Source organism: Onychostruthus taczanowskii, unplaced genomic scaffold (assembly GCF_017590055.1).
Source record: "Onychostruthus taczanowskii isolate IOZ18803 unplaced genomic scaffold, ASM1759005v1 scaffold5, whole genome shotgun sequence".
Lineage (NCBI taxonomy): Eukaryota > Metazoa > Chordata > Aves > Passeriformes > Passeridae > Onychostruthus > Onychostruthus taczanowskii.
The window spans coordinates 3100755-3244933 of record NW_024502568.1 but is presented as its reverse complement, the minus strand read 5'-3'; the positions used below and the strand labels follow the sequence as shown (position 1 = coordinate 3244933).

Below are 144179 nucleotides of genomic sequence, written 5' to 3'. Positions count from 1 at the left end.
TGTGATGAACTTACCATAACTCCCTGACTCCCCAGCTTCACTGCTGGGAAGGAGGGAGGGGTGGGAGAGGGTGTTTTGAAGGTCTTAGTTTATTTCTCATTATCCTGCTGTGATTCTGTTAGTAATAAATTCAATTAATAGCTCTAATTTGCATCTGTTTTGCCCATGACGGCATTTGATGAGTGATCTCTGTCCTTATCCTCAACCCATGAACCTTTTCTTATATTTTCTCTCCCCTGTCCAGCTATGGAGGGGAGTGATAGAGAGGCTTTGGTGGGTGTCTGGCGGCCAGCCAGGTTCAACCCAATACACAGTCTCCCCATTTTCAGCTGATATTGCAGAATTAACTGTTATTGAGTATAAAGGTGCCTGATTTGCTGGAGAGCATTGCATGAGTACAGGCTCTTTCCCAAGACAGTGATACCAAATTATAATGTCATTTGTATTTATCCAAGTAGTTCTATTTATAATAACCTTTCAGGTGACCCAGTTGTACACTAAAGCATGTCTAAAGAAGATTAGTTTCTATCTTTCAGAGTATGAAGTAGTGTACTATATAAATACTGTAGCTTAGCTACTGTCTGTTTTGAATGTCAGTTAGGATCAGGTAGTGTTTATGTGCTCTTGAGATTTAGCAGTTTTTATTCGGGATTTCTCAAATTTGCATCAAGCTGAAACTTGGCATGTAAGCTGTCAGCACAGATGCTAGTTTTATTCCAAAAATAGAGTAAGTTGAAGCTTTTAAAGGTGTCAAGTGGCTTATTTATGCAGTGGTTGCAGATCCTTTAGTTTTCTGTCTCTTTCAACTATGCAGAAGCTTATTCTGTAACCTTCCTCCAGCATTACTGCATTCTCCAGCATTACAGTCCTGAGCAGTGAGGAATAAGAAGGTAAGTGATCACACTAGAGTGATAATCCAAGGATGGCGTGCCCTGGAAACAGGTGTAAATAATGGTAATTTTTGGTGAAACAGAACTAATTTCACGGAGTCACCAGAAGTAACTGAGAAAACATCTGGAATGCTGCCCAAAATGCTGACATACTGCTTGATAGCACAGTGAAAGGACAGGCAAAATCCCCAGCACTGTGTAGGCTTCCTAACACTCCTCTTTAGACAAGGAAGGACCTTCTTTCAGGGATCACTGAAACCTCTTCCTCCAGGAATTATTGCAGGGTACAGCTCTACCTCCACCATGGTATTTATTGAGTATGTGTATCAAAGTCTAAAGCATAATGACTCAGAAAACTTGAAACAGTATGGATCACTTATATTTAGTGATCTACAGCACAGTTTGAGGGTAACAAATTGCCCCTCATAGAATAAATCAACCCCTATATATATAATCACAAGTGGACCCCTTTGCTCTATTTTGTGCAGCCAAAGAAATGCCCTCTGCCATAACCTAAGCTCTGGTAGATTAGGAAACAAAACTAGGAGATTGTAAAAGACACGAGCTCCCCTGCAGAGTGTCCTGCTAACAGCTGCAGGAGAGGGCAGGTCAATGCAAACATGACATACACCCTGTCTCTTCCCTTTCTAAGAACCCTGAAAGACAGGAGGGGGAAGGTAAAGCCAGGGAGGGCCTGCCTAGTCAGAGGTCTGTCTTTCAGCTCAAGTTTCCATCTGTAACAAGTGGAGATAATATCCAATTATTTGCAATAATGTTGATATGTAAATAAATGATATGTGGTTTTTGTTAATTTTGTCAGTTTTAAGAATACTTACAGGTTGCAAGGACTTTGATCAGGTTTCAACTGAGCTTAGTCATTTAACACAACCTTCAAATTCATAGCTGTAATTTTTTTCCAGTGAGAAATTTAGTCTTTGTAAAAGCACTTGTGCCAGTACAAGTCAGTGTGCATGACTTCTTTATTCTACTCTTCTTGGGGAGGCATCCCCCATCTGTTTAAGAAACAAAGAGAAGTTGTCACAATGGTAGCAGAAAAATATTTTTAAGTTTAAACCCTTTCATTTTACTGAACCGAACTAGATCCAAATACGAATAAAGACCAGTAACAAGATTATAAGCTTGAAGTATTTGCTCACGCTTAATTCATATTCAATACTCAATAATTTTATATTCTCTGCGGAATGGTAGAATTTCAGCACTCACTGGCTATACCTCTTTTTGGAGGTCTTCAGCAGTAATTCCTCTTCTAAAATCTACTCCATAAAATGTTCAGCTGTATTAAAATTGTAGACAAGACCATATCAAGCTCTATTTAGTGGCCAAGATTTGCACACCTACAATACCCATGACATGCAAACATTTCAGTATTTCCTGCCAGAACGAAGCAATGTGAAAAACCTGAGGCAACTTATTTGGGTTTTAGACAGCTGTGGATGAGAACTAATTTCTGGTCAGGATTTGAAATCATACCTGCAGGTAAAATCATACCTACTCTTAAACAGATGCTCCAGAATTCTATAAGGAAGGTCACATATCTCAGCATCATTTGATGGGTACCTGGTCAGAAGTCTCTTCCCTTCCTGCTATAGCTGTCCCTATGAAATAGCAAACATGTATTCTGGTCATTGTGTGCTCTGTGAATAATTTCTCTGAAAGGTTATTTACAGAAAGTCAGGGTCCATTTTCTTAACTGTAAAAACATGGAGGTTGAACCAAATCTTCTTTGTTAAAAATCCTGTAACTCTCAGTGTGGTACAATTCTGAATTTGTAAAATAATTTCAAGATGTTAAAATAATTTTACAGATAAAAGAAATAAAAATCCCCAAACCTACAAGGGATTCTTCTTTATCAATCCTTTGGTTTTGAAAAAAAAATATATATATAAAAATTTAGAGATTGTATTTTTCCATAGTGAGCATAAAAATGAGACAGCCCAGAAATATACAGGCAGAAGAATGCATGGAACACACCTTGTCTAGATGCTTTTTGTGTCTCTTAAGCCTCCATGAACATCAGGTCTCATTGCAACATTTCCCCTCAGGAAATATCATGGTTTATTCCAGAGATTTTTTTTCCCAAGAGTTTCATCTGTACCTGTCTTCAAGCAAGACAAGTACAAAGTGGGTATTTTTGGTAGGTTGCTCATGCTCTTGATGGTCAGCAGTGTCTGTAGTTTTATGAATGCTTTCAGTTCTGGTGTGTTCAGTTCTGTTTTTGTAAGAAAGAATCCTCTACCCTCTCCCACCCTACAGCTACATGCTGTCATCCTCCCTTCCGCTGTGTTTGCTGGAACATTTTGTGTGGTCTTGTGGAGCTCTGGTTGTGCTTAAGTCAGGGAAAAACTCATAAAGGTTGGTGCATCATCCTTGAAAAGATGGTGAGGGCTAGGAGCAGGGGCTGGGCTCAGCAGTGACTCAGTGCAGTACCTGAAGGCCAGGCACCAGCTCCAAGGCTGGAACTCACCACACTGATGTACGTGCTGTGCTGGAAAGGGTGACTAAATCAACCCCTGGGAGAGACTCAAACAGAGCACCTCTGGATTCAGAGCCCAAGTTCACTTCTGGTGCCTGTCTGCCTACACATGCACAGAAGGGGAATGTGCACATAGGTCATATTTTGCAAGAACTGCCCAAAAAAGGTACAGTGAATATCTTTTGCTTGTGGTGTGATTTGACACATGACATGCCGCAGCAACCTTCCAGGGCACAGAATGTGATCCCACTATGTATCTGATATAATTAAGGATGTATGACTTAAGTACCAGCTGTAGCCTGAAGTGATACCATTAGACTGAGGTACAACATTGTGGTTTTGCTTTCCATCTAGGGAATTGTAATATGTGCTAAAAATACTGTTTGGCACGAGGAAATGCAGACTGTTATCTCGTGCAGAGTGGGACATGGAATGTCAATCCCAGTAGAAGTCACCACAGAAGAGGGAAAATGGACATTTTAAGGAAGCCTTCTTGTGTTGCCAGCAAGATAAGCTGGGGCTGGGTTGATATTCTTTATCCCTCTCTCCACTCTGTCCCTTGCAGGATGAGGAATGATCTGTTTAGAAGTGAGTCATAGCTAAATAAAACCAGCACAGGTAATCATTTGCACCACATTAGGCATCAATTTTCCATCACACATTGTATCTATGTAGCTACTGAAGACATTGTTTTCTTCCCTGTGTTTTTTCATGGGAAGATGCATTTATTTTTAAGCTGTATTTAAAGTCACTCATCTCTAGGGAAACATGGAGGGGATACTTGACCGGAAAGGACCTCACCGTCTCTCCAAAGCCACTTTGTGCCCAGGCTCTACTATCCCAACTCTGGGTGGCACACCATGACTGTGGTTTAAAGAGCATCCAGGAAAGAAGACTTGTTCTGACAATCTTTTTAGAAAAAGTATCCAAGATCCTGCCTGAAATTATGGTTACAGACAGCAGCATCTGCTGAATTATTTAAGTTGATACCTTCAGGTTCTATAACCATAGAATCAGAAAGGTGAGGAGCAGAGAAATTTATACACTAATTTACTTGTGAAGGACAATAAGATAATAAACAAAATATTCTGGATAAATAACAAATTAACCAAAGTGATTGAATTTCAGCCTTAGAGAGATGTAGAGACAAGTCCTGCCCATTTTACCCATTTGAGCAGTTTCATTAACAACAATTTGCTTCTTAGTAAATTGCCAGTTATAATAAAAACAAATAACTTGTTCTTTTGTTTCTCCACTGCTATGCATTTTAATAATTCCAGACGTACTCATTAAAACTGGTGCTTTTATACTCAAATATTGTAAAACACTGTTGCATTACTGTTAAACCACTCAATCTCCCTTTTCTGTCTGAGCATCCATATAGCCACAGAAGAGGCAGAGGAAAATAAAAACCTCCAGAACAGGTGCAAGAGCAGGATGATGCAACTGTCTGCTCACTTTGCCCACAGGAGCAATGTGGCACCTCGGGGCTGTGAGCATGGGTCCACAAAGTGGCACTGAGTGAATTCCATGCCAAAATGTTGACAACATCTGATATGTGCAAGAGGGCCACTGAGTGCACAGAACTGCATGTCCAGCGGAACATAACACCGTGCAAACACCATTGGGGTTAGATTTGCACACAGCAATCATTTATTCGCTATAAAAACAGATGTGCTCTATAACTGCATCTAAAAGGTGCACTACCAAAATTAACAATCCAAAGCCTGTATGAAGATAAAGGTTTCATCACCTTTATAATTTATTTGAAAAAGTTCTTCATTTTCTTATGCTATAAGTACCAATTTTAATAAAGTACTGAGTGGCATCTATGTTACGGTTTTAAAATATTTTTTACTTTGTCACATTTTAATCTTTATAATGACTGTATACTATGAGGAAAAATGGGTGACAGAGCACCAAGATTGTTTTAAAAGCATTGTTTGTTCTTTTATATTATTCAGGAAGTACTTGAGGCTATTCAGGGGAATCATGATATTTAATATGCACATGTACAATACTTAGTCTGCAAAAATAAGTTGGCAGACTTTTGCATGGAGCTGTTTCTAACATGTCTTTCCTAAGCAATTGAACATTTAGGAATCTGTTGGCAATTTTTTATTCTGCCCATGAGAAGTGACACTGTGAGAGGCTCACTTTGTGTCCATTCTTCTCAGGAGCATTACTGAGAGGGCAACCGGCTCAGTACTGTCACAACTCTGGAGGGAGAGATCTCACTCCACTGCCCTTGTGAATGGGGAAAATGGAGGTAAAATAATAAGAATTTGGATTTTTGGCCACACTTCCAAGAGCTACACTTCAGAAGCTAGAGGAGTTCTGTACAGGCATTATTAATCCTTGTTTCTGAAGCCCCTGTATCTGTCATGCTCAGTGCTGTTCAGAACTGGAACAGAAAGACAGGTCCAAAGACAGCTGGCAATCCATGTGTGATACAGCTGATCAATGAGTGCTAATAGATGAAAATACGGAAATTACTCTGTTATGGGCTGCTCAGCCTTTTGAAGAACTGGTATACAGGGAAGGTGAGAGAGGGTAAAAAACTCACTGTTTTCTAGAAAAAAAAAAATTGTTTCCAAATTGAAGGACTGCCCAGTGTCTTTTTCCAGTCTATTTGAAGATTCATCTTAACACTGGTGGGTAGCTAGTGAGTTTGAAGTATTTCCTCTTAAACTTTTAGTGTTTTTCATGAATGATTGTGGAACCCTGTTGGATGCCTACAAAGTTCTGATCTCCCGGTTAAGGAGGGTCCCCTTAACTTTAGGGATCTGTCCTATGGTCGAAACTGGTCCCACCAGAGTTCAGCATTTCAGTGATGCTCTGCAGACAGAAATCCAGCACCTCTGGCTCTTGTGTAGATTTATCAAGAGAATAAATCTTGACCAGGATGCTGTCAGTGTCTACAGGTCATGGCAAACACATTTCAAGTGGAAAAAAAAATCACTTGACTCTTTATACTGCACCAAGGATAACACAGTCCCAACCCAAACAAGTAAGGATTATTAATGGTAACAGACAGCTGGAAACACAGGTCAAGGACAGAAGATGTCCCTGCCTCAGTAGTTTTCCATTTGCTCATGATGCAAAGTGACCACCTGACTGCTCTCCTGGCTTGTTGTAGTCTCGTGGGCAAAGCACTAACTGCGATGTGCTCGGGGTTCATGTGAGCTCAGCTCACATGGTAAGTCAGACTCCAGACTCCCAGTCTGTGGGTGGAACTCCTCTGATGGCATTTCCTTTAAAGCTGTAGCACTATGCCCTTTATTCTCTGCTGCATAAGCATGGGCCCATTTAATCAAAGGCATCGTGCTTAAAACTGGTTGGCAGTGGAGTTTCTGCCTGAAGATGATTGAAAAAAGAGAGAACCGAGTGATAGCAAGTGAAGCCAAACTATAAGTGGTGTGAACCTTGTTTTCATTTTCAAAGTAGAACTAAATGTATGTGATTTAATTTAAAATGAAATGTATATATATAACATTTCATTTTAGTAAGAAGAAGTGCTGAAAATCTTTTTGCTACCAAACAAATGTGGATGACATTGGCTGGCAACACAGAAGTACAATGGGAATTTTTTCAAACATTGCCACAGTATATGTGGTTTTTTTTTCCTATTGAGAACTCACTACAACAATGCCAGGCAACTGAGAAGAATTTTTCATGTTTTGGATGGTAATAAATCTTCCACAAAGTGTTAACCAACACCTTGGGCAGCTTTTCTGGTTGATACTACTCTAGATCCCACATTACAAATTGCTGAAACAGGAGAAAGGCCTTAGGTACACATTTCAAACATTTCCTTTCTAGTTTTGGTCAGCATCATGTGACTACATGAGTGAAATAGCAAGGGATTAATCAATAATAGTGGCAAACTACAGCTCATGCTTTGAGTTAAAAAAGAAAACAAAATGAAAACCACTTTTCCTTGCCTACTTCCCCTCCTTATTCCCATCTAACAGTTCAACAGACTTTGTGAAAAGTCTCAGAATGATTTCTCTCTTCAATGCTTCTAATTTAAACGACTTACTAGAAATTAATATTTCATTACATTAGTCTCCAACGCTTCATCTCTTTAGTGCTAATTATCTCAACAGGACATATACGAAAGGCAAAGGCCACTTTTCTATATTGTCTGCATTAACACTATAAAACTATCTTCGTTTGACAGTTAAAGTTCTCATTTCTGTATTTCCTCATTTTTACTTTTTAGTGTCTCCCACAGAAAGCAACACAGTTTGAAGTGTCATGGGGTTAACGCTGCAGTCAACCAATTATGTCCTCATTAGCAAAAAAGACGCAAGACTGCTAGCACTTAATCCTTAGTTTTTCTTTCTCTTCAAGCCAAAGCCATCTTCGATTTCCATACTGGAAATTCTCAGCAGTACCCCTAAACAAAGCATTGTTTAATCCTGCAGGTCAGTTTGATATAGTATCCATTGCCTGAGCAAGGAAGCAAGGTCTAATTAGGCACCTACATGCTTGGAGCTAAGGAAGTTTCCACATTGGAGTAAATAGTTTCCACTAGACATCACTCTTCTTGTAGTAAAAAAAACCCCAAAACCCAAAATAAATCAACCTTCCATCTGCATTCCTTTTGCATTCTGATGGGCACAAATGAAACAAAATAACCTCCAAAACCACAAACTTATGTAATTTGATCAAATGGAAGGACATGCAGTACAAAGCTGGAAATCTTTTCCATGTACCTTAGCCAAGGTCAGGACAACTCTGTGTACAACCTGTTGCCTGGGGTGTCAGCATTTCAGATGTACTTTCAGAGGCTCTTACCACAGTCCTTTCATGCAACATCCTCACTGAGGAAAACAGCTTGCAAGTCCAAGCTCTTCATCCTTTGAAGTTCCCTCCTGTTCCTTAACTCATACTCAACCTTCAGCAGCCCATCTTTCATAAGGTGCAATTTGCAACAATAACTTTCCTCTGTTATGGTTTCTGCATGACTCTTGAAGTCTGGCTGAGCATCCAGATGGACCTTCACACTGGAGCTCAAATAACAAAAGCCACTGGGAATGGACTCAAGAGATCAGCACGGGGGCTCACGGTGGCTTCTGCCCGCCCCTTGCTGGTGACATCTCTCAGGTGAGGGCACTGAGAGCTGCTCTGTGATGCCAGAGTAGCATAAAGCAAGACCAGTGCAGCCAAAGAGAGTGAATGCTTTTAAGCGTGTGGCAATAATTTCTCCAGCCTACTCTGTGTCACTGAGCAGCCCAAAGGTGGGGAAACACCTAAAAGGAGGAAAGAACCATAGTCTCAGACTTCCACTTCTCATCCTCCAACTTCTGAACTGAATGACCTAGAAAATTTGACTTTCTAAACTTGGTATTCACAAGTGTGACACTTCACTGCTCTAAATACTTTGGACAGCTTTTCCCTCAATACCTTCATATGGGTTTTGTCACCCACACTAAGTTTTCTGATGGAGGGTGAGGTGGCTTTGCATGCCCTTACCCATTCCCACTGCCAGTCTTCTGAGTACGCAGCATCCTCGTTCACAGTAATCATATGCATGAATCTAACAGAGCAATTCCAGTTTTATGAAGTGCAGATTTCTGTAAAGGAGTTATTAGCATAAAATAACCTGATGTTTATTGTCAGACCCTATAGGTTTTGACAAGTTCATTAGTTTTAGATGTGGATCTTAACTAACTTCCATTCTTCGGGTATTACAAGACTTTGGCCACTTAAACATTTAATAAACGTAATGGAACAGTAAACTAGATGAAATTAAATGTTGTGGAATTAGCTCTGAATTTGAATTGCATTTTTATTGTATATTTTAGCAACCAAAAGGATAAGTTTGTAAAGTAGTTCTTTCAAAACAGATAAACAAGTAAGATGATTTGGAGACACATGGTGTAAGTAGGATGAAGTCTTATCAAGAAAAATCCTTCATGACATTGTAGCTGAATTAAGCCAAGGCATAATAATTTCCATTTGTCCAGACAAGCTACTGGCACGATTTCTGCAACAGAGCTGAAATGGTATCTGCAGATGGTGACTGGGGTGCAAAGTTAATGTTTTTATGCATGAAGCATCCTGGCATGTGCAGGTGATCTTCAAACGCCAAGGATTTCCTCTCTCTTTTGCATCACAAAACATCTGCAAGAGTCCTACAGCATTCAACAACACTGTTTATGATCAAGAGCCAGATTGTGATATTTGTGTTCACAGCTATTTAGCTTTTGCCCTAGATTCCCTTCCCAAATTTTCCTTCATTTTATCCTGCTTCTGTTGGGCTTGTAACCATATAAATTAAGTGAACAATTGTATTTCTGTCAGGCTAGTCGCTGTGTTGGAACTGCCAGAATCTCACTGGGCTGGTAAATCACAGTTTGGTAGCTGCTGCCAGACATAACAAGGACATCCAGGAAGCTATCTGGGAAGCAAGACTGCTCAGAGGGAATATGGGTATCTCACAGTTGATCTGCTTGCTAGGGATATGAAAGTAAGGGGAGCAAAACCAGTCAGAAATATTAAAAAGCCCTTTTGTACGGTTTAATACTTGTTTTGGGACTGCAAAATACAAGAATATAGGGAATGCAAATATTTTAATCCAACAAAAACTAAAACAATGAAAAGGGATCTGCCCATAAAAGCTGAAGCACAATGATGAAAAATTGTATATTCCAGCAAAAACTCCATCACTATTTACTTATTTCTATTAATACAATCATAGCTTAGTCAAAATTTGACCTAAAACTGAACTGGAAATGTGAATAGTGTGTTCTGCAACTGTTAAAAACAATTGAATGTGATGTTGAGCTCACCACAGGTTTTGTCAGCAAGTCCTTGCTCCTTTAAACTCCTGTGTACAGGCTTTCTACTCTTTCGGAATGGGGAATTAAAGAACTCATTAACTTGGCTTAGTTTGCCTGGAAATTATGCAATCTGGGCAATATGGAGAGCAGCATTTGAAAGACATTGTTAGCAAGGCTGTGCTGGGTGACAGCAGCACTTCCATCTGGCAAATGCCTGAAATGTGTGTTCAGAGTGGGAAAGACTGGAATAAAAGAGGAAAATAAGGTGATATTGGCCTAACCTGGCATGTGGCAGAGTTTTTGGGCAGGCTCAGAGTATATTGTACAACAACAGACAACACAGAAATAATTCTCATTTTGTCTGTAGTGCTTAGCAAACAAGTTTCGCTAATTTTTCTTTAATCAGATTTTTAACTAAAATATTCCTTGCTTTAGTGCAACTGGAATAAAGATTATTCTAAAAGCATGACCAACTGATAAGACATGAATAAAATTACTTCCATGTGTATGAGATTATTATAAATGGGACTTCTCTTTTCAACAAAGAACACTGTAAACAAATACACAATCCAGTTTATTAACTGAGATTGGCTGGATTACATTTTGAAAATAAGATACACATGTTGGCAATTGTCACACTTCACTATAGTTATGCCTTTGAAAGACATACATCATGTGTTTTTTCCTCTGGATATTGTAGCTTTTTTAGCTTGCCTTACTAGAACATTTTGAGGAGTATATTTTCAAACTGCATATACCAGCCTGATTTCTATATCCATGTTCAGACATGAGAGGGCAGATCCAGATTCCTCAGTTACATGGGCTGAGGTGGAAGTTAGGAAGATCTTCCAGCCAGCTGGGATACACACAGAGGGGGCTAGGTGTAAATGTTTCAGTGGCTGCTGTGTTTGCCTGTAGCCTGTGTCACTCAGGGAGTGAGACCAAGAGAGGCATTGTTCAACTAGGAGAAGAACTGTGTCAGTGCTCTGTTTTGTTTGGGTTATTTTACATTGCAGGATGTTGTTCTCATGTCCTGGTTTGTATAATGTGGCAAAACAGACCTTCTCTACTTCGTACATATGTTATTAGGGGAACTTAAGCTGCTAGACTCTTAGGTAGTAGCTGCCACAGAAAAAGATAAATTATATTTTTGGGGGCTTTTTAGGGATTTTTTTTTTTTTTTTTTTTTTTTTGGCTTTGAAAGAAAAAGCTTCTCACTTGATAAAAATAAAGACATAAACCTTTCTGAATAACAGCAGCCTGGCATTCAAGGCACTCATGGCATGTCCAGGTCAAATTCTTGTTCCCGATCAGGTGGAGTCCTTGCTTAGCCCTGGCTCTGCTGCCTGGCTGGTGCGTTAAGCCCTAAGCACTGGGCTGCTGGCCATTCTGTACCAAGTCTCTCTCAGAGTGAGAGACTTCTCTGACACACCACAAAACATGATTTAAGCCCTCCATATGTTTTGAGAGAACTCTGTGCTGGGATGCACTGGTTACATTGGAGAGGGCAAGTTAGATCACAAGGAAAGTGATACAGATCTTAACCAAATCTTTCCTTCAAGCCCATTAGAATTTCCAACCTGTCCAAGAAATGACGACAAAGTATTTTGCAGACATTATTGGACTCAGGTGCTGTTAGTCCCATCCTGGTATAGATAACACACAAACTTGAAAAAGACAGCCTAACCTCTGCTTCCTGTCATGCAGCCTAGAAAACCAATGAAGTATTGCAATAGATATGACCAGCAGCACAAAGCAATCTCCTTATCTAATTGACACTCGTGTTGGTAGCTCACAGTAATATGACTTAGAATGATGTGAACTTAAAATGTCAAGTAAGCAGATAAAGGAACGCTGGCCTCAGCTAAGAATCTCAGACAGGAACTCCCCAGCTACAGAAGTGCCACAGTTCAAGCTTTATTTACTTCAACCAAAACTTTGCACCTTTACAGGATGAAGGAGTCCCCCAGTGAAGGAGCTATGTCAGTCCTGTCCCTCCTTCCAGCACATCAGAGACAAAGATGGCCAGGTGATGGGTTCACTTCATGTGCTGCACTTCAGGCTTCATTGAGGGAGTTTCAAGACCTCATTTTTCAAACAAAGCCTGGGATAAAATTGCATCAGAATTCCATACAAATCTTCAGCTGCCTTGAGCAGGCCACTAAGAGGGGAAACCTTTTATCCCTATCTTATGTTACAGAAAACCTCAGATTATTTTTGGGTTTGGTACTGATTCTAATGTCACTTTTAAAAACCATGAAAAAAGGAAGTGTGTTAAAATCAAGATCTTCATAAATCTTATTAGGAAAAATTCTGTTTAAAGTACAAGAAATGAAACTATGTTCTGAAACTCTCCAAAGGGTCTTAAAAATGCAGTAGGGGGAGAAAGATACCATCCAATTAGTCCTCTAGTACTACTCACACCAAAATGACCACACTAAATAGCAAAATAATCAATTAAGGAGGGATCAGAAGGGGTGGAGCAAAGCACTTAGCAAAGCTGGCATCCCCACCTCTCTCTACAAGGCCAAAGATTGTTTTCTTGAAATTACAAAATGAAAGCCAGCCCCACCCTGTTTTGTTAGACAGCATTGATCTTTTTATATGAGCTACCTGTTCAGAGAAGCAGAAAATTTCAGATAAATCCTTTTAACAGGCTCTTTTTTTTTTTACTGTAAGAACAAATAAATGGATGAGGCATTTATTTTTTTGGAAGAATGACAGAAGCATTTCTGCCTCTGTGTTTGTGGCCACTAACTGGTGACAGCAATTAGAAATTATTGCCTTGTAAATTTTCTTCCATTACCTCCCGTGCTGGAGGCAGGCAGAGGTGAGCAGAGCCTGTCGGGGGGTTCCTGCTGTTGGCAGCCAGCAGTAGCACTATTGCTGCTATGCCTTCATTCCTGCCCTGGACGTGTGCTGGAGCAGAGATCCATCGGCCCTGCAGCCCCAAAGGGCTGACCTGGCTGGCTTTGCTTTCATGTTCCCATCTTTGCTGCATGCCAAGCTAAGCCACAAGCCAGCTCAGGGCTTTATCAGCCACCTGCAGAGGATTAGGTGGACAGCCCTGCACTAAGGTTTCACGGCAAGCCCAGGCAGCGGCTCTGGCACGTGGGAGCCGCACCGCGGTGTCCCACGGCCCCAGCAGAGATCAGGCTGAGTTTGTACACCCAGGCTTTGCAGAGCAGCCATCTGTCACCGTGCAGCCACGAGGGGCTTAGAGGGGCTTTGGCAGCTGGATCCAGCCCCCACGTACTGTACAGTCTAGATGGGACCAGACAGTAACCAAAGAGTTACAAGCCAGTGGTGGAGACCTAGGGAGCAGCTCCTGAGACAGACCTTCCATCACAGCAATGCCCGTGCCAAGAGCTGCAGCAATGGAAGGACAGAAGCATTTGTCTCTCAGCCTAGAAGGTATTAAGTCTGTGCTTCATACAGTAAGAAAGTTATTATCACCAGCAAATCTGTCCCTTTCTCTAAGTCATAAAATCTGAATGTGGAAATCACATCACAGATGAACACCACCAAAACTGTTTTTAACTGACATTCTGGAGGTGCTTCCAAATAAAGTGATTGTTTAGGGAAAACAGCAAAGTTTTCAGGTGACAATAAGGCTACCTATAAGAGAATTTAGAGTTTGGATGCTTAGTACAAAAATGAACAGATAGATTTATGAACCTATCTTATGCTAGATGCCTCTCTGTATTATTCAGGGATCCTTAGATTTTAATTTTTATGTTTTCTATGCTTGACTTCCATTCTGGCAGGAATTATACTATTGTAATTTGGTCAGCTAGCAGCCATTACTTTGAATAAACCCAATGGAAACAAGATTAGATGCAAACCCATTTTCAGCAAAGCCCACTAACCCAAACAAACCTCAAAACTTGTAACTTATATAAAGCCCTTTCTCTGATGCAGCTCATGCCCAGCTCTGTGAGAACCACAAGGGAGTATATTAATTCCTCTGTGAGGCCAAAGAAGGCAAGTACCAGATGGAAGACACTTTACAGTGGATCTGCTCTACGTCATTCAAACTTCAGTAGCTGTTTGAGAGACCTTTTGGTTCTCTGACTATACTCTGTTCTTTACAGAGCAAACATGAGAATTCTCAAGTCAAAACATTTTTCTAATCAACATCAAAAAGGATTAAAAAAACCTCTCAAAGCCCTTTCTCCCCTACACAGTTAAGAGAAAGCTCACAACAAGTTACTGAAAACCAATGTGCTGCTTTTATACAGAATTTCCAAGAAAACAGGAGTGGGGAAGCAAGTATAATGAATAGGCAAGGAATGGTCTTTAAGAAGGATGAAATATTAGAGAGTTTTCAAGCTTATCCTAATCAGGTATCATTGTAAAAGCAGCTATAAAAAGCTTTTGTTGGTGTTACAAGTGTAACTAGAAGTAGAATTCTGTGACGGTAATAAAGCTGCTACTGCAAATATTTTACAATGGAGAAATAAGGTTTTTGTGGCTAATAAAAACATATATATTTAAAGAAATAGTCAGCATTATATTTCACCTCTGATTTCCTTTTTTTCGTACCCCCTGCATGCTTCTTCCTCACCAAAAACTATAATCCTTGAAGAAGAGGCAGTCATGCTCTGCACAAGTGTAATAGTCTAAACACGTCACTTTTTTTCTGCAGATTGAGACCTGAGAATTTAATGATTTACAGAACACTTCTGCTTGAGGCCTTCTTTCAGCTTTTATTAATTAAGAGTACATGTCTTTGATACAAAGTAAAATCTCTGAGATGCCAGAGGCATTGCAGTCTCAGGTATATTTAACACAGAGCAATGTGAAGGATGCAGTTCAGGGTTCTACGCTGCTCATGTCTTTGCTGGCATAAATTTAGAAAGTGTTAAAAGGTCTAGTGCCTATAAAAGTTAAGCATGTTACAGCAAGCCAAGAAAAGGGAGATGATGCATTCTCTCAGGAATCTGTCTAAGGAAGTTATGGGTGTAGCTGCTGCGCTCTTTGGCTTTGGTGAAAGTCTAGAGCAGGAAGTGTTGTGGGATGGCCCTGGTAAAACTTACAGAAACAACAGCTCTAAAGTAACTGGGAAATTCAGATAAAAGAACTGATATAAATCCTTAGGACAAATGAATCTCCTATTGGACTGAGAGTCTAGAAGAGTAATATCTTCCTCCTGAAATTCTGAGTTTATTGCAGAAAAATGAATGAAATGCTATAGCACTAACACATTCCCCCACAATGGTTACTGGGACTTCTCACTTGGAGAAGAAATGAGAGGAATTTTCTTTTTTTATTCTGCTATTTTGTTAGTTATGGCTGTAACAGGAATTTAAACAACAGAAAAAGATTCCAAACCATTTGGGGAACTTGCCAATATTTTGTGATTCATACAAAATAAGTGGGACTCATGCAGTGGGACTCCAAATCTTGTTCTCTTCACCACTGACCTCAGAGCTGTTCCTGAAGCTGTCTCCATTTCTCAGAGCTGAAAACAGGCCAATAATGGTGCTGTAGGAGCCTACACTTACTACTGGATAAAGCCATTACTGACAAACGGGGTCTCAGAAAATGTTCGAAGGAGTCATGAGACTGACTTATTTTCCTAAAAGCAGAAGTTACCCTCATTAAGTCTATTCCAGAACAATACTGCCAGTGTTTTCTGAGTATTCAGAAAGTCCTGTTTTGTTTCAAACATAGAGCAGAGAACAAACAAGAGTAAATTGTCAGTTTCAACAAAACCACCTATTTGAAGCTGGAGGCAAATATCAGGATACCTTGTTGCCTGAACATTTTGGGCCAGACTACATCAAATGGTGGAAATCAGAGTCAAGTTCAGCAATGCTGTCTTGCCCATTCCCAGTAACAAACTGACTCCTTGCTGAGCTGTCCCATTGCCAGACTGCAGCACTTTCACCCACAGACCTGCAGAAGTGCCCAACTGCCCTGCAGAAACACATATTATTTTTTTTTAAATTTTGTAGCTTCAGCATCTGCAAATGGACACCAATGCCTTCACTTACATAATGCACAGGCTCTGCTCAGTGTTGCAAAAAAGCATGTTTAGCATGCTGTGATTCTTTAGGGAAATGGGTGAATAGAATTAATCTCTTGAAACTCTTTTTTTTTTTTCTGCTGCAGCAGCTTTTTAAAGTAAAGAATTTATTGGTGTAAAAAGCCAGTCACGTTCTTAATTGCCAAATAATGCCAAATGCCAGTGCCCATGTTTTATATCTGTGTTTACTTCACAGCACCATTCAAGCCCTGCTCCAAGTAATCTTAATGATTGCTTGTTAATACTAAAGTAGTTCCTCAGGAAGTTCCCACATGAAAAAGACACTGCTGACAGATTGAGAAGGGAAGAGGTTCAGGTGGAAATTCTCCTGCACTAGCACTACAGGATTTGCTGTGAACCTAAACATGTGAGGAATATAGCTTTCACCCACAGACGGCGACGAATACAGTCTGTGCCTTCCCAAGATAGAACACAGATTTAGGCTCAAAGAAATGCCAACATACAGCTTAAAGAAAAGGGCTCTAGTTTATGTTAAAACAGGATAACCAGCTTGGCATGAAAAATGTGAGAGTCAGATTGGTATCCACCCATTCATCAGGCTCTGAGCAAGGCAAGGAGGCGCAGGCTCAGAAGAAAACTGCCTCATCCTAATAAGGCAGAGCTGTCTGGCAGGGACATAGTCTGGATGCCTTCTGTATGAACTAGTGCAAGCCATGGAGGAGCCGCTCCTGCGTGGCTCAGGGGCCGTGTCATCTTTCCATCAATAACCAAGGGCGATCACCTCTGCAGGATTACTTGTGCTGGGCTGCACACAAATGCCGGGCTCGCTTGTGTGCTGCAGGAAAATCTCATGTTACAAGAAAAGCCACTTACCAATGTCCCAGGTTACCCTCTGCACCTCCTCCAACATGAAAGCCCCGGGAAAAGAAAACAGTCATCATGACTGACTAGCAAGCTTTTTTTTTCTGACCAGGGGATATAAAATTATAGCAAGTATTTTATTTATTTTTTGACTCTGTAGTAAAATGATAATGCTTCTTTGCTTGACTTGTCAAGAACTTCCTTTGTTTAGATTTAATTTGATATGACTGAATCCTCTAGAAATAATGCATTTAAAAGAGAAGGCAACAGCTCAGAAGATGGGCATCTATGCAAACAGCCATGTTTCTGCCTGCTGCTGAGTGGAGGTGGCAAGGTGTTTGCTGAGGTAGGAGCTGCTACTCACTTATTTTGAAGAAATGTCTTTTTTTCTTTGTATTTATGTCATTCATATTCACTGATGCATTCCAGGGAGAGGCAGATCTCCCTACTGATATCAAGAGAATCAGCTGAAAACAGGCCAATAACAATTTTTGGACTTTAAAGCAAGCTCTGTGGCTGTGCAGGAAGAAGGAGATTTAGCATTATAAGCTACAAATAAGAAACAAGTCATTTGGAAATAAAAGAGTAAGTATATTGTGTTGAAAATTATTAATGTAGTTGCTGTTCTTGTACTTCACAGAGAAAATATGATCCTGCAGCAAGATTTCCATCTGAATTTTAGGGTATTTGCTTGATTAAGTGCTGCAAGGTGTGCCTTTTGGGCCAAAATCTCCTTTTGGTCTATTGGCATTGTGGACCTTTGTCATTCAGTCATAAATATCTAATGCATTAAAATGAAAATCAACACTCAGCTGCCACTATTACATCTTACTCTTTTCAATAATTTTAAATATTGACCCAAAATATGGTGGCATGTTGACATTTCATACTTTTGCAAAGCAGGAAAATTAAAGCAAGTGGTGACCTTTTCTTACCACCTACAATAATCAAGTATGGCTCTACTGGCCTCTTAATCCCCCTCCACGCCTTCCTTCCAGGATTTGTACTACAACAGGGTATTAGTGGCTAAAAACAGAGCGAGAAATTGTGGTGAGGGACAGAGAATGTGCTGAGGTGCTCTTGGGTGAATAAACAGTGCCATTGAAAAGATCTTGTTTAAACACATAAGTTTGAGCAGAACAGAGTATGAACTTATTCAACTCTCAATTTATGAGATAGTTTAGGTTTGTTTAATCATCACTGAGGCTCCCTAAATTTCAACTACAATTAACTTTCAGTTTGGACAAGGTGCTTTCCTTGCTCATCAATTACTCAGGAAATGAAGGTAACCCTAACATTCCCATACAGAGAGGAGCTTCCACCACAAACCTCCCAGTCACTGTAAGCAGCTCCTTTAATTGTCAGCTTCTGCAAAAGCATATGGTACTCAAGAGGTGCATCAGACCAAGCATAGATACACTTCTATAATTTTTTGCTAATAATGCAGAAAAGAAGTTTGAAAGGTACTGCCAAAAGCCCTTCTAACTCCTGTTCACAGTCATCACCAATGAAAATGGGGATGGACTCCTGTGACACACCATCTCCTACAGACACGTCTGTTCCCTGCCATGGCAGACTCCACCTGTGGCAGGAGTGAAACTGGGGCTGGCTGAGATCTACAATCCACTTACAAGGTTCCTATTTCACTTGCAATTCTTTAATAGTTTCTAGACATATGGTTTCAACAGTGTGCAACTTCCCTGCATGAGCTATGGCTTCCACTTCAAATTGCCACATGTGTCTAAGGGGACAGAACAAGAAACTTGAATTCACAGACCTTGGACCAGTCCATTCTGTTGGGGCAACAGAGAAGGGGATTGAAGTACACCCAGCAAAGAGACCAGAAGTGTGAGCAAGTGTGAGGCAGTGCCACAAAGGCATTGTCAGGGTGCCCTGCCCAAGCCATTGTAGGTGTAGTCAGTATAGAAACCCATCTGAAATTCTCCAGAGAACACTTTCCACATGACTGACATCTTCTACAGCTCAAAACCAAAAAAATGTTAATTATCTCACCTCTCTGTCCCAAGCAGGCAGGATAAGAACACATGCTGACACATCAGCATTGCACAGGAGAAATTGCAGTTTATGACCACCTCTGCATTCTTCTCCTTTAGATAAAGGATTTCTTCCCTCTGCACCAGAATCTGTCAGCACACCCCAAACACTAATGATGTGTTTAAGTGTAGTTACTCAGCACTATGCACCCAAGCACCTACAGCTGAGAAAGCTGTTCATCAGTACGCCAAATTTGGAGACTCATTCTGCTTATGCTGAAGAAATGCTCCAACATCATTCCACTGTGTGTGCTCTTGGTCTGCATCCACAGAAAGCCTGGTGGCTCAGAAGTGCCCACACTTGGGCAAAAAAAAAAATAGAAGACACTCTAAAATGTAAGCACAAAAGAAATCTCTCCAAGGGAGGGAGATCACTCATCTCCCTCATCAGTTGTAATGCAGGTTTGCTAGCCTGAACTCCTTCATTCTGATTGAGAAAATAGATCCTTCATTTCACTACTTCCTTTACTCTTTAAGTTTCTCTTTGCTCTCTCCATGTCACTATAATGAAAGAACAGTCAGCCCAGTCCCAAGCAACCATTCTGAGTATGTATTTCAACAGTGCTGTGGTTAATAAGCTTGTCAGATAGCAATCCAGGAGCAGCAGATATATAGGTTCCTCAGGCATGTTGCATATTTTTGTCTTTGCCATATCACTAATTATAACCATGGTTGTGATTAGAACGCTGAGATTCATGATTTTACATGTCACTCTTCCCTTGCCTATCCTAACTTTATCCTCCTCTGCCTGGCTCCAACAGCAGAGACATCAGTGACAGGGAATGCCTGCCAGTACAGCAGGAGTGAGCCAGTGCTGATCCTTCTTCCTGTAACATGTCCTGGCTGAGCATGTCCAGGCTAAAACATCACTGCAGCCAAATTTGCACATACCCAAAAGCAGTATTACTTTGTAACACTAAGTACTAGTATGAACAGGACTCCTCACAAGCTTCTTGAAAAAACAACCTTTAGATTAAATGGAGGAACTGGAAGCAGGTTTTAGACTATCTTTTCCATATACTGGAGGACACTTCTTATGCATAGTTGCACTAGAAGTACCTAAAGCCTTTAAATTCTTATCCTTTCAGAGACCTGTTAGGGTTCTTGAAATGAGGGAATTCAGACCAAGAGACCTGTGATAATTAAAAAAAAAAAAATAAAAAGAGAGGGGGAGACAAAAACAGCATACAAGGCCATCAAAAGAGAATCATGCAGGACTCAAATATCCCATCCCAGACTCTCTTTTTCTGATTGCCTCCTAGCACTAGAGAAAACTCAGTTTGACAGATACCTACTTTTTCTACTTCCCCATGCAGGTGCCCTGAGCTGCACCACTTTACACACCCAGAACTGCTTCAGCTGAGGGTTAGCAGAGATGCGCAGCTTCAACCCACTCCACACCCAGAAGCAGGGCTTTAGCTCAGCCCGGGGGCAGCAAACACAGCCATCAGGCAGAGGGCTCCCAACTCTCAGAGGTGCAGACAGATGTCATGGCACCTCCTGCCTTCCTGTAGAAGAGAGAATGAGGTGGGGTGCTCTCAATTGCTTAATCTGGTGCTTGGCTCCTTCTGCCTGTGGGCAAGAAAGCTGTGATTCTGAGCAGGATGCCTCTGTCACTGGGTGACATCTTCATCCTGCACGAGGCAGCACTCCTCATCTCACCAGCTGAAGCCATGGAACTGCTCAGGGAAGCATCGCCATGCTCAGAGTGCTCCAGGCCCAGCAGAGGGTTCTGGTTACTCTCCCTGCTGCCAGAAGTGCTGGCATACATCGCTGCTCAAACCCCAAACTCATCTTGGGGAGCAGGAACCACGGCTCAGAACCTCCCTCTTCCTCATGAGTGCCCTAAGCGGTAGCCCACAGTCCCGCAGCCTTTTTGTTTCTTTGTATCCATGCTTTCTCTCAATTCAATTAATTTTGATTTGGAAGAACACATTCAAAAGGAGTGAAAGGTGTTCTTACAGGATAAGTGGTTGCCTTGGAAATAGGACATGTGGATTTCAATTCTCTCTAGTAGAGAAGAGAACCAAATGTAAAGCCCCTGCTTTATCTGCAAGGGCAGTAACCACGCACTGCCATGGGAAAGGTGCACATCTGAGACACAGCAAGCTGCAGAGCACCCCAGAAGAAATGGACCATGGAAATGTCCTCAGGACAGAGCCAGGACCAGGCTCCTGCAGAAAGGCTTTTCCCTGAAGCTGTAGTCGGACTCATGCAATCATCCAAGCAACTTCTTGCTGAGCACATAGACTTTGCATGATTCTTTCCTCAGGCTTTCTGACTGCTAATACAATATGTCAGGGAGGAAAGAAAAAACCCAGTGATTTTGCCTAAAAGTTGGGTGACAATAATGAGGCTTTCTGGATCGAGCCAGTAGGAATAAGTACAAGTAAAGTAGGTTTATACCTGATTTAGTTGTGGTTTGGTTTTTTTTTTTGTTTTTCCTGAAAAGTGCTTTCCCCCATAGCTTCTTTTCAAGCGATGTTAACATTAGGTCTACGTTACTTTCAGCTAGTCAAAGTGCAAAGAGGTTGTCTCAGGACATGATCTCTCTGAAAAAAATGCCAAGAGATTCACAAGCTGGACACAGATCACTTGCTGAGTGTTTCAGGCTACTGTGAAGGTGTCAAATGAAGACCACTTCAGGCATCCAGGCATCCATAGCAAAGGCCCAGGGGCCAGAGAGACTGCGACCCTGCCCAACCTTTAAGCCACACTGTCTTGTGTGTCGAGGATCAAAGGCAACAGAAATAACAACGATCATGTTACATCGTGCTTTTCCAATAAACAAATGTGTGTCTTTTCACTTCAGCTTTTCCTGTGCTTTAAGAAAAGAGCAGTTTTAAAAACAAACCCCAAAAGACTATGAAATTAAACTGTATATGTCCAAAAGCCAAGACTGTTATGTTTTGCTACTTTCAGTTAGTTTACACTAAGAGGATTTTTGGGAGTTCAACATACCACTGCTGTCCTGTAATAATATTTCACAGTGTAAGAGATGTTGTCTTATTTTTCTTCTTGGCCCAGAGTGAATAATTCACCACTGCATGTTTCATAGTCTGAGTCATAAATGTTGAAATTGATTACACAGAGGCATTGGAGTCTCTCATTTTGCTTGCTTAAAGAACCACTGAAATTCACTGAGACATTTACAATTCCCATGAAACTCAGGCTTCTAACTTGAGGCTTTTTATTTCTCCCCACTACTGTCAGGATAGCAGCTTCAAGAACACAGTACATGTTCAGAAATCACAAGAACATTTAAACCCCCCAAAATTCTGAGAAGTGACTATATGAGGAACATTGCTTAATCTGGCTTGCTTTGAGCAGTGAACAGGTATTACCAGTACTGAGGTATATCCTAATTCTCAGTACTGTGTAACCTCAGGGGCAGTCCCTGTTCTTCTGCCTATGAAGCATTTTACTATTTAACAAAGTTTCTGTTTACTGAAATTACCTTTCAACTCTCTAACACTCCTTTTGATAGCAGAAGAATGTAGCTGGATCCTCCCAATCCCTTTTGTCTCAGGACAAACAAACCCACCCTCCTTTGCCTCTCCTCCCCTGTCATATGCTCCTCCTCAGACCCCCATTTTAATGGCTTGCCATTGAATTAATATGGTTTTCAATAACAACACTTGATTAAGAAGAAATGTATCTTAATAGTTGTCCTACTGGGAGTAAGCCCAAATACACCACAATACAGATGAAAGACATTAAAGCCTTGTGTTTGTTCAAAAAAATGGGATTTTGCTTCTCACCTATGGCATCAGTTGTAGTCCACTCTACAAGAGTCATTTGTTGGAGACCAGACTGAGCTGAGTAAATCTACTATAGAAAATGCAGCTAGAAAATGTTTATGTTGTACTTCAAACAGGTATAACTGAGCCCATCCTTTACACCAAATCCAACACAAAGCAGATCAGTGTTTGCCATTTTGGTACAGAGATTAGAACTGGCACTGGTTGGGCTTCCTGAAGACACTCCCAGTGGAAGAGCTTCCTAACATATAACTAGAGCCCAGGGGAAAGGGTGCAGCTCAAGGTAGCGTGGCTGGCATGAAAAGGGGCACTAGCACCACTTCTTTCAATTCTGAATGTACTGCCTTGGGGAAAAAAGTCAGTGGAAGACTAGGACCTGTTGCCCCTTTAAACAATTGAGTTACACTACATTCAGTAGTGCAGATCTTCATCTGCCTGTAAATACTATGAAAACTTCTATTGCAATGCTTAATTATTTTCTGTTCTGCAAGCTGATGGAGGCTCTGGGGCAGATGAAAGGAGCTGATGGAACAACCTCAGCAGCCTTTCATTCATTAGACCTCCTGTGTGACCTGGACTGGACAGGATTTTCTGCATAGAATGTTCCTCTTCCCCAACCTCACAGGGCAAATTAGAGTACATCCAATTAAGATATAGAGGACACTTCAGTTAGAGGGAAATAACCTAATTCATATTTCTCTGGGACATGAGAGTGATACATCCATCTTTATTAAAGCAAACAGAGTAAGGATGAAACCACTCCGCAACCCAGGGCAGGAAAACAACCCTCACTGTAAACAGCGGGTTTAAATATTATTCTTGGAAGGATTATCTTTTAAAGAACTGCTGAAATGTTCATTGGCCAGAGCTGGTGCCTTCTGACTTGTAGGAAGTTGTATTTTTTAAAATGTTTTTCTTTGTGATAACCTTAGGAAAGGCCATCACACACCTCATTCTGTCGTTGTTTCACACCTTGTACTCCTCCCTTTGTTGGTTGCATTTACAGCACTGTATTTCAATACTGCTCTGATCAACTGATTCCCCATAAGAACATTTGGAATCAGAATAATGGAATTGTTTTGGTTGGGAAAGACCTTTAAGATCATCAAATCCAGCAGTTACCCTAACACTGCCAAGTCCACCACTAAAATGTCCCCAAGTGCCACATCTACACTTCTCAAATACCTCCAGGGACAGCGACTCAAACGCTTCCCTGGTCAGTCTGTTCCAATGCTTGCCAATGCTTTCCATGGAGAAATGTTTCCCAATATCCAATCTGAGCACCCCCTGGTGTCACTTGAATCCTGTCACTAGTTGCCTGGGAGAAGAGGCTGATCCACACATTGCCATAATCTCCTTTCAAGCTGTTGTAGAGAGCAGTAAGGTTTCCCCTGAGCCTCCTTTTCTCCAGGCTAAACACACCCAGCTCTCTCAGCTGCTCCAGAGCCTTCACCACCTTTGTTGCACTTTGGACATGCTCCAGCACCTCAAAGCCTTTCTTGCAGTGAGGGGCCCAAAACTGAACACAGGATTCAAGGTGCAGACTCACCAGTGCCGAGTACAGGCACTTAGGTCTCTGAAAAATCATACAGCAAAGCCATTCCAGAGAGAAGAATTTTCAGGTGGGCTAGGAAACACACGTTGTCACTGATGAGACTTGGGAATTTCATGGAAAGAGCACAGGCACGAGGCAGTGCCCACGAGGAGGGGAGGGGAGGGGAGGGGAGGGGAGGGAAGGGAAGGGAAGGCGCTGCCATGGGGCTGTGCCAAGGCCGCAGTCCCTGCCGCTGCTGTGTGTCTGCTCTGCAATGCCCCGGACACCCAGAGCGCTGCCTTTCCTTGGGCACGCTTTGTTACCCGAGTTAGAGCAGTGGTGGGCAGGGATTTGCAGAGAGAACAAGTCCCACTGCTGCAAACCTTTTATACCTTCCAGCCCAGGCCCTCCAGGTCCCCCGGGCTGCCGGGGCCTGTCAGCCCGAGCACGGCGGCCCCCTCAGCCCCGGCGTTTCCCCGCACACGCCTCTGGTGCCGAGCTGGTGGGGCTTAGCTCTGGCAGGGAGCATTTCAGTTGCATCAGTGCAGAGTTATTCTGTTCCTCAGGCAGCCTCCCAGGCTAATGTGTGAGTTTTAAAAGCTTACTTAGTAAATATCAGATTTCATAGTGTTTCATCTACCACTTCCCACCCCAGTCTCAAGGCTATGGACAAAAGCAATAATTTAACTTCACATCAATTTGCTGCTGGTCTCCTTTCTCCTTCCCCAAGATTTCCAAATAACAAGCATTACCATTTCCCTAGCAGGCACTCCAAGCCCACAGCATCATAAAAGCCAAGTGAGGCCACGGCATCTCTTCAGGAACTCGAGAGGAAATGAGACCCAAGACACCCACGAACTGGTAGAAAGTAGAAACTATTTCAGTCTGCTCCTGGGTTTAAAGAGTAAGCTGCCAGGACAAAAGGCTGTGGAAAATGTTCTCTTATAAAGACTCACAGTAAATGAGAGGGGTCAGCAGTGACAAAGCTGCTAAAGAGACAGTAACCGGAGCTAGTTAGACGGGCTGCTGCCAGGGTCTCTGAAACCTCAGGATTTGCCTGGGAGGTATTTTAAGTTTTCAGGGTCTTGCCATCCTTCCATACTATGCTGAAGTAGTTCATACAACAAAAAGATGTTTATTTTCCCTTTCTTGATTGTTAATGTCTTGAATACATCATTGTGTCCTCTTTCAGTTTTTGGTTTTTTTTTTTAGAAAAAGCAGGTGAAGGTAGGGGAAGGATAGAGCTGCAAAACCCTGTAAATGCAGCATTAATGTGAACTAAATATATTTTGCAGATGGGCAGTTATTTCTGCACAAATTTTCTAATTTAAAAAGTTTTAGCATTTGGAATGGCCAGTTCCAACATTTTCTTAATATATTTTTCTTAGTTAATAAATTTTTAAAAATCCTATTAGGGTAATTTTATCTTGTCATCTCCAAGTCAGCATCTATCTTCCTTTCTTAGCACATTTCTGTTCTTTCCTTGCTGGAGATAAGCTGGTGATTTTGCATGCTATTTTCTCACTGACTCATTTTCCAAATATGGCCATTTAACAAATATTATTTCTGCAGGCAGCCATCCCCTTCAGAGCCTTCATAAAGGAAATTACTCAATCAATAAAGTTAATTTTCCCTCCCCACTGAAGCAGCCACCCACCTCAGCAGATGTTAAGAAACAGACTAAAACAAAACTGGAAACCTACTCAGATCCAAACATCTCTTGCCAATGTCCTCCTGCAGCTAAGGTTGAAATTAATACTTTGTCTATACTAGTAAGCACTGCAAAGAGCAAGAACATGTTCTGCTTCTTTAATTAGCTGGCTTAAAAGATTAATAAAGAGCAGTGATGAGCTCTGGTCCATTCTCACTATGTTTAGACTCAACCCACTTCTATGATAAATACTGTTTTCATGTTGAAACAAATGCAAAGTTGACATTAAGTCCAACTAATGATAAAGCCCATTGATGTGCACAGCACAGATCACCACCATTCTAAGACTGCCCCAGTGGGACAGCAGGAGCCAGTCCCATGCCTGCTTTCATCCCAGGAGGAGATCTGCACTGGAAACAAAGAGACTCACCTGGAGAGCTTGAGGAGACCCTGCGGCACCTGGATATTCCTGGGGAGACGCTCAAAACCACTTGAGTAGGGTCTGTTTTTGCAAACCTGTGGGAAGTAATAATAGCATTGATCACAGGAATGAAATACACAACAGCACCAGCTTTCCTTCTCTTCTGTTTTGAATAAGAAAAATGAAATTCAGCATTGTGTATACTACAAAAGGTACCTTGGGAACTAATCTACTCTGCTTTACATGAACTTGATGTTCACAGAGAAAGTCCAGACTTCAACTGAGAAAGTTCAGAATTAGGTTCTTGCACACGAGGATGTGAAATCTCCCTGATATGAACATGTTGGCAAAGGCAGTGCACAAGTGGGCCCCAGTTTCAATTTCTGTGTGAATCACACTTGGGTGGAAGGGGCACAGATTTAGTGAGTGCATTAGCTGGTCTTAGATAAAGTTTGGGAGAAAATAGAAAAATTAAGGCTTCAATTTAATGTTTAAGAAAAAAACCAAAAAATACAGGTGTTCTCAGCAATATATCAAGGCAATTTATTAACAGCTGAAACAGGTCTCCACAGAGGCAGAAGGCTCAGGGAAGCAAAACAAAACAACAAAAAAAGAAGAGGAGGAGTTAAGGAGAAGAGGACTTCATGGAGAACATGCATCAGAAATTAGTCAGAAATGCAATATCAGTGTGGTGCATTTCTCCTTGAGGTATGTTTGAAAGGTGTAAAGGAACTGGGACCATCAAGTGAACTAAAACCAAGAGAGAAACACTGTGACTAATTATTGGAGAGAGAATGAAGGGAGAAACTGATTTAACATACCTATTGTTTACCAGGATTTTAGATCAATAGAATGCATTCTTAACTGCCACTCAGGGCACTTACAGAACAGCTCTGCTCACACATCCAGAACAATCCTCCTCTCTCTGCAGCCTCAAGGGTCCCACTACCATGGGCCCAGCATGGCACTATTTATGTTACAGGTGGCACCAGTTAAGAGAAAAATTAGCTCATCTCCCAGAGTTTATGTCCCAGGAATCTTCTGAGGGGGAGGCAAATCAACTTGCCCCATGATCCAGTGTAGGGCTGGGTGGGGATGCTGCAGATGTCCCAGGAGCCCTCCTGTGAGTTTGTGCCACCCCATGCAGGTGGGATGGGGATTTTCCAGAGCTGAGCTACTGGGGGAGGATGTCCCATGCTTTGATGTTGTGCTAATAAGGAAGGGGTTGAGTCCTAAGAGAACTTTGCATTCAGACCTTAGCAACTGCACGTACCTGTGCTGCTGGTTTGGCAGCAATTTCCATCTTGCTGACACAACGGGCACTGGGAGAGCTGCTTGCAAAGAAATTAACCACTGTAATTTCCAGCAGAGCTGTTGCTGTTAAAAGGACAAAGGCAGGTTAATGACAAACAGAGGGAAATCTTCTCTAAGAAAATCTGATAAGGCAGTACCTGATTTGATAGGAGATCCAGCCTGAAAGGATGGAAGCAGTTTAATACAATGCAGCTGGCTCCTTACATGGGACTTCTGGTGTGGAGAGCAAGAACAACAGTCACTGCTGCTGGGAAAATCAATGGCAAAAGCTTATGCCTTCAGCAGCCCATGGGCTGCTTCAGCTGAATTGATACTAAAAGATGGTGGGCAAAATCTTTCTGTGATTTAAACAGACATCTGTAACACGTATCATATATAATGAACTTAAAATGTGGAGGTCCAGCACATTCATACCTACAACTCCAGAAAATGAGTAACTCTTCTGCTTATTGCTGGGCAGCAAAGCACCAGGTCAATTGACTCTTGTTTTTCTACATAACTACCTGCTATAAAAGCTATATATTAGCATATATTAATAATGCTATAAATGCCATAATATTAGCATATTTTATAAATGCTATATATATATAAAAATCAGATTAGTCCAGCTCCAGCTGTGTCACGTATTGAAAAGAACAAAGATTAAGGATATTGCTAGAAATGTTTAGCACATGAGAGACTACAGCTGTAGAGCAGTGTTTGGTGTGTCATCCTGCCTGGGCATGGACTCACTGTTTTACTAACACCAAGCTCCTAAGGATCGGGGCTGATGACAGACTGCACACAGATGGAGTTTCCAGACCTTAAGATAACTCTCTACACCTCCTCCCCAGCAATCACATCTGATCTGCAGCAGCTGTCTCATGCATTCAAGCTCCGTTTTCACCCAACCACTGTAAAGGTGGTTACCTTTACAGTTCAAAGTCTTGACTTGGACACATCTGAGCCCAGGGGAAGGCTGCTCTGCACTGATAATTAACAGCAGTATATTATGTGCCAACTGCTTAGGGCTCAACAGGAAAAAACACCAGATACTAATGAACATGGAGAACATCTATAAAAACATTAACAAGCTTTTGGTTTTTCCTCTTTTATTTTTCTTATTTCCTTGGCTTTTACTTTGATATACTTCAGCTATTTTTTAAAAAAAAACTTTTTGTAGTATTTTCTATTTAATAAGACATTTTCCATTCACAGAACCCTCTTTCTTTTACTGTAGTTGTATTTGTCATATTTGTAGTCTCTCTACACCACTGAAGTTCTCCCAGTGTAAAGGGGAGCTTTGCCTTTTGGTCTTCATCATTAAATTTAGAAAAATAAAATGCCTAATGGAGCTTTTGGAAAATTATCAAAAGGTACTTTTTCTTTGAATACAAAGCACAAACTCTACATGAATTCCACCCTTGGTGGAAGATCAGGGCGTGAGTGAAAGCTAAACAAGCCTTGATCCATCTGATTCTGAAGAACACCTGAGGAACTTTTCCTCCCATTCCTTGGGGTGGACACCTGTCAGGGCTTTGTGTCCTCCCCTGAGACCTGGGTCTTGCATGCATCCACAGGGCTTTGCTGAGAGCAGTCAGCTGTGTGCTGGGCTGCTGCTCCCCATTCTTATTCAGAATTGCTTCAGCACCTGGGTCTTGCTGTCTTGCTCAGGTATTTATGGAAGTCAGAAAAATCTAACCACCTCCCTTTGTGAGTTTTGTAGAGACACAAGTGGAGCCTCTTAAAGTGTTGCTTGGAAGGGATCAGTGGCATTTTAAGCATTCTTAATGCAGCATTCATTGATCATCATTCTAAATATTACTGATGATAAGAGAGAGGGATTCAGTTCAGCTTTGGGTCCTCAGATTAAAAATGTACATGTGCCTTGTGGTCTGCTGCACTAGAGGAGGCTTTTAGAGATGATTATATTGATCCTGTGCTGAAGTGGAAGAACACACTTTTGACTTACAGAGTCAATGATAATCTCTGAGGACTACATTTGGATGAGTTCTCTGAGAAGCAGGTGACAACCCATGATGCTTTTGCTTTTGGGACATTCTATCTTTTCTCAGAAGCTATTAATAGTATGTCCAGTAATATTAATAGTAAGCACTGTCTAATGCTTACTCTCCTGCAGAAACCTTTGATTTATCTTCACAATTGTGCACTCCTTACCACAGTATATTCCTTACCACTATTCTCATTCCAGTGGTTCCTTGTGGGCAAATAAAAGCAGAGCAGATGATACAGCTGCTGCACAACAGGTGGTTTTCCTTCCCCATGACCTTTGCTGCCAAAGAGTTTAGCAACAAGAAATCTGTGAATCCACAGCCTCAATCTCAAGCTGATGGCCACACCAACAAGTCTCCTGTTTTCTGTCAGAACTTCTGCCTGCAGTCCTATAGGAAGGCTCAGGGATGCTCTTCTACTGATTTCCAACTCTTAATGTCAGGCTGAAAACAGCAGCTGAAACTAAGTCTGCACTTCCTAGTGGCAAAATGTGAAATTTAGAAAACACCTTTAGAAAACACAGTTTATCTGCTGACTCTGTACTTTAACCTGGCAGCAGTTAAGAAATGGGTGGCATTAAAAATGTTTATTGGTGAAAGATCCATATAGTATTTTCCATATAACCCATGGATAGACACTTTGTCTACAGCAAAGCATGGGCTACAGGCAGTCTGGCTGGCAGTGATCTGAGCTCTACAAGGATTCACAGCCCACAGCCACTGGCTCTATGCTGCCAGTTTCCTCGCACAGAGCTGCAAATAGCTCAAACAGTCCTGCAGCAATGCAGCTGTGGAGCTTGCTGGCTGGCTCACTCCTGCTCCATGGCTGCCTGGCACACCCTTGTGCTGGTGTGCTGAGCAATTTCCTCCACATGATGCTCCCTGTGGTGTTACATCTCTGGCAATTCTTGTCCTCACCTACTCTTGTGCAATTGAAAGAGAAGAACTACCAGAGCTGAAGCCTCAATTTCTTAGGGCTATTCAAACCTGGTTTTAGCCAGCCTCCTCTTGTGACTGGCAGTTGATAACATCAGGATAAAGAAAATTTGTGTACAGCCCTCTCCCTCAGGAAGACAAGTAGGTTCTCCTATCACATCCACCTCCTTCTCAAAATCTAGAAGATATTACAAGAAACTCAGAATAATTTAGCTTCTTGTCAGCTTCTTTAAGCAGTGATCATTGTAGTTTCCCCATGATAGGCATTGAGACTATATTAAGGCTCATATAGCATTTTATTCTGATTTTTTTACCTGAGAGTTTGTTTGCCACAGAGTAGTCTTGCCATAGAGTAGGAGCTGCAGGCAGAAGTCAGTGTTTTGAGGCGGGATGCAGATGGTGGGCAGCTCACTGTGCAGTCACTGAAAAGATTTACTGGCACTTTTCTTCAAAGTCAGGGAATAGACCTGAATAGATTTAGGTGTGAATTCTGATTTCACATTACTGTTACCTTGAACACTTGCACTTGAATTACTTTATTGGGATGAGTTGCTCTAGTCTACTTTTACCTATGGCCACGTTGTCATGGCAAAGTCACTCCTTGTGTGTATGTTTTTAAATACATAACCCACAAAGCACTTTGGGTTCCTTTGAAATGCTAGGCATCTATTTTCCAAGTGATTTTCTTGTTTTAAATACAACCTGTAAAACAATGGAGAGCATGCTACCAGCAGGACAGTTTGTATTTCCACAGCACTAAAAACCTATGTATGTGTCTTGCACGTTACACATGTGAGTATTCTTTCAGCACAAGCCTTTGTAGGGATCAGGCATCTACATAATACATGTTTGGTTTCACAACACCTTGTTTTTATAGCCAGTATAGAAGATTAAACTATAGCAGCTCTGGGTCAAAAGCAAGAGTGCAGATTTTTTTCCTTCATAGTATCACTTCTTTAAATAAGCTATACTAGCATAATTTATGTATTTATTTTTATATGAACAAAAATTTTGATTAGCAAACATTTCTGACTTTTTCTGTCTGAATAAATTTTTTAAAAAAAGTTAAATTACATGGGTTGTGCTTTGAACATGCACATTCATCCACTCAAAGTATTAGCCAGAGCGCTCTTTTATACTTATTTTCCCAAATAACAATTAAAAACCAAGTTACATATTGCTTACCTCAAGCCCTGTAGTAATTTTTTTTTTGCTTATAAATAAGGTATTCTGGAAGAACCTTTTCAGTCTAAGAAGAAAGTTTCTGGCAATCAGCAGAACATAGTAACAGGGGTAGGCTAACTGCTGCAAGTTACAGAACTATTCAGCAGTAAAGACCCGTGCCATTTTCTTCTCTTGTTCCAGGGATTTGGATTACCAGAGGATAACTGTTGCAGCACATGTCACAGCTGAGACGGCCACCATACACAGAGCGTCATCATGCAAGTTCAGAAGGCTTCAACCCACACAGAGTAGGACCTTAGCGCTCCAGAAGGCTTCAAGTGTCTGTCTGCCCTTGTTCTTCAGCCCAGCCTTTTGTACCCTCACGTTGATGCCCTGCCCTGTGTGCCCTCTGCTCCCTTTGCAGGTTGGTCAGTGCCCCTGGGCACTCCATGGCTCTGCTGTCAGTGCTGCTCACAGCTGTGCCTTGGGGATGGGGCTGGGCCACAGCCCCCCAGTCACCACACACTGAGCACCGACAGTAACAATCTGTGCCCAGCACCTGGACAGAGAAAGGCTCTGGAAGAAGTCGGTGCAATTGCTGTTTAGCTTTACAAAGCAATCCACACTGGAGATGAGGGCAGTACTCAGAGAAGTGCAGCTTCTGTTCTGGATGCTGTTTGCTTGCAAGGGCAAACAGCATTGGTAGCCCTACCTATTTCTCTTTCCCTGTTAATAGTGTCAAATACTCCATGAGTTCTTTGTGAGTACCAAGATGCTTTACAAATCCAACATCATAAACTAGCAAAGCACAGGAGCAGCAGTGAATTTTCCTGAGCTCGCTGTTTAGGATGTTTAGAACTGCTGATGTTGGCTGTAGCATGAGGACACAAAGAGCACACAGAGCACTCTCTCTACATCTGCATCACTTCTACCAGGTTGCAGTGGAGGAACATGGGAGTAAAACACATTTCAGAAACTAGCAAGACAAATCACACTACTTTGAGAAGGACATGGACAGAAAAATTAAAGGAGGAATATTGGCTAAGTAACAAGTTCTGCTGGTTCTGGAGATGTACTAGGACACAAATCTATAGAGGCAGCCTGTAGGCAGCAGGACTGGAAGTCCCTGGGGCATGGGACACATACATGTGCAAAAGGATGACATTAAACCCAAGGCATTTAAAGTGTCTCCAAAATTGCTTTTAAGTACAGCTTTTCTTAAGTTCATTTTTGTAACTATTTTCCATATCTAAAAGTGCACTTACTGTCATTATTTGTGTACTACAGGAAAGGACAGAACATTACCTATAAATAGCTTAGAAAAGATAGGGTGTTTTTGCATATAAGAATGTTTTATTTTCCTGTGTGAGTTTAATGGGAGAGATGCCAATGCTTTTATGAATTGTGAATGCAGCAGTCTTCTTTCCAAATGAAGATGTTGGAAGTGTGCCACTGGAACAAGGTGCTCATATTACATACTGCCAGCAAATTTCTGTTGCTTTAATGAAACCTAAATTACGAAAGCAGTTTTCTTCTGGAAAACATTATTCTTGCCTATAATGACACTGCATTGCATATTCTCCTCTAGAATAAAAGAGGAAAAAATAATTAGTGCAGAAAGCAAAGTGAATCACAATTCCAACAGGGAAATTCATGTGCTACACCCTTGATGTAAACAGCTATTTGTATACCACCTAACTTCCTCCTTCTATAAAACATAATCCAGCTTTATGACTTATCAGGCATTTGTTACTATTCTTATGCATGTTTTTTTTCCCCCACCATGGTTCTCCTTTTAGCTACCTGAAACAAAGTAATTATTTAGAATAATTTAATTACTGCATTTTAAATGGAAATCTTGCTTGAGAAAAAGGTCCCTATTTAGGAGCAGAATTTTGCACTTATATACAATTCAATTTATGTTCAATAAAAAATGTAGAAGCATTATGTAAAGTTTGGAGTTTTTTTTCACTGAATAGCCTTAAATCTCAGGAATGCTTTTAGAAGAAGGGAAAGTAAGTTTATGACCTTTGACAAATCTGGAGGTCAAATATCCCACGTGACAAAGGTCCAAAGAAACCTATTGAGGCTGCACTGCTCCACCTGCACAGGTTACAAAGCAGCCAGTGGTGCCACAGCTGCTCTCAGCCTGTTAACAGCCAATTGCAACATAACTAACAAATCCTCTTTAATCATATGCATGTACTGCAATGTGCTGCATTTCACATGTTGTACTCACAAGCAATTGTTTTTTTCCTGCTAACATGTAGAAGGATTTTACAAGAAGATACAAAATGTACTTTGTCTCAGATTATTTTACTTAAATCAGCAATCCTTTCTATTATTTCCAAATCTGAGCCACATCTCAAGCTCAGAGGTGGTATTGCAGGTTTTGTAGGAGAATCTCAGACAAAAGGTACAAGTTCTCTTGAATAACAGGGCTCCCTCCATTGTTTTTCTTTGCAGTAATTCAGTATATCATGTGAATAATGCTACTTCACACCAAAGGCTCACTGGTAAGGATATTCTCTATCTTCCAATTTGCATGCACATTTATTTTACACTACCTTAGAGTTAAAACAACAACATAATAAAGGTAAGTGCACAGAATAATAAATACTACTGAAACCATATTAACTCAGAAAAACATCAAAAAGGGAGAGAACAAAAAGCAGTGAAATTAGGTTAAAAAAAAGTTGCAGAATCCCTATGGATTGTTTTTGTTGTCTTTTTTTCTTTTCTTTTTTTAAAAAAAGCCTCAAGCACACAGTCACACTGTAACCCACCTGGTTATATTTTACAAATGGGGTGCCAAGTCCAGACAGCTTTAATGTTAGGCAGAACTCTGCACCCGTGAAAATTAATGGTAGCATCTATGACATTAACTAGAAGGAAATTAGGCATGTGAGTACCTTCTGTTTTTTCTGTAATGAATAATATTACTGCATTCTGTTTTCTACTCACACTTCTGTGAATCGACAGTACATCTGCATGATTAAGATATAAAACTAGTAAATGTTTTAATTCAAATATTATTACAAACTAGAAAGAAGTCAGATAAAACCAGAGATTTTTTTTATTGCACAAAATAAATTATATAGAAACAATGCAACAAAACAACTCGTATTGTAGGCTGCACAACAGATGTTACAACATGAATATATTTATTGCTTTGAGAAAGGAGCAATTCAGTGCTAGTAAGCAGATTAGTTATACTTCTTGCTCATCTAGATTTTTAATAAAATTAATCCAACTGGGCTAGAGGCATCTTGCAGCATACAGGTCAGGCCAAATTGTCATTTGTTATCAACCATTATAAAGGTGCTGTAAACCTTCTTGACATTAGCATGAAACACGCAATTTAACATCACCAGTACTGAGCCATACAGGTAGTTCACTATTGGAAATATCATCACATATCTGACACATTTACACACAAATTCCAGAGGCCCATTCACAGGCTTTGCATGAGCTGTTGTTTCAAAATAAATCTCGCTTACAAACGTTGATGTGGATTTGAACAGGCTTCACTCTACATCAAGAGGCATGACCACGAGGTTTTGCCAAAAAACTCCAAGGACCAGCACATCCCGTCCCTACATGGAAAACTGATCACTAGCGCTGACTCAGTTACAAGTGTCTCACTTTTTCTAGGGCCACACTCAGATCCAAGATTAAAAAAACTCCTCACATTCCTTTGGTAGAACTGGGTGAAATTTACAGTGCTTTTTAAAAGTACTTCAAAACAAAACATATTTGGTTCTTCAAAAGATACAAGCCTGCAGTACTGGTATTGCACTCAGATCAAATGGATTTTAAACTGCTGCTTTGTGGACCCTGAGATGTTGACCCTAATGAATTACTAACAGAAGTTAGCTCTTAATAAAAATTATAAAAATGGACAATGTTCATGTAATAAAACCTCTCAAATCCTGATCAACTGCAGATCTTTGCAAAGCATGAACATAAATGAGAGAATGCCATTTCAAGTGCTCATAATCTGAGCCAAATTCTCCCCCAGTTTGTCAAGGACACAAGTATTTACTCAGTTGAGTCCCTACCAATGAATTCTACTGCTAGTGTACACACTCATTATTGCAAAACTTACTTAGGAGAAGGTTAATATAATAAGAGTAAATTTAAACAATATTAGTCACTTGTGAAAGGAAATTAAGTGAGGAAGTGGGAAGCCTGGCTCATTTCAAGTCTCAGCTACAGGATAATTATAGAAAGTCACTCCAGTGAGGTCAAGCTGAAGAACTTAACTGAGCATCAGACCCATGAAGTAGATCCCTGTAGAATCCCACTGAAATAAGTAAAGAGATTTTGCATTTGTTTGTGTACTGATACGTACACAAACAAATATGGTTGCCACTCTTTACTATACTTCAATAAAATTCTTTACTGTATTTTTTTCTTCCCTTAAACTGTGTTAATGCATTATGATGAACCAAAATAGAGTTGAAAGTGAGGTTTCAAACAGCTGAAAAAGATTACAAGAAGTGAATCATTCTGAATTTTAAAAATAGTATTAGCACAAGTTCTCAGAATCTTTAGTGATGCACTCACATTCCATGCATGTACCCAGCAGTAGCTTCCTTTGAAGGAAGGTAAGTATTAAACTTGATTAATCTTGTATACTTTTTCACCCAGGGGACTGATAATTAAATACTGTATGTAAAATTCTGTCATCTTATAAAAATGTTAGTAACAGTAAGATTCAACTAAACAACCAGATATACCCTGAAACATCCATTGAAACACATGCATCACAAAAAATGGTTAGGATTTTTTAAACTTATTATGAAGTAGAAAAGTTATAAGGCAGGATGAAGCTAATATCAAAGATGAAAAACAGCACCACAAGCCTGTGTTTTGCAATTGCTTTCTGATTGGACACAATATATTATCATAGTCAGATACAATTGATTAAGGTGAGAAATGCATTTAGCCCAGCTGTACTAACTATACAGCTTCACACAGAATAAACATTCCATAAATCAACAGAAATTGCATTTGAGCACAAAAAATAAAAAATATTTAAGTGATTCTCTAAGCAGCATTTTGTTTTCTTCTTTTTTTCCAAAACATTAACATAGATAGATATTGGACTGATTAAATATCTACAAGTGCTTTTCCTTTACAAAAATACATATATTCGTAAGAGTAGGATAGACTGTCATTAACAATGACCTGTGTTTTTTTCACTTCAATTTGAATGATTTATAAGCTAAATTTTACAACCACAAAAAGGTTTATTTGTAATAGGATGTTATCACTTTTGACAAAAAGCTTAAAACATTTTATATTTTAAAACAAATTAGCAACTTAAGATCACAATATGTTCTATGAGCTCCTAAGTACTGTGAGGGCTGCTTTATTAAAAACGGGTAACTACTGATCAAATGCAAGGAAGCATTAGAACATTATTACTGCTCACCATAGGCTCCTTTCTTTTAACTTGGATCACAGCTTATATAAGGACACTTAGGCCCCCACCCCCAAAAAATCCATTGAGAGTAACTCTATATCATCTATTCAGTAGCCTGGAACACCCAACAATTCAGGCTTTGCATTAATTTTAAAAAAATGCAAAATATTTTCCTTTCAATAGTTAAGTCTGCAATAAGGGAAAAAATGATGCATTGCTTCATGTTTGTGCTAAGAAGCTTCTATTTGAGAAAAAAATATGATCAGTATTTAGAGTGAAATCTTTCAGCCAGCTAAATAATTACATTGACCTATTACTTTCCAGTTTAGTTAGCCACTATCCTGAAAAGGGAAATCAAGACAATTTGGATTTTTTTACTCTCTCTGTTTTATACTGCACAAGCAAAATAATCACTTCTTACTAATCAATGGTCTCACATAAAGGACAGCAATGCCATTTGCTAAAAAAATAGCTATAAAAATCTGTTAAACATACTTAATATCTTCTCATTATCCTCCAAATCTGTCCTTTCCACCCTCCAAAATATCACTGAACTATGACTAGAAACCCCAAAAGTAGCTTGGTGACTATTTTGTGCTTTGGAAGGTTTACAGGACTGACAGCACACTGAGTTTTTTGTTAGTTCACAGGCCAGGTATAGCAGACACATCAGTAAATGCAAGCCTTTGTGCTTTTCTTCAGGAACATGAGCTAGGACTCAGAGCTACTCTCTGTCTGTTGACTAAACCTCAATGCTATTCCTGTTGCTTCTTTTCTCTTCTAATTTGTTTTGGAAACTGCTAGGTGTGCCTAACCCTTTAACTTGGTGACACAGACAACTGCCACTGGTTCAGTTCTGCTTGATTGACTCCAGGTACCTCCTGACCATTCAGGCTCTCCAGGAAAGTGTCAATGTCCTATTCCAAGTTCATTTCTGGGTGGCGTTACCTTTGGTATTAAATAGGTCCCTTAAAACTATTAGGCAATCAGATTATCCATAAAAATAGTTTATTTTTAAAAAACCCTAGTTTTTAAGAACAAACAAAGTATCTGACAACAAAGACTAATCTTAAATCAATAAGTATGTGATATTTTTTCAGTAAAAATGGAGCATGTTTCTCTTTACCACAACAAAATTCAGGAGACAACAGGAACAATATCTACCATACTCAATATAGTACAAAACTGAATTTTAAGAGTAGAATACCATTATAAAATATGTGCCTTGCACTTTGACAATAACCATCTTCATTACAACTTCATTTGTAATAAAACCCTCAGTATGTTAACTAGCAGCAAAACCATTTTACTGTGCAGCTGTTTTGTACATTGTGATCTACTCTCAACTCTTTGCTTTACATTGACTGTCATGAGGAAAAAGGAAAATGCACAGTAACTACTTCTGTTCACCTCATCCTGTCAACTGTCAGCCACGTTAGAAGCATGTCCTAAGAATACACACAGAAGTTACTTCAAAGAAGAGGACCTAATGGTTCAGAAAAGCAAGCAAAGTCAAACAAATGCCTATCTTTGGTTAAAATTAACGTAACAGCAAAATCTACCTCTCTACAGACATCTTTCATTCCAGAATTTCTCCTCCATCCTGAGCTTACCAACTTTGTCTACTGCAAATACAAAAGATAGCGTGGACATCTCTACCCATGTACAGAGCTTCTCTGCTTCACCACCCCACTCCAGGACCACAGAGATCTAAATTGCTTACTAGAGAATGAAACAACATCCTTACTCAGCTGTAGTGAAAAGCTACCCGAATGCAAAAGATTTATGGCACATACCTTGGATGGAAGGATCTGTTGGGAATTAATTAATTAATTAATTTCCTATTCTGGAACCTAAGGTTTTAATCTGACCTACAGATAGTGTAGATAGAAGGTAGAAAAGATCAATAGGTAGATATCTTTATGAAGAAAAATATTTCAACATTGCAAGATCATCTTTTGAAGGACATTGCTGCACAGGATGTTTCAGCTGAGGTCTGAAGGACAGACAACCCCTATGTGACAAAGTTAGAGGTAAATGTGCAGCTGGAGGTTTTCACGTTTCCTTCAGGTGAATCAATCCCCTCGTGTCTTGGAACTCATCCTGGAACACACTCCAGTAGGCTACAATCCCTCCTCAAAGAATGTTTTTAGCTGAAACCTGTACAGAAGGCATGACCTTGCTCAAATTGACTGTAAAGGATTGAAAATGCAGAGCTGTGAAAACTCTGCTGAAATCCATGAGAGCTGCCCGATAAATGCAACCTGTGAGCTGACACCTCATGTGCAATTTCTCCTTCATAAGTCTTTAACATTTTGACTTTTGGGTAAGAAATGGGATGCAGTATGGGAATGGCCAAAATATGTACAGGAACCTAGAATTAATTACTGGAGAGCGGGTGCCTGTTTAGACGTTTTAACTGAGAAAAATAATAAGTCAAAAAAGCATGAAGTAAAATGAGAGGGGAATATGCACTTTTCCAGGACAAAAATGAGTTTGATCAGTCAATGTTATTAACCAGTATTTTATGTAGCCCTTCTATAAACAAGGCTCAATCTACTTATTTTGAGACTTAAGACTGGTTTTGAACAGCTACCTATACTCTAGTATTTCTACCAGACATAAAATCTGGCTGAGCTGGATGCTATGCCTTTTCTTAAAAGTCCTCTCAAGAATGACTTTTTTTTCTGGGGATTGAATAAATACCCCTTGTCTGCAGTTATATGAAACTGTACAAAACCAGCAAACAATACAACTCAGTACTTGGTTAAATTAAAGGACTAAGCCATGACCTATTTCTTTTAAACAGCAAAGAAGAAAAAAATTGTTTACTTCTCTCACTAAGTCATGTACACCAGTTATTCATGGGAGTGATGAGATGGAGATGGAACTCTGGACCATTATTTTGTCTGCAGTAGGAGCCTAGCTGTATCTAAATGGAATGGGAAGGGATCAGTCTCTTTCCTCCTGCAGATACACCAGAACTGCTTGTGATAAGAGCAGAAAAGTCAAATCAAGCTGCTGAAACCTACGGAGAAAAAAAGACCAAGATCCAGAATAAAAGGGCTCCTCATGCAGAAAATGGAATATTTTCAACATAAAAGTATTTATTTTAATATAATTTCTACTGAGATAGGCTGGTTTTAATTTAAACTATCTAAAAGAACACTTTTTATCCTTTTTTTCCCATGAAAGCATCTCAATACAGTATGCTTATGATATATTCTTGCTGAAAATATTAGGAGCATAGATAAAATTCAGAAGCAAATATTACCCTGTCAAATGAAAATAATGGGCTTGAAAGGTATTCTGTATTAGCAATCAGGCACTTCACTTTGTGTAACATTTTCAGTAAAGTCAAGATAATACTTGTGTAACTTTTTTTGCATAACTGCAAGCTAGCTGAGTATGCACAATATGCTTCTTGCACTGCAGACTCCTAGGACCCAAATCCCCAAAGCTTTCATGTGAACAATACCAACTATAGTGATGAGTCACTTCAGTTATTGTAGCAATCTTATTTGGTATTTCATGCAAAAATACCTTCATAGGGCTAGGCCCTTAGTTACCAGGAGTGTAGTAACGCATCATGGAAGATACATTTCTTGATTAATCATCTAATTCCATATTGTTTGAGATATCACAAGATCTTGTTTTTATATTCTAGCTCACGGCTTGTTACTAGATAAATGCAGCAACCAGCAATGCTCAACACAAAGCTGTTTATGATTTTCATTAATGAGTTTTCACTTCTAGGGAAAAAAATCCAAGCAGCACCAAATGTGCTAAATAAGGGACAGCAAGGTTAGGTAGTAGTGTGGATTTTTTTAGGTCTCTCTGCAGTTAGATACTGCTAATATGGAAAAGTCATAGAAACACAGTGGCAGCAACACTTATTTTATATTCCTATGTTTTACAAGGATGCAGTGGTGACACCTTGTCATGGAAATGCTCAGAAAGTGTGACTTTATCCAGGCGTCAGTTCTAGCCTGGCATATGGTGCAGTCTGAAGGGAATGCCTAGGTACTCATTTCACTTTACCCCATCTTTGGCACACAGGAATCTGCACACGCATTCTTCTCGTATTCCTATGGTGCTCAGATACTCTTAATTGGCACAAATGAATTAAATCTGTGTAGCTGTAGAGACATGGCACGTGTGTACTATATGAGTGAAAATTTCCTGTAAAGAAGGCAGTGCCGATGTTGCACAAGCTGCCCAGTTAAGATATGCATGTCACTGGCACTTTACTTTTACAAAAATGATTAAACTATAGCAGCAGTCAGGCACCATGCCATCAAATCAGAAATGCAGAAACTGTAGGTGGTTAGTTCATATGCATTTAATGCCACCATTCACAGCTGGGAACGGTGGCTCAGATCTGCCAGTATTTTCCAAGCTTAAAATGAAGATTTACCTTCTGTAATCTAGCTTTAACTTGCATCAAGAAAATACCAGGGATCAAAACCAATGTCCATCTCTGATTGAGAAAATTCATGGTTCTCTGAATTATGAGTACAGGAAATTATCAAACAATCAAATAAAGCTTCTATCAGTTGCCATTCCAAAGCCAAGCAAAACACTGCTATTCCAAGGGTCCTGTTAGGTGGATGGATTAAAACTTGTATGTTCCTGTCTTTTTAAAACAAATCTGTTCAATTTTTTTCAAAATTGCTGAGGAAAAAAATTGAGCTGTGAACCAAGCAGAAATTATGCTTAAGCATACTAGCATTAGTTTTGTGATAAACTGAGACAGGTGTTTTATGTCAAGCAAATTTACAGTGAAAATTCTGGTATAAAAACACATGAAATATATAAAAATTGTAAGGTGTAATTGGTATGTGCATGTAAATATTTACAAATAGTATCCTATTTCTACTATACAAAACAACTGTATATACTAAAGAGAAGAATGATTTTCAATCAGAAAGCATGCTCTGCTCTTCCAAGCTGCTCCATGGGGTGGACTTCTATGTACAAGAAGAATCTATTTTTCCCTAGAGAAGGGCCCTCCCTACAAGGAGCATCTTCTTTCTGTCAAGTAGTGCATCACTGACTGGGTGGGCAGTAGGATGTCTGCTCTCTGCAGCCAGCACATCCCTCCTGCCTGTTTCTGGGCAAAGCAGTGCCTGTGCTGGCCAGCACACTGCAGAAAGGGGCAGCAGCTTCTTCCTAGACATTATCCTTCCCCAGTTCCACTGGCATTCCACAATATGTGAAACCTTGACCTGTAATGGCAGGGCTCCTTAAGATACTGCTATTGACAGCATCTTGATTTCTGCATGTCGTATGGGCTTTGGAGTGCAGTGGTAGGATTCAACCCAACTTCATGGGATTCTCGAGTCACCAATGTTAGAATGCCTAACAACATTAAAGGGGCCAGACCTAATCCACAACATGCTTATTTCTCCTACAGAACATACTACTGTACATGAACATAAGCTTACAAAGGAATTACAGCCTTACATCTATCTTTTGTACTTGATCCCAAGAAAGAATTTTCACTTTGTCTATCAAAGAATGATCAGTTCACCCTACAGTAGCTTGTGAAAAATTGATTTGGTTCCTTTTTGCTGTATGCAAAAGGCATAAAGAAAGTAAATAGCTATCTACAACATCACCAAGCATGAACTAAGTAAAAATTACATAACATGACTGAACTATAAGTACCTCTAGAGAATCTGATCAGAAAAACTCAACTGACTTTTAAGCAAAGACAATGGAAGACAGAAAACATACACATTGCTATGCTCCCTGCAACATTACCAAAAACCTCAAGGAACATCCCATACTAGAACCATTATGCTTGTAATACCTAAGGCAACAATCACCTTATATCCAGCACTACCAGGTCTTATGAAAAAAAAAATGACCTGAACAATTATTTTGGTCAGACTGCTAATCTTCAGTATTGCATTATCTCTAATTTTATGGAAATAGTTTTATGATGTGATTTTAACTAATGAAAATTTCTGTAATGAATACTAAACTCCAGATAGTCACAAGAGATACAGTATGTAATTAAAGCTATATAGTTTTTTTTTGTCTTTGTATATTATAGACCTCTATTCAATCTTAAAAGGAAATATTTATTATGAAAAGTAGTAATTATGAAAAATTTTGCCTTGGTCACAATTTTGTAGTAGAATTTAGTTGTTCCATAGACATTTGTATTATTTTACCTTCATATTATGGAGGCTTTATTAGAAGAAATGTAATCTGACCAGAAGCCATTTTTCCAAAAATAGCTAGTATCCCAAATTCCAAATTTCAGGGAGACCACCGGAAAGTGCAATCACAAAGGCTACAATGCTTTCAAGCAATATTAGCAACTTTAAGATTTAAAATTACTATTTTGAATTATCATGTTCTACATCTCTTGTTCAGTGTAATTAATCTTCATTCACTGCAAAAGGACTGTTGCACACTCATGAGTGAGCTATACCTGGACCCATGAGAACCTTATCAAGGAAAAGGTAGTGGCCTAATCACCACTTTTCTAAATATATTTTCTATACAAAATATTGTCAAGGTTAGTTATTTTTACAGTACTCTATGATTTAAACAACAATATTCAGTAAAGTAGTAAGTGTGTGAAACTCCAACACCACATGAATGAGCACTCTGCCATTTTGCTAGTGTAATCAATATTAGGACCAGAAAAATTTTCTAACACGCAAGCAAAAAATATTCCATAGGTTTTGAGTCTTGACTGTACACTTCATGATTTTGGCTATGATTTGCAGCACACTCTTAAGATGCACAAATATCTTATGCACATTTCAGTAGCAGAATGGCACTTGGCTTGCTCTAATAGAAACAACAGAGATGCAACTGACAATTTTAAGAAAGACAATGTCCTTATTTGCATGCTGAAATTCTGGCTGTCCCCCCAATCCAGGCACATCCATTCATTGTGCAATCTGTCGATGGGTAAACAAATAGTGCAGGATTCATCTCAGTGGGATCTGGCCCTTTGGTCTAACCGAAGTCAATTCTAGGTCGATACTGAAGTACCATAGGGTAAGACTGAAAACAAGCAAGGGAAAAACAACAACAAAAACAGACAAGAAAGCATGAAGACATGATTCATAAACAATACAAAGAAAATGCAATTAAAGACTGCCTTAAGAATAGCCAGACCTTATCTCTAAGACAGATGCATATGATTATTTATATGAAATAATTCCATACATTTCAACAGTTAAATCCATCCCTGTACTTCAAATCTATTAGCTATTTGTCACTGATATACAGTTTCTGTATCTGCTTTTATATATTTCAATATTTATATTTTGCTACATTTATACTTGGGAGTGCTCACACAAGTCGTCTTTCTGTGTTGCTGTGTTTGATAAAAACCACTCTTGACATTTTATACTTTCTAAACCAAAGTGTATTTACAGGTGATGTACTTGGAAATGTAGATACAGAGATTCCACAGCTAAACTATAAAAAAAGGTCAAATTGCTGTCAGCTGGTTTTCTGAGAGATGACATTCTCCCCAAATCCAAACTCCTTAACCTCAGATCTAGTGATAAGTTTCTATTGATTCCTACTGAAAAAAAACAACCAAATAACAGAAAAAGAAAAAAAAAGCAAATCAGCTTCTTGGGTCCCTAAATTGGATAGAGTGGATTGGAAGGCAAGAGTGGATGGGTTTCCCAAAAGGGCTATAGAATATCTGGGCACTTGTTGCTCAAACTGTTACTTTATTCAACCTCTTATTTTTCAGTCTGTCAGCATTTCATTTGTCTCAAGTTTTACTCTTAATTTATTAGCATACTGGATATTTTCTATAGCATAAAACCCTGCCAAATATCATTGTCTCGGCAGCTGTATGGCCTTAAATACCTCTATGCTATAAAACAGAGAAAGAAATCTAATTTAAGTTTTTTTTTTTAATTTCAAATTTGGAAATACAAAGAATTATTACAGAAGCTATCCTTAAAACCAGAAACATTTTGCTTCATCTATCAAATACAACAGAGATGAAGAAACAAAGATATAGCTCCAGAGACCTACAGGGTTAGTAAACTTTCCATGCCATGGTAGTGAAATATCATCAGAACTAAATGTGACCACACTTGCAGGGGCTTAACAAACTGGAGTTCAGAGAAATCACAAGGTAAACCCAGAGGTATTAGCAATACCAGGAGTATTTAGGAGAGAAGACAGGAAGCACCATGTGTAGTCTGCATGTGCAATTAACAAACATGTATCTGTGGTATCATAAATTACTTGGTCTCTGATTAATTTTTTCTTTGCACAGGACATGACTACCATTTCTTTTAAATGCTGTTCCACATTTTGACTTTGAGTATATAAATTGTATCTAAAAGTGTGCAGATCTAATTGAAAGTGCACACAGGCAGAGACACAGCAATCACCACACTGAAATTGCCAAGTAAACCAGTGAGGCTCGGTGTTTTACCAAACAAAATCACAAAACTGTACAAATCAAATGCACTATGCAGGACAATTCTAAATATTGAAGGAGGCATGAGTGCAGTAGTTCACTTCCATCGCTAGTGGGGAGTGACCCTCTACCACTAGCTCTAATTTTTTACTCAAGACAAAAATAATATTCCAAAGTTGCAAACAGTATTCCAAGCTTTTAGAAATCAGTTAAAATAAAAATTCTCAATAAGGAAACTGAAATGCTGTTTCAAATAGTGTTGGGAACCAGACTGGTCAGTGAAACTTAGAAATCAGCTTCAGTTTGCAGGTTCTGAAGGTTTTGCTTCTAGAGATTATTCCATTACTAATTTTAAAAATGTGAAAGGAACAGGGTTTAGAAATACCTAGCATTTTTTTTACTTCATCAAAAAGGATATATGAATTCCCATAAAGAGATGAAACCAATGTAGTCTCTTAATTCACACTCTCCATTTTTCATCCCTTGCCAGTGACTGCCCAACACTTAAAGGAATGAGATAGGAAGAGGTAGATAATCCTTTGAGGCTGATATGGATATCAACCATATGATATCTCTCAAAAAAAATCACAAACAAAAACTGGCCTAATGCAAAGTAAGACAGACTACTAAATCTTTTGAGTAAAGTTTGTGCTGCAGGAATGAAAATGCTCAGACCTCACTCACAGAGTTTTAGCACTTTGCACTGAGGAATTATAAAAACTCCACAAGCTGAAATACACTGGAGGTGCTGGCAGGACCCTAATGACTGTAATATGCACAGTCGTGAGTGCCTCTTACCTGATAGAAAGTGCCATCCTGTGAGCAGACTTGCGAAGATGAGCAGTTCTGACACCGAAACTGCGAAGGAGATGATTTTCTGATCAGATAAGAGGCATCCACAGCTGGACATACACATTTACCATTTATTGATTTTAAAAAAAAAAATTTAAATGTAAAGGTTACAATCAATTTACTTATTTTAAAATAGGAAAGAATTGTTTAATGAACAAATGGATATTCTTCCCTTTTCCTGTCTATCTCATGTAAGGTCCACAGCTATGCAGTAAAAGCTCATGGTCAATAGTACCAGAGACAAAGATAATGGATTCACTTGATCTTCATTCAGAAGAAGAGATTGTTAATTGATTACCATTGCAACTTCATTGAGGAAAACAAAATCATAGAAGCCTAGATATTACTGGATTTATTACCAGCACAATTAAATTTTTAGAGGTGTTAATCATCTTTGCCTTCAGGGGTGTGATTTAAAACTACATGAAATAGAAGATGAACACTCATACCTGGCTATACTGTGTGACTATAAATACACTTACAAAATTAATCAGGAGTTGTGAACTCTTGTATTCACTAAATGTTAGAAACTATAGTTCTGAGATTTTTGAAAATTTTTAGTGCAAATTTTTTAAAATCAAGAACATAGTCACTGTTGCTTCCAATTTCATGCAGCTGCCAAAAGTCGATTTATAGGCAAGGGCTGCAGGATGAAATGCCATGAAAAAATTCCATTATCGCTGAAATTGTTGCCTCAACACTTCCTAATAGGACAGCCAATGCTAACAAAAATACAAGATGGCAAACCAAACAGACATTCACTGGTTTCAAGGCAGTATTGGGAAAAAATATAGTTAAAGCTCCCTTGGGGGTTTCAGCAATCACCAAATTTCAGTGCAATATTACTTTCAAATTTATCGAATACTTGCCTATATACATTGACCTCCCTAATTCCTACTAAAATTTATTCTTTCCCCTCCAGCTTCAGATTAAGGTAAAACTTTAGGAAACTTGTGAATTGTTAATTCTACAGTGTGTTAATCCTCTGTCTTCTCTGTCCATGCCCCAGCACTTAATATTCTAAGCACTAGGAAGCTTAAAACAAAAAAAGAATAGAAGAATAGAAGAAGTTTGGAATTTTCTTCAGATCAGTACATTAAGGTATGTTAAATGCTTAACCTTAGCTGCACTCTAATTTAGCCTCCACTAGTATGATCGTCAGACTTGCATGTACTACAAAGCAATAAAGAGTGAAGACCAATCAACAGGCACACACAAACAAATGCATAAAAGAAAGAGAAGAAAAGGGGATATGACTTCTAATAAAAAAAATACAAGCAATACTAAACCAAACTGAATATTATTTCTGAAAAAAAAAGTCTCTTAAAATGTTAAATACTGCAATTCTAAAATATACACAAGCAGCAAGGAAAACCCATCTGGCTGTTATCTCAATGTCATTGTTATACAGCATATCCAAAAAGAATAGATTTAGTATTAACAGAAACAGTAATAAAACAATTAAATTTCACTGGTAATTTTTCAGTGTCACCTTCAGTTTATTGACTGAATAAAACAGGTTCTTACTGAAGAATGGATGCAGATTCCCCAACTACTGTAACTCAAAAGGTCACCAAAAGCAAATTTGCTGAAAAAGAACAAGGGCTTGGGTTTTCAGTTACTTGACTTAAAACTCTGAGCAAAACTTGCATGTACACATCATACACCCACTATTTAGAGTTTCCAAATCTACACAATGTATGTGCTGAAGGGTTTCACCCATAGTGTTTTACATAAGAAATTCAGAAACCATGCAGGCATTTTTAAATAGGGCTTTTTTGAAGGGTCACAGATTATATTCGGGCCTAAGATTTGAAAGCATGTGTAGTTTCTATAATAAATACAGCAAAAGATCATTTATCAATAATGTAACAGCATTTACGTTTTCGCCTCTTAGTCTCCATCTTGTCATATAGATGAATTCCATAGTATGATCCTTCCCCATGATTTCTCCGTTGCATAGTACATCCAGCTTAAAATACAACAGAACAAACAGTAAGACAAAGGGATGCAGAACTTTAATGTCTAAATGAACTGCTAAGTGAATCTCCAGAGTTAATACCTCCACTCCTATCATTATACAACAATTCTATCAGACACATATATCAAACCTGGATGAATACAGCATGCTGACAATAGGTTATTTTGTACCCTGGCATTCAGCTGGTATTTTTTCACATTTGTGTTTTTATTTGAAGTGTGGACAGAAGGAAGTCTGCTACTGAGGTATGAAATCACCAGTGGACAAACATTCCCTAAATTTAGCTACACTAGACAGTATCCATTTGAAGAGAAAGCCTTGTGCTGTATTTTGAAGGCCACCTTGCTATGCCAGTGCTATTTCAAACCCAAAGATATAAACCAGAAGTACAGTAATTTTCATTTTAAAAATAGATTATAAAGAAACTTTTAAAAATTAGTTTAAAAGTAACTATAAATTACAAGAAAAATGCAGTTCAAAGTATACAGACATTCCTTAACTGAAAGCAAAAGACAGAGAAAAACAGTGATCTCAGTGTGAAAAATGTCTACTTTAAACTGTATTAGAGCATCTTACTGCTGCCTGCCACTGCAAATGTTTGGCAGTATTTTTATTATTAGAGCTGTAATATTTTCTGGGTTTTAGACAAAAAAAAAAGTAAAAATTTTGAAGTAAGCAGTTTCTTTGTAACACCAGCCATTAAGGTACCAGACAGATTAAAAACCAAATAACACTGAAAAGGCTGGTCAGCATGTCATGACACCGTGACAAACTCCTGTGTATAGTTATAACCTGTGTACCAAACCTAACAAAACAAATAAAAACCTAAGAAAATAAAATACAAACCTAACTCAGCCCTACCCCTGACCAAAGCTGGGAAGCTGCTGCTGGTGTTAAAGACAGCCTGCCCTGCATGGAGCCTTTGGCTCCTGTACGAGAACAGGCTGAAGAAACAGTCTGTGCTTCAGTCTAAATTCCTGTATCCCTGGAAAGAGGGAAAGCAGGTTCAAACATGATTAAATTTCATATAAATATATTATGTTGCAGGGAAATAAAAATACAAACATCTTTCTTACAAATGTACCTCATAGGAACTTGGAAGTTTTAATTTTAAGCTGAGAAACTTTTTGATAGTTCCCACGGTCACTCGAGTAGAACAGCGGATAAATTTCTTCATTAAGCCCTAAAGCAACAGCAACAAATCAGAAAAAAAAAACATGTTACAAATTCTGGAAAATGTGAGCAATCTTTAGGGCAAGAACACCTGAAACCAATTTACTGCATTCTCTTCTAATTCATAGTGACACCATAGGTTTATTTTTGTTCACTTGTTTTCAAAATGTAAAAGATGACAAGTTCATTTGAGCCATCTCTAGTTCTAAAGATATTTCTAAAAGATACAGAAGGGAAGAAAGAAAAAAACCAAAACCCAGCTAACACCAAACCCATCAAAATCCTGAGAAAAACTTAAATAATCAGTGTGCTTGTGTTAGTAATGCTGCGGGTCAAACAAACGTTGCATTTCTGAGAAGTGCTAAGAACCTCCAAAGTTATATGTGTAACATAACACTTAGAAAATACAGCTTTATTAGAAAAGTTCTTAAATATATTTTTCCTTTTATTCTTCTATTTGTAATTTCATAAAACATTGTTAAAATCTAAGGTGATTTCTAAAGACTTTCTTCTAGACTCAGTATGTTTGGTAATCCCCTTCAGGAATAGAAACCAAATATCCCTAATTCTTCAAACAGCAATGGACAAGTATTACTCCACCCATTTTGCAGATTAAAGTGAGCTCCCCAAGGCCACAGACAACACATCAGGGTCAGAATCAGGTTTACAGCTCAGAAGATCTGGATCCCAGTCATGCAGGGCACCACATATTTGATAAGCAGGTTCATTCTGGCATGTTAAGACAGTAATCCTGAAGGTACGAGGCACCTCACCTACAGCTAGCCTTATAAATACCTCTGTGGTGTGCTGTAATCTGTTGTGTAATGCAGTTATATATCAAAAGGCTGTAGACTACAAAACTATAATCCACACACAAACAAAACTTCCACTATCACAGATGGCTTTCTGTATAGAACTGTATTTTTCACAAAATTCCAAAGATGCACTGAAATGCCTCAAAGGGAAGGACTAAATAAGTGGGTAAGTGGGAATAGGTCACTACATTAAGGTTTACTTTTAATGGTTATAAAAGGATTTGGTTCCTGTAAGATGCTGTTCTGTCATCAATAAGTACAGCACAGCTTGTTTGCTACTCACTTTGACCACATTATCTCCTGACTGCCCATTGTTGCGTAAACAGTCAAGGCAGATTGCAATCTGCGGGTCACTCCTGTGATAGTCTTTATCTTCTTCATTTTCATCACACTCCTCATCTACTTTGGGTTTATCAGCTTTTGGGCTTTCATCTGTAAAATATGAAGATCATATTATTTAAGTATAAAGTAATAAAAAAATAATATATTTAAGAAAATAAGGCATTTTTATGAGCCATAATTTTTCTTCACATTAACTTCACAGTGTTAATTCAGTGAATTCTTAAACTGACCAACCTAAAGACCTCTGGAAACAAATTTTTACTGTTGAAATTTCAATGCAATATGCAAACAACAGACTTCTATGGAACAGAAAATAATTAGATGATGGACTATATTGGGTATGGCTGTGTACTTCTGATATGTTCAGTAATTAAAACCCTGCAACTCCGCATGCATCACAATCACTCAGACGTGTAAACCTACTGTATAGTGTGGCAGTTCAGTGACAAGAAATTAACAATAGAATGACGAATCCCAACACTTATATATCAAAGTAACATGGCTAATCAATTCATATTAACTGTCACAATAATCCAGTGAAGACAAGTCCCTGTAATGCAATCACGAGGTAAACTAAACCTTAGATTTCATCCACTTCTGACCAGATCTAAACAGGCTACTGTAAGAACTTCAGGTGTTTCTCTCCAGAAGATTTTACAAGTAAATAGCCATATATTTACTTACTCCCTTGTAAAAAGAAAAAAATATAAGAAAAGATGATAGGTCTGTGTATTTTTTAGCAAAGCTTATACAAACTACATAAACACATAGAAAATGTTATCCCCTTTCACTCTGCTGTTAACATGTTCTATTGGTCCCTGGTTTAAAATTCTAACTCTTTGGAAAAGTACCGTCTTGTATATTTAGAAAGGTTTAGCCAACTTGAGCTCTCAAATGTTAAGACTAGCAAGTACACCTAGATAAGGCTGCAATGTATGTAAATAATAACCATAAAATGGAGTAAGTTTTACAGATTTAGTGTACAGTATACAATAATCTTATTTGTATCTTATTGTATACATTTGGCTTTTTTCTGTATCCCCAACTTACTTATCTTGATTTAAAACAAAGGTTCCTCTCTATTGGAATAAAACATTACCACAATTAACTTGAAATTAGCAGCCTGAATAAGCTGCTTCCATGTTTTTTAAAACACTTTCAGATCAAGTTCTGCTGCTTTCCTACACATACCAGATTCTAAAGGAATTTAGAAGAGTTCAGATGAGAAAATAGAAAGTAAACTTTAATAAACACCAAGCCATGACCGAGTTTTTTGACACAGTAATTAGTTGCCTTTGTTCATTTTACATATTCAAGATGAGTTTTAAGCTATATTCATTACTTTTCTCTCTTACAATTTTTAAGTTTTCACTAATTATGAAAGATTTATCCCCAAGTCCCTATTAACTATTGACACATTTATTTGAATGTGTATCATACATACATTTTGTTCCTATCATCTTCCTATGAGAAGAATTTTCAGTAGCAAACTACAGATTTTTTTAATTTTTTTTTTTTTTTTTATCCTGAAAGTCCCAGAAGTAAACTCTATCAATCAAGCAGGTGCAGTCCACGTGTCACAAGCATTTGTTCTCTTCAGACTGGAGAGTACCAATGAATATTTTTTTCTCTGTACCATAGTATTTCATCACTCATCAATTCTTTCTGGTAACCACTCTCCTGCAGGAGTCACCAATGGCTGAGATATGGTTTATTGTTTGGGGTTTTTTCCTTCTGATATGTGAAAATTTTAAGTCCTGGGATTTTTTTACAGCTCTTAGATGCTTAGGTTAGGAGCTGTGCTGCAACCTGTGGCACAGGACATAACTGAAAGACTCTCAAACTACAGTGACAATCTGATTGCAGGGCATGGTATTGACAACTGAAACAGTCTCTTCTAAATGAAAATATCCTCAGCAAATATTTTCTTCCTAGGCAAGATTCTAAATGCTTTTGTGTGGCAGAAAACAGCTTAAGTGCTCATAATTTTTATCAATGAGTTGTCATGACTTTCAAATACTTTGCAGAGACAAAGTTCCACAGCCCCAGGCTACAGTCTAATGGAGCTGGATACATCTGTAGCTACTCAAAAGTATAATTTGGGAGTTAGAGACTTCCTCTCATTCACAAAAAACTAATCCAAGCTCTCACTACACTTACTAACTCATCTCCATTGAGTTTATCATTAAATTAGGAGAGGAAGGTAAGAACCAGAAGTGTAAGTTGGTCAAAAGTAAGTTCACATTCTACAAATTTGCAAATTATCTGTTGATTCTTTGTATGTATATAGCAGAAGACCATTTTCTAAACAGTCAAGAAATGTCTCTATCTTACAAAAATATATTGTAAGTTTTTTTAAAACTGAACAGGCATACATTACATAGTACACTGTAATAAACGAATATAATTTCATCTAAACTGTTTTGCAGTTCATAATGTATTTATATAATAGAGAAAGTAACATTGTCCCTCACAATGGATGCCAAATGCAAGTCAACAAAACTTGTGAGAAAGAAAATTAAATGTTATGAAGCTGAAAAGAAGACATTATAAAGAAATGAATGCAGAAGAATATTATAAGGTGTTTACTTGACAGTTACCCTTTACTGAAAATAGCTATTTTTTAACTTAGCAGAATTTCAAAAGTTCTTTAAAATCAAATCAAATAGGCTATGGTATTAAAAACTTGATGCCAAATTAAAGGGGCATAAAACCAGCTGGATCTAGTCCTCGCTTACCACCTCAGTACTGAGGTTCAAAGTTCATGGGTCAACTACAAAAAATGAAACAAAACAAAGCAAAAAACCAAACCAAAAATCCCAACCAAAAAGAAAGAAAGAAACAAAAAAGCATTGTGGGATCTATAGAAAACAATTATTTAGCATGTGTGGAAAACTGTTTTACTGCTTGTCATAACTAATTCTTGACAACCTCCTACTTAACAGATGGTCAAATTTGGTAACAGAAAGTAATTTGTAAAAACTCTGTAAAAAAATTCTGTCCTGCTCTATTAGGAAAATTAGGAATTCAGCTGGACAATTATGAGAGCGTTGCAAGTGAGAGCCTAGGGTAATGCAAATAAAAATAATGGTAAAACAGCTAGTTTGTTAACCAACTGGCTGATGGATAAGTATGAGAAGGTCCACACATCTGCAGAGATTCACTACAAGTTTCTGTAGTAGCTTTGAACTCAGGAAAAACAAAATATACTTGTGTCAGTGAAGAAACTGGTCTTAATAAGCAGTGTTACTTAACACACAGATGAGAGGGAAAAAATCATCACCTTGTCCATTTTCTTGAGGTTTGTTTTTCTTCCAAAATTCGATCTCTCGCTGCAGTTCCTCTAGTTAACATCAAAGAACAGTAAGAGTAAGTGAATTTTTAAATCAATACCAGGTATATAATTAGAAAGAGCCATATTCCCCCCACCAACCCAAACAGTTCCCAAAACCAAATGAGGAACTTACGCTCTCGAAGTCCAGGCACCAACTTAAATATAATTTCCTCTAAGGTGTTATCCAGCCTTTCAGAGGGAAAAAATACATTTCACATTAAATGGATACTAGCATTTTAAGTATTTTTAGTGTTTAAATAACAAAAGCTTTTGAATAATGAGTTGCATTTTTCTAGTAAATAATGAATCCTGTCAAAGCCAACTGATTTTAGTTTGAGAGACAACACGTATTAAAGCTTATCTCAACCATCTCCTAAATGGATTTATCATAGAAATAACTAAGGAATTACTTTTTAAACATATAAAGATAAGAATGAAGCAAAAGATAAAAGCATTATATTCTAAAATTTTATTTCTGAATTTGTATTACACACAAACAGTAATGTTACTAGAAGGAACAGACTGGAAAAGTAGTATCCAATTTTAAGGTCCAGCTCATGAGTAGTAAGCATGAAAATGATAAACTCCATTATCATACTGAGTGTTGAAGTGCTTTGGTAATAAGCCTGTCACGAAAAACTGAACAGACTATTCCCTCCTTATCACACCACAGACAAAGCACTCTTGCAGGATAACGACCACAGTGCATCCATGCTGCTCTGACTTGACAGTTCTCAGTACCCAGCACAGTTAATTTGAACTATTTAAATCTGCCACGTGTAGTACACCAGAAGAGAGTACACAGCACAGGCATGTCCTCTGATACCCTGATATTAGTGCCAAAACTTGTTATCACAGTCCCTTGCAGTGTACACACTGAAGTTACCCTTGTTGCTGAAGCAAAAAAACTCTTCTTTTCTTTTCTCTGAATTTAGCCAACTCTTCTATCCATTAAGTTTATCATCTGCTTTCTAGTTCTACTTCCTCTCCTGGTCTCTTATCCTTCAGTTTCCTCTGGCTTTCATTCCATTTCCTTTCCCTTCCTCTCCTTTGCCCTTTATGCTCTATCTTATCTACAGAAACTCCCTTTGCCCACAGCCTAAACAAAAACTCATGACAAAATAAACCACTAAATAATGCAGAGAAATTAAGTACCTTGACATTCAGTAAGAATCTGGCATATTTTAAATTGCCTTATTTTTTCATCTCAATAACAATGTATTTCTTTATATACTTATATTTGCAAACACTCATGTGTACGTGGTATTAATGATACACTATAGGCCTGTTAAAAAAACATAGCTGTTTTGTCATTTGTTCACCAACTGTTGCAAAGTAGGAGTAAGAATGAACGTTTTTATTGTTGGGGAAAGCCTACAATCCATATAAATTGGTAACAATTATCTTAAAAGAAATATATGAGTATTCAAGTTTCTCCTTACAGAATTTGTACTTGTGCTTTACAATTAGACCCAATAATCAACCATCAAGTTCTGAGACTAGATCCCTGTGGCATCCATCAGTAGATTCAGTCATACCATAGAAATATTCATGTTTCAGCTACAATCACAATCCATTTTTAATTTCTTGTTCTTAAGGGGACAACAACAACAAAAATTCAGCAAGTGAATCATACCTCCCATAAAATAAAGCAGCACAGAGAGAGCACTTTCCCACAGATAAGAAGGAAATTAAAATTGTAGGATGTCTGAGTGCTTGATTTCTGATAGATGACAATGTAGGTCTACCTTCCCAGATGGTAGATCCCAGATCTTGCAGCCTCCTCTGTCAGTATCTGAGGGAACTACACAGTGCTGCTTTCTGTGAGGTACCCACAGCAGAGCACTGGGAACTTGGGAACATGCCTTAGAAATGGAATTCATTTCACACTGTAAGAAAGCTCCAACCTTCATAATTTACTCATTAAAAGAAATAAAATAAGGACTTCAAAAGAGAACGCCACTACCTTAATTAAAAATCCCTCTGTTCTTGAGGATGGTATAATACATGCTAGTTTTCTTTAATTTATTTTTGAAAATTCCCATTTAACACTTTCTAACTTACTTTCAATGGCCCAAAACAAAAGTCAGTGGTAATGCTAAAATAGCAAAAAAAATCCACTATACTTTGCAAATTTACAATGCTAGAAGCAAGAAGTGTCTTCCCACTCTAGTCAATGACTTAATTTTTTTTCCAAAAACTAAACAAAAAAAAACTTATTTCTTTACAGAGGATAAATAGTAATCAATACTCTGACATGGAGCAGGAAAAAAAAAAATAGTCCAATCTGATCTTGAAATGCATAGAAACTAGAAACTAAGACTTTAGGGGAAAAATGAAATTATCACAAGACTCTCAATTTCAGATGCATCTTTCAGAGTTCCCATAATCCACACATGCAAGCACTCTGACATGAAGATTTGTATTTTTGTGTCTTACATCAAACCCATTCCAAAATGAAACTTGACAAAGGTGGTCTCAGTCATTTACTGTGATACTTCCCATTAATGCTGAAAAAAGAACATTGATATTTTACAGACACCTACTTCCATTCCCACATCTTCCAACCATCTTGCAAATCTCCAAACCAGAACATACAGAAAGAATAACGAAGCATTTCTGTCAGCTTAGTATAGCTCCTTTTTTCACCTCTTCTGTAATACTGAACGAGTCACAAGGCCAACACTCTGATAATTATCAAAAGTGAACCAAGCTAGGACTATTGCTCAGGAAAGCTTGCATGCACAGGAGTGTGTTAGGAAGAGGAAAAGTCTGCCCTCAAGGCACTATCAACACAGACCCTATTGAGTACTGATGATGCAGAATTCTGCTAAATCAGTAAAGGGAATTCATAAAGTTTAACAGTTTTCCTACATTTCCATTTTAGAGCTCAATGTTGAATTTCAGACTTAGTCTTGTAGTTACAAGAAACCCTAAGTGCTGCCAGCTAAGAGATACATGCAAAAAGCTCACATAGTTATGAAGTTACTCAGAACTGAGCTTAGAAGGAGTTTATAAAGCTTATCTGAGAGATCTTAGTTAAAACTCCTAAGTGGTGTTTGACACAATTTCTCAGAAAATGACTGCATTCTTTAGCAATGATGGGGCTGATCTCCATGGTCAGAGTTTAACTCTTCTATTAAGTTAAGCAGGCAACATCCAGGAAAGATAATTCCAGGGCACGGCTCACGTGCCCTTCTGATTATTAGTTTAGCAAATGTTTAAAATTGGTTCATAAAATACAACCAGGAAACTACTAACTATATGCAGTTTCTTGGCAAAGAGACCAAATGACTCTAAAAGGAATTTCAGGAAATAATTGCAGAGAAAATAGCTCTTCCCACATTTCTGGCTTGTGCTCTCAACTTTCCTCACCCATCTATAATTTCCTGCTCAAAGGACAGTATTTGTTTACTAAACATCTACTATATGTTTCAGAAAATGCATTTTCATCTCATATGAAGTGGTCCTATCAGAATAAAAGAAATATTTCTAAATGCTTTTGTTTTCAGCTCATTAGTAGCCTACAGCATATTCTGTTATGACTCACACAGCACCTCAGAAACTGACAGGAAATCAGAAAAATAATCTACATGAACCTGCTCACCCTTCCAAAAATATTCAGATGACAAAGACTTTGGCCAATAACACCCTTTACAGTTGCTGAATTCAATCTCTCTCAGTTATGCTCTTGGTACATAACTGGGAATGGTTGTGCACACATGGATCAGTCAAAAATCAAAGCAATGTATGACAAATCATAATAAAACCAACGACATCAGAAAATTATACCAAGCCTAGTAAATTCCAGATGTAAATTATATTTTTACGTTAATGTAAGAATAAGTCCTTCTAAGTTCACACCAGTATTACAAAACAATAATGCTGGGGGATGGGGTGGAGGTATTGGGAGTGAGGGCATCACTCCAGGAAAACTTGAGGTTCTCCCACTTATGATGACATTTCCAGATTTTTCCATCTTATCAGATATTTATCATCTTTGTTTCAACATAACATCACTAAAAGTGAATCCAAAATTTTATGAAAAATAATTGTTTTTAAAAAGGTGTGTTAACACAATATAAAAAAATCTCAAAAAAAGGGTATTTTAATGTAAAAAACTTCTTTTCATGAGTGTCTTTTTATTAATCTTACAGCAGATTTCAATTCAGATTGGTGGACTTATGCCCTGAAAGACATTGCTTTTAATATGATTCATTTTCTATATCTTGCTCTAAAAATAAAAAGCTGCCATGAGGTTTGGAATGCCCTGAATAATTTCAAAAAACAACCCTCTAGAATTTAATTTCATGTAAAGAATAAAAGGTATCTGGCTCATTTATTTGTTTAATAGAGATACTAATTTTTTTTTTTAAACTTGTACAGTAGAAGCACTATTTCTGTGTCTTTCCCTTATGTTTCCTCCTTTTACTGTATCTGAAAAAATTAATTTAGAATGCAGTGGGAGCTGAGAAAATGACAACCTATATTGCTTAGAACAGTTAAGATATGCATTATACAAATAAGAAAAACAATTATTTCCCTTTTAGGATAAAGAAGTTAAGATTTTTTTGTTCTTCTTCTTCCTCCATTTCAGCAAATACTGTGAAATAGATTCTTACCTTAACATTTCTAGTGGATTGGTCTCATGCACTTGGTTGCCACACCTGGGACAGTCATTGCTGTCTTCAAAGTGTTGAACGATACAAGTCTTACAAACTAAGACAGAGAAGGAAAAAAAAAAAGAAAAAAACCCACTTAGACAAAATCTAAATAATATTGCTCAAGTATGACCTAATGATACCTGGTAGCTACCTCATACATCAGAAATAAAAGAGCATTGTCCTACAGTTAATAATTACATCTTATTCCCTTCTTGTTCCCCAAAACCATTTTTCTGCTCCGCTGGGACACCAAGGTCAGCGGCACAGGCTGGACAAGCACTTCAAATGAGATATTTTTGCTACTTAGAGTTCTCCCAGCATCCTAACACATGAAGCCCATAGCCTGTACCACCTTAAAGAACAGGTTCTCAGGTGTGTGCTGGGGAACTTCAGCCAGCAGAGCCCACCATCACCTCAGCTGATCTGAAATAACTTACATACATCAGTTCAATGGTGCTGCTTGCCATTGAAAATACTGATTTAAATACTTATTGTAAGAGAAAAGGTCACAGAAATTGTACACAGGTTCCAAGTGTTTCATTTTTGACACAGTGCTTTCCAAAGCAATGAGAGAATGTACACTCAACATTTAATATTTGAACCTTATAATGAAAAATCAGGATCAGGACCATGGCAAGTATCAATAAACCCAAACCAACAACATTGTGAATTTAAAAACCAATCAAATGAAAGTAAACTAAATAAGGTGCTACACTACACTTGCTTCCAAATGATCAATTACAGACTGTAGATTTTAATGTCATTAATTATGGGAGCCAAGCTGATGAGAACAAATATGTCTGCTATTACTACTGCACAACAATGTTCTGGATGGAGATAAACTCTACCCTCTTCTTATTATTAATTCACCTACACTGAAATAAGAACTGCAAATTCATCAGTAAATGGACTGAAAAAATAAATGGACTGCTGTGACTGCAATATGCTTTCTGCTGAAACACTGTAATTTTTTTCATCAATTACTTAAACAAGTATGAACATCTCTAAACAAGTTGGTAAATCCTATTATAAGACAACTCTAGGAATCTTGAACTTCCTTTAACAAACAAAGACTGTATGTGTCTTTGCCTTAGAATGCTCAGAAGGGTTATATGAAATCAGCTGATGCTGGTAATGCAGACACATTAAACCTCCATGTAAGTGTTTTTTCCAGCTGCTTTAAATCACTAACTTAAAGACATTAACTTTTTTCCCCAAGATTGTCAAGGAATTGTAAAATAACTCTTCTGCCAGTTAAGCTTTTCAGCTGCAGCACCTGCTAGCTCCTAATCCTGGTATCTATATTGTGCTGAATTCACTGCTTGTGTCAGGAGAAGGTGTATGGGCTAGTGGTGGGTGAGGACAATACTGATGAACCACCAAGTCACCAGCTGTCTCAGAAATGCCATTAGCTGGAAACCTCAGTTTAAAGAGTGTGGGAGGAAAAGGGCTGAGGATCATGTATGATGACGAAATAGTGAAGTTAACACAGATGTAAATTACTCTCATCTGGAAATTCAGCTAAAAGTCACTGAGGCAAATAACAGAAGAATTTGGCTTATTCTAGACCTCTTCTAACTTGACTTCATACAAACTGAGCTTAAAGATAACTGTTTTTCAATGGAGTTTCATCTGCTAACTCCTATAACAAAGGAAGGAGTTAGTCTTTATGTTTTTGGTAAGCCTTCTGTCTGGTATAAACAGCAGCATCTCTGTGGAGTCTTTCTAGCCTGACACCAAGTAAAAACGATAAAGAATAAATAAAGTGGAAAGTTTTGTAAAAATGTAATTACAACTTTTCAATATTAATTTCAGAATTGATAAGCTCAACCCCATAATTTCTCTTGTTTGGAAAATGTCCAGGCTGGGTGAGGCTCTGAGCAACTTCAACCAGGGGAGGGTGTCCCTGCCCATGGAAGGAGGGTCAGAAAGGGTCTGTTCCAGCCCAACCCATTCTATGAATTTTTTTTTTTTGCAACAGAGACTCAGAGAATTAGCAAAAATTCTTCAAAAGGAGAAGGGGCTTTGCATTAATACCAGAGTGATTTGGTTTCTTTTCTGTAAGCAATAGAATTAGCCTCCTTCTGAAAAAAATTCCTTGCATTTTAGAAAAACTTTCTGAAATTCTTAAGAGAATTTAATTCCTTTTACTTGCTCTCAGGATTTCTACTCCACTGATATGAGAGAAGTTCTTGAAGTCTGTGATGAGATGATGCTGTTCTTACTGCATTGTCATGAAAAGATATTTTACATTTATGCTTCCTAGGTTTTTTGTTTTCCAAACTAAAGACAAATAGGGCCTACCTGAGCTATAGCTTTCATTTACATCTAGAAGAAAGCTGAAATTATTACTATTCAGAAGAACTCCATGCTATGGGGTCAATAACTAATACACTTAAATTAAGTCAGAAAATTGACTCCATAAAATCTCCCAAACAATAAATACTGCTAAACATAAAGCATGCTAATATCCACAATAATGTAATTGGAAGAAATATTTATAATGTAAACGAATCTATGGAAAGGAACTGAATTCTTCAGTCTGAATATATCTTTTTGCTCTCTTTATACCTTCTGTTTTTCAGAGGAGGTGACACCCTTGGAAGGCATGCATGGTCCAAGAAAGGACCTAATGATTAATGAAGAGCTTAATTTCAGTATAGGAAAGGTTTTTGAGTAGTAATCTGAAGTAATCTAACCAACTTTTGCTTTTTCTCACGTAGAGCTAATGCGCTATAAGAATTTGCTGACCAAAACTAAATGTGATTTACCAACAGGAATATAAGGGTAAAAAATACATATAAATTCTAGCATGCAAGAATAATGAACTAATACATGATACTCCTAGTGGGATTATCAACCAAATATTTTCCTATATGATAGGTGTAATCATCCTCTGTTACTCTCAATGTAAAACACTGAACTTTTTTCAAAGCCTATCTCTTTACAGTTTCAGAAAATGGGATGAAATCTAAATATTGGGTGAAAAAGGTAGGCAAAAAAGGAATCCTTAAACACAATTAAATGATAAATATCATTAATTCACCAACTTACGGAAAAAAACAAACTCCGAACCAAAACCCTTTAATGCTTCCAGTACAGATTAACAAAATAACATGGTTTCATTTGCTTTACTGTAGGTCATGGTAGGGCAACAAACAAGCAAAAGAAAACTGCTTAACCTAAATGTACAGTTTGAAGGATTTTGAGGTATGTGCTACACATGCCAGTGAAATGAGACCTTGAATTTCATAGTCGCACAATGACATTTCAGAAGAGACACAATAAAAGTTAAACTCATGTAAGATGACTTTCTATGGCTGACAAAAGTACTTGTGTGACATATGCTAATTGGCTGGCTGCATAACAATGCTGTTTTCCAATACAGAGATATCTGGTTCACACATTCTTTCAGATCTTCGTAATCAGATGAAAAACATAGATGCAAGTGCCAAGACTGTGCTGTATGTCACAAACAAACAAAAAAATACATCTCTTATGAATATCTACATACATATGTATCTGGCCAGGTTATTGTTTAAATGTTGATTAATGAGATACCTAAATAAAACTTCATACTGCATTTTTAGAATAAAGTATTCTACAAGATAATGTTTAATTAGTTAATTGTGGTACAAATTCTTTGTCAGAACTCATCCTTTGAATTCTTCCAAGGATTTCCTCTCTTAAAGTTGATCACTGATTCAAAGAGCAAAGGAAGGGCACAGGATATGCACAGATAGTGGAACATCAAACTACATCAAACCCATCTCACTGATGGCACAGAGCTGCAACAAGTCATGTGGTATGTTTACTGAAGTATTTGATTATCTACCTTAAGCCTGCTTTAAAAGCACTTACTTTTAGGGAAAGGGTTTGCTTAAAAACAGGACAGAAACCTTCACTTAACCACCCTTTTCAGAAACTATACAAGTGGGACTACTCCTCTCTTAATTACTACTTCCAGACACAGTCACATTAGATTTTCTTTTGTTAAAAGGGAGAGAAAATGCAATAACCAAGAAAGACTTTTTGTGTTGAAAACTATTTAAAAATAACATTTAGGCCTTGCTACATGCCATTGACTAAAGTTTCTGCAGAAGAAGTCTGAAGGCAGCTCAGCTTGCTTGTCTGAGGGTGAGAAATTTTGCTGCAGTGAAGTTTTTTTGGGATCCTGTGTTGACAGCATAGGTTTTTAGCAAAATCTGAAAACCACTCTGGTTGAAAGATTATTTGATATTGAAAATTATATCTCTGGTAAATTTCCTGCAGGGAAGGACATTTCTGAAAATTCTTAGACTGCCTTGGCTGGCAATTTCTTAACACAAATATTAGAGAGACCAACTAGGAGTAATGTACCTTTTGATCTCCTGTTCATAAACAGGGAAAAGTTGGTGATGAATACAGCCACAGAGAGCAGCTTGCTTTGAGATGAGTTGAGGATCTTGAGAAATGATACACACTTAAAACAGCACAGTTAGGACTCTGAACTTCAGAGGATGAGACTTTAGCTTGTTTAAGCAACTGCTCATCAGATTTCCCAAGGAGACTATCATTGGAAAGAGACTTAAGAGAGCTGGCTGAGCTATACAGTCCACTGTACAGGGAATTATGTCAGAAGAATTGCTTACTGCACAAGAATTGCTTAGTTCCTAATTAATATGCAAAAGTAGATCATATTAGAAAAGAATGAAACAAGAATTGGAAACAAAATTATATAAAATCACTACTCTGACATTGAGAGACAAAAGTAGGAAAGCCAAGGCCCAGCCATAGCTAAAACTGATGAGAGACACAAGGGAATTGTGTAAGTATGCTAGTAGCTGAAGGAAGCTTAGACAAAATATGCCTGTTAATGAATGAGGGAAACAACTCAGGAATGGCTTATCAGCCCTCAGTATCTTTTTGCCTTGGCCTTCACAGGCAGTGCTTGATCCTCCCTGCATACCAGCTTGATTTGGGAAGGAGAGGGATAATCAACAGCCAAGGAGCAACAGGTTAAAACTTACTGAGAAAGACTGGATGTATTTAAATCTACAGGCCAGACAGCATTCACAGAGATGAAAGCTTAACACCCTAATCAGGTGATTATGAGAGGTACCCGATGACTAGAAAAGGGTGGTGTGTTATGCCCACCTGTAATAAAGAGGGGAAGGATGGCCCAGGGAAGTACAGCTAAACTCCAGCTCACTGGGAAGATGGCAGATTACATCATGTCCCTTGGAGTCAATTTCCAGCTATATGTGGGACAAAAATGTAATCAGCAAGTGGCAACAGCAATTTGCCTAAAGCAAATCATGCTACAGACTGGCAGGTGATGTAATAATAGCTTGTACCATTTGAACAGCAGTTACAGGAGTGATGGAGCCCGTCTTCTGGGGACTGGCAAATAGTATCACAAGCAATGTTGACATTTGGCAGGACATTCAGAAAAACTAGATAAAGACTGTAGCACTGGAAATGGTTATTAAGAGAGGCTGTGACTTCATGCTTAGAAATTGAAATGTCAATGACACAGAGACATGGCTTGACCTGGTAGAGTGCTGGCAACTAACCTGCGTCCTGCATGAAGTTAGCCTAGACAACTCCAGATGTTTGTTGGTGTTTTCAACCAACATTTCTGTGATTGTGTAAACAGCCCATTATTTTTTAAGATACTAAAGAATGTTCTTGAGGAAAGTTTATTTTGCAAATTTTGTAAGTGCACACTGTACTAAACAATGGAGTGACTCAGGAGACAGATGATGGGACATGCCCTTTAGCTCACATACAGCCTGCTTCCATCAGTAGTTCTTAAACATCCTTAACAACTCTGTAGCAGACTAGGAAAAAAGGTTTCAGTCCATAACACAAAGCCATTCTGTTGAAAGTTGCAAAAAAGAAATGAAGTACTGAATTTGCAGACTAAGTAATTTTGCACTAACATAACAGATTCCTTTCCAACAGAGATAGGAAAGTTTGCACTTCTGGTACCCAAGTTGCACTTAGGTTTCCCAGTGAACAGTGGAGTTTTCTGTCCAACATTTTCAAAAGCCCCAGCAGAAATATCTCTTATTTAAAAGGCACTCATTTCTCAGAGCAGGACTTAGTATTTTCCAGAAATATATAATATGCAAATCAACTGCTAATTCCCTGCTTTGGTTACTGCCGATCACATTAGCTCCTCTATGATCACTGGAGAACATCTATGTGAATACATGCTTTTCATCTTGTCCAAAGTAATACATTGTACTCCCAGTATCTAATGAATTAACACTGCTTCTTCAACCATTAATACCTGCAGATTTTGATCATTTGTACAACACTGTTTTCAATTATGGCAATTAGTAAGAACAAGACAAATACCAAAGGCCAGTTAAAATAATTGTATACTGTGGTATCTATTTGGACAATACTGAAGAATCATACCTGTATGGTATCATACCTGTATTTGAAAAAAAATAAATTAAAAATATTAAATATTTTCTACAAGATAACTTAGTAGAATACCTTCCTCAATTCTTCCATCACCTTTTCCTTTGCAGACATAAGATTTGCCTATCACCACTGTTTTCAAGTTTTAAATTTTCCTTTCCATCACTGTAATCTTTGTATTTTGGCAACTGAAACTAGACTGCTTTAAAGAAACACCACCTTCTTTCTTGCATTTCTACTTAAGAACCCAAATGTGGGGCAGTTTTTTGGTGAGAAGACCTGCATAACTATATGGCAGCTCAGTAAAATTCACGTGCTGACCTGGGAACTAGGCAATGACAGAGCTGGCCCAGTGAAGAGCTCTCAAACTACAAAAGAACAAAAGAAGCAGATGCTGCTGAGAAGAGAATGCTCCTTCTGCCATTCTTGTTTTGTAATAGGACCAAAAGTAAATAAAAAATAGATTATGTAAACAAAAAGATACCACAATAAAAACATTTTTTTCTTAAATCTGATTTCTGATGTAACTGCTCTCCCCTAACCCCAACCTTTTAAAAGTTGTTAATGGTCATTACACTTAAAGCATAAAAAAATTAGCTAATACTGGAATTTTTCCAATTTCTTTAAAGGGAAAGAGAATTTAATAATATATTTACCTCTCGCTAATAAATTTACCTCTGTTAAGTACCTCTGTCTTTTCCTGATTCCTTGTCCCTATTTTCCCCCTGTATCCAATAAAGGATTAAGGTCTTCCTTAGCACTCCTTTTCTTGATAATGTATTTATATAAACATTTTTAATTGTCTACTACGGCAGTAGCAAGATTAAGTTCTGGTTGGGCTTTGGCCCTTCTAATTTTCTCTCTTCATAACTTCATGATGTCCCTGCAGTCCTTCTGGGTTGACTGCTCCTTCTTCCAAACTCAGAATCTCTACTTTTCTTACAAAGATTCAGAGAAGGCTTTCTGTACAGCCAGGCTGGTCACCTTCCCTGCCAGCTCATCTTTCTGCACATGGGGACAACCTGCTCCTGTGCCTTTAGGATTTCCTTCTTAAAGCACATACAACCTCCGTGGACTTTTCTGCCCTTCAGGACTGCCTCCCAAGGGACTTCATCAACCAGGCTACAAAATCTGCCCTCCAGAAGTTCAGGGAAGTGGCTCTGCTAAATGCTCTCCTTACTTTTCCAAGAATTGAAAACTATCTCTTTGTGATTGCTGTGCCCAAAGACATCCTCCAACTTTCACACCACCCACCAGTCCCCCTCTGTTCACAAACACCAGGTCCAGCAGGGCCTCACTCACCAACTATGTCAAGAAGTTACCCTCCACCCACTGCAGGAACCTCCTAGACTGTCTTCTTTCTGCTATTTCCAGTAGGCATCTGGTAAGTTGAAATATTCCTCTAGAACAAGTGCTAGTAACTGTGAGACTTCCCTCAGCTGCTTCTCGAATGTTTCATCTGCCCCTTCCTTGTGGTTAGGTGAGCCATAACAGACTCCCACCGTGGTACCTGCCTTGTTGGCCATTCCCCCAGTTCTTACCCATGAACACTCAACTCTATCATCACCATCACTGACTTCTAGACGCTCAAAACACTCCCTAACAAACCTTTGCTACCCCACCAGGTCTCCTTCCTTGCCTATCCCTTCTGGAGAGTTTTATAGCCATCCACTGCATCCCTCCACTTGTGTGAGTTATCCTGCCTGTTTCTGTGATGGCCACTGTGCTGTAATTTTCCTGCTGTGCAGTGGCTTCCATTGTTTTAATTCTCAGTGTGCTTCATATAGTAGGGATGTAACACCAAATTGTAAAAATTAACAGTGAAGACATTAACAACTGCAAGAACAACACTGCACAGCAACTACAGGAAATGCCAAGGCAAGACTTTTAACTGATATTCATCAAAGGTTTAAAAATGGGAAATCTACCAAAAGACATACAATTCCCCTTACTCTTCTTTTAGAAGACTTCAAATGTTATTTGGAAAGATGTCAAATTCCAAAGGAGGTCCAGTGAAACTACTGCCTATTCAGAAATAAATGCAAAAAAACCAAACATGTAAATAAGCTTGTGAAAGTAAGAGGAGTTTGACAGGACCATTCATACATTTAATATAATTCATACATGACAACGTATGATGATGTAGTAGGAGCAGAAGACAACCTAAACAACTTTTCTTGAGACAGCTTCATTGGAAGAGATCTATTCCCTAAGTAAATATTTTGCCACCTTCAAATATTTCTCTGCATTGTGCCATGGAACACATTAGAGAGAAGTGAGCCACTACTGACCAAACTAGTGTATCCACACACATACTGCCAACAGATACATTAGTTTAAGTTTCAAGCATGGTTATATCATCAACAGAGCAGACCTGACCTAATGATCTCACCTGTGATCAGACAGGCTGCAGTGATATAAGTTAGGTGCTAGAGCCAGCACAATCTCCACTAGCCTAGGGCCTCTGTACTCTGCCAGGTCCAGCAGAGCTGACATACCCTCACAGACTGGGTCAGGTTGGAAGGGAGCCCAGTGGGTCATCTGGTCCAACCTCTCTGCTCAAGCAGGGTCATCCCAGAGCACATGGCACAGAATTGCATCCAGACTGCTCTTGAGTATCTCCAATGAGGGAGCCTCCACACCCTGTCTGGGCAATCTGTTCCAGTGCTTGGCCACCCATAAAGTAAAGATGTTCTTCCTCATGTTCAGGTGGATGCACTTCCTGTGCATCACTTTCTGTCCATTGCCTCTTGTTCTATTGTTGGCACTACCAAGCAGAGCCTGGCTCCATCCTCTTGACAGCCATCCTAGATACTTACACACCTTAATGAGGCCCTTTCTCAGACACCTCTTCCTGAATCTGAACAGGCCCAGCTCCCTCAGCCTTTCCTTGTAAGAGAGGCACTCCAGATCCTTGATCAACTTACTACTCTCTGCTGCACCTGCTCCAGGAGCTCCATATCTCTCTTGCACTGTGGAGCACAGAACTGCACACAGTTCAAGATAATCCAAACTACAGACCAGTGTTTAGAAAACTTCAGAAAAGACTGGATTAATTCAAAATATTCAATGTAAAAATTCAGTAAACAAAAACAAGAACAGTGGTCATATTAAACAGATTAACACTTTAAAAAAACCAAAAAACCAACTTATGTAGGAGGGACTATTTTGCACTGGATTAATTCAAAATATTCAATGTAAAAATTCAGTAAACAAAAACAAGCACAGTGGTCATATTAAACACATTAACACTTTAAAAAAACCAACTTATGAAGGAGAGAATATTTTGCGAAGTATTACTTACAGGTATGGAGGCACTCTGTTACTGTAGTTGGCTTGATGAGATAGCCTTTACAGATGTAGCAGGTGATATGAGGATTGAAATCTTTCACCAAGTGCTTCCTCTGAGTAGCCATTCGTGGAGCAGGAAGCGCTGGCAGAGTGCTTGGGGCCAGAGAAGCAAGTCTGAGAGGCGTCGATGTCCACAGTTCACAAGAGCTGTGGCGCTGCTCTGTGCAACTGGACTTCTCCAGGCATTTGATCTTAATTCCGCAGGTCTCACTGAGACATGGCTCATAACTCCTGCTCCTGTGCCGGGCGAGTCATTTTCCTACCTGTAACACACGTGGAAAAAGAGAGCTACGTGAACCTGGCCGGACAGCGGCGATGCCCCGGAGGACCAATGTCGCCATGAACTTGGCAGCGGCGGGGGCTGTAATTTACATAACAGCAGCCGCCGTGCGCCGGCAGCCGAGCTCCGAGGCCGCGCCCCCCGCCCCGCCGGGCTCCGGCCGCCGGCGGGATGGTTGCGGCGGCGCCCGGCCCGCGCTCTCCGCTCGGCACACACCCGCTGGGGCACCGGCGCCGTTTCTTAAAAATAACTTCAGCTCCTGCCCGTGGAAGGGTGGAAGTTAAACCCATTTCTCCAGCCCGCAAACGCAAACACTAAACACTGCACTAAGTTAGCCCGAATCCCGTGAAAATACGTGTGCTTTCCTCGAACCGGGACCAACTAGCTAACGGCTTATCGCGAGTAACAGCTGTCTCCGTGGCTCAGTGCATCTGCTTTTGTCCCCCCTAGTCACAGAAATCCATAATATTATGAGGTAATTACCCATAAAACTAATGCTGCCTTAATTTTCCAGTTTTACTGTTTGTAGAAAATTTCTTGTATACTGCATTTAACAATAATGACAGAAACATAAGGAGACATTTCCTGTATCAGCTGCAATGCCACCACATTACCTGCAAGTGTTTTAGGTGTTTGCTCTTCTGTTTTGCATTATTAAATAAATGCTCATTTTGCAGCGGCCCTCCAGTGCACTCTTCCCTTTCATCCTTGTGTAAGTGCTGCAACAGCTGAAGGCTTTAATAACTTTGACCTGTTTCTGCCATCCAGTCCTACTGCTGTAATATTTATCAGGCAATAGATCTCCATTAACATCAATTCAATGGCTAGTCTGAATCAGGTGCATCAAAAAGTGTGACTATTAAAGTTACAGTGCAATGATAAATACATGATAAACCAGACAGAGCAATTCAACAGAATCTGAATGATTTTTCCTGGTAAAATGTTCATCTTGTATGAGGCTATTTATCCACAACATGAACGAAAGTTTATATAGCTAAAAATCTTTTGAAGCAGCATAGAATCATAGAGTATCCTGAGTTGGAAGGAACCCACAAGTATCATCCAAGTCCAACTCCTGTTCCTGCACAGGAACATCCCTGAGTCACACCATGTGCCAGAAAGCATTGTCTAACTGCTTCTTCAACTCTGTCAGGCTTGGTGATGTGACCACTTCCCTGGGGACCTTGTTCCAGTGCCCAAACACCCTCTTGGTGAAGAACCTTTTACTAATATCCAACCTAAACCTCCCCTGACTCAGCTTCAGGTCATTTCCTTGGGTCCCATCACTGATCACCACAGAGAAGAGATCAGTGCCTGCCCCTCCTCATCCTCTCATGAGCAAGCTGCAGACTCGATGAAGTCTCCCCTCAATCTCCTCCAGGCAGAACAAGCCAAGTGACCTGAGGCCCCGCTCCTCACAAGGCCCCCCACCATCTTCACAGCCCTCCTTGGGACACTCACTAACAGCTTCAGATCTTTCTTCCGTTAAGGTGTCCCAAGTGCCCCAGCACTCAAGGTGAGGCTGCACCAGTGCAGAGGAGGAGTCAGCCACCGGCCCTGACTGGCAGGTGATGTTGTGCCTGATGCACCCCAGGATTTGGTATAGCTTAACAGTGTTTTGATGGTTTAAACCTTCTATTCTTAACCATTGTTTGCAGTTTTACATCACAAAACACACACTGACAAGTCACAGGCTAAAGAACACTAAACAGAGAAAGATACAACAAAAACTATATACATATCATGGGAATATTTTCATTAGTCACATTCAGTTGGTTTAGTAGAATATGACTTATACAGCATTATTAAACTTATATACATGCATTTAAAACATGCAGCTGCTGATGCTCTCCTGGCTGTTTCCAAACCACTGCATCTGGTAAGACTTTTTAAAAAACTAAACTATATTCTAAGTGAGATTTCATAGCATAGTTTATCAGGTGTCCCATTTGAAAAAAGGAAGAACTGAACATTTTCTAAATTAATTAATCAGCTAGGCTCATGTTTACACGGTAATGAATGCACAGTATTCTATCCAAGCACATTAAAACTCAGTTATGTCATTCATTATACTGTGTAGGCCATGCAGTAATGCTCACACAGCAGTTGGGACACTTGCAAACACACACAACTAGTATTGATCCCCATAAGTCACGCTGAAGTCCCTCTTTTAAGGACAAGCAGTCCCATGCCAGGTAAGTGATAGTGTATGTGACAAATTCTTGCCTCATCTCTCCACAATGCAGGAACTCAGTCCTGCTGGTACCAAGTGATACTGACTGAAGGTGATGAAAGCTGAGGCTTTCAGCACCTTTCCAGACCACAACATAAACAGCAAATGAGAAGCAGCACAGAAAAAGCTCTCATTTCATTATCAGAGGAAAGTAGATCCTTACATACTTATGCTTTATATCATCAGGAAGCAAATTATGTTAATAAATGCTTATGAATTAATTATAAATTCAAAGAGAGTTAACTCCTAGCATTGCATGCAACAGGTTTATTTAAACATACAGGTCCATATATGTGATGTGAGCATTTTGATCTACTTATAGCAGTTCAAAGGTAACAAGAATAGTGTTTGAATCAAATAAGGCATTCATTTCATATTATGAAAGAAACAAAATTAAGAAATGAACTGAGATCATCAGAGTAAATATGTGTTTATTAGTGACAGGAAACATGGTGTCCTGGTTCTCTTGCAAATATTTCCCCAGCTCATCTTGGTTCTGAATTTGTTCACAGGGAAAGTCCCAGGCTACTGGGTCAGAAAATTCCTTCAGGGTCTGACCCATTTTCTCCCACTCCCCACACCACTCAGGATTTTCCATGCCTGGGTCAGGTGCCTCCTCAACCCCTCTAGATATCTCAGCCCTCACTCTAGACAAGCTGCAGGCTGTATAGTGGAAGCTTACCAGATAAAACACCAGGAAAGTGGTCCTTTTCAGGGAAAATGGAATATTCTCAAAAGGTGAGAATAACATGTAGATTAGACATAACAGATTTAAAGGAGAAGAAGGAGAAGAAGGACTGGGAAACCTCATCCCCTACTCCTCCTCTAACAAACTAGGTGCAGTTACTAATAAATCCCCAAAACAGGCTACAGAAGCTAGGACGAATAAACAACAGACCATGCACATTTTGAACAAACCCCAGTACCTTTGTTAACTCTCTATAAATCATAATCATCACACCCAGAAAAACAGCAATCCAAATTAGTGCCCTTCTTCTGTAAAAGCTACATGTTAGGGACAGTACTGGAGCTATCTGTGGGTAAGAAAACAAGTCTAAACCTAGGGACCAGAAAGGCATCAGTGCCTCAAGCCAGAGACACATTATAAATTCAAGCAGCATGGCTACTGACTGCTTTATCCTAATACAGGGTAAGTAAAACCAAAATGCAATTAGAACAAGCCCCTCAAGCTCCATGTTTGGGGCCAAAATATTTGCCCTGGTTTAAGAAAAATTTGGGAGGAAATGCCCAAAAGGTATTTTCTCTGAAAAGGCAGATTCCAGCAGCCCTTCCCCCAAACAATTCAGGAGAAAATCTCCTTGAAGAAAATGGGAAAAAGCTGTTTATTTAATAAGCAAAGTGTTCACAAGCCTGGAAAAATGAATACTATTAAACAATGAAACCTGTCACTGTTCTGAGGAGATGGCAAATTCAGAGAGTCCTTCTGTGGTTCACAGGGTCCTCTGTGGTTGTGGCTTGGTTCTCGCTCAGTCTCTCTGGCGCTCAGGCCCGGTGTCCAGGCTGCAGTGCAGCTTGGGGAGAGGGGGTGCTGAGCAATTGTCCTGGTGCTCCAGACCAGAGAAAAGCTGAGCAGTTCCAGGAAAAAGACACCATCCCAGGAAAAACTTTCTTGACTCAGCTCACAGATGAGAAACTAGCTTAGAAAGCAAAGGAAAGCTGTCCTCCCTCTATCCGTTCTGCACACAGCACACCAAGAGAAAGGAATCTGGTGGAGGAAGTGAAGCTTCTGCAGACCAAACTGCACACCACTGCTTCTCCCTCCCTTTGCTCTTGGATCTAGTCTTAAGGCACAGAACTCAATACCCAGCATCAGCAGGTGGTGGGGGATACAATACAGTATCATAAAGTCACCCTAGGACACATGGTATGACAGAGGTGGTGACTGTAGCCCTCAAATGAGTGATGAAAATACAGCTGCTCTAATTTTTCTCTGGTTCTTCAACTTTTGACTTTCTCATCAACTGAATTTTACTCAGCAATACTCAGTTTTCTCTAACACAGTGCTTACTTTATAAAAAAGGCAAGTCCTTTTTCACATATATGAGCTTTCCTAACAAAAAAAAAAAAAAAAAGCTGCTTTCTAAGTATTATCATCCTTGAGGAGTGGTTTCTTGAAATCCCTAAAGAACTACTGTATCACTCTAATGTGAAACAGAATTACTTACATTTAATATGAATAAAATGTATCTTTTGAAAGGAACAGCCAGGACGCACAAGAATTTGTCAACTCCAAGCATTTCATTAAAGCAGTTCTAATACTTTTTGAAATATACCAAAGTTCAATGTCAGCTCCCAAATAAATTTCAGAGACAAAATAAACATTGATCAATAAAGCCAAATTCTCAGCAAAATCTAAAATGAGTGAATAATTCTAACTTTGCAAGAAGAGCCACATTGGTACAATGTTACATCCTTATCGAGCTACTCTGGAGTCTGTTTCTAGGCAAGTCTCCAAGTACTCTCCAGTTATTCTAAGAGTTACTTGTATTTCGTGGATGAAAGAATTACTGAAATCCATCTGAACTAGGAAACTAACAAAACAAAAAATCCTTAGTTTTCTTGATAGAATTGTGTAGCAATCTGAATGGCATTTAGATTGCTACACAATAGACAGCAGTCACCTTCAGTGGATACTGATTCTCTAGACATCTGATGGAAATGCCATTCTACAGCTTTTAAAAATTTGAAACCTTCACAGAATTCCTTAGGTCAGAAGACACCTCTTGAGATCATCTAATCCAACCTGTCTGCTCAAGCAGGGCCAGCTAAAGCAGGTTGTCCAGGACTGTATCCAGCTGAGTTTTGACTAGGTCCATAGATGGGGTTGTACATACTCTCTGGGCAATCTGTCCCAGTTTTGATCAACTTCATAATGAAAAAAAAAAGTTTTCCTGTTATCAGGTAGAATTTAATGTGTTTCAATTTGTATCTATTACCTCTTTTCCTGTCAACGGGACTACTGAGAACAGTTTGACTTCTTCATCTTCATTCCCTTCTATCAAGGAATTATATATGCTGAAAACATCCCTTTGAGACTTTTTTTTCTCCAGCTGAGCAGTCCTCAAACTCTCCACCTCTCCCTGTATGATCAGTGCTCCAATACCTTAACCATCTTTGGGGTCCCGTGGTCCCTCTGGGCCTCTGAGAGTTGCTTCATGTCCTTCTTTTTCTAAGAACTGGACACAACACTCCGTATGTCATTTCATCAGTGCTGCACCACAGAGAGGAAAATCAACCGCAAACTCCAGGCAACCTGCTTAAAATTACTGCATGCTTACTCAGGTAGGAAGAAGAGTTCACATATAACTACCTGGGAACTCTTATTTCCAGTGTTAAATTCCCAATCAAGCAGAACATTAGCTAGAAAAGAACACTAATCGGGTTGGCAGGACCTTTGGACATGATCTGGTCTAATGCCTTTGCTCAAAGCAGGTCTAATGTTAAAGTTAATTCAGATTGCTCACAGCTTCATCCAAAGAAAGTCTGAGTGTATGTAAGGATGGCAATTATAACCCTTCTAGGTAACTTGTCTCAACCCCTGACTATCCTCATTGTGAATTAATTTATTTAGGTCCATTTGGAATTTTCCTTGCTCCATCTTGTATACTTTTTCATATATATGAGTAATTTACTAGCAGCAAGTAAACTTCACTCTTACTGCCATTAGCGAAGGCTTTGTCATAATCTTGGAATGATGTGACTTATTTCTTTGCTTTTTAGGCAAAGAGTAGTAACATTGTTTATCATACAAAAATAGTAGTATGCTCAGTGTGAAAACTGCCTTTGATTTGATAGGAAACAATAGGAATCAGGCTACTCTTATCCCCATCAGTTACTCATTAAAATGATCAGCAATGAGGTATTGCATTTCTGCCAAGAGGATTTTTCTTCATCCTCACTGAGCCTTCTATAATAAGCCATATATTAGCACATAATAGCACTTCTGGGATATACATAGCATTCTTCAATGCTTACTCTTCTTTTATAGCCCGAAGTAAAGTAGCAAAGCAGGTTGCAAAATGCCAACATCTGTATTATTAGGCCATTGACAAATACATAAACAAGAAAAATGCATTTGAGAAACACTTCAAGAGAAAGGTAAAATTGTGTCACACAGTGTTCCAACTGTGTTGAACTAAATTCCAGGAACTTTTAAAAAGTAAGAGAAATGGTAAAGTAAGTTCCTACAGACTTTATAATAATTGGCTGCTAGTAAAGAAGAGAGAATCAAACAAGTGACTCCAGCAATGGAAAGATGAGCAGATCTGTATTGTTAAACATTTCCTTAGCACACTGAAATACTGGTCAGCCATAGCACACACTGTCTCTTCCCAGCTAGAGAACCAGAAAACAAGAAACAAGGTCACAGCAGTGGGAGAGGGAGATTGTCAGTGCAAGGGAAAAAAATCATAACTGAAACAAAATTGATTAGAAATTGTCACAAGCATGAAGGAGACAATTTAACTTCAGTCACTTGTATGCAGAGGTTGAAGGGAAAAAATATCCGATTTAGAACATATTATTAGCTGACTATTAAACATACAGAGTGAAGATCTTGTGACCAGTTTTACATACCTCCCTGAAAACAGCAAATTCAAGAACTGTGATTATAATCTTCAGAGGTATTGCAAGTATACAAACAACAATCTATCTCAGCAGAATCCAAACTTTTCAGCTAAAAGCAGCTAGAATTAAGTATGATGGGCATATTTTTTAAAGGTATTTATTTTCCTTCTGTTTCCTTGATTATTTTGTCACTGTTCTGGATTTTTATTTTGAAGAATATTTTGAATAGGCATGATTACATGTATCAGACACAAACATATCCAGAAACTTCCCAGAGGAAGTGAGACAAACTTAGAAAATTTTACAGACCAAATGGTCTGTTCGATTACCCCAGTGTCTGATGTGTGAACTGTGATCAGCTGTTGCTTTCTGGTTTGTTTGGGTTTTTTAAAGCACAGTGCAGTTATACATGGCCATGTAGCCAAGCTGATTGTTCATGTGCAAATAACCTAACTGACATTATTTTGGCCTTAAAGGCAAAGATTCTTTGTGATAGTATAAAACTCTGCATTGTGCCACAAGAATTGGTTTGTTGGTTTCTTTGTTTTCCCCATAGGTAATCTCCAATACTTCTTAACTACTTTATCTATTGCTATCTGATTATATGCTTCTGCCAGTTCAGTTTCCTTTTACGCTGCTCTCTACAATAGTATCACCTGCTTATTCTGAGGCTTCTCCAGAGAAAATCTGCTCTGCAATTAATGCTGCTTCACATCTCCCTGCTACTCCACAATGGAAAAAATAAATCAATCAGTGATACTCAGAGCTACATTATCAGAAAAATTCCAGTGGTGTACTCATGCACAGAGCAGCCTGATACAGCTGTTGTCTGCATGGGCAAGACTGTATCTCCTCCACAGACTTCCAGGATCTCTAGGTCACAGAACAAACACTTTGCCAATTTGATATATGATTCTTTCCAGGGGAAATGTATTTCTATAACAGTATGAACATAGATTTCAAGTTTGCTAATCACGTCACAACATAGTTTGTGCCTTTTCACAAGACATCCTAATGGTTACTTGCTATAATTCTATTACTTTTTTAAAAATCCTTGTTTCTGTAAGTAATATATGTCCTCTTCCCTTCTATACTGCATTGTACACATATATAATATAAAAATACTATAAACACTAAATACTAAAAAAAAAACTATAAAAATACTATATAATTATTATAGACAATATTTTTCCCCTCAAATTATCAAAGCCACTTACATCAACATATACAGCCCAGCTAAACAATATTCTGAAGTCTTCAAATAGTTTTATAGAGTTTCATTTCTCAATTTCCATGAAATTAAAAGATAAATGAAAACAATGAAAACAAACTGTAAGAAGTCTCCAGTGACTCCTACTAAAACTGTTACTAACAGATTTCTTTCTTACAGTTGAAAACTGGCAGGAATGCAAATCAAATTGTATCACACATGTCAAACAGCTTCACAATTATGCAATCAACTTGCACTGCAAATTAAAAACAAGACTTGCTACTAGATCTTAAGTCAAAACAAATTTAAAACGTCAATAAGCTCAGTGAAAGCAATCCTCAACAAATCTACTCATGGCTGTTATGATGGCAGAACCAGAAAACAAACAGGCTTGAAGGGAGATAGAAAAGTAGCAACCAAATTGCCTCGTCTTTTACAAGACAAATTAAGGATATTCACAATGTCTTAGGGAGTTTACTCTATTTCAATCCGTTTTCAACAGGAGTTCTGTTTCCAGCTCTCTCAAGAATAAAACCTTCAAATTAGTAACACAGTGTTGGGTGGACTCCATTTCATTTGAACTGCATGGGACTCATTGATGGGAACTGCCACTTCGTCAGCCCATTGAAACAGTCAGCTTTGTCAGAGAAAACTTAACAGAGGCACCTGTGAATTTAAATTGTAAAACAGAGCATATTTCTTCTGGATAAACTAAGAGAAAATAGGGGGCAGATCAAGATACCAAGCTTCACATCCTCCTATGATCTTTTTTGACAGCACTTCAACATATATATGTATGTAGAGAGTCAAGGTCTGTGCAGCACCATGTTCCACGTGATCCTGTCCATCTAATCGTGTGACTATAGTCACTGTGGAATTTGGCCTACTGAGTTAGAGAAAAAAACCTTCCATAAGAAAAAGCAAAAATAAAAGCTCTTTAGTATTTTAGATGTTTTTAACAGTTTGCATTAACAAATGAGAGTCACTGCAAGTAATATTTCACTGAAAGCATCATCTTGAAATTCTAATAATTTTTATCCACTATACTAATGGTAACAATTAAGCAAAACTGATATATTTAGTTGATTCTTCATGTGAATAATGTGCTAGTTTTGAGGACAGACAAATTCAGGATTCTAGCCAGAACCTATTCTCAAGTGAGCAATCAGCCCATGACTTGGCATCATCTGCCAGTTCTGCAGTGACATTAGCTTAGGAAGTTGACTACTGGTTTGCCCAACCTTAGTTCTGTGACTGCATGCAACCAAAGAAGTTTGTATAAATGGTGTCAGCATGTGACATTATCATAATGGAATTTTCTAAAGAAAAGATGTATAAAACAATCCTCAAGTAAGCAAAATAAGCTTGATATTGTTTTTGCAATTACAAAATCCTGCCCTTCAGACTGTGCCTGCATGTAAACAGCATATTCTTGGTTTATGTGCATTTAATTAGAATGAACACAAAATCAACCAAAAACTGTGAGACCACGTTTACCATCCTGGCATCTTGAACTTTCTCTTGTAGTACTTGAAAGTCTGGATTTAGTGCAATGCTAATGAGACAATGTGGCTTTTAGCTGACTAGGCTGTGGCAGTTTGGACTCCCTGTTTTTAGGGTTCTTGACAGAGCAGAGCTGAGTCTTTCTCAGACTACAAAGAATATACATGATCCTGCTTTTACAAAATTGTACTGCCTGCTGAAGCTCATTTTCACATTTTGAACTTGTCCAGTCTTATCAACTAGACATGGTTGAGGACTACTTTGCTACAAAATTCTGAAGGAATAAAATGTTGGTGAGAAATGTAGCTAATACTTCAGGAGATTATATGCTTTTGACTCTAAAATGCATACCAGCATAGGCAAAGCCCTTCTAGAAATCAAGATGTTCGAATACAACAAAATAATACCTATTTTGGTCCTTAAACATATAATGGCACTTAACGAGAACATCTAACAAATGTACAAAGTGGATCACTGTATTAAGAATCCTGTCTTATATATAGAGAAACAGATATTAATTTCCTCCTCACAAAGAATGACAATCTTACAAAAATCACTACATTTCCCTGCAGGGACGGATATCTACACTTACATGGCAGGTTAACTATATTTATGTTACATCTTTAGGCCTGGATTGTATAAACATTACTATCTTGCTTCACTATGCATGCCCGGAGTCCATGCAGACCAACAGTGCTCATTAAAATTGTGACTACCAGCTTTCATCAAGCTTTAGTCTGGAAGTTCATGCAGGAATGTACAGATATATATAACAGTCACCTCCTTATATCTTAAAAAGGTGTGTAAAGTCAGCAGAGAGAATGCATCATACCTCACTGCTATTTCTAATCTGTATTGCAAGAGTTCCAAATTCCATAGTGACTGTCAAATACGAAGAGATTCTATGAGATGAGATTTATCACAGATATAATAGCTTATCTTCAGATTGCCATGTGCCTTTTCACTGTATCAACACACTTGAAAAAGCACAAACATACCCTAAACATTTTTAGTTGCAAATTTTTTCACATTTTGTAATGAACTGAGCTCCCATAAATGTTAAATACATTTCAAGAATGGTATTTCAAAGCAAATTATAAACGATGCTAAAGATATCCAATTTCTGACCTTTCTACATTACCACAATCTGTATGCATTTTACTGAATTTTTATAGATGTGACTATTTTCTTCAGTGCTGTAATAACTTTAGGTTCTAGAGGCATGAATCTAGAAGGTTTTACCTATCAATATATATGGCAAATCTCTCTCCATTCCCTAATCTAATATCCTTGGGAAGCTTTTAAGAGTAAAAGGCGTAATGCTCTTAAAATTATTTCCCTTTATCACAAATGCATAGATGGGAATATGAAATTTTGACAAGGAATTTGGCTTATGAGAACTTGTTGATACATGTAACACATAGTCTGCTCCTATCATAATCATGCTGTCTATTTAATAATTCACATTTAAATACAAGACCTCAGTTGCCACAGCTCAGTAGGAATAAAATTAAGGCGATTTACATTTTTCCTGCTGAGAAATATGGAATTCTGTCTAATGTTTTATCCTGTGTCTTTTAAACTTGTCAGAAACACTGGTGCCATCATAACCCTCTATCAGTCAGCAACTAAAATATGTATTTGGGGGCTGTGTCTTCCATTATGCATCAACTTACCAAATTCCTGACAGAAACCATTGTTACAAAATATGTCTAGAATAATTTCAAATATAGAATAGCAATTCACAGTTTTACCTGATATATTTAAAATCTATTGTACAATTTTCTTCATTGCATCTGTTTTTCTTAATATTTGTACCAGTGAAGCAATACCTTTACCCTGCCTTTTTCTTTATATGTCAGTTAATAGTACAAAAAACTCAAGAATAGTTGAAAACTGTTAAGATGAAAGTTAAGTACTGAAACTGCTTTCTTATAATCCTATTTTATGTTAATGTCCCTCAGTCAATAAGGAAAAGCTAATGAATTTCAGTAGAAAGACTCAAAAATACTTCTGGAAATGAATGCTTTTCGTGCACTTAATGTGGTGCTAACAAACCACCCAACAAAGAGAAATGGAAAGCGTACTGGTTTGTTGAAGATAGATTGCATCCAGTCACTTTTTTAAAGAAGGAAAAAGTAACTCCATAGTTTGTCTGGATTTTAGGAACACTCGTCCAAATCTTTACATACAATTTCTACTCAGTAAAAAAAGGTCTATTTTACTATGTTTGTTAGAGCAGACATCCTTGCTGTGAACATGATCTCTCAATGGTGTTATTTTCCAGACCACTGTCACTGATGTACACAGGAGCCAATTTAAATGGCACTCAGTGGCCAAAGAACAATAAATTTGTAACTATGGGAAATAGTAAAAGTAAGTAGAGCCTCCATCACCGAAAACTTTAAAACCCAAACTGGATAAGGTCATGAGCAATCTCATCTATTGATCCCACTTTCACTAGGGGACATGGAATAGGTGAGCTCCAGAGATCCTTTCCAACCTCAGTGATTCAGGGATTCTGCGAAATCCTAACAAGAATTACTCAATAAGTCAGGAATATGTTCACTTCATGCAGTTTCAGGCTACCTGCAAACAGAAAGTGTCTAAAGTGTTAGTCACCCCAGCTGAGTCTGACCAGTCTCAGAGGTGAATGCCATGGTGAGTGCTGGGGTCTGGTCTCACACCATGACATTGGTCTCTCCTGAGACCAGTGGTTACTAGGGACACACCCAAGCCTGCACTGGCTCTGTCACCTCCTTGTCTACATTACCCACTGGGATCCACTATGCTGAGCATCATGACAGCTAAACAAAAGCCACTGGGTTCTCCTAAAGATCAGTACAGATTGGTGTCAGATTGCACAACAGCTTTGTGCCCACTCCCATTTGCTCCATGCCATGTCTAAAAATTTTAATTATGAAAAATCTACTAATTTAAGGACAAAACTACCATTATAGTAAGCTTTCTGGAATAGTGCATAACAGCAAAATACACAGTCCTGTTAAACTGGGTTAATGGCTGCTTTGCATGGCCCAACTTCCCTCTCTTTTCCCTTCCTTCAAGTTTTTCTACTTCTCATCTCCTTTCTGCATTCCCCTGCTTCTGCGGGTTACTCCATTTCTTAGAGGCACTAAATTTTAACTCAAAATCTGATGAACAAATTTAGCTTCCTGAGAAATAATTGTGTTTTCAAAATAGTATAGCTTTGGGGTAGAGATGTTATTCCATGTTATTTATGTAACAGGAGTCTAAATTCTTCTCAAAGAGGAAAACTCAATAATCTCAAATTGCAGAAGATGTCCTTTCACAGTACAGAATTCTACTCAATCAACAAAGTTGTATATTCAGTTCACTACTTGAATTTAGAAAACCTACAACTCATCTGTCCTAGAGGAGACTGCCATTCCAGAAGTAACCAGGTAACTCAGGCTGGAAACACTCTGTTAGGTGTGCTTCAGGATGAGAATGAGAGTAGAGAAATTTAGGGTCCAGGCTATGTATTATCACAATCCAGCTCTAGGGAAATCTGGGCAAAACTCTACGGACTCAAGTTTTAATTAGGTCTGGTTTTTGCTTTTCTGAAAGCACCAAAGAAATCATACACCTTGGGAATTCTGGGGCAACTGTCAACTAGTACTCCCCAGTAAAAGAGCTCTGTTGAGCAAAACAGCCACAGAGATGTGCCTTTTGGTCTTCTGTGCACAAAGGAAGAGCCTGGGTATTTTGGGGCAGAGAGGGCCAAGGGAAGACAGAGGATGGAAAATTGTTGCCTCAACAAGAAAATAAACCAGAAGAAAATCAAAAGGTTGACTGCAGTATTTAGTAAAGGAGTAAGACAAAAGCTGTTAAAAGAAAACAATTTGTTTTTTGAAAGAGAAAAGCAGATTCATTCTTTGAACTAGCCAGCCCTATTAATAACAGAAGTGAACAGATATATCAGCATAATCTAGTCACACAAGGTCCAGGGCAAGCTGAGTCCCATTTACTGAAATAAATACCTGATAGTATTTTTATTGGTATTTAACAAAACTGGCTAGATTACATTTAGGACAAATATATCCAAATATATCCATTCAGCTAATACCTTCAGCTGCAGTTGAAACATATCCTTTTGAGAGTCCATCTGCTCTAAAAAGTCTCCAATATAAATTGTGTTAAGAAAAAGATGCATTACTGAGCCTGTTTTACATAAAGACTAAAATATTTCTAGCTGTTTCCTAATAAATTTTTGATGTCAGCAATACAGGAAGACATGACTGCCTAGGAATTAAACCTCCAACTCTCAAATTCCAATACAATGTGTTAATCACAACATTAGTCTTCATCTGAATGTTAATTTGACATGCATTTAAACCAGAGAGCTAATCTCTGAGGTGAGATATTTTATTTTTAAAAAATAGCCATACTGAACATTTAGCCTACATTTTGCCTCACACTGCTAATGATACCAGCTCCTGAAAATAGTCAAGATATTGGCAGATACTTTTAGAACAGGTTTGGTAAAAAAAATAAGACTTAAGTCACAAGTTTTCAGCATATGGAGGCAAGATGCAGTATTTGAAGATAAAAAGCTGGATTCTTCAGAACTTCATGCCTTATATAGTGTGTGTCTGTGTATTTATAGATACAAAATTTTATATGCTTGCAAGTGAAGCAGAACTTTTTGTTTTAATTGCATTTTTGAATTTGGTTTTAAGCAAGAGCAAATGATCACTTAAGATGGCTAAGATTCAGACCCATCAACTCATCTTTTTCATATTAACAAACATCTCATTAACATGAATATTGCTGTTTACACAGCCTAATCCCACACAATACCATCACGACTTCCTGAAACAAGTTATTTTTATGTCTCTATGATGCATTTAAATGTACTTTTACCTCTGCTGTGATGAAGAGATTGTTTGATAATATACATCTAGTGCTGCTATAGTGTTTTACAGCTATACATGACTTACTAAAAAGGATATAAAAATGCACAGTTATGCTCATTTACAAAGAAGCAGTTAATATTAATAATCACTGAAACAGAAATACTATCTCATTTTATGTTTGTAATTAACTGAAAGTATTGGAAATAGAAGAATGCTGTTACAGATTCACTCTGCAGTGAGGTTTAAATATAATATCTCTATCATTGCACTGTTTGCAGCGTGGTTAGAAATGTGCTTGTAAACTACTCCCATTCCACACATGCACAAGTACCACAATCTCCCAATAACATGGGGTGAAGACATCAAATAAAGGATACCACCAGTGCCCTCAGGGCATTGATAACTAGAAAAAAGTGTCACTCCTTCTAACTCCTGTAATTCTTATGTGAGAAAATTGCAGTGCATTATCTAATGCAAGTGTGCTGGAAGCCTGTGGACTATTCAGAATCAAAGTGGTCCTCTGGTCTACTGCTCTGTTGCACTTCTCAGTCCTAAAGCCACAAAGATGCCATTATAGTCCCAAAGGTTTTATGTTTGCTTAGGTTGTGATCATTGCACAAGCAGAAACTGCTCATTTGAGACTGCCAAATTTGTGTTCTTTTTCTAGTCCCTTCCTCAGACCTCCCAAACCCAGGATGTTTAGACACTGTAAGTATCTTCTGTCTAAAGTACTTCCAATACTTCATAAGCTCTCCAACTTCACATTGGAGTCAGGGACTCACTTCACTAGCATGCGAGCAGAGATGAGGAAAGAATAAAGTTTTCACACAATATTCAACCATTGTTATGTAAAGAAAATTACTCACATGAGGAATGCTAGACTGCTTACATCGCTACGGACTCAGTGTCAACAAAAATAACAGTAACCTTTTTTCTCTCTATTCCCAAAACAGCACTGAGAGTAGACCTGCAAAACTCAGTACATTCCAGCAAAAAATTCAGTTCCACCAGACTAATGCCAAATATGATCTTTGAGTTCTCATTTCTCTAAAAAAGGAATGCATTACGTTAGACAGGAGTAGGCACAAACATAAGACATTTAGTCAAAACATTCAAAAGGCTCCTGCACAAGAAAATTGATACTCTCATTAGAGAAAGTTGAGGATTATGTAATGCACACAACTGTGTAAGTATTCTGTTTTCTGCAGTGAAAGGAATGAAACAGAGTACCTACTGACCTAAATACAAACTTTTGTCCAAGACAAACATAAATTCTTATTTTTCAACTCTTGAGCGCCTTCAATGGGACACACAAATACATACCTTGAATATCTTTTATGTGTGGATTTCCTTCTCAGTCTGAGTTAGAAATATTCATCTCCTGCACCATGTGACCTGTGAAATGTGTTCAAAAGCACAGGTTATCTATGAAATACTGTGTTCCTCCTTGCTGAAAAGTGTTTTGTTATTCAGATGCTCTCTATGGCTTTTTATAGCTTAAATCTCAAATGCTTCCTTAAGTCCTCCTGCTAAATAACAGTACTGGGCCTGGCTAGGACAGAATTAACTTTCTTCCCAGTAGCTCACATGGTCATTTAATTACCTGCCCAAAACAGTGCTGACAGCTCACTAAGGTTCTACCTATTGCTGAGCAGTGCTTGGCCAGCACCCAGGCCTTCTCTCTTTCTCTCCCACCACAGTGAGGACTGAGGGGGTGCAATACACTGCGAGAGGGTGCAACCAGGCAGATGATCTGAACTAAGTGAGGAGATATTCCAAGCCATGTAACACCACATTCAGTCATGATATGGATGGGATGTTAGCTGCCATTTCCTTGGAACTGGCTGTTCATCAGTCTTCCTGCAGGATGTGGACAGCAACTGCCTTTGCCCCACTTGTTTTCTTTCCTTCCTCTCATTTTTCATCTATCCTTCACCTTATAAACTTTAAAACTTTTTTTTTTTACCTCAACCCCCAAATTTCTCATCTCATAGGGGCTTGGGGTGAGTGAGTGAGCAATTTGTGGTGCTTAGCTGCCCTCTGGGCTTAATCCACAAAAACAACATAATAAACAAAATTAATGATTTTTTCACCTTTCTGTTGTGCTGTCTGGTGATGTATGAGTCGGTACTGGGTGTTTATGTACACTTGTGACTAAGTCTGTATTTGTGTTACAAGCAGTTAGAGGCTGTCCCATTTCTCCATGGCCAGATGCAGATGTGCATGGTATGACATGACCAACATCTCTGAGGGATGGAAAGAATGCAGGAGTGGGCTGGGTGCCAGATGAAGTACTTACCCTAGGCAGCATCCAGCTCAGTTTCTAGTTTGCCTATATGTCAATTAGCATAATCAGAATAATTTTGTGTAACACTATACATTGATTATGAGTTGTCAACATACGTGCTGTGAATGGATTTGCCCCAAACTAAACACAAAAATTCTACCAAAACATAGCCATGAACTGCACATGCTTCTCACCCACAGGAGAGGATGTGTGAAAAGATTGTGACAGATGTTAGGGACATTGTTTACTATGCTGCAGGAAGATGTTTCATTTCTATGGTAATAAATACTTTATAAGAAGCCATACAGATTTATAGCATAATCTCAGATATTTATATCAAGTTATTAAATATTTTTAAGGCTGGGAATATACTAGATACAAATTACAGTATTTTTGGGTGTCATCCCACTAAATACTTGTTGCTTTTACTGCAATTCATAGAAAGGTACCATTTGTGTTACTGAATATTCTTAATGTCCTCTCACTGAGCCCTAAAATGCTGTATTACATCAAAAATAAAAAACACTTAGCATTAAATTTTCATACATAAATTTTATGGGTAAAATAGAAATCAAATGTAGAGTCTAAGTTAGAAGTCATTGCAAGCAATTTTCCCTATTGACTTTAAGGGGATTTGAATCTGTGTCTTTTGACTCTTAAAATAAACACTGCATTACTGTCACATGAAAAATATTATGAATAGGAAAGAACTAGTTTCACCTACTTCTTGGAGCTAACTGAGAATCTCCTAAAGGGGCTTAAAGATTACTGTACATCTGAAGTAAAGCTCTATCTTGCATACCACTGAAATATTGTACAAAGGTGGCTTAAAGAATGTGGTTATTAACAGGGATATTTATTGATCATAACAAAATATTTATTTTCTGTCAGTGGCTTGAAAAAATTTGCCACAATGAAGAGAAGGAGCCTTAAAGAAAGGATTCTTGACTTCTTATGGTTCCTAAGCATATGCTAGTTTTATTTACACAACATACACCCCTGTATTACTTTAGGGAAGCTGGGCATACAATTCCACACAATATTTATTTCCTCTAACCTTATTTTAAAAATAAATATAAGCCATTTAATAGAGTTTGATTTTCTTCTTTCTGAAAGAATTCTGGAACGCTGATCTTGGACCATTCTGCACCTTAGCTGGTTTGTTTTTATTAATGGTTAAAACAACACAACTTTTCTAGGTTTATTTTTAAATAACATAAAAATATAAATGGAGAAGGATTTAATACAGAACAAACAGGGAACAGTATTTTTACAGAAAACTTGATGGCTAAGCAAATGTCTAACCTACTTTGAGACCAACATGTTATGCAAATACAGTATACAGCTCTCCCTTGTATCCCAGGGCTATCTTTTGCAGACTAGCTGTTGCTTTACTTTCCACATACTTTTTTAATACTACTCATCAAAAAAGAAGATAAAGGACTATTTAAAACTTAAATATTCAGGTATTTTACAAGGGGCCCTATCATGCCTTTATAAAGTGCTGACAAACCACACTAGATGTGTTGTACTTTGAAAATGTCTCACCTGATTAATGTCATCCTGCTGTCTTTTTGTTACAGATGTCTCTGTTCTGCTTTTTCTGAAATAGCAATCTGAATTCTGGAGAATTTCAGGTAATTGCACAAAGAACTCTTTGCCAGGACTGCGTGCAATTAAACTTCCAAAAGTTACAGCAAAGACTGACTGCAGAACCTTTACTGTAATACATATCAAGTAAAAAAGGGCCAATCATCCAATCTGAGTTGCACTAAAAATATTAATTTTCTCCTGAAGTTCAACAGATTATTTTGATTAAAGCATCCTTCTTAATTTTTTATTGTAAAGAATGATCTACAAAAATCATCACTAGTTTCAAATGTTAAAAAAAATTTTAAAATACTTAGTAGCAGTCTGAATTACTCTGGTTTTTATTACCTCATTTGCTAAGATACAGTAATTTGATTTTCTTTTAATCATCTAAACTGAATAATCTGATTTTGAATATGATTTACTTTATCTCCAATCTTTCCATTTAGTTAATGAAAAATAATATCAAGAGATAGCTTGCTTACGGTCTGGATGTGCCACCTTAGCTTTACTTTTACTAAGCTGTGGCCCCAGCCATCCATGATAAAGCACGTGTGCCAAGAACTCTATCATTCTTTTAGGTTTTCTTCATGCAACTTTCAAGATTTCTGCATCCTTCTTGATGTGCAATTGCCAGAATCAAGTTCAGAATGAGTGATAATCACAGCACTAAAAACCACTGAATCAATGTAATTCAACAACTGCTTGATATTCCCCTTGCCCATTCATCTGAGACTACCTTCATTCTTTTGTGTCCCCTTGACACTGGCAGCTGATTATACCATGACCCTTCAAAACTCCTTTAGAAGCCTGTGCTTTGTGAGGGAAGAATGAGGCACTCTGCAAACAGAACCTACAAATAGTTTCTACATAGTGATTTCTCTTTTGCTATCTATCCTCTTCTTCTATTTTATTATCTTAGATCTTAGCTCTGGAATATGCATATGGAAGTGTATAAGATTTCTATTTGAACTCATCTAATGTCAGGGAGTTTAATTACATTTATATGGAATATATCAATTTTAGAATTACTCCCATGTGACATTTTCTGCTGTTTCCCTCATGAGCAACTGAACACTGCAGACTTATCTCTGCAGTTTTAAGTGCGGAAGGAGTTGGTAGGACATGAATGCTTAGCTTTCCCCATTTTCATTGTTTTGCTTCCATCTCCTTTATGATGCTTTTTTGATTCATAATTAAGCTGACTCTAACTTTTGAATCAAACTATTGTACAGAAATCATGATTATATTACTGTAAGAAAAGTGCCACAGTAAAAAAAAAAAAAAAAATTTAGGGGCTGACTCTAACTTTTGAATCAAACTATTGTACAGAAATCATGATTATATTACTGTAAGAAAAGTGCCACAGTAAAAAAAAAAATAAAAATTTAGTGCTACAGAAGTGAAAAAAGAGCAACTAAGATTTTCTAAATTTAAATAAAATTTATTGAGTTTTAACCATCTGATTTTAAACTAAAGACCCCTTTTTCTTGGTTTGTGCAAATTTGCAGATTTAAATTTAGAACTTCTGCAATAAGTATAATGGATTCAAATTGTGGGCCCTTAAATTAGCAGGAATGCTTACTAGTGCCTTCAGTGAAAACAGAGTCAGAAATAGACCAAGGTATTTTCTAAGTGAATAATGCTACAGCTTTATTTAAATGTGTGCAATATTTCAACCTTTTCAGTGTTAAAAAAAATGAATTGTCTTTTGATTTTATATTGTGAAGACTGAAGAATGCATCTCAAGTAGTATTTACAAATAGTTTTCCTTCCTACATCTTAAGGAAGAAAAAAAATCATACAAAAAAATCATACTCAAAACATTTTTAATAGTGGCAAAAAATCCAGCACCAGAAAGTTGACCTGACTTTTTGGCTAGTTTCTATATTAAAAAAAGTTTTCTTACATATAAGATACTTCATTTGGTAAAAGGATGAAACATATCTTAGTGGATACCATGTACAACAGAGTAGGAGCTATGCTAGTCAGAACCCCTTTAAACATAGTTTTTCTAGTAAAAACTGATCTCTGCCTAGCTCAATGGAACTATTTTGCATGCTATAATCTATGCTAAGCGAGGTTTATCTTGCAGAGCAGACAGTGACCTGAATTCCAAGGAAAATATTTAGAATTTCATACCAGAACTTGAACTCTAAATTCTTCTCAACAATACTTCTATGTTTTCTTTTCAGCATACACAGGTTTCTTCTTATTGCAAAATTTATCTTCTACTTGGATTTTGACCAGTTCCTTGTGTTTGTGAAACAAGAGGGAACATGCAAAGAAAAGGAGACAATAAAAAATAGACCTCTGAATATGAAGCCTTGCTAACTCAGAAGTGTTGCAGAGAAAAGCACGAGACCCAAAAAACAAATGACTGTAAGCATTTGCTTACACAGACAGCAACTCCAGCCCCCGTCCCTCCCTCAAATGAAAATATTTAGCACCTACTTGCTTACAGGAATACAACTCTGAAGAAGACTCTTAAGAAGTCCAGTAATGTCTGGTGCAGGTAATTGCAATGCAGTTCACTCCTGCAGAGGCATCCTAACTATGAAGTACTGCAAAGATCTGATCTACTGCCTTTCCTCTAGAGAAGGAATACAGCCTAAACATCTCCTCCTGAACCAACACATGTTCTGAACAAATAAAAGAACAAGTTGAAAAAGAGATTTTTTCCAAAGGTTTTTTCCTATGTTAGGACCACTCAAAAAAGTTCTGGAGTTCCTGGTCATATTACACTGATTAATTTTGGTACATAGTACAAGAGCAGCAACTGCACAGTCAGCAGTTGGACTTCTTTGTCTTGTCCTAAACTTATGCTAGCTCTTCCCTAAACTCTGCCTTTCTTCATGCAAATTCCATACTGAGAATTCATCCACAGGATACTACCACAGCTTCCTACAGAATGCTTTCTTTAATAAAGTATTTTTAATGAATCTTGTTGGTTTTAAAGACAAGAAAAGTTGCAAGATGGTTCCACTAGCAGCAAGATGCGTATGTGCTGGAAGTGGACTAGAAACCAAATTCTAGTCAGGGTTCTGTTCAGGTTTCTGGTGTTACCATGGCACTGAGCCACAGCTAATATACTCTGTCTCTATATTACATTAAACATAAGCAGATATCTTCTCAGTTTCTTCAAGCTCGGGCAGCAGGAGCTTACATATGCTTAAAAATTACACAGATGCACCTCAATGCATAATTCCTTTAAGAAATAAAATAACAACTTTGTACTTCCAAGCAGCATACCCAAGCACGTTAAGCAGGAAAAATATACCTGTATGACAATGTCTCTCCTTGAACTCAATTTGTCCATTATATTCCTTTGTTTGAATACTCAACCTTTAGATAAAACCAATCTCTCATACATATCTATGAAGACAAACTCAACAGAATTCCATACCTAAATGGGCCTGCTGAGATCACTACAACTTCAGTAAAAATTACAGACTTCAAAAGAATTGCAGACAAAAAAACCTGTGCCTTTGCATATATGTGAACTGCAGCACTGGTTTTAATATTATATTTACTACCAAACAAATTAGTATAAAAGACAGTTACGCCCTTTTCTAGTATTTTATTTCCAGGTGTTTGATATCACACACAGTTATATCCACTCGTTCCTCCAGTATTCCAGTATTTCAGCTCCCCAAATAGTAATAAAAGAATCTTCTCCACAACCTATTCAACAAAACAACACTGTAAGCCATAATTTACAGATACAGAAAAGGGAGACATAGAAGTCTAGGTCCAAACTGTTTCAAGTACTCTTTATTTCCATACACCTGATGTTCAAAGGTTCAACTTTTCAGGACACTCAGGACTAAGTAAACAGCTCTGTTTCACACAGTTTTGATTGCACTGGTGATGTCGAAACAAGGGCAAATTTAGCTGCATGTGTCTCACAGCTGTTAAAAATGAAAGGCCATCTGTGAACCCCTGACCTATATTACCTACTCAGGAAAAAATAGTAATTTAGTATCCAAGACAGGCAGATACTAATCCTCCAAGGCAGTATTCAACTTCCCTGAGCTGACTATCCTTTGTCTTCCTGAACATTCCTCCTGTGCCCATTCTACGCTCGCCTGCAGGTGATAAGGGGGTGCTGGGGAGAAAGCCTTTTAAGAACTGAAGCGAGGAGCACTAAAATGGATAAATTACAGTCACACCAACAACCCAAAATAAGAAATGTCCTAACATTTTGGCCCTTTAGCTATATTAGAACAGTTTAATTCTTATACTTAACCATTCTCAAAATACAGGAATTCTACTGCTGAGTTACTATGGCTCCATGCAGTCTAAGCCATCAGCAGTTTGACTTCTGCACCTGTCAAACACACTTCACATTTGTGAATAAACAGAATCAATACCAAGCCAGAAAGCACTGAAGTGAAGAGAGGTTCTTTGCTTGTCCTCTCTGCTGTTCAAGAAGGAACAAAGAAAGGGAAAGTTCTACTCAACGACCTGGCAGCAGATACTGTCTTTGGAAAATATCATGGGCAAACTCCACCAACCTCACCTAAGAACATTTATAAACATAGATTATTTTTTTCAAAGGCTTATACTTTGATCAAACACTTCTATTTTCACAAGAACAGGAAAAAAATACATTTATAATACAAGGGGAATAATTAAATCAAATTTGAGGTCCTGGCTTAATGAAAAGGTTACCAAAAACATTTTTTCGGCAAAATGACAATTTCTCCCTAATCTTGTTCTTGGAATTATTTAATAACTGACAATTTTATAAACAACTCGAGGCAAGGTCTATGGTAACTTAACTAAAGTAAGTACAAGGAGTACTTGTGGTTACTCTGTCTACAGGCATATTCAGTACTGGCATAAAGTCAAGTGGATAAACTGAAGCTTAAGTTACAGCAGTTTCCATCAGCTAAAGCTAATGTTTCAAACTATTTGTATTTGTATGGATTCTTCCTTTGGTTCATGAGAGTCAAGACACCTCCATTGAAAACATCCAGTAAAAATTATATAGTAAGTAGCTATCATCCCTTGTAAGAAATTTCAGTCAGCATATTACCTGTCAGTGCTCTCTCCTATTACCCACTCACTCCAAAAGATAGAAACTGTAAATTCAAAAGTCCAATGTTTGGCAGATGTTTGCAAATGTTCCTTATTTATCAGATATGCTTGAGAAATTGAGGTGTAAAACAGGTAGGTGGGAGGAGTGGGGAGGGTTCTCTTCTGCCAAGAAAGAAGTCAAATGCAGAGTTTGTATCTCATAACCCAGAACCACAAAACACCAAACTTGCTCCAGCAACTCTAGTCCATGTGACCCAAACACACAGCTAGTGCAGCAGCCTAGCAACCATCCAAGAATGTAAGACAAGAGATTATCCTCAGTAAATATTAGAGAACTGTTTTCTTCATGTATGCTGTTCTGTGTATGGTATTCTCTCAATGTTACACACGTATTAGCAAGACTTCCAGTGCCCAAATGAAACCCACACTTCTTAGTCCTGATCACCAAGTCAAATGTGGAAATGAGGGTTTCACAGATCTTCTGGATATCAAAAATAATAGACTTAACTGAAGATACTGTCTCTAGTGTGTGGTGACACTCTACCTAAGTGGGAATGATCTGTTTTCTTTCTGCCCAGGACAGAGCACTACCTCAGAACTTCTAACCACGCTATTATCCCCTTTTTAATATAGGTGATAGCCACACTTTTTATCAAATGAGCTATTTCATTGCCATAACTGAAATAAACTTACAGCAACTGTTCCAAATTTGGCTGAAACCTATGGTCAGATGAACAGCAGAGCTGATCTAACCAACCTGCTGTACCAAAAAGAAGGGCAGCACCACTCTGGAGCTTGTCAATCCATCTGTAAGTCCATTTAATATTCTAGAGCAGCAGAAAACTCTTCCCTAGTTTCTTGTTGGGCTGGTATGCCTAACAGTTTGTGTGGTTTTCCCTATTGTACTAGTGGATGTACTTGAAGCTATTACACCTGGAAAAGCCAGATGTTAAAGCACAGCTCTGTTACAAGTCTCACTGGTTTCACCCAACTTCACAATAAATAAACTGAAAGAGCTTCTCTTCAATTAATGGCAATTTTGAATGGGAGATTAATCCATATAAATTTACATTTTAAATTTTCAGCAATAAATACACAAGAGTTACACATCAATAGTAGATTTTAAACACTAGCCTGTGTAAGGCACCAACTTTCATTGAGTACATAATTTCAAGTAAATCTATTTGCATTCTCTGATCACAACCCACAGAAAAAAACCCTCACTTGTACTTTTAGTAAATATGTATTTGGGATGAAAGCATTAAAATTTACTTTATCTATGATATATCATAAGAGTTAAGATGGAAAGCTGAAAAATATTGTTTTGATTAAGCAGCTCTTCAAAATCACTTTGTATGCAAGGAAATTCTACAGCCAGAATCAACCAAGAATACTTACTCAAAATATCATTTATATCATATAAAGGATCTTTTGTCTCTGCCACTAGTACTGATGATTCTTCAAAAAAGTAAACAACAATTTTATAAAACCATGAAAGAAAGAAACATCTTTAACTTCATTCAATACACATACTGGCTATTTAAGACATGATCTTTCATCTGAAAGAAGAACTGTGTGTTCATTATGAAATTAATCAAGAGTCTGGTTTCTTACATATTCCATTCTTCTTCTTAAGGAAGGAAATAAACATAATTACATTTGCTTTAATCAGTGATGGCACTTCTCTAAGATCAAGACTTTTATCTCAGGATCTACTACTTTTTTTTGTGGCAGGGAGAATTTCTCTCTCTATCTGATCTGATTAGCAGTAACCAGCATTGAAATCTATCTCCAGAATACTTAAAATTTGGATTCCCTTACTCTAGGGTACTTTGTTTATACACAAAGACTTTAACAGATGTAACACAGTGCAAAAAGTCAGACTGAATTACAAGGGGTTCCCCAAGAGCTTGTATTTCAAAAACTAAGCTGCAACAACAGGTGAGCAAAACAAGCGTGGAGGGTGGAATTTGAAAGATGGGAATAACAAACCGGATGTGAGCGATTTTACAGCAATTACAAACTAGGACTCTCCCTGCTGGTATCAGATTGTACTCACAGATTCAGCTGAAAGTAATTCTGTAACACTGCCATCAATATCATGCATGTAATGAGAATCATAGCCATGAATGAGGAAAATATCCCTCTTCACCATTGAGGTCTCACTGCTGTTCCTTGCTACATCTCCACTGGTATGCTGTATGTGGGAAGGGTTCTTTCTGATAAGAATTACCATGGAACACAAAGTGCTTTTCCTCCTTGTGGAAGAACCCATACTGAAGCTGAGCAAAGGAGCCACCAAAGGCACCCCCTGTTTGCAGTGTGGATACCTGTTCTTCAGCACTCATTGCTCCATCTCCACATGTGCCCTCTTTAAAACAATGAGCACCAAGACAAGTGCCAGTGACGTCTTGAACCATTACAGCCCACAGCAACTGGAAACTCTCTGTGAAGAACCAGTCACTGACACAACAGTATCTCAAGGAAGTGAAGATTCTCACAGTAAATGTTCTCATCTTTGACCTCTTCTGAGAAAGTAAGTTTTCTTGTCTTTTTCTTGTTAGATCTTTCATGAAAATAGGAACATTATGGCAAATCAGCAGGCTACTTTCTTAATTCCTCTCAAATCATACATAAACCAATAGCAAACAAAATTATTCTATTACGGGAAAGAAATGACCAACGCACAGCAGTAAATGAACAGTTTGGTTAGCTGTTAGGAAAGCTACTGACATATGCATGAATTTCACTATTAGTAATTGAATAAATGGTTTCAGTTTTAGGCAACCAGTCAAAATTATTTGTTTCACAATTAAGAACTAATAGTGACAGCTACTGAGACCATAGTGCTCAAGTAACACTCTATATCTTTCATTCCAGAAGTGGCCCACACTTGAGAGTGAGCAATTTTTGGTTTATAAGCACTAATCTAGATAAGGACAGTAACACTTATATTCCCCATGGACACACTTTGAGACAGACACTGTCTTGTCAGACTGATGGAACTGGCTGCCAGTGCTACACCTGCTCTGCTCATTACAGGCTTCAGTCTCAAAGCCTGCCAAGCTGTTACTTTTCACGGCACTACACCTGCTGGAGAAGTTTAAAGATGAAACCACAATAATCAGGAAAATAAGCTTCATTGTAAGAAATGTTTAAGGCACTACCCACCATCACTCAAAAGAGATAGCTACAACACTGATACAGAATTAACTTGTTTCTTAATCTTTCAAATATTTAGTCTAATAATAGAAATAAAACTTTTCCCCAGACAACTGCAACAAATGTTTTATAACTGAGGATTTGGGGAACAAACAACCCCACGCTAAGGTGTACTTGGTGCAAAATTTTCAATAGTTGAAGAAAGGATTCCCCTTTTCAACATCAGCAGTATGTCTTTCTACAGGAAATGACCAAAACTTTGCTTGGGACTATTGCACTGGTCTAAAAAGGGTCTTTACAGCCAAAACTGCAAAAAGGAACTAATCTTTTGGGTTGTTTTTTTTTTTTTCTCACTGGGATGTTCTAATTGAGATAGCTGGAAGAATATATGAAGATGCTGTTGGCACCAGTCTTTCAGAATATAGAAAGATTATAACTTGATTTTTTTTTGTAAAAAAGGTAGTGAAAATTTTTATACATATATACACACACATCAATAGGTGATGATAAGAACAATTCCTACGTATCTCCAACTTGGCAAAAATTAAGATACAAAGTTCAGACACTTCATTTTTGTCTGCACTGCCCTCCACTTTTCTCTGAGTTCTTCTGGGCATTCCACAGTAACTTGCTTATCAGTCCTAAAAATGGAGCAGCACAGGAGCAACTTTAAACCAATGCATTTTTATCTCACTTTATTTTGCATATTCTGCAGGCTTAGAAGTGAAACCTAGAATTTTTCATTTCCACTTTAAATCCTAGAGCAGGGAAAACCAGCTAGAGCAGAGTGGTAAGTCCACTTTCAGTATTATCTCCTTTACTGCTTTCAGCTGAGGTCTGGGCACATAGAACGCCACACACACTGTATGTTTTTATCTTCTTTTTAAGGAAATGGAATAAATAAGGATGAATGCTACTTGATCATTGAATGAAATGCACAACTAAAACAGTATTTTTCCTGTCTGTTAACTTGATCACCCAACATACCTAAGAGATTCCCTATTACAGTGCTTTCACTGCCATGTGCAGTCTTAACCTGGTTAACACTTCAGAATTTCTGATAGGGAGAGCTTAAAATCCACACAATGAACCCTGCAGTAATACAATTTTCCCGCACTTTACTGCTCTAATCCTCTAATTAATCCTATGAGGTGCCAATGCATAGTTCTAGGCAAACAAAAATGATAACAGCTCCTTTTGCCCCAATAGTGACAAACACCCAAAGCAATCCATCCCGTTCCCACGTGGAGAATGATGAGAGGTACAAAACACAGGCAGTGCGATAAGGGATACCTGATGCCACAGGCAACAGAATCCTCTACTAGCAGGACATACAAAGACTTTCACATACTTTATACTGTAAATCCAGGTAGTTGGATGTGTGAAGCACTACCTCCCCGCTAGAAACAGTGACTTTGTTTCTTCATAGTGGCAGGTATGCCGAGAAAAAAAAGAAAAAAATTAATCTTGTAAAATTCATAGTTCTGCCTCTGTACAGGAAGACAACAATGTGTCCCAAAGCCATGGAGGATGAAAAATCCACTTTGGAAGCAAGCTGCAGTTGAAAGGACAACTACATATAGGATCCAGACTGTATCCCATTTTAAAGACAAACAGGCAAGAGGACCAGGAACAGAAGTCTGTCTAGGTACAACTCCAACATGTTTATTAAATCAACTGGCTTAGCTGTTAAAAATACATATTTATGTATTTTTTACAGAGACTATTTTTGCTTTAAAAAACTAAGCAAAAGCCAGATTAAAAGCATCTGGGATCTCTCTCTGGCTTCAGGGTATGGACATAGTATGATGCTACTTTTAGGTATTATTGTTTCAATTTTGTTTTGAATTAATATACATTGAATAACACAGTTACTTAATTCTTACCATTTACACCCCCCCTTTTAAGTATTTGGCTAAAATAATGGGTAACAAGTTGATAACTGAAAGAGGTTACCATTGACCCGCTGAGCCAGAAAAACTGCAATTGAATGGTGCAAAACTTTCACAGTTCACAAACCAGCCACAGGAAACTGCTGGGTTTCTGAGCATTGTCTATACTTCTGACATTCCATTGCGTGTCAGAAACTGACACCAACCTTTCACTAGCTACGCTACGAACTATGCTCCCTCGCAGTTGTGCGCGTGTGTATGTGAGATGATTCACTTGCTTTTATTTCAGGGAACTGATGATTCATTCAATCGTCTCCAGATCGTATTAATCTACTAAATATGCACATAAAGGAGGCAAAAATTAAGTTCTTAAACTTTTTTATGCTCATACATTTATTTTTTTCTTTGAGAGAGAATAGAAGCAATTAAACATGGGAGACGAACCAGGACAGGTTACGTTTCTGCTCAAAGGCAAGGTTTGGGGAACACACCCAACCCACGTGTAAAACGAGCAGCCGTATTCCAGCGGCGGACTGCGCGGGGAGGGGAGCTCCCGTCCCCTGCCGGCCGCTCCGGGCCGGGGCTGTTCCCGCTGCTCCGGTACCTAGAGCGGGCAAGGCGCGGCGGACCGGTGCGTTCCACCGAGGGCTCGTGCCTCTCCTCCTCCGGTGACATCTTACATAATAAGCCGAGCTAATCACGCCGGAAGCGAGCCAAACCGCCACGGAGCATCAGCGGGGATAACTACCCGCGAGAGGAGATGCTCGGACCGGCACCCGCTCCTCTCTCACTGCCCGCCCTGGCGCCTTGCTAGAAAAATCCTCGCCGGGGCGGCAGCGGCTCCCGCAGCAGGCGCCAGACGCGGAGCCCTCGCTCGTCCCCCGCCGCGCTGCGCGCCGTCTCCCCAGGAAGCCGCAAGCACCGCGAACGGCATCAGCCTCTCCCGAGCGCTCCCAGCCCCGCCGCCTCCAGCCCCGCCGCCCTGCCCGGCCGCCGCCGGCTCCGTCCTCAGCGCCGAATTGGAGGAGAAAGTTACTCGGCGGCGGCCCGGCGTCCGCCGCCGCCGCAGTTCAAGAGCAATGTCACGTTCAACAACTTGTTATGACACATGATCCCCCCCGCACGCATCCGCACCTCGCCGCCGCCTGCCCGGCGGGCCCCTTACCTTCCCCTGCAGAGGCCACGGGCACCCGCGGGCGTGTGCGGGAGTGGGTGCGTGTGGCAGCGCGGGCGGCGCCGGCTGGGCGGGCGGGCCGGGAACGCGCCTCGCCGGACTTGTCAGCGGGCGGGGGAGGCTGCGGGGCGGCGCGGGAAGCGGCACGGAGGGGAGCGCGGGGGGCGGAGGAGTTCCCGGGGCTTGTTTACGCATTGCCGCCCGCCCGGTGCAGGCGCTGCACTCTCTGATTGGACACAAACTGGGGCACAGCCCGGCTCGGGCGCTGCCGGCCCAGGGGCCCCCGGCGCCCTCTTCGATCCGCGCATGCCCGGCGCGCCCGGGACGCGCATGCGCCCTGCGCGTGCCCGCTGAGGCGGCGGGGCCGGCGCGGAGCCGCTGCTCGGTCGGTGCCAGCGGGACCGCGGCCGGAGCGCTCCGCGTTTCTCTCCGGCGGGGCGGGACCGGCGGGACCGCCCCCGCAGGCGCTGGTTATGTAACTGGGGTGGCTCCGGCGGCCCCGCGCCACCGCCCGTGCCTCGGGAGGAGGGGCTGCCGCTCGGTGCTCCTGTAGCTGCGTTTCCCGAGCAGGGAGGTGGGTGTTCTCCCTCCGCCCCAGGGACGGGCCCCCGCCGAGGAGCGGCAGCGGCCGCTGCCCTTTTCTGCCCCTTCCCCGGACAGGTGCGGCCGCAGCCCGGGGCCGGGCAAGAGCACAGCACCAGTCAGACCCTTCTCCTTCACCTGCTCTTAGCGCATCGCATCCCGAAAACTTCAAAGTTTGGGCAGTACGCGGTGTCCGCGCGTCGGTGCGGAGCGAACAGGCAGCCCCGGGCAGCGGGAGGGGCCGTGTGTGGGCAGCAGCTGCTCAGAAACACCGCGCTCTTCCCTCCGTCGTGGAGGCAAAAGGCCATCCCCGCAATGGGTATTTTCTCCTTGATTTATTTCTGCTGGGGTGGGTGCGACTCATATCTTACCCTTGGTAAATTCCATTGAAATAAACAGTTTTAAAGCAAGGAAATAATCAGAACAATTGTATGACAATTGTATGACATTACTCATATACTCATTATTTCTAAATAAGCAGCTCCTTAATGCTCCTTTTACTCCCATCCCACAGTCAGCAAATGACAATAAATGTAATAGCTGAATATAAGCCACGAGAGCTCTTTGCAATAGGAATCCCCACTATGCGCTCTCAGTACGCGCCACGGGAACTTCCCTGACTCATTTTCAGATGAGTAAGCTTCTCAATCAAGTTTTCCTGGCATTTCATGGTAAAGCACTCAGCTTCCTCATATGATAACAGAATCAATAGTCCCTGTAAGCTGTCCCATGTTGCCTCTTGCACAAAGTTTGGCATAAGGGCCCTGGCTAGAACCATTTCCTCGCAAGCCACTAGAGCGCTGGGCCAGCAGTCAGGACTGCTGATACTAACTTAGAGCTGAGCATTCACCTGCAAGTTAGCAGCTTTCCTGGTTTCAACTTTCATTCTTAGATGAAAAGTAGGAGTGCAGTTTTGAAGGATTAATTTTAATATAGCAATGATGCTTTCTAAGTAGCATTGCATTAAAAAAAAATCTGGAGAAGAGTTCTCTTGTGCCTGCTTACTTAGAACTTTTCCCTTTTAGTCGCTGCCTGGGACAAATTACCAGGATATCTGAATTAAAGATGCTTTAACATCATCTGAATCAGGTCACATTACCACATTTATTTAGACAACAGTGAACCCTGTCAGTAAGTATATATTCTGAGGGTTTCCTGGTCAGACTAGTGTTGATCTTGACTGTCAGGTCAGCTGTTGGTTATAACTGTATTTTTGATAATGAGCCAGATTGGTTTTGTCAGAGCAATGCATTTAACTCCATAGAGTTTATAGTCAATAGGTGTCACACAATGTAGAGTATTTTTAGAGATTAAAAGAACCTTCACTGGAAAAAAACTATACTTCAGACTATCATATCAAACTCACTGAAAACTGAGACCTGGGTCCTATTATTAAAAGTTTTGGGGACTTCCGTAGGGTTTTGTTTTGGGGGGGTTCAAGTTTTTATTTGTTTAAAAAAAAAGAAAAAAAAAGAAAAAAAAAGAAAAAAAAAAAAGGGAGAAATTCCTAATCATGAAAGAACAGTTAGAACAGTTTCAGAGAGAGACAGTAGTTCTTTATCTGAAAAGAAAGGTCAGAAAGAGAACAAATTCCTTCCTGTACATCAAAGTACTTGAGCACTCATTGATTTTACTGGAACAACTGATGCCAACACTAAAGTCACAGAATAAAGCATATCAGAAGATACAATTATTCAAGGTGTTGTTACAAGGTGGAAATGTAGCTACCAGTGATAGTCTAGACATGGCAGGACAGAGCTCAGAGCAGATTAACTTTCTTTACTAAGACAGCAAGGAAGGCACATAAAGCCCTCAATGCAAAACGTACTTCAGTACTGACAGTTCTCTCACCAAATGTTCTGAGTCTACCTAAATGATGGATACAGATTTCCCTTCTCAAGAGTTTCTTCACAGCCAAGAGGGCCATGTATTTAAATATAAGTACATACATACGTAACTGTAAGTTTATATGAAACTTTATCATCTTCTCATGTGTTTTCTTGGCTCCTAGGACACACCAAATAGCAAGAGACGAATAATTGAAGTGCAAGAGTTGGCACTCCTTTTGTGTGCAGCAATGTAAAGGTCTAAAGATCTAAATCCAAGAAGTGGCTGTGAAAACCTGAAGTATCTTACACGATCCTGAATTTTCAGTGTAAACAGATTTTGCAGTTTCATGGTAGATTTTGCATATAGGAGAAAATGGTTTGCCTGGTTCAAGACTCAGTTCTCTATCTTACTTTCACTTCCTCTGCTGATTTTATTTCTAGTAGAGTGAGAAGCCTTAAACTGCTTCCTGGGTCTTCCTTCTTGATCCCAATCTTTGTAAAATGTAAAATGTAGATGTTTCCTTAAGATGATGGCTTTTATTAGCTGTCAGTTAGTTGCAATTAGAGCAATGGCCACATCTGGAGCTCCTCTTCTGCTAATGCATTTTGGAGAACTGGCATGAAAATTGTACTCAAGTGTAAAATATGTGGTTTAGAAATATTTTCTACTACTAAAAATAAGCAAAATTATATTTAATTCATTTTCAGCAGTTGCTACATGTAGATTGTGGGTTAACTTTCAAGTCATTAGTAGATTTTGTCTGTCAAATAAGCTCACAAAATTTCCAGTGAAGGGCAAGGCACAATGTTTTGGTATATCAAGGATCTTTAGGTTCCCTGGCTCTTGATTTCTGATCTAATATACATAAGTCTCAATGGGTGCTCTCCCTACCTTCTCAGAAATATTGCCAAGGTACATTTTTCCTTTTCCAAAGATTACATAGAAATTGAAAATTATGGCTTTAAAATGTCTAGCATTAATTATGCAGCTTTCTTATGACTTCTTGCCAGCGAGTGATAAATTCCTCTCTCCCTTTAATCCAGAATTTGACTACTTTAGCAGAGTACTAGGCCACTCTAAAACCACTTCCATTTTAAAAGAGGGTATCATCACTCCTAACTCCCTATTTAGAATCATGATGCTATTTTAAATGCTATTTTACACTATGATTTTTCATTCTGTTTGTGTTACTAATTAACTTGCTCTCCAAGCAAGGTTATCAATTGTTTACTGGTCAGCAAAAGGCACTCTTGGGTTTTACTGAGCACAGATTAGTGTTGCTATAATTACAGAGTATCTCATACCAACAGTGAAACTAAATTGTGAATTCTGCTTTTTGGTGGATATTTTCAACTTGAGCATTGTTTTATTTCTGTTCTATAGATACTGAAACACCCTGAATTTGAATTATGAAGCAGAAGAGAGTGCTCTCTTGCCTTTGGACTAGACTGGGGGTTTTCTTTCAGTTGCAGAGGGGAAGAGCTGTGAAACACCTGCTCAGCCTGGCTTCAGCTGCAGCGGGAGTAAGAATTGCCAGATATCCACTGTCAGCTGGAATAGCTTTACAAAGCTATTCCAGTAAATTTACCAATTTACTACGTTGGTCTAGAGCCTACCACAAGAAAATCCAAGAGTTTGCTTTCTCCTCATGACAGAGGCTGTTGAGATCCTTCAGTAAACATGATATTTAATCATTTATTGGTGCATTATAAATACATATATAAAAATAAAAAAATCTTCTGTGTTGGAGTACAGCTACAGCAACATCAGGGTTAGACCCTCAGCAGGGAATTGTGTACTCCTGCAAAGGCACCAGGAGTCTCCACAGACCTGCTTCCGTGCTTTAAGGCAGGTCATATCTCATTCCAGTTGTGCTATTCCAGAAACTTTCTCTACTTCCTTCCATTTCACTACTTTTTAACTCAACCATGCTCTATATTGTAGTACTATTATGAAACATTTATAATATCAGAGAAAGGTGTTTCCCAGTTTGATTTACATCCTTTTATGGAATATGAACTAAGGTATAATTACATAAGAAACAAGATATTTCACAGGCAGGCTAAAATATCTGTCAATGACTATGGGCAGTCTTCCTCTGAAATGGAGAAGGGCACAGAGGGGTGGTCTTGTAGTAATGAGCTCTGTTTCACACTGGGGAATTCTGCTCATAGAGAATTACAAGAGCAGATTTTATCAGACTAACCACCAACACTATTTGAGAGGGATGGCAGGACAAGACTGCTACCTGTGCTTAGTAATCACAGCAGCTTTTTCTGAGAAAGTCTCCCTCCTGCCAGTGAGGAAACAATCCCTTAGCAAGGAATTCAGAGCATAATTACTGAATGGTGTCTTTTCACAGCCCAGAGAACACACTAGACAATCACTTTTACACTGCCAAATGGAAGGAATGCAGGAAAGCAGGATGGAATAGCAAAGTCTCCAGGGAGACTTTTGCTCTTTGCTTATAGATGAGGACATGACTAGTCTTCTGCACTACCCCTGCCTGTGGTGTGCAAAACAGCTCACAAGGCAACTGATAGAAGTAGCTGCTCATGAGGAGGAGGTGAACCTAGATATCTAAATTTAGATTCTATGTATACACTACCATGTAAGCATTTTTACATCATCCTAAAGGAAAATATTTCCTGAATTGAATCTATTTCTTTTGTTAATATTGATTTGAGCCACTGTTGATGTGAAAGAAAGTAGGATAACATTTCTTTTTTTTTAAGATCCCTAGAAATCAGGGTTTTTCCAAGTTTCTAGTGTTTCAGCTAAAATACCTGCAGCAGTTCTTGCGGGCAACTTGAACAAATAGAATAAATTATAACCCAGTCGAGTTCTTGTATTACACCAATTTCTAAATTAGAATTCAGAGTCGTTTAGGTGACAAGTGGTCCATCTGGTGTACTTTGTCACAGTCCTTGCTGGAGCATCTGGGCACATTAAAAAAGGTGTTTTAAGTTTTAAAGCTTTTTTCTAAGTTTTTATTTGCATGTCAACTAGAATGTACAAGTAAAGATTTTCAAAAGGTAGAGAGGAAAAAAAAAAGTTCCTCTTATGCAGTATTTCTTTTCAGTCTAGTCTCTGGCTGTTGAAAACAATTTTTAAGGGGTTTATGTATTTGAGGCAACGTGGCTGAGGTCTGGATGTAGATAACTAGAACTATGGATACTGGAGATTTTTCTGTACAATGGGATGCAACAGTACACGGAGAAGAGGGAAGAGAAAGATTTGTATGACAAATCCATTCTACAGTTCAGAGATCTCCCTTCAGTTTCTTTAAAAAGAAGCAGACAAGACACAATAGAGCACTGATGGATTGAAGAGTTCCTATGTGAGAGAGCTTTTCTAATCTGTCCACTACCAAATACTTAGGATAACACAGCATGAATTTATTTACAAAAATTCTATTTTTAGCACATAATAAAATGCACAGTATAAATTCAGGGTTTTTTCCTGCCCTGTAGCATTAACATATTTTATACATTTTTTATCCCCTCTGCATATACCTGATGGTACCATCACTGAGAACGCTGTAATCTTCCTTATAAACTTCCTTGCAGACAGCAGTGATCCAGCAGTTTTTAATCCTGGATTATTTGTAAAACTACTTTAAAAGCACACATGAGCAGTCTGAATGGCTATTGAGACCTTAAATTATCATCAGGCAATACATATACTTATATATTTATTTTTAAAGTGAGTCAGTGAATTATTTACTTATCAGGTGTTTGTGTAGTAGTATATTTTCTTGGCAAACATAGAAAAGATTTTGAACCAAGAGATAAGGAAGGAGAATTTGACAGACTGTTCTTTATACTTCTAATCAGAACAGTTACCAAGATATTTTTGTTTATCAAAATATCTTAAATATTTAAAAATATCTTAAATATCAAAAAATGCATGAAAATTCTCCCACTATGGGAGAATTTTTAAATGAAACATGAAGATTCTATAGCTGCAAATCCATGCAGAAGAAATATATTGCTTTCATAATTTGATTTTTCATAATGCTAATTTTATGCATAGATATTTCAATACTGCCTGTGACCCCTTCCTGTGTCTGGCCATGTGCCAGTTGTGCTCTTGCTGGTTCTGGTCACAGGGCCTGATTATTCCTTTCTGGCTCCTCCCTCTGCTCAGCCCTCTCTTCAGATTGCCTGGTTTTTAATGAACAAATCACTCAAGACCCTCTCTCTTCTCAATGTTTATGGTGTCCTAATCACAGAGGAAAACACATTGACTCTGAATTTTATTTTAGGTATGTGCAGCTATGACTAAGGCCAAGGAGAATAACAGATGATAACTCGGTGATCCTGTATGATGTTCCAATTCTTCAGTCAGTAGAACTCTAGCGGGACAAACCCTTGTGCTGAACAAAAAGAAGGATGAAACAGAAAGCATAAATCCATTTGCTTATGTCCCAGCAGGGCTGGTAGCGAACAAAGACCAAAAGACAAACAACTCACCTCCTAGGGTACAAATGGAAGCTTGTGACATATGGATTTGTACCAAGTGTGTGGACAGAAATGTGTATTTAGAGGGTCTAATACGGCCCCTAAAAACACCCCATGTAGAAGGTGTATTTTACCCAAATCTGCACATATGAGGATTTGGTTTGAAACATCTACCACCCATGATCCTGATTTAAAAATACCCCAGTACCCATAGATAGAGCAGGCAGGTTTAATCCCTCACTGTACTTTTCCAGGAGCTTCATGTCCTCCAAGTATCTCTCACATAATACAGCTGGAACTTGTCAGTAAGCTGACCATCATTAGGGAAGGGAAGCCAGAAGATGGACAAACTGTAGGACTATGGATCATACTTCCTTCAAAAACTCAGCTGAACTCAGTTAGAGCTGGACTTCAGAAAACTTCATACTAATCAAAGAATTTCCTATAACACTGGTTAAAAGTCCAAACTATGTTTTCTGTAAGTGATGGTAAACATAGTGGTGAATATAATTGAAAGTCAAGGTTTTGAGAAAGAGCTTTAAGCAACGAAATTTACAGACATTCTTAGTGACAAATCAGTGGAAGCAGGTGGACATCTAAGCTTAACATTTAATCTGTTTTCACACAGCTAAAGCTGTAAATAGGAAGAATCTACAAGATGTATTGGTGAAACTAAAAAAAAATTTACGCCCCCAAATTTTATGTAATGAAACTTTCAATATCTCATCTAAATTCCTGCCAAATTCAAGATCCATATGCACTGCTATAGAGTTAATTTGAATTTTGAATTTAAGGTGTTACTTCTGTACTGGTGTATAGCATATTTGATAAAGACTGATTTAAAGCTGAAGAGACGAAATGAGAAAGAACAGCAGAACATGAGGAAACAGACTGGAAAAATAAAAGCCATAGAAAGAGGTTTCACTCAGGTGTCTGTGTAAGTTGTCAGCTGCACTGGCAGCTGCTCTGCCCACCAGAGGTTAACTGCAGGTACCATGGCAGTGTCAGGCTCATTGGGGTTTTCATTCACAAAATCTGCAGGGGGAAGTAAAGAAGCAATGCCACTTCTTTTCTATCCCATTGCCCACAAGATCACATGAATGAAACGTGCTAATGATGCTAATGGCTTACCAGGCTGGACGACTGTAACCACTGCAATTTTGCTCCTCCTCTCCCAGTGTTCAGCTTATATTTTCTCAGCTACAACCTGCCCAGCCCACATACCCTTAGTTACTGATAGAACTCACTAATTTTAAATATACTAAGTAAATGCATTAGAGACTTGTGTAGGCCAAACAAAGGGGAAGAGAAGATGGCACAATTGCTTAGATGTAGATATTATAGTGGAAGAGCAAATAAAGACATGGATGCACAACCCTGCTGGTGAATCACACAGATATGGATAGATTTTTTTCTACCTGGGATGATGTCCTTGTTTACAATCTCATACCTTTATTGTGATGCTGTGATTCAAGGATGCATTTAGGAAAGGCAAGAAGGGCACCAGTGGCACCAGTCAAGTATAAATCATAATTCACAAAAGGCATTCCTTCTTTAAAACACTATGTTATGTCTAGGTATTTTCCTAAAATCAAAGAGAGGTTAGTAAATACCCTTGAAACTTATTTTAAAAACCCTCACACATTAGGTCTAAGATAGGAAACATCTGGTTACTGACCAAAGTTATTTCCTACTTGGAATGAAATAATTTTAATAATCCTGCTCCACCACACAAAATAAGCTGGTGAGACCTGGTTTAGTAGCTGACACACAGGTAAAGCTTTATCAACTCCATCTGTGTAAATGCAAAAATAAAAACAATAAAAGAAATCAGTTGTAAAAAAAGTCAAAATATGGATATTTGAATGTTCCTATTAACTAGCAAACTATTTTCCCTTTCAAATGGTTTTACAAATATTTTAAGACTTGCTTTGACAGATAGAGCTGAGTATATATAATTTTGCTGTGACTGCAGGACTTTGAATTTTGGGTCTTAAAATGAAAATCCTGCGTGATGCAGGTAAAGATTAGTTTCTGTTGGAAATTAATTCTTTCAGTTGTCAAGTACCAGGCTCAAAAATGAGTCACAGTATTTGGTGAAACAAATAATGAAAGGTTATCTAAATGGTTATCTAGCACAGCCTGGGCAGTGATAGTTTTTAGTGTTTCAACATCTCTTGACCCTTAGAAACTGGAGTAAGGCTAGCCCAAGACCCCTGTCACTTATTTCACTTGGAACAAGGGTTCCTAAACCATTGGATGGAGCTCCTCTTCTGTCTGTATGGATGAGCCCCTCGGTGATGTACAGACACCTCCAGTGTGGCCCAGCCACAGCACACCGAGGGGCTGGGAGACTTTGAATGCTAAATACGCCTTCTCCCTTATAAAAACAAGTGCTGATCTTCTGCTTATCATCACTGACTCGGGAGGTTGGCTGGACAGCAAAGCCACTGAAGAGGGACAAGCAGAGCTAGGGTGTCCTTGTGCACTGTCACACGTGCCTCGCTCGCTGAGTTGAAGGAAGAAGCACGCTGGTGTGACAGGAGCCACGAACACTGGCATTAGCTATGCTAAGCCTGCCTGATAGATAGAAAACTTCTGTCTTCAGAACAGATTTTAGGCACATTTCATCAGCCCAAATTTAATCCTGCTGACAGCATGCCTACTTTAATGCCATCTCTCTTTTCAGAAAATTTCACCCATCTTTTCCCAATAGCTTTTACCACAGGGTTCCTAAGGGTGTGAAGGGTGAGGAATTGTTAGCAGGTCACATTCCTCTACCCAACAGATTTTATGCAAGCCCTAGACTAAAGGTTAAATTATTGAAGTTAAATTACTCAGTTCAGGATTAGGTAATGCAGTTAACATGTTCCTAATGCTTAGCCAGACTTGAGGCCAGTAGTAACTCCTAGTAGTTGTTACAGATTATTTGTCTTCTGAGAACATCCATCCATTGCCAAACATTTTCCAGTTGTGAGGCACCAAATAAGGACTTTTTTTTTTTTCATTTAGCTGTGAAATGCCATATAGCCAACAGCTTAAAGTTGTTTTTTGAGGGTTTGTGGTTTGGGGTTTTTTTTTGGCTGTGTTTTTCAGGGCTTTTTTTAGTTGTGTTTTTTTTCCCCTTTTGTTTTAATGGCTTATATAATAGCTCCAGCAATTTCAGTAAGCTGCAGCACCTTCCTTCTCTCACAATCTCTGAATAAGCAACACTGCTGGTAGCCCACACCTCTCCTTTTCCACCCCTGCAGCAGCTTCCGATTTGTTCATCTTTGCTCTCTGCAGGGAAGGTACCTCAGCTGCCTTGCATTCATTCTTCATTCAGCAGAATGTGGAACAAATGTTCAGTGACAGCCTGTTGCACACCAGTTTAATAGTGCATAAAACAGAGAGGCTGCTGCGTGCAGCTTTTGGAAATTCAGCATTTTGTATTTAAAGCTATTTGGCTTTATACTAATGTGATGGTTCACTCTGCAGCTAGATTTCAAGATATGGGTGGCTTTATGTAAAGTAATACTAATGTATTTTTAAGACACTTTTGGATTTTGAGAAGAATCCTTTGTAAACTGCTATGACATATGTTCCAGATATTGTGAGAGGAGGGGTCAATAATGCAAATATCCCACTAACCTCAGTAGAATAGTTAATGTTCCATATTCTCCAAGAAATCAGTAAGAAATTTTTGAAAATACCAAAAAAATCACAGCAAATTTAATCAGTAATTATATGTTTCTCTGTTGAATATATGTTTCTACCTAATGGAAAAGTCTTAAGTGCTGTTTAAGCACTTCCTTACCAGACCATATATCTTCTGACCACTAGTGAAACTATTTTGCTTAAGGGGAGAGGAGTTTGTATTAGAGAGGAAAACAGCAACCAATTTTTCAAACTTGAAATGCAGACTTGGAGATATGTTGTCCCAAATTTCCTTTTTCCTTCCCAGCCTCTCTCTCTGTTCTTGGTTCATTTTCCTCTTTAGAACTCTAAGCAGCCCCATTTTTTTCTTCAGATTTCTCTCTCCCCAACACAGGTCAGGCCTCACTGTCAATTTGTTTCTCCTTATATTTCTATCCCTCTGCCACACCTTGGAGGGATTGTACACGCACCCTTTGTAGCACCTGCTACCTGTGGCTGCATGGAGGAAATCTCTCCATCTCTTCCTGTGTGACTGGCAAGGGGGCTCAGTGAGGTATGAAGAGGAGCAGAAGTTTCCTGACCTTTCCTATGAGCATCTGTGGCATCCCTGTGCCTGGGTTTCTGCCCTGCCTACTGTAAGCAGGCTGTGAGCATCCCTCTTTAGCCACGTGTTCTGCCTACTACATAAAAGACTCCATTTTTTCTGAGGGCTGAAGATGGCAGTGCAAACCTATTCGTATCGTTTCCTCTTAGAAGGCTGTACTTATTTTGTCTACGACAGGATAACTGCTTTCCCAGCAAACTTTGCTGAACAATGGAGGCTCCTTTCACTGCTTAAAGAGCATCTCTGGGGTTGCAGGAGAACTTACTGGGTCTTTCCAGTTGTTCTCCTTCCTGTTGCACAGGCTTCCCATTGCTGGCCAGTTCTTCTGAGCTAAGCCAGGAGATGTTATTGCAAAAGAACAGAAGGGAAGTAGCTGCTCAAGCCAAGAGCATCCTTTTACACATAATACTAAGTTTTATAAAGCATTTGGTGGTCAAGCATCATTCCCTGCCTGCATTCAATCCCTGTGAATGTTTTTAAGCATCTTTGCTCTTAGCAGAGCCTTCCTTTTCAAATTATACATTGAACATAAGAAATGACATTTGAAGAAATACTTTTGTGTGTGGTTAGTCTCTAAGACTAATCTTCTAAGAATAAGCCAATCAAATGCAAATCTATTTCCCAACACCATATAATATGTCATCTTAATATAGATATCTTTCCAGGCAGTATGGTTTCCCTAACAGCAAAAAATAGAAAGCTGTCCTCATGGAGGGGGTTGGAAATAGTACAACACTGATGAAATAATTCTATTGCAACATAATCAAGGAGTTTCCGGATTGTCACTTGCCACAAATCCTGATTGTTGTCTGCAGCTGGCAACAAAGCTAATAATGCATCTCTGAAAAGCATGCCACTTCACTGGCTTGCCTCCATTTACCACATTGCACACCAGCAATGTTGTTAGAGGGATGCAAGCTGCACCACCACCAGTCCTTTGTGAACATGAAGTAACTACACAGCAGAAAAAGCAGTCTCAGCTCAACTGTAATCCCTGCCTAGAGTTTAGTGAGGCAAGAAAAAGATGGCAGGTCTTGAAAGAGTTGCCACCTGCTAAAGGAAACCAGAAAAATCCAAGTGACTCCTAGCTGAATGTTCTTACCTTCCATCACTACTGGAACTGGGAGGTGAACAACATGAAAGGGAAACATTTTCTCTGTGTGAGCTTTCTTACAGCAGTAGGTGAAAACCAGAACTTTTGTTTCAGGTATAAAATATTGAAACTATAAAACTGAGCCTGTTCTCAGTTTTCCCTTTTTTCCTCAACAAGGAAATAATAGCAGAAACACTAACTTTTGAGTATAGAAAATAATAGGAAAACTACAATTATCGGCTCTGTAATACCCTCTGACAGTAAAAATGTTTTTTTTGTAAGAAATATCACCTTGATTTACGCAGTGAAAATACATTTAACTTCTCAGAATAAAAACTCAGTTGCTCTACATAAAACTGGTGGATCACTGGGGTTAATTTTCCTGAGAATGACTGAAGTACTGAACAACAGAATGAGAATTCAGACAGCAGTAAAGTGCCAAAAGGATGATTTCATTCACTATTTCATATATGCAAAAATGGAGTGACAAATCACCTCCATCAAGACAAAAGAGAATGCAGCAAGGAGTCTGTATTTTTACCTTTGTTCTTACAAGAAGAACAATGGAAGGTTTGCAAAGTACTTTCTGGTCTGTCAAAAGCACTCAGTGTTTGAGTCACCACAATGCCTGTGACCTGGAACGCCTACCACTTTTTCTGTGTTGATTAAACTTCATTAGAGGTGAAAGAACTGCATGCTGTTGCAGGAGAGGGAAGGAGGCAGCACTAACAGGCCACTTTCCAAGCACATTTCCCAGAAATAGAGCAATTAATAAAGAGCCCTAGAAATGCTTTTCGTGCACTTCTATTTATTATGTCATGAAGTGCAAATGAAAAGCTTAATTAATCATAAAATGCAGCATTTTTATGATTATTTCTTCATGCCTAATCCAGATCTGTCTAAATAAACAAGGATATTAATGTACAGGCAGAATTTGGATCTAGCTTACCCTCGGCCAAGGTCACACACACAAAACAAACGGCTCTGTGAAGAGAGCTCACGGAGCCTGATTTGCTGTAGATTTTGTCTGGGAGCTCAGTTCACTGGGAGCAAACTGTGTGTGCATTTTAAATGAAGTTTTATCTGGATTTAGGATACTCATGACATAGTTCTTCGTGTGGAATCTTTTGTGTCTTATAGGAGCTGAATCCTTAGCAGAGGCACTCTTAGCCTCTCTCTCCCCTTGGTAACAGGGTCCTGATTATCATAAATATATAAGAATGTAAACTGTTTGGAGACTGCTGCTGCTCTCCAATTTGGTTAACTTGTGGATTAAAAAGCTGCCACAGCAGGACAGACAGATGCAAACCACATCCAAATCACATGATTGCATAAGCCCATTTCCTTAGAAAATCAGAAGAGGAATTCTGAGACCCACAGAAAGGAAATCACAAATAAGGAAAAGAGCAATTTAAGCCATATATTGACAACACCTAAAAAGCACTCCCTATTCCTGTCCACAGCAAATCTACACACATAAAATTATTGAGGCAAATATCGTTCACAGATTAAAAACATCTTAATGGCACATTAGTTTTACTAATTTACCACATTAGTTTTACTTTTCTTTACAGTAAACACAACTGAACCTCACTGAGTTAACTACCAAAGAATGCATGCCTCAACATCCTAATATCAATAAAGTAATATTGTGCATCAAAGAAATGTTACCTAGTGAATGACATTTCTTACTGTAGAAGCAAAAAACTCTCAATATAATTAATTTCTTAGGTTTTTTCATAGACAAGAAGTCAGGTACAAGTTTCTGTTCAGATAAGTAGGTGAATGAGGTTTTAATCCCTTTAAAGGGTGGTGTTTTTTTTTTTTATCCTGTAAACCATGCAGTTTTTGTTTTACACAGTATTTTTCACTATAAACAGGATCAAAGCAAACTTTCAGAAAACACCTCCTTGGTGTTTTCTCTGGAAAATTGTCTCCTTTGTTTCCTTTTCCCTCCCCATGAGCTATTTTCAGTGTTTCCACCAAGTTGTTAGTCATAACAAGTTACCAGACCTGGAGGGTGTTAGCTTTGCAATGAAGCAGAAACGAGTCATGGATGAGGTTCTCTCCTAATAGCTTTATCATAAGAATGACAGAGAAATTGTAGCACCCTGGGCATATTGATGCAACTTACTTTGAATCCACAATTTGATCATATTAATATATAATTATTTCTGACAAATAGTCAAAAACGGGCCTCCCTGCCACAAGAGAAGACAGACTTACGTTGTCCTAGAAACATTTGCACAGGTGATAGGGGACAAGGCTGTATGGCACAAGGAAGACACCTCTGCCCTAAACTGAGATTTGTATTATTGATGAATGTATAATTGATGGAATGATGGCACACTTGTAGCGCTCTCCCAGCCTCCCATCCTCTGTTTTGCCTGTCCTCCCAGCTGTAACCCCGGCTCAGTTCCCTCCCCCTGCCTTTCTCTTCCTCCTCCTGTCCCGCGGTGGAGGCCGAAGGAGCTGCCCCCGCAGCCGGGGGGGACACGGCCCCTGCTGCCAGAGCCTGCAGACTGGGAAGAGCTCCCTGGAGTTCCACTGGAGTGCGTTTAGGTGGGTGATGCTCATGGTAAACAAATCTGCAGCTGGGGAACACATCCATGACAACTTGTACAGTTTTTTCACTGCGAGCATCACTGATGGGTGCAGCACTGCTCCAGGGGCTCAGCTCAGCAAGGCAATGCTAATCGCTAGTACTTAACCAAGAGGATGTCTTTGTGAATACTTAGATTGGTAGGTAGATTACATTTGATACCATGAGAAGGGACTATAAAGCCAAAGATTTTATGAAACCTATCATCACTCAAAGGAGCAAATTACATTGTTTCCTTGCTTCTGAATTAGCTGCAGTCTCAGTACTAATTTTTAATTCTCAAATTTGCTCCTTGCAATATATGCTGGTTAAATTCAAGACTTCAGTGTTTCTTGTGCTTAATGGAGTACTCTGGCACAAGAAATACAGATATTGTCTAACAAACATACTCGGAGTCTTGTTTTCTCCTGGTGTGGGGTAACAGCAGAATTTTTCTTACTAACTATTCAGGTACACATAAAGAGCTGGTTGGGAAGTTTGTGTACAGAGGCAAGTTAGCAAAGTGCCAAGTTCCAAGAATAGCCTAAGTGCTCGTTATGGAGGTAGCCTTTCTCATGACAATCATGCTTTGTCTTTTTAGCAGACAAGCTGTACCAGTTGCCACGTGGTTGTTTTTCTGATGGCCTCCTCTCCCAGGGCAACAAAATCCCCAGCAAGCAGCAGTGACTGCTACAATTTCTGAGAGCAGAAATAAACTCACATTCAGGACTGATCTACTAAGAGCCTTTACTTTCCTTGCCCCAGCCCATTATCTGTGTTTTGCATCAGTTACACAGCGCCCCAGAAGTACCTAAACAATTCTGAAACCCGAGCAGCTGAAATTGTTTCAGTCCCTCCCCACCACCAAGGAGCTTAATCTACCTCTGGCAATTACACTGTGGTTTAAAACTCAAGTTTTTTCATTCAACTGAACACATATATTTTTCAAAATACACAGACTCTGCACTTGGAGTAACCCAGAAATAACAAGGAATTAATGCAGACAAGAACTTTAATGCTCTCATACACATAGCATTTGTAAATTTCTTATCACTTTTGAATTGTTTTCTCATCTCTAAATGGCAGTTTGCCAGTGGCCTCTACCTCCTGAACTTCTCCTTTGTGTGTGCTAGATTCAGTACAAGCATCAGCACATGTTAATATTTCTGTTTTTGCACCAAGGACCAGTTTGTAAAATTACAAATATGGCAGCATAAACGCAATTTAATACAGGCTTATGATCAGAATTTTTGCTGGTGGGATTTTGTTGATATCTAAATGAAGCAAACTTCTTTGACTTTGGGGAATCAGAGATAGATAATCTCACTAATTAGAGATCACCCCTTTTTCCTTGAAATATTAAATATAACTGCTCAGAACTCATTTTGTTTTCTTGCTAGAGGACAATACACTTCAGAGAGACATGCTGCATTTCCCATCTCCTACCTTGTGGCTTTATCACACATACAAACAATTTTCTACCGTTATTCTACAATAAAACATTCACATTTGGCACTTAGGTCTCCTTCGAGATGGCAGGATGCAAATCCCCACACCTTCAAAAAGTAAAAAAATAGCTCCTTCCATTATAATTTTTCATTTGTTTACTTCCTGTACAGAGGACTTATTTCTAGCTCAAGATCCCACTCCAGAAAGTTTTTCCCCAGTTTTCTGTTTTCATTCAGCCATAAGAAGGCAGGATTCAAATCCTTCCTTTACCAATGTCCTTTTCATTTCTGTACAGCAGCAGAGCTTACAATATAATCTGCATCAAGTGCTCTTCTTGATTCTGCCTTCAACAAGAGACATTTTAAGAAACGTGGAAGAAGGCATAGTTTATACTGCTTCCCGTAGTGGACCTAAGAGGATGTTTGGCAAGAGAGAGAATAAAAAGGACAAAGAAGATTTCTGCATGAAGAGATCTTGTAATAAGCATTTTAGCTTTGGATTATCTATTTCATTCTAATGTGATTACTAGGAGGAGTACATCACCAAAAGTGGTCCAGTATGCAACTCTATTTTAGACACCAGAGCCTAATTTATAGTTGTAATACATCAATGTTTCAGTCATTTATTGTATTTTAAACCAGAGACAGAGCAGGTAAGATGACAATAGTACTTCTTGCTGCTTTTGCCAAAAGCTGAGATTGTCAGGCAGGACTGATGGGCTCTTTAACTGTAGTGTTGGCTCACTTCTGAAAGATCCACCCAGGGAACAAACTCAAATCTAAAAAAGGCATGTCCAATTTAAAGTCCAAACATAGCCCCCAAAGTAGCACATACTCAATTATACACATAAGAATTAAAATATATATACAAACATATACATGTAAAAAGATAGTTAAAACAACCTTGCACTCCTCTCTGCTCTTGTTTAGCTGTCCTGACCAAAAATACTACAGGAGAACAGCTGGCATTCAGCATTATGAACAGCACAACTTTGGGCAGCCTGCATTTGTCTTTGCTTTATCAATTGTTTAAGAAATTGGGCATAAAGAGGCTCTTATTTTATTTTATCTGACTTCCCTCACTATTAAGGGCCAGATAACCCTGAATAATAACAGAGGAAGAAGCAGAATGGATTTTACTGGCCCAGCCATCTTGCTCAGGTTTGGCTCTCACTCCTCCTCACCTTTCAGACCGCCCCACCCATATCAGAGTTCCTGCTTTTTCTTCTGAAGGAGACATTAGGAAGGGACCGTTTGGCTGATGTTGGGCAGCCAGGCATCTGATCCATGCAAGTTCTAGAGCAGAAATGCAAGAAAATATTTCTTACCACCAGCAAGACCTGTAACTTCACCATTTTTCAGAAAGAGAACAGCATAACTTTTGGCCGTGTCCTATATCCAGAATATGTTCCACTGCCCTCTGCAGGAGCATCAAAACATGGCTCCGGTACAGTGCCAGAACCTCACTGTCACTTTGTTTCTTCTTACTAAAATTTGAAGGGTGGCAGTTGTGGCCCTGATTTCAAGGTAAGGACAGAAAATGTTGTCACTCCAGAGACCTGCACAGTTGCACTAGACAGAAGCTCGTCCTTTAGTGAGTTGAAAGACTTGCTATTCGTAAAATAATTTATTTGCCAGGTATCTCAGATAATTTCCTGCTGGGTAAGGAACTATCCTCTCTATGGAGCAAGGGTAACTGTAGCACTGGAAAAGTGACAGGTTGAGATCACATTACCAAAGCTTCTAAGTCCCAGGGAGTTACTTTATTCCCTAGTAGGGGAATGATTCCTTTATTTTTCATAACAATTGGTCACTCTGGTGAACTTGCTTTATAGTGATTTCATGAGTGGAAGCTTCTGCTGACTTCAATAGGAGTTGGGCCAATACAGATGTTTTTCAGAACTAATGTCTGAAATCTACCTCAAAGTTAAAAATGAAGTTTTCAAACTAAGGCAAATGAGGAAAAAACTATAGGAGTGTCTCTATCCAATGAAACTGGAAGGCTCACAGGGAACCTTGAAGCATACTTCAGTTATGATCTGGCTTGGTTTTGGGGTTTTTAGCTTAAAAGGATATGTCTCCTTTTCATGCAATGAGGCTGAGCCCAAGTTCTGTACAGAATTTTCTCCTAGCATCAAGATTTTAGTTACCTTCTTAGAATCTGAAAACAGGGGAAAAATCTAAGCTCTCACCTTTTAACTTTTTTGGGAACTTGAAAGTAGTGAACTTGCTGATAAATATTAAGAAGCTCTTCACTGTCATCATGATAAGCTGGAAACAAAACTTTCACTGAGACTAAAAGTAGTAAAGCTCTAATTAATTTCAGGAGAGCACAGACAGTCAAGTCTGATAATTCTTCTACAGGTTCAAAAGAGAAGAGACTGAAAAAGGCTTTGACTCATCTGTCATTTATGCTGCCCTAATATACATAGGCTACAGAACTTCTTCTGAGAGCAAACTCAGACTAAAGAAGAATTCTCAAAGCTCATTATACGGTACTTGCAAATGAGTTGAAATGCTAAGTCTTTGATTTCTGGAGTCGCCAAACACTGGCTCAAATCCTGACCCCCTAGCACACAGCCTACATAACTAGGACATGCATGCACTGAGGTAATCAAGAGGGAGACTTTTTTCCTCCTTAAGAGTTTGAGGCAACAATAAAGCCAATTCTATCTTTAACAGCTCCCAGATCCATCTTTTCTCCGCTGCAATGGCAAACATACTGATGCATCTCAGTGCCCTAGAGTGCTTTTTCTCTAGCCCTGGGGACATTCTAGCAGTTCCTTTCAGGCTGTGTAGTGTTGGTGTCCCTGTACAAGAGAATCAGTGCCTGCCTGGCTCTGCCTGGATGTTCAGAAAGAGTTGAGGAGCGGTACAACATATTGCACCTATCTGCAGAGGTTACCTTGTAGACAAAAATAAGACTGTAAAACGTTAAAGAGCGCCCAAACTCTCAGCTCCCTGCCGCAGCCCATTTGTTACAATGCTGTCCAGAAGGGCAGGAGCATTTCAAAAGGAATATGTTCTCTAGCCAGGCTATGGTGTGGGCAAGTATGGAGTTGTTCATCAGAGGGTCAGTTTAGAGGCAGCATTATGCACCTTGAATTCTGTGGCAGGGCTGTGCTGTTGGGTAAGCCAGCTAACATTGCCATTTCATTCTCAAGGCTATTTACAGTGGGTGGGGAGGAGAGAGAACAAAGAAACACTTTCTTAGGAGCACTTTTGCAAAGTGGTGTCATCTGAACACAGAGGATTAAGTCCTCTACTGACATAGACTGACATAAATCAATTGCCTTTAAGTGCTGTAGCTGCATTAGATCTGGCCCAGAGCTTCTTCAAGTCATCAAAAAGTGTTCTTAGTTACTTTTGGCATTACTAGGACTCCTTCATTTCACTCCCAGGAGGCAAAAACTGATACAGAGTTACATGATTGGAAATATCCTCCATGTGGTTAACTTCTTTGTGATCACTGAAAACTCAAGGTATAAGCTCTGTATTTCTGTTAGCTCTGTCTGATTGAGCTGCTGTACAATTCAGAAGCGGAGTCAAAATTTTAATCACACAATTAAAATCCTAAGGAAAACCTTTTGCATTCTCAACATAAAACAGTCTAAGGTAATGGTTTGGGTATTTTTCTTAATATATACCTTGACTACATGGTTCTGCTGTTTGGGTTTGACTACTTTTTATTCCAGCTAAGTAGACCCATACTGTGTGGGCTGTTTACAGAGTGCTGGTAACATCATCAAGGCTATGTCTGATCACTGTGCCAGGAGCACGCTGGATGGAAAAGGATTTATGAATGTCAAAACGCTCAGAGAAACGGGCAGATTACAGCCCAAGGGGGCAGAAATCATCCTTTTAGTTAATCTCTGTAGAGGGTTTTGTAGACATTGCATAGGACATCCATCACCAGGGGTTTCCAAGAGGAAAGGAAGACAGAGGGAGAGTGTGAGCAGTTAGTAAATATATCATCAGTAGGGCTTAAAAATAGAGGCCCTCCCACTTTGTGGAGGACAAATGGCCTAGGTTCCCTGTGATCCTTTCTGTCTCACTGGTGGTTTTTTTTTTTTTTTTTTTTTTTTTAACTCTTGAGGCCTAATATATTCCCATAATCCATAGCAGAGAAGCTGCAGACTCCTCAGAGGTAGATAATTTAGTGACGGTTTTCTGTGTTACATGAAAGAAACTAGTCTCAGGAATTATACATTGGTTATATTGGTTTGATTGATGTATAATATACAATTATACATCAATCAAACATATTGGCTTGATTTCAAAAGCTCTTAAAATTGACGGTGTAAGTTATCTAATTAGTCTTTCGTGCAACAAACCTTTCCTTTCTTCTAATGGGGAGGATGTGTCTTAATTATTGTTGTGTTACTAGGTTAGGCCAGAAATTAAGTAAAACCTGATGCAGTCAGTTGGCAATCATAACATGGTATTTCCATTTAACATAACCATGTTAATGGTTAAGTTTGGGGAATGCATTTTTCATGTTTCTTCACAATTTCTACATCCTCTTTCACAGTCAGAGCAATGAAATAAAGTGCCTATTCAGCAGGGTAGCAAGTGTCCAGGAGAGCTTCTTATGGGATGTTGTTGCAAACTTGTATCCAACATAACTTTCTTCTGTAGCTTCCTAGGCAGAAAACTGAGGTGATGTTATCAGGCTGATCTTTATGATAATAATAATAATCTATTTTTCCTGCCCGTGAAGAAATGTATACCACCAGATAGCCCTGTGGTCACAAAGAGAAGTGGATAATATCTCACTGAACTTGGACCATAGTTTTTACATGTTTTGCTGAAGTAAGTAGTTCATTGTGGTAGTGGGTGGCCAGGTTTTCTTCCCTTAAGTACACAGCTGAAAAAAAACACCCACTCTCCCCTTGTCCTTACATTTAAGAATTTCAGGGCACCTACTATTCTACTTTGAGGTCATAAAACTTCTTAATAATCTAAAAAGACACTTTTCTGTTGCCTACAGCAGAGAATGCATCTTGTGTCATCCTCAGGCTTGCAACTCCCTTGTGTCAGTCAAGGGGCAAAGCAATTTCAATGCTCTTTCCTATTGCTAATCAGAAAAGAAAATAGATTGGTTGGCAATCATTTATATCACAACGGGCGAATAAGAGGAGCCCAAGGACTATTATTTTATAAAATTAGGAAGTGGTGAATGTAAGGGCTGGTCTAGCAAGGGGTAAAATTTTTACTAGGGGTTTAGAAATTTAGGACATGGGCTTTAAAGCTTCTTGCTCAGAGTCCCCAATTTTTAAAGGCCTTATGCAGTTTAGCAGGGTCCAAAGTGCTTGGCTAAACTTGCGTTGTGCTTTTCACCTAAATAAGCCAAGGAGAGGGCAGTCAAAACTGAAGGAAGAAGCTATGTTTTGGGTTTGGTACATCAGGAAGACTGTGGGAGCAGGACAAACTCCCAGACACTGCAGATGCCAGCTTAGCACACACCTGGGAGGGCTGTGAGCAGGTAGCAGGTGACCTAAGGACACAGCTGATCACGTAGCCAGTTTAAGTTACCCAAGGCAATGAAGTTATTTCCTTTTATTCTATCCATGCTGCTTTGCAAGAGTCCCATATGGCAGCTTAACATTCACCCTCCCTTTAGCATCAATGGTAAGACACTGCTGAGCAGCCTTTCATATAATATTGAGTGCATTTAGGACTTTAAAGGATAAATTTAAACAAACAGGACACCTGCATGCAAAGATCTTCCTTTTGGGCTTTGTAGACAGAAAATCTTTTCAAAACCTCTCTTTCTGCTTCAGCAATTTTTTTTAATAAGTGCTGAAATACTCTGATGTCATGATATAATTTGGATTATTCTTGACTAAAATTCTGTGCCAGCACAAGTTGTGATTTTAACCTTCCTCATGAATGGGCAAGAGTAAAAATTGAGTAGTTGAATTACATCAAATATTCCACATCTACAATCCAACATTGAAAGAAGTCTGTAATTTTTTCATATCACCTTGTCTTACAGTAATCATCAGAATACAAGCAATATTATTGAATCACTCAGTTTACAGATTTGGCAGCCACACCAGTAAATATAAAAAGACTTATTGTTAAATAAAAGTTAGCACTAATTAAAGCAAACAATGCTTTCATCACTAAGAACTACATATGCATGATCTCTTACACACATCTGAGTTGTCCTAGGGCAGAGCAAACAAGAATCCTGTAGGAAGCACAAAGTGAGCTGACACTGGTTTAAGGGTTGCACAGATGGGGACTAAGGCTGTGTCCTTCCATAAAACACCAAACAGAGCACAAACACTGCTTTGGGATCAAGTGAAACAGTGGCAGGTAAGGAGGTCTTTTATTTTCCTGAGAAGACTAATCCAAGCCCATTTAATTTAGCATCAACCCAGCAGCAGCTATGTTTTTTCTAGCACTGTTTTCTTCACATAGCTGTAGATGCTACATGTGAAGTTCTACCTCACACAGAACTGGAAGAGAAACTCTGCATCTGTAACGCCAGCATGGGCCATGGCCCTGCAAACATGTGAGTACTCACACTGCCAGAGCAGCCGGAGCCAGGCAAAGCCACTGACCCCAGCACTGCTGCACTTCATCCTGCCGTGCCAGACTGCCTGGCACAAATCAGCAGTTTTCTTCTGGCATCGTTTACAACTCAACCATCACAGGTAGAAGGCAGAGTAAACTGTGATTAACTATAATTTAGGATGTGTAATGATAACACAATCCAGTTTCCTTCTTGAAGGGCTGTGTTGAAATTGGGTAGCTGCATTGTCATTATTTTCAGACAGTTGCAATGACTGTTCTTTGTGTACTGGAAGTCAATCACTCTCCTTACTGAAGGACAAGCCCTTTCCTCTCATCTTTTTGCAGTGGCCAAACAACTGCATAAGAACAGTAAGCAACAGAGATCGTCAGCACAAATACATTAGAGCAAGCTTCAATCTAGAATTTATTTTTCACTTGTTGGCTAACTGAAAAGGCTGACTCATGAAACAATGCACAAATCACTATGATAATGTGCAGTTACTTATTCACATTATTTTGTACCTGAGGGCTTCAGCCAAGAATTCAAGTTGCAGGGCCCAAGGCCTTATGAGAGGGACTCACCCAGCTGCCAGCTGAGTGCTTTCCTCAGAGCAGGAGGCCTGGGTGTTATGGCTCAGGTGAGAGTGAATTCAGCAGCCTGGGACTGTGTGGGTGCAGATGCACTCATGGACTGGTACAGCAGATGATTGCAAGAGCACACAGGAAAAAGGTGTTTACAGGGAGAAAAAGGCAGAGTCCAGGCAGTCATCACAGCACTGAAATGAGGTTTCATGACTTTGGCAAGCTTGCATTTTAGATTGCTTTAGTCTACACTCATCTCCATAACACATAAAATGGTATGAGGTAGTTGTATATGCAGTCACCACATGAGTAGATATAGAAAAATATTTCATTTTCAGGACTATGTCAAACTTAAGTTTTAGTTATATATTTTCACTTTCCACTGTAATCATTTTCATTCGTGCTTGCTCATCTCCACAAGTTTTTACCGTATGCTAAGTGGAACACCTGCTTATCACTCATTATTTTTCTGCTCATTTATGCAAGTTTCATTCAGTGTGATGGATGGGGTAAAACCAACAGAAAATGATTTAGTTTTAGTTCATGGAAAGAATATACCCAGCTGGGAACATATTACTTTCTTAAGAATGGACCACTTTGGAACACACTACCTCGGCAGACAGCCAAGTATGCATCAGTAGAATAAACTACCTTCCTCACAGTTATCTGTTCTTGCATCAACACTTAAAGAACGAGTGCCAAACAGCACATGTAAATATTATTAAATGCTCTACATTTCTTATCTCTTTAGAAATATTTTCAATTGATAGATGTACTTCCAATTATTCATGTTTTTTATTTCATGTTTATTGCAATACTTTTCCTTGGCAGGAAAACAACTGTTATGTGCACATAAAAAAAGCTATTAGAAGCAATTTAGCCCCATGAGCACTTATCTAGGTATTTGTGTGGCCCCTGGCTATATGAATGTGTTCTTATGCAATAGGATTTAGTAATCTGCAAACAGATTTAACAAGTGCCAACCAAGAGCTCCCTAAGCAAACCTCCACACATGACAAATCAAATATACAATTCAAAAATAGAAACTCAGCATAAGGTTAGAATTTTATAGAAACATTATTCCACTGTTTTATTACATAAATCCCTGAAGAGTGAAGAAACAGAGGAAACTTAGTGAACAGGCATAAAAATTCTATTCTGGAGTAATTCAGTGACTCAAGAACTTATCTGAGGCACCACATAGCTGAGTTCACAACCTTACCATGTCCTATTCTGACAAGAGTTTTGCACCTGTTTCTCTTTGTTCAGGGGAAACTTCCTAATAATTATCTATTTGCTGCTCTGCTTTTGCATTCTTACAGCGACAAGAACTTAAGGAAGGACAAGTCTCCATTAAAAGATGAGTCTGTTTTAGTAATCAATGTTTTTGTTTGGAAAAATGGTATGTCAAAAAACCCAAAAAACCCCAAACCCTTTATCAGTTCTACTTCCAGAGACACTAAAGGACTTTGGAGCGAGAATATGCAGAGGGAGGCTCTACTTCCCAAGGGACCCTGCACCTCCCTGCAGGTGGAGATCTCTGCTTGGCAGAAGGCTCCTGAGGTTGGCCAAGGAACTTTTTGGGCTCCAGCTTAGACCTGATGGCAGGAGCACTCCAAAGGGAAACTTCTTAGGAAGATCTCAACAACAAAACAGAGTGAAATCAAGACAACTAATAAGAATCCCTCTTAGTGAATATTTAAGATCTGAGGGATGGAAGAAGAGAAAAAGCACATAATTCTTTATTTACAGACTCAGGTTACTTGATATTGTGTGATTTGAATTTAGGTTTGAGAAGCAGGGGTAGAGAGAAGGTAATGTTAAGACTATATTGTAGCAGAGCAAGGATCAAAAAGTGGTGAATAGTTGGGTGGCTGCCATATGAAATTTGCTCTAGGCAGATGAGAAAATGAAAAGCAATCAAATTGAAACTGCCACATGTGCAGAAGCAAAACCTAAAATATGAGCAATAGAGGTACAAGGGGGAAAATGAGCTTAAGCTGGGAGAACTTGGAATTATGGCAAGTTAGAAAACTAGAATCTTATCCTCAGGAATTTAAAATGAGAGTGAAAGAAAATGATAAATTATTTGAAATAGGAGAGAAATTGCAGCACCATGTCTGTTATATTTAAGAACTAAACAAGAAAAGCATGGAGAAGAAAAAGAAAAGGAGTAACACATGTTTACATTAATGATAAAGTTATCAGAGAAGAATGCCCTGCAGATCATATGCTGTGAATTTCCTAAAGCCTTACATGACCTCTCACTCAGCTTTAGACTAAAGGTTGTTCCTGAGCTGCTGACTGCATAGAATTGGGTTGATCACATCATTACCATAAAAATTACCTTCAACTTGACCTGAAAACAAACAAGGCTGGCTTTTACTGCATTAGGAAATACTGGGGTTGGTCTTGCAGTGATTCAGACTTTGACAAAGAAAAATTTTTTTCCATCTTACCAAGGGGACAACTTGGGACAAGAATATTAAAGTTTTTATGAGCACTCTGATGAGTACCATAATTTTAATACCACAGTTTATTCACACAATAGTACCAAGAGAGTTTTAGTACAAAATCACCAATTACTGTTGGAGTCAAAGCAGAGACTCCACAATCCACACAGCAGTGTCCACTAGAAGCCTGGTCTTGGCTGCTCCAAGCTCCACTGAATTGAAGGAGTCAGGTTGCCATGTCACTGCAGCCTTCTGCAAAAGCACCAGCTGGGCTAAAGCAATGATATTTGTCCACATGGATATTTACTATGAATCTGAGAAAACATAACGTGGAATCATGGGAAGGCTGAAGGCATCTGGAGTGACTGAAGCAACGCCACAGGAAAGATTGCACTCTGAAAATGTGAGTGCTCGGAGCACTAAAGTAGGTGTGCATCACACTTGTTCAGATTTATGATGGAAAAAACCCATCTGCTTTTGATATATTTCTTGTATGGCAAGTATAAAAGCACTGATATGGTTTTTAATGGTATGATGCTGATGCAAGACAAACAATGTTAAAATATTTTCTCCTAGTGAAAATTGCCACAATGTTTCTCACATTGCAAATCCTTGGATTTGGGCTCTGAACTGTGTCTCTTGAAAATGAGAAAAATTCCCAGGGAGGTTTGTCCCAAGAGACATAGCAGCATAGGAAGTTTTATCTCAAAGAGTTGCTTAAAGTTTTCTTATAATAAGTTTTAACAGATACAGTAAGGAAGTGTTGAACTCATGCAAACTGGCCCATGAAGATTTAGTGGGGAAATGGCGTTGATGCGCTATCTCTACTACCTGTCATTGAGAGTACCTCAATGACATTCCCATTTCTCCTATCACATCTGGTCTATGGCAGATTACCAAAACCCCTGTAATACTATGAGATTTAAAAAAAGAAAGAAGATAAGTTGCTGTGATTAAAGAAATATGGACAGGCCAAATTTGTGATGAAGACTGAAGTATTTCCATAGCCAGTTTTCACTGCTTCAAATGACCCATCCATAGGAAGATGGATCAGTAGGTCTTACAAACATGTTGAGGGGAACTCAAAAATATTTTTTGAGTAACAACATCATGAGTAACAACCTCCTTTCAGACAGCTACTCTGCCTCCTCTCTTCTTCCCTTCCATTTTAGACATCTGCTCACCATAGTTTTCACAGGCAAGTTTTCTTTCTACTTTTTTATCTTTTACCACACTCAAGCCTCATTTAAAAAGAGTGTGGGTGAGTGCATTCTTTCACGAATCAGTGCAAACCACATTGCTCATCCTGAGATAATGCTTGGAGGTGTGCTTTGTACAGCTAATGCTCTTGACCCAGATCCTCTCCATGTCCACCCAAGAAGATCAAGGCAACCTTGAGAAATATCATTTAGCTTTCAGAGTTGAATCAACTGTTATATCCTTCTTAAAATTAAATTTCTAAAAGGACTGAAGTAGACTGCTTAATGCCCTAGTAACCAAAGCAGTGTGATCCCTGGAAATCTCTTCAGCAGTGCTCTGACTAGGTTCCTACACCCAGCTGATCAGCTGAGCACCTTCCAGCCAGCATTAGAAAACACAGCCCAGGTCTGTCATGTACTGTTTGTTCCAATCTCTGCTCCTCACTCTCACCCCCCACCCCCACTTTCCCTCAGGCCTGTGCAGCAGAGTCTCTTGCTTTGGAACCTTTTTTCCCCTGAGAACATTAATTCTACTGTATGTTTATGTATAGGTTGGAGGATGTGTGACTTGTTCTTGGGATATTTTTTCTTGAAAGCTACAGCAACCTCTAGCTTGCAGGAGAAAGTTTCACTGTCTTGAAGACCATCCCAGGAAAGATTAATCTCCTTTCCAGGCTTGCATGTGGAAGTGCACTTACTGACCTGCAGGTTTGGCTGACAGCTCACCAGGACACAGTGCAGAGCAGCGGGAAATAGATTAATGGAGAGTGAAGGACATTTTAGACAGAGTGAAAATCCCTGTCCAGCTCTACTTTTGCTGAAGGTGCTACAGGCGCAGCTGCTCTTGGCAAAGTCTCAGAAGTCCCTCTGTGCTCTGCTGGGGCCCCAGTGCTGTGAGGCAGTGCAGGAGCACAGTCAGGTGAGCTTCACCACAGAGGCAGCTCTCACATGGGGCAGTGCTCAGGGCAGGCAGAGGGCTGCTTGCAGCCCTCCTCACAGCTCCACTGCTGCTGGGGCCCAGGGCAATGGTCCTGCTGCACCAGACTGTCCCACGCTGAGTGCAGGCTATGTCAGCAGCTGCCAAGAGTGTGTGGAGGAGTTTGCCTTGTGCTGTTGCATGAAACAAATATACCCTTTGAGAGCAAAATAAGGGTATCTGCATCTGTTCCCAACACAAGACATGACCCAAATAAATCCCAAACACTCAGAGGAGGAGCTACTAGGATTTTGCATGCTAAAAATGAGGATCTGCAGAACCTTATAGAAGCACCAGCATGTAAAACATGGCACGAGGACCATTCCTACCCACCAAGAGCTGGTGTTGGAGAGGTCTTTTTTTCTCTGCAGTGCATTGAGGCATTTTGTTCACAACAGAACACCCATTTCTGTACCAGATGACAAGGTTGAATAACTTCTCACCCCCAGAGGCTGCTAACCAAGCTCTGTTACAGTTTAGTGCTACTCTGGGAAAACCTGGGGCATTTTCTCTAGCACATTATCAAACAGAAGCTTCTCTCCCTGGTTCCCAGCTGGCTGGGATGCAGGACCTTCCTGCTCATCCTTTTCTCTTCCAAAAACTTCTGCAGAGTCTAGCAGGGGTGGGACCTCAGATTTTCTGCCTTGGGAAGATAATACCAGCATACTTCTCCCCTCCCACCACCATGTTGAGACACAAAGACTTCCAGCACAATAGCTAAAATCTATTTTGTTCCTCAACAGCATACTTTCAGCATATTTTTCTTGCATTGAGCAGTGAAGTTTTCACTTGTAAAGTGTTTCCAAGTTAACGTGATCTAGTTTCTACATCCGAAAGCCATCCATGGTGTTTCTCTGCTTTACACAGAAGCCCCACAGGGCACCAGCTCAACTCTGCTCTTCTGAGATACCCTTTAAGGCCTCTTCCCACAGATGATTGAATCTGAACTCCAGATGTCTGCAGGCACAACCTGCAGCAGCAGATAATTAAAGTACAAGCAACACTGTATGGGTGTGAGTACGGACCTGCAGAATTTCCTGGCTCATGCCAGAGCTCAGTAGGTCCTGTCAGGGATGAAAGCAGAGTTTTATGCCCTCAGTGGTCAAAGCTGAGGATCGATTCAGAAACTGCTTAAAAAGTAAAAAATCAGTTTCTGGTAGGGAAATAAGAGGAGGAATACCACCACCCTGTTACCATGAAATGAGAACATCCCATAGGCACAGTCAGTATGTGAGTACTTTCATAAGACACAGACCAGTAACACTCAGTCCCATAACAGTTCAGCTAAACTCTTTTCAGAAGGGAATCACCAATATCCTACAAGACTCTAAGGGGTAAAAGCAGTTGCACCAATAGATGCTCCCTTCCCTAGAGCCTCTGGGCAAGTTTACTTAAGAAATAAAACCAAAACATATCCCCTTCCATCTCTTCCTCTGTTCCTAGCTATACAATTTCATGTGGGGCACAAGAGCTTCTCCAAAGTGTCTTCACCTGCAAGTCCAGAATGTGAGTCATGCTTCAATGTGGGTCATGCTTCAACGAAGTCTCATGAGGAAACCAGATCTGCTGCCGAGCTCACGCCAAGGGAGCTTCCAAAAATGCCATGTGGGATGCAAGTTTGTGTGTAGCCCCATCTTCCCTTTCCTGCCACAGCCTCACCCTCCAGACTCTGGCAACACTCTGAATTTCCTTGTTTGCTTGTTCAGCTTCACCCTACAAGCACTTCCCCAGAAAGATGGCAGAGGGGCAGACTTCACAGCAGAGAATGATTTCTTTTCAAGGCAATGGCTTAGCATGAGCCCTAGAGCAGTAAGGGGAGACTCTCTTCCTCATACTTATTTCAGGAGCTAATATAAATCCTGATAAATCCAAGGCTGTGTTCAATATATATTTCCTCTAACAAAACAACTCTAAAGCCATCTACTCTTTGTTACCAGTGCTGGTAAGCTGAGACACTTTCTCAAAGGGGAGGTGGAAGATCAGGGGGACATTTACTGCTTCAATAAAAGGAATTTTATTACAATCTGCTCTTTCCTTTTTGTTCTCCATTCAGCATAAATGGCAATGTCACTTTATGCATTCACAATTAATTTCTGGAAAAGAGATGTCTTATTTTATAGCCTTGACACAGACACATTGCCATGAAGAAAATAGATGCATGGAATAAAACAAAAACAGCTTGCAGCACTGGTCTTCTACAGTCATTGATTTTAGTTGGAACTCACTTCCACAGAGCTGCTTTCAGAGACACCAGCAAGAGGGGATCACCCTAGAAGTGCACGTGCTCTTTCTCCACAATATTGGCTGGCCAGGCTCTGAAATGAGGGTCAGTAACTCCCATATCTGAGAGTTGCCAGGAGAGCTGGCATGTGGGCAGAGGAGATGTAGCTGGTGGGAGAAGAAAGTATATGAAAATAGGCTGTATTTTATGTGCTGAGAAGGAGGAGTGAGGAGAAGGCACCCAGGTCTTGCTTTATGAGACTCCCTGCTCCCAGAGGGAAACTTGCTGCTTACACCAAATGTCATCCCACTCTGGTTCAGACACTCAACCTCCTTTGCAACACATCAACCTGGAAAAAGCAACCCTATAAAACAAGGACACTCTCAGATGGTCACACTAAGTTAGACATTACATGTCTCTATATGGCCAAGTCATAAACAGAAGAGAGAACAAAAGACAGAAAAAGAGGAGGGGGGAAAGATTCCTGCAGAAGTAGATGGCTACTAAAGGCTCCAGCCCAATTCTCCTTAGAGAGAAGTGCACCCCTCACTACAATATTTACATCAGTAAATGCAGTATTCCAGCTCGTTTTTTGCCTTTCTAGAGTCCATGTGAGCAGCCCAATACATGCACACAGGGCATTAAGCTGCTGCCAGACAAAGGCAGTGTGTTTTAGGGCTGGATTCAGCCACACCACACCTGCCAGGGTGCCCACAGAGCCACACTCCTCACATGCCAGCATCAAAGGGATGAGTCTAGACTCCCCTGCCCTAGGGTATGTGTAACCTTGCCAAGGCCACGTTGAGACTGTTTAATCCTATTAAAACATAAGCTGGAAGTACACGATACTCATTAAAAGAGAATAGCTTGCTTTGTTCCCGAGCTCTAAACCCCACAGCAGCAGACACTGTGGGATAACCCCCATTACTGACCTCTGCAGGCAGGGCTTGCCGTTCCCAGCTCCACGGCCAGCAAAAATCTCACAGCCCTGCTCTTAGCTCCCATATGAAAACAGATTTAGGATCCCTACTCAGGACAAGTGCCAGAGCTATAGCACACATATTCCCAAAGGAAATTGCAAATATTAGGGTCCAGCTAATCCTTTGGGTGGTGCTTTACAGTCACACAGGGTCCATACAAAACCACAGCCAGTTGTCATTGTCCCCACACTGCCCTTCCCACTGAAAAAGTACCAGGTGGACAAAATATTAGCTGGTTGTACAAGTCAACAGGTAAATCTTTTAGGAATAGTAATTTTTTAGCAAAAAGTTAAAAAAAAAAATCTAGGTAGATGGGCCATGCAAACTTATTCAAATCTCTTAATGCATGGAAGGGGCAGGAATTCAACAGCACATAGAGCTTGTCTGCAGCATCCAATTTAAGCACAAGATTCAAGATTTCCAATGGTTTTAGCTGTTTCCAACTGCTAAAACAATTTGGCTGTTTTCAATTTCCGATTTGATTTAATCTGTTAAACTTCTGAAACGTGAAGTTTTCCCCTTCCAAAATTGTTTCTTTTTAAGACACTTGTGCTGCAGTGCAGCACACATTGTTGATTACATATCACCTTACTAAGGAAGTGATGACATCAGCCTTGTTGATTTTATTCATTCCACCTATAATGGGCTGAAGCAATTCCTTCCAGTCTCATGCCATTTGGGAAGACAGAGCTGTTTGTATCCAGGTAACCAATGCTGGCACCACAGAGCTCCTGCAGATGTGTGCCCAGGGACTCATCTCCCCTGAGGTGAAAGGGCCAAGGAAGGGCAAACCCCCCCAAAGCAGTAACACACCTGACCCTACAGAAGCCATTACACTTGTCTGCCAATTTCCCCAGAGAAGCCTGGTGGGGGTGTCCAGGTACTGGGCTGCTTTGGGGGTATATAGAGCTCTGCAACAATGCCCCCACCCAAAAAAAAACCAAAACCAAAAATCCCCCAAAAAAACTCCAAAGATGAAAAGAAGCCGAACAGCAGCAAGGGGAAGACATACATATGCATGTAACCAAGAGTTAAATGGCTTTCATTCCTTCATGCCTATTTCCCATCTTGTTTCTCTGCATGTCCAAGTACTAGAGCATTGCCCCCTTGTCTTCTGATGAAAGTCCACCCCACAGTAATAACCACAAAAACTGTTACTTAAAGGGACTACCAGCTGATCCTGCTTCCCTGCCCCTTAATCAATGGAGCAGTCATTCTTCCCTTCCCCTTGGTGCTTGCCTCAGGTAACTCCCTATCAGGTCTTCACTAAGGGTATTAAAAATTGTCTCTGTTAAGAATCACCACAGATCTTTCCATGCTCTCTGCATCCACTAACAGCTTATATAAAGCAGAAATTCCTCATTCTCTTTACCCAATAATGTTTGGGTTTTTTTAAGTGATATCTAAAAAAATCCATTAATACAAAATTATTTGCAATAAAATACAAAACCAAAATAATTGACAACTCTCCCTTCACATAGCCAACTGTGAGTGATTTGGGTTTTTTTTTCAGAGCCCATGTAGTCAGTTATTTCTTAAGAAGGTGCTTTACATGCTCTCCAAGGCAGCATTCATACTATCCCACATATCCTGGCTGTTGCTATGGAAATCATTCCTCCGTAAGCTGATGTGCGAATGCAGGTCTCATTGCTGCTGAGCAGAGAGGCTAAAGGTGTGCATGAGTCAAACTATTTGCTGTGCATTATTCCTCTGCAGCCTATCTGCTGCCAGGGGACAGGACAGGAACAATTAGTGTCTGCACAGAGGGTGCCTGTAACACGGGGCTGCAGAGAGTGAGCACTGCTGGACAGTCCCAGCAAGGCTCTGGCTGTTACCTGCAGCCAAGCACCATTTACTCATCCAGCTGGGCTGCTCTGGGTGCCACAGGGTACAGGAGGCACAAAACAATTCCTGATGTCCTTAAACATACCGGGGGGAAGGCGAGTCAGCCTGTGCCATCACAGCCACAAGGCACACAGTCCCCTGCCCTGCCTGGAGGCCTGCAGTCCCTCAGAAAGGTCTGTGATGGAATCAGGCTTTTGGCAAAGAGCTGCTGGTCGCTGCAGACAGGCAGAGGCTGAAGAGTGCTGGAGATCCCTCTGACTCTAGCAAAGCAGCAAGACCAAAAGGGAAAAAACATCTACAAAAATCTAACTTCTTCACATATGCTGTTTGGCAACTTGACTAAGCACCGTTTTTGAGCTCCTGACTACCTATGAATAGGCATTAAGGCGGATATTGGAGTACTCCCAGTCAAAACACAGCTTGATGCCAGCAGGCACTTTACAGAAACAACTGCTGGCCTCTCCCAAAGTAACAGAAACAGAGGAACCTGCTGCCTGCAGGACTCAGCCCCTGGCCATGAGTGCAGACACAGCCTTAGAGCAGGGGGCACGAGGGGACAGCTGCAGAGCTCCTCTGTGCCCCACTGCAGCCAAACACCAGCACTTCTCTGCTTGTGGAAGGCTGGGAACATTTCAATACAAGCATCCCACACCCCTTTTTCTCCCTCTCCCCTGAAATACTTGGCAGTAATTTCCATAGATATATTGCAACAAGTAGGAGGCCTCAGGGCAGCCCCCATGCCTCAGTGGTTTCTTAGTTCAACTCTTCTGCAGCCTGAGGGCAGGAACTGGAATCAACTAGGGAACAAGGAGTGCCATGAACTCAGATTTCCAGCAGGTTTTTAAGTGGGGAGAGGGTAGGGGTTTCTTTGCAAAATATTAGCTTGGCCATCTGAATATTCAAGGGTTTTTTCTTCAAATGAGGAACTAAAAGGCTGTAGCAGACAAAGGCAGAGCCATCAAAAAAAGCAAACACAGGATTTTTTTCCTTCATCCTCCTGAAGAAATTGCTCCTGTAGAAGAGCAACAAGTAGTCCATCACACAAACTTCAGGCTTCTATTCACATCCTACCTCCTTTCTCACTGTTCTACAGAAAACAGGTGCTATACCCAATCTGTTCTCTGAATTATCTTCTATCCTAAACATGAGGGAACTCTTAGAAGCCAAGCAAACAGCTTCAATTACAGAATCACAGAAGTTGGTGAAGTTTTTACACCATTTTTTTATCAGTCACCCAAGGGAAAGGCACCTAGTTAAAGCACAGATTCCAAACACCAAATCAGAAGTCATAACTTCTACAAAACATCTCAGAGCACAAAGGCAATAATCTCAAAGCACAGCTCCTGTGGGGCACATTATAAATGACAATTAAACACAGTAAACAGACTGCAGCATATCAGTGTAAACAACACAAGCATATCTCCCTCAACAGCAGCCCAAAATAAAGGTAGCACTTACCTCATTTCAGGGCTAAAAAGGAGCCTGCTGGCACCTAAAGCTGCTCCACTCCTGCTTGCCTTCTCAGGGAGAAGGTCTGGTCTCCTCTGCTCTCTTATGAGCTACCTGCCAGAAGGTCAGCTGGTCCCTGGTCCTTAGTAGAAACACCTGGTTCAGCACAGCTTGCTAGCAGAGCACAGGGGTGGCTGGGATTTAAAACAAAGGAACACAGTTAATGATTCTTTATAAAGATTGTTGTAGTTTTAACTATCTGTGAGCTGTAATAGGCATTTTTCTGGTAAAAAACAGCTTACTTGATCAATACCTCCTAATATCCTAATAAACTCTTACACCTTTTATTGAAAATACAAAGATAAGCAAATAGAAATATTTCCAATTGCTTTAAGAATATATGGTATGAATGTGAATAAATTATGCTAAATCATACTATCATGGAGAAGTATCTTGTGATTTATAAGTTCCTACCTTATGTAAATTAATGCCCCAGAATTCTGCAGCCTGTGGATAGCTCTCTTTTGTGTTGTGAACACACATACTATGCCTCAAAAGCTTTCAATTACGTGGGTGGGATTTGGAGAATACAAATGACATAAAAAACTAGAGGGGTTTATTTCAGGAACAGCTCAATATGATAGAATATAGTATCAAGATTAGAGGTTATGATTTAGAGATTCACTTTCACTGTCTTGCTAGAAAGGGTATAAAAGAAACACTGAAGGAATAATAGAGATATAGAAAAAATATATGCATTTAATACAGTTCATAATTCCTCTTATTTTTAGTGTAATGCATTTATGGTGAATAATGTGATTGTATTTTTAAGAAATGTGATTCTGAATGATTTTTTGATATGATCTGTTTATGACATTCCTAGGTGTAGACACAATGCCACCATTAGAGGGACTGGGAAGGATTCTTCTCATGTACATGAAAGCCAAAACCTATGTATATAGATTCTGAACAAGTTCCTGAATTTGCTAATCATTAGGGTTATTTCTCCATTCTCAGCTGCATCATTCCACCTAAACTGTTTATTTCTTGGCAGCTCAGAGCATGAATTTGAGCTAAAATTCTCCTTCAAATATTTGGTTCTCTTCGGTAACAAGCGTAAGAGAATTTAGAAATTCAGATCAATGAAGTGACAGATTGAATCCAATAGTTTTTTAAGATTGTTTTCTTCAACAAAACCCAAGTCAAACTCAGAGACAAGATTCTTGCAAATGTTAAAAAACCCCATGTCTTCAGGGATTGCTTCATTAAGAAGTGAAAGATTAAGTTAGTACATGTCAAGAGGGAGGATGCACAACAAAAAGGGGAAGAAGTGTTACTGACTCAAAGTTCTGCTAACTTCTGGATTTCCTGTGGGACAGACGCTATTTTTCTGCTTTGCATAAGAAAAAGTTCTCTTAGCTGTGGCAAAACTCCTCAAAAAAGCACTTTTACCCCTCATCTCTCTGTAAGAATTCCACCCTAATTTATATGAGTGATGACAAAAGAAAACACAAAATACACACCAGTTCCAAATCCTAAAATTAAACTGCAGTGGAGAAGGAGGGTTTGTCAGCAGGATCCTGTACATCACACCCTGTATGAGGCAAATCCTGAGACATCCAAAGTTCCCAGCTCTGATTAACTCCGGCAGGAGTGTTGTGACTCAGCACCCGGCAAGAGATCTGAGTGCATTTCAGGGTGAGGCCATTTACCTACATGATGGCAAATATTGCAGTGCTTCTTTAAACTGTTTCTAACACATAAATATGGTGTAATACATCTCATCCTCAACACCTCATCAGGCCAAATTTGGTGTTCTTTTGGCTGAACATTATGCGACTTGGCTTCACTTGACCAGCAACACACCCTGAGGGTCAGATATAGGGGGGATATTTTCATCTGACTAGACTGTTAGTGAAACCAAATACTATCCATCTTTCCCTGCCACTCCCCTTTGTTGCTGGATTTATTTTGTGAGAACAGTTGTCCTGTAAACAAGAAAGAACTAATCTGGTTGTTTTTGTCATTTCAAAAATAATCCCAGAACCTGTTAAAGGATGACAGCATCTAATGCAATGTGTCCTGTCCTTCCACAGGAAAGGCACTGAACACTAATGTATTTTTCTCTTACAAAGCAAAGAAAGCAAATGATGCTTCCTTCTCTTCTGTCTGAGCCTTCAGCACTGAGTTCAAATCTCAGTCTGTCAAAACTAGATTTAGAGCTGGAAAATGACAGATAATCACATATGATTATCAGATGCACCAATTCTACTGATTCAGAATGGCAATATGCAACTTACCACTTCAAGAGGAAACCTCTGGTTATTTGGCTGTTGAACACAGACAAGCTGTTGTTGTGCACACAACAGCATCCCCAACAACAGAATTGTTCCAGGTATTTCCCCTAAGCCCAGCGTATCCAGGACGTGTCTGAACAGGACATATCAGCTGTGTCAGAGCAAAGTGCCCTGAAGGCACTGGAGCCCACATGGAGCTGGTGCAGAGTGTCCTTAGCAGCTCCGAGGTGTGGGGTGCATTGTACTTTGGGTCACTGGCTGGCACTGCACCCCTACACATTGCAGGAGTTTCTCTGTGCTTTCCATCTCCTCAGGCTGTTTGTGACACCCCACTGTATCTTAGAAAAAGGAAGATTTTCATAGGATTGGGAGACTCTGGGGGTTGGAAAATGGATTGATTCATGGAAACACTATTTCTGGTTAGTTACAGTGTCAACCAGTAGAAAGGCATGTTCTTCCCAGAAGACTGACTCCAGATTACTTGAAGCTCAGCTGGTTGGAGCATGGTGCTAATAATGCCAGAGTCATGGTTCACGTGGGCCATTCATGTAAGAGTTGGACTCAGTGATCCTTGTGGGTCCCTTCCAACTCAGAGTATTCAGAGATCCTGTGATTCTGAAGAAAGGTGTTTCAGAGTAATCCAGCAGAAACTTCATGTTGATCGGCAGTAGTTCATCCACCTCTGTTCATGAACAGAATAAATCCTCCTTGTGTTTTCTCCTGGTGATCCCCAAGATCAGCACAAGAGGCACTTTGCCTTTGGAAGCACAAGCTTGCATCTGGAAGGGGATGCGCATGTCCCTTGTCCTGCTGTAACCTGGAATGGAACCTGATTCAAATGTAATTCATACGCAGGGCTACTACAGTTACACTTTCCCTCTTGCAGTGAGACACAGTGGCAGCTACTCTGTTCTGGTATATCTACAATGTTAGAAAACAGTAACTTGATACAAAGAAAGCAGCAGCAGGGGTCTGAACTTACTGCTCAGTGACAGCAGCTCCTGGTCTGGGAACACAGCTCCAGAGGATGTTAGGATGACACATCCCAGCCACAGCGGAGAATACACAATTGTCCCCATATGACATGAAAGGTGACACTGCCCACAGCACACAGTTTTAGCCATTAGACATTTGTTATGAATATCTAGCAGCTGCAACTGGGAATAATTTCTAGTGTGAAGGTCTTGCATTCCCTGTGCAGACACAGTAGAAGGGGCAGTCAACAGCTGCTGAGGTTTAGTCCTCAACAAAAACCCTGCAAATTTTTGACCCTACATGTTTTCCCTGGACTTAAGGGCTCAGTGAAACTGTAGCTCCAGAGGCTGAGGAGGTGGTGTTGCACTTGCTCTGATTAAGAAGTGTGTTTGTAGCTCCAAGTTCAGCTCCTTGCTGTGGCTGAGTTTGTCCACTACTGACTGGTGCTTCTGACAGTTACTTGGCTCCTCTTTCTCAAAACTATTATGACTAATAAATACATCCTGTCATTTCTTAAAAGGTACTGTTACTTTAATCCCTTGTGCTCTAGCCATCTTAATGAGGGAGGAAGTATGCTAAGATCTAAGTTGAGCTCTGCACTAGTTCAGCCCAGTAGAAATCTCACAGACAACTGTCCTTGCAAGATGGGAAGAGATGACTGTGGAAACTCATCTATGCTTAGAGCCAGAAGTGCTTAGTGAAACTTCAGAGGAGTTTAATTTTCTCTGCTGTGAGCTGGACTGGTATTACTACTTTGTTCTTGTCAGCTGGGATGTCTTGTGGTTGAGTTTTTGTGTTTAGTTGACTTAGGAAAACACCGTCCTGAAAGAAAAGTCTTGGGCACAAATTGTGCACTTCAACATGGTGGTTTGTGGTAATTTTATTGCATCTAGGGATGATTTCCATATGGATGATCTGCTTCCTGTGACAGTTCTTGAAGAACTGTCCCACTGGCTGACAGCACACAGCGAGCAGAGCAAACATGAGACAAATTTGCTGTGTGCTGGTCAAAGAGAGGGTGAAATTGTTGGTTTTCATCTTGAGAGAACTGAGGCAACCAGGGTCAAGTCCAGTACAACTATGGCACAATCTTCTGCAAAGATGCTGAAGGTAGCAACTATTTAGTGGTTACTGGGTTTTCAAAAGGCAGACTAACCTGTGATTTTGGGATTTCTCTTTTTAACTGATGGTGCTCCTACATCATAATGGAATAGGTCAAGGGCTTCTTCTGTAAGCTTCATCTTTGTTTTGGACATATTAGCTTCAGCCAACTGTGTTTTAGCTGCTTGAAGGGAAGAGCTGATTATTGGGGAAGCTTCAACCTCATTTATGTCATATGAGGAGATTATGGATTTTAGGCAATAGACTTCAACTTATACAAGTTATGAACTGAAACCTATACTATCTGGAAAGAGAAATAGATATAACATTCTAAAATGCACAGGAAAGTTTAAAATTTTATCCCAAAACCTTTGAATTATTTGCTTGAATGAAATGTTGGAAGTACAAAATTTAGAATGTTCATCTGCTCAGTTTTGTATTTTTAGGCTTACACTTTAAAAAAAGTCTATAGGCACCGCATGGACTGACTCCACCCATCAGCAACTTCATAATAAGCATGGAGATACACTCAGACATGAGCTTGAAGTTTCATTATTCTGTTTCTGTGCTGGTGTCTAATTCCCTCATGATTTCTGATGGCTAAGTAATTGCTAGAGCCTACTCTGCTTGGTTTTATTTTCAGTAAGAAATGGGTACTGTGGTCTCAGAGTGTATTAGATACCATTTTCAGAGGTGTACACTTCACTGCAGGACTTCTGTGCCAAGTCAGTGGTTTTGGGACAGTCCATCAATACAGGATGCCTTGTGTGTGTGAGGAAGACCAGGACTTCACTGAGTGTGCAAAACAGCTATGGGATGGCTTCAAACTACTAAGGCCACTTACCTTGGCATTTACAGGTGACAGAGGCAACATTTCACAGGTTCAGAACTTTCAATTTCAGTTTTTCTTTACATAAAAATATCATAAGGGTGCCAATTAAGCTCTACCACTTGGTGATAGAGTACTGTTATATGTAGGAAAGCTGCTACATGTCCCTGCCATTATTTCTAGGCAGTAACAAACAAGAAAATGTTTGGATTTTTTTCCCCTCACATTCTAAAGGCTGCCTTAATATAGATAACTGAGATCTCCCTGAGTGGCAATAATCGTATTAATTAATGATCATGTGAAACAAAATACAAAGGAAACATACACTTCAAAGGACTATTCATTTGTATGTGAGTGCCTTTAACCCCAGTGGAGACAAATGCAAGATGTACATATAAACAAAAGGGAGACTAGATTCACCATGATGGACAGAAAAAGGTCAACCTGGAAGAAAGTGGAATGCATAGAAGGATTTTAAGAAGGATTACAGATGCTGGTGGCAACTGCACTCAATAAAATCTAGTTAGATCAAAGAAAAATAGAATGCTTTGATAAGAGATTAAAAAGTGCTCTTCTCAAATGTACAGCTGTAATTAAAAGCAAATAAAATTACATTTCAACCCCATACTCAAGGTACTACTTTTTTTTTCTCCTAGTTTCATTTATAAATTACTTTTGGCACCCAGGGAAAAAGCTTTTTCAATCTCTTCATTCTGTTACAACCAGCCACCAAATAAACATGCAATCATTGTTTTCATCCATGTATCAAAAGTTCTGATGAGGGCCATGGAATTTGGGTGCAGGTGGTATAATTTCAGAAAAACTAGGTGACATACTGCAACAAAAACAGAAGAGATAACTCAGGCAGCAAGGCTGCTGCTTTTCTCGGGTTGATAGCTAAGTATTTACCAACTTGTAATAAAGAGAAAAGAAAAATTGGATTTGCTTTCATCTATTGTCTAGAATAATTTCTTGCCCAAGAACAAAATGAGCATGTGCACTATTGTTTATGCAGCTTAATAAAAAAACCCAGTTCTTTGAAAAGTCAATAGAAAATCAAGCAGTAAAGTCATAAGTTATTACAAATGTGAATATGCTTTCATCCTGTCATACTAAGTGTAAAAGTTGCCTTTTTTTTCTTTTTTTGTTAGCTTACAGCTAGCATGGGAAGATGAGTTATGGCTGTTTCCCTTCAGCAGCAGAGAAGCAGGCACCTCAAAATGCATTCTTCAGTGACTGGGACCACAGAACTATTCGCAGCTGCTTGATTCAGGGCACAAATCTGAGCATTTTAATGCTGCAGCTGTCTAGAAATTCTGTCTTTGGAAAAATCACCTTCTTATGACTACTCCTCATTTCTAAAAAAATTGTTCATACAGTAAAAGTCAGATGTGGCACCATGGCTTATGTTTTTCATCTGGGAACTGCTTCATCTACACATTTTTCATCTGAAGTTTAAATTTACCATTTTCCCACACTAGTTTCCGGTTGTACAAATCACAAGTTGAAAGTCCTCTGCATTTGCAAAGTGCTTTTTATAGTAGACTTGACTTTCTCAATCATCTGGTGCTGAGGGGTCTGATGTTTTACTTGGGATTAATTTGTTTGGTTCAACAGGCTGGGGGTCCGCTTCACAGCACTGTGTTACTGTGAATGATGCTGTAATGCCTTGAGAGCTCATCGCACTGGGCACTTATTGCTGATGAGAAGATGCTTTTGTCCTCTCATCAATAATTTATAGCTGATATGGAATGTGGTGCTCCTCCTGCCTTCAAAACCCTTAGTGAAAAGAGCACAACTCCCAGACTCATCAGCAACTAAGCTATACAAGTTTCCACGAAATCTCATTCATGAAGCTGAGGGAAGCATGGATGAATACTGCTGGGATTCATTTCTTCAACTTTTCCTAGAAGTGATTTCCTACAGAATCTGTGTATGAAGTCCCTGTGTTTGTGCTTATGAGATAGAGGCTGCACATGGCATTAGCCTTCAAAAATCAAATGACCATTGTTGGACATGGAATACAGCTCTAGTGATCTTAGTGCTGGCAAGATATTCAAAACACATGACAGTGCTTTATTTTGGCTCTTTTTGGAACACAGTTTTTCTCTTGCTCTTGATTCACTGATTGATTGTATTTTAATCAAAACAACATCTCTTCAATCTTCCATCTGTGCAAGTCTCTAGGTCACCTGGTAGGGATTTCTGACAGGAGGTGCCAAGTGTCATATACATCTCAAGTGATTTTTTTTTTTTCCCAAAAGACAGGGAAAACATTTCTACTGATTTCTGTGATCAAACACTAAAAGAGGAAAGCCCAAAAGGAAAATGCAAGCACAATCACAAATTCACCTGTACCAGGTCCTAACCTCAGCAGTCTGGAATTCTGAGCCAGCACATGCAAACCTAAGAGTTCAGACTGTGACCGTGTGTTTGGCCTCCAACAAATAAGGCTTAAGAATAGTGAAGAAGAAAAGGAAAAAGCTTTTCCATACCTATTTGAGTTGGAATTCACACAAAGCTATAGTCAGTCAGAGATGCCCAACACTTCCTTGCTTCAGGAAAGCCAGGAGCCCTGTGGAATTTAGACATCCAATGTTTCAATATTTCTTTTCCACTTTCTGCCAAAACTAAGAATTACAGATACACTCTATGAAGAAAACAAAATAACCGGCTGAACTGTGCTATGTCTCACAAGCTGCAGTTTCTTGGCAAAGCCCCTAGTGATTTCTCATTTCCTCCAGACTAGTTCTCTGACTCATGCTGCTTAGTGGGATAGCAATGCCTTTTCCCTTCCTCATCACACACCACTCTATGAAAACATAAGGTTACTCAACAGAATTTACTGGCCACTCACTTGAAATAAAGACAGCCCAGTGGTCAGAATCCAAGTGTCAGAGAAGGCAGTGGCTTCTTCACTGCCATTTAGGCAGGAACCTCTGGGAATATATTCACTCCTGTGGTCACTCAGGCACAACCCTTGGCCATCTGAAAAACTGGGCACAGATAAATGACAATGCCCTTCAGTATCTCAGTTTCTTAATTTTTTTTTTCTGATATCCATGAGAAAAAAAGTAAAGTATGTATTTGTTTTTACACTTCTTCACCATGAAATTTAGTGTTTCATTTGGATTAATGCCATCCTGCATCCTCTCTATCGATGCCCTAGGGGGAGGAAAGAGAAGGATTTTCCTGCTCTTTCTAGGATTTTAGAGTGAGAACAGCCTATGCCTACACTGTCTTTGCCACAGAGGTGGTTGGAAAAACATGAAAAAATAAGCAGATCTCATGGCAAATTTTTCACAGGATATGTGAATTGGAGAGCTTTGGGAAGAACTGGCTGGTTCTGGTCACAGCCTAGTCATCTCTCTAGCTCCTCTGGATAAGAACAGATTTTTTGGGGAAAAGGCCTACCCCATGGTCTCCTTATCCAGCTGGCTGTGGTGTGCAGATGCCTTTGCTGAGACAAAATAGCTATGGGGGAGATTTTTAGTACTTTCCTTTGTGAAATAGCAACTTCCTAAAACTACTGTCTGCAGATGAATACACTGCAGTTTGCAGACCCAGAGAAACCAACTTAGATCATTCATTCCTCTTTCCTCCCTTTGCATGCACTCCCTACACTTTCTGAGCCCGAAATGAAAAAGATTACAGAAACCCCATGCCAGTTTCATAACAGACTCCTGTAAAACTTCTGTGTTACAAAAGGACACAAAGTTTTTCTCCAAATTAAACACAGACAAAAATTTGTCTCTGATTATGAAACTTTAGAGGAAAAGGTGCATTTGAGGTTTTTTGCTTGCCTTTTTTTTTCTGTTGGTGTTTTACTTATTCTCCTCTCTAAAATTAAAGTCAAACTTCTTTTATATTATATGCTATATACCTATAATTAACTGAAAAAAAAGAGAAAAAGTATTTTCTTATCCTATTTGCAGTCACAGAATTATCTATCCTCCAGCCCCAGGAGGATGACCAACATATGATGTAATGTAATTCCAAATTTGCATCAATGCTTTTCCACTCTCAATGGTATTATCAGAATCAAAGGAGATATTTGTTAAACATAGCTTGGATAAAAATCCAGTGATATCTTACTGCCAATGAAACCTCATGAAAGGCGAGAAATAGATTTTCAGCAAATTTAATGTGAAGCAGATTTACGCATTTACATTTTAATTGCAAAATGTTAAAAACAAAACCAAAACCCAAACCAATAATCCCTCTCTACCCAAAATTAAAACATAAAAGGCTTATTCTTTCCAGGTAATAGTGATTTTAAAGTTCTCCTCAAGCTATTTCTAACATTATAGATTCTAACATTACATGATTCCAATAAATGAGAAAAAGAGAGGCTGTGTGAATGCACGTCTTATAACAAAGTTCTGACACACTACTGTTTTGCTAAGAGATTACAAAATCAATGCTTTATGAAAATATTATTGTATTTTAAAGCAAAATCCATCCAATTCTTTATCACTTTGATTCCCTGAGCTCCTTTTTATTCACAAGAAGCAGGAATCTCCCTCAGGTACAGCATCCACTTTGGCTGCATCCGAAGATATCACAGGCCAGCTTCAGTGCCAGTAAAGCAGAGAAGCTCCTGTTCATTTTTTCTTAGCTCCCAAGATGTTTTGACTGGCTGAAAATGATGAAAGAGTTAACAACAGGCTGGCTGACATGACTTAGTTCTGGGAAAGCAGGGGGAAGACTTAACCAAAGCTTTATCAGGACAGAATCAGACAAGTTACATGAAATGGATGTCAATCTGTAGGGCTAGGTGCAAAGCAAACCTTTTTTTAAAAGTGTCTTTTTGTAGAATTAAAGGTCTGGTTGACAGTAGCATTCATGTTAATGCAATTTACTTGGGTCTTGCCAAAGGCATTTCATTTCATGGCATATGTTGGTATGATTAAAAAGCAGGCATTGTATGGAATTAAAAGGATGCACTTTGGAAGAACTAAAAGTTGGCTCACTGACAGATTGCAAAGTGGTGAGAGTAACGAGTGGAACTATTTCCAGCAGATTCCCACAAGGATCAGTTCCTGGTACAACACTGTTTAGTATTTTCATCACATGTCCAAACAATGATGTAAAATCATAGTTAACTCATTCCCAAATCAGTTAACTTCTTGACAAAAGTATTAAAGAGAATATGGTAGACAAATAAAAGTGTTTCCTGCCTTTTATGGAAAACCAACAGCTAAAAAGAAAGCATTTCTTGCAATGTGCAGTTAAATATTGCTCTGTTGCATGTGGATATATAAGGCGTGCTGGGTGCACACACACACTGCAAAATAAACAATCCATTGCACACTAACACATCACTAATCCAGGAGGAGTAACCTGTGGTTGCTACTTCTTCTGTGCACCTTGCTTACGAATTTATCTTTGACTGCACACGTGTGGAACAGTGTACTGCCTCAATAACCCCTCAGGTGCATTGCCACTCCTCAGCAACTGATTTTTTCATACCTTACTTACTTAGCAGCCGGAAAAGGACAAGAGACAGCCAGGCACAGTGGCATCTTAGGACAGCATCTATGGGTGCATGGACAGAGCCAAGGGCAGAGTGCTGGAAAATGTAAGATAGACCAGTTGAGCAGTGACACCACTGAAAACACAACAGCCCCACACTTGACAGGAGGTGGCAATATCATTTTTATCACACATGATACTGCCACTCTACCATTAATCACTTAGAAAAATTAATTACAAGCATTCTGTACTCTAGTCAGACAGTTCCATTTTGGTAGCAGGGAACAGGGTGTGCCACAGTTTTCTGTCTGTCATGCTGAGCCTACTGTCCTTTCGTGTTTTCTCTGTGGAGGATTTTTGTGACAATATCCAGTTGCCTCACACCTTGCAGATGATTGCTCTGCCCTTATCCTTCAGTGGAGTGGCAAGAGTTTTTCAGATTCCTGTTACACATCGCCCACTGGCCATCTGCTATTACCACCTTAACGAGAAATCACTTGATGAAAGGTGATTGAGTGGTTACTGTCCAGTACAAGGTTACAAGCTCATTATACTACTTCCCCCTCC

General features: G+C 39.3%; 2 protein-coding genes and 1 long non-coding RNA gene across 8 annotated transcripts; 2 read left to right on the top strand and 1 right to left on the bottom strand.

Moving 5' to 3' along the window:
- Positions 1-17100: 17100 nt before the first annotated feature.
- LOC121341936 lies at positions 17101-21838 on the top strand. The gene is made up of 3 exons (XR_005953475.1): positions 17101-17374; positions 17458-17613; positions 21594-21838. It is a non-coding gene; the product is annotated as an uncharacterized LOC121341936 (long non-coding RNA).
- A 13076-nt stretch (positions 21839-34914) lies between these two features.
- On the bottom strand, positions 34915-98756 carry PCGF5 (polycomb group ring finger 5). Of its 6 annotated transcripts, none has more exons than XM_041415953.1 (11): positions 98460-98519; positions 84644-84715; positions 68584-68893; positions 58824-58920; positions 54335-54390; positions 54151-54210; positions 50809-50957; positions 49622-49720; positions 48439-48528; positions 46503-46562; positions 34915-44314 (listed from the first exon to the last, which is right to left on the bottom strand). In XM_041415953.1, the coding sequence occupies exons 3-11, from the start codon at positions 68693-68695 to the stop codon at positions 44267-44269; spliced, it is 771 nt and encodes a 256-aa protein (XP_041271887.1). In that variant the 5' UTR covers positions 68696-68893; positions 84644-84715; positions 98460-98519; the 3' UTR covers positions 34915-44266. The 6 variants fall into 6 exon arrangements, with proteins under 6 accessions (XP_041271887.1, XP_041271889.1, XP_041271888.1 ...); XM_041415955.1 differs by lacking the exon at positions 98460-98519 and adding an exon at positions 89340-89435; XM_041415954.1 differs by lacking the exon at positions 84644-84715 and having other exon boundaries at positions 98460-98756.
- Positions 98396-99440, top strand: LOC121341717. The gene is made up of 3 exons (XM_041415495.1): positions 98396-98579; positions 98824-99042; positions 99199-99440. Exons 1-3 carry the CDS (start codon positions 98396-98398, stop codon positions 99438-99440), a joined length of 645 nt encoding a protein of 214 aa, XP_041271429.1.
- Positions 99441-144179: the final 44739 nt, after the last annotated feature.

What these genes read in the sequence shown, in the direction of transcription:
- PCGF5 (XM_041415954.1), bottom strand. Translation starts at nt 68,695, where the DNA reads ATGGCTACTCAGAGGAAGCACTTGGTGAAAGATTTCAATCCTCATATC. An exon ending in AACTTCCAAGTTCCTATGAG is followed by an intron (nt 48,529 to 49,621) that starts GTACATTTGTAA and finishes TTGTATTTTAAG; the next exon opens with CTGGATGTACTATGCAACGG. An exon ending in GGAGACTAAGAGGCGAAAAC is followed by an intron (nt 46,563 to 48,438) that starts GTAAATGCTGTT and finishes TCTCCTTCGCAG; the next exon opens with TTTCGGTGTCAGAACTGCTC.
- LOC121341717 (XM_041415495.1), top strand. Translation starts at nt 98,396, where the DNA reads ATGACACATGATCCCCCCCGCACGCATCCGCACCTCGCCGCCGCCTGC. An exon ending in CTCGCCGGACTTGTCAGCGG is followed by an intron (nt 98,580 to 98,823) that starts GCGGGGGAGGCT and finishes GTGCCCGCTGAG; the next exon opens with GCGGCGGGGCCGGCGCGGAG. An exon ending in TGCGTTTCCCGAGCAGGGAG is followed by an intron (nt 99,043 to 99,198) that starts GTGGGTGTTCTC and finishes ACCTGCTCTTAG; the next exon opens with CGCATCGCATCCCGAAAACT.